Below are 144179 nucleotides of genomic sequence, written 5' to 3'. Positions count from 1 at the left end.
GTTACGCAACTCACTTTCTAAATCTTTGCTTCTATTACTGATATAGTATTTTGCTGTAAATGTTTTTAAATACAATGAAAAAATGTTTTCTAAACTATTTAAATCAAAGACCAAAAGAGAAGAGGACTTTATTTACAACTTCTACAAAAGGTGTGAGTGTTGGCACAGATTTCCAGAGAAGGTTTTATCCTGAAGTGCAGTCTCCCTGCTTACAGAAGTTTTGGTCAGATGAGAGGCCCACGCATGGCTTTTGAGAACAGATACAAACACTCACACACTCACACCACTCTGGAAGTCACAGTGGATGCAGTCTTTTCTTCAGGCTTGAAACAAGAGTAAATCAACCATGGTTTTGTGTACAAAGAGTGTATAGAAATAACTAAACATTCATTCATATGTCAACATGAGCTAAATTTCAGAGACGCTATATGATAGTAAGAGCAGTGGGAGAGGGAGACAGATTGACAAAGCAGTTAAGCATGGGCTTAACTTTAAGTTTGTATCCAAATCCTCATGAAGTCAACAGCTATGCAGTTGGAGCTATGCCAGGATGTAGCTGAAGATGTGACCATCACAGTCTCCTTTATGTAAGCATGCTGTTAGTAAGTTTGCAAGGAATGGAGTTAGGCAGCTATTTGTAAGTATTGTGAAAAACATGTTGGCAAAATTTTCATATTGGCTAGTGCAAAGGTGTAATAAAATCAAAGAGAAACTACTTATCACATCAGCAAGAAACAGTGTGTATGATTTATTTCTATTTCATTCTAATTTTATTATTAACAGACCCCTCCCCACCAATGCTTTCAATACACATAAAGCCAGTTTGATTTTGGACAGCTATTTGGAAGCATCTGCAAAATGCACAAGAAGGCTAACCTCCACCCCAACATATTGTACTAACTGAGAAACAGGAGAGGAATTTTTTATTTCTTTTTTATTAAATTATAGTGCTTACACCTTTTGTACTGATTTTCCCAGACCATTGCCCCCTTAAATAAGGCAGTGTTTGGTCCTTCACTTCTTGCATTGTTAGGTAAGATCGTATAAGCCAAAATAATACCCACCTAGACTCTGAAACTGTTACTGTACTGTACTAGGAACTTCAGGAATGGACTCACTAACTTTAGTGGGGCAAGGTATGAAGTAAAATCACTAAGCAAATTTGCTGAAAAAGTGACTAAACTGGAGGAATTTTATCAGAATGCCATCTTCTATAGTATCACTGTTTCTATTTGTCAAATTAATTACATGATTTTCTTATGCTCTCCTGTATTACATTAATTTAAAATTCTTCAATACATTTCTTTGAGGGCAATAATTAAAAAGGTATTATCTCCAGACAACAGTCTATAAAATATTTTATCACAGTTCCTTCATTGAATTCACATGTGTCTTTCAATATCATTATTCAGCTTCAATATAGTTGAGATTTATTTATTTATATGGCATCTACTAGCAATCTACAAGCAAGAGCTGGAGCAGAAAAAATAGTACTTCTCCGACCCTGACTTCCAACTTAAAAAGCAACATTCCTCTAGGCATGCTGTTGCATTTTGTGTCATCTCTTCATGAACCTCAGAGGCAGAATTGCCACAAAGTGATGTGTTAAACACATACATCCCTCTTTTCAGGTACAAGGCTTTCCTTAGCGACAGAAATAGGATGTCCACTTATGAAACAATTTCTTCAAAAACTACTAAAAGCTGGCACAGGATAAAACATTTCCAGACCTGCAAGTTCCTTAGCTTCCAGCCCTGCCAGGACCCTTTGGGTGGTACCCAAGAGGAAGTCCACCTGCCCAGGAGCCTGCAGCCCTGCGAGTGCTGCCAGCCCTGACGCACATGCAGCTGCAGCTCTTGGAAGGCTGGGCCACCTGCCAAGTGGATGGGTAAATGAGCTGGAAGGCAACCAGCAAGTTTCTGGCAAAAATCTGACAAGCTTGGGTTCCACAAGATTTCTCTTTTAAAACATAAGAATGCTACCTTCTATTCACAACGAAATACTAAATAGTTTGTGTTAGGAAGTGCATTTTGTTCAAATCCATTTTCTCCCTCCAAAAATAAATGATGAGTAAAATTTAACTTGACAGTTTGTTGTGAAGTTCAGATAAAACCAAACATTAAGCAATATATGCCTCATTAGAAAAATCAGTATTAAAATAAATAGAACCACACAATCTACCTGGTGTGTCTGTGTAATCTATTGCCTAAGTAATGCAATACAGTGCACTGCAGAAATTCTGCCATTAGTTCTAGGGAACACTGCAGTATCACAAGCAATGTATCTGCTTATCCATGGCACTTCCCCAGGCAGACCAGGGCCACAAGTGGGCAGACACTGATTGTAACAAAGGGTTAAAATGTTACTCTCCCTAGTTTTTGTTGACTTCCTTTAGCTGGAAATAGCAAAAGGATAATGCGACTTCCGGACACAGCTCAGTATGAAGTTGTCTCAGCACAAATTTTAATCCATATTTTAGATATAAATTTGCACATATTAATGTTAATAGAGTTATATTGCTTATTGTCTCTGAGCTAGAACCTTCATCTTGGGTTGTGTAGTTTGCTTACATATTTAGAAGGGCAGGAAAGTCCACAGCCCTTCCATTGCCAATAAGCATAATAATTAAGCAATTAAGCAGCAACTACTTAGCTCTTGAAGTCGCTCAGCTAAAGAATTCTAACAGACTTTCTGCGTAAGATATTTTTGGGGATTGAAGGCTGAATCCACACTGATGAATCCAATATTCCCTCTGCACTTGTGTCAGTGTTTTACATTCTGACAGGGTGGCTGGCAAGCCACTACCCAAGTTCATATTCTTCAGTATTCATATACTGTTTTGCTGGAGTTCACTGTAAGGAATGCTGACAGAGTTGTCCTTTTTGAGTACCCACATCTTACCACATTTGGTTTTCAATATTCCCCCTTCACCACCTTGAAACAAATGCAGGTTTCATACACCCAGCTAAGTATTAATTAGCCTGAGGCCTATCATTATTTGGGGGAAAAATAATTTTATGCCATATTTCATTCCTTCAGCTCTTTTAAGTGCACGAACCAGTTTCAGCTGTTACATACACTTGACCTTCTGCTTTTTTGTGCAGTGTCCTAAACAATCTGTTAAGGAAGGTAGGAGTCACTGTAGCAAAGAATCACTGTCCCATTCTGTCCTTTGACAGCAAGAAAACACCAGCATGTATGACATCCTTTTGCAACCAGGAATTTCTGTTGTACCACTGCAAGGCTTCAGAGGGAAAGTAGCAAAACACAATAAAAAATGCAAAATCTTGTCTCAGTTTCCATTTTATATATCACACCATTTAACTTCCTTGATTAAGGAAGGAGGTGAAGGCCAACTCTTCTTCCCTGACAGCCAGCAGGAATAGTAGAGCATAGAGGTAGTCAGAACTCATTTTCATGTGCTGCTGTCTCATGCACTCTCTGTAAGGCCTTCACTATGCTGGATCTCATCTCTTTGGGCCCCTTCCTAATAATAGCTAGCAGCATCCAGCATACATGCTCATACTGTATTAGAACATAATAATTTTGTAAATGTGGAAAAGAGACAAATTTTCAGAAGTCAATGACTGCAGCTAAAAAAACCATTTCAAACAGAAAGGACACTACAGACCACTTGTGTAAGTCACAGCCTTTTCTTCAGAGGATACCTTTCTTTCCTGAATTGATATTAAGCTGAATTTCTTTTTCCACTTTGTATGTACTTGGTCACTGGCATTTTTCATGAGACAAAGCAAATCCTGATTCTCTATGGGCTGTAAGGGAAAACAGCTACTAGTCAGAACTGAGGTATTGAGAGCACTTGGTCAACCCATCTTCACAGAAAGTTTAAGTACCTCCAGACTGTATCACATCTGTCAAAGCTGCAGCAAATGCAACATAAAATGTAGAGCAGGTCCAATTTTTAGTGTGTCAGTAGAATCAGCCTGCAGTTATTTTTAACTGCCTTGGAAAGCTTAGCAGGCAGATGCAGTTAATCCTTTAAAGGATTTGCAGGTATTCATAGCTTAATAAGTAAGTATAGTGGATTAAGCCAATAGAAGATTGTAGACAGCCAAAGACAACCTTTACATGCTAACATTTAAAAAATAAAAAGAAGAGTTTCTTTTATACACTTTTTTCCTGACAATCAATTGTCAGTATGTGTCAGAATCCCATACAGTGAAATACAAAATAAAAATGTTAGTCATTAACGTCAACACGTGTGATATTTAAGTCATCAGAAAGCAGTGAATTTCTGTTGTCTTCTATTTCCATTATCCTATAAATACTTTGAAAAGCAGAACTGCATTGTGAAAATTAATTAAAAATACATCTACTTATGTAATAAATAAGTAACAAAACTATAATGGTAAAATTCATTTTAGGAAGAAGAAAAAAGGCTGATAGATTTTTATAGGTCAGATTTTATATTGCTTGTATTTTTTTCAGGATTCCCTGACATAGGCTCAACTGAGAGATATGGGCCTTCAAAATATTCATAAACAATGCGGAAAAAACCACACAATAAGACAAAGAAAAAAAAAAATCAGATGACACAAAACTATTAGGCTGAGGAAATCTAGGGCTAGCTATGAAAAGCTTTGGAGGTGGTTCAATACTGAATGGGTGATAAAATGCCAGAGGCTATCTAGTGTCATTAAGTGCAATGCACATCAAGAAGGGAGGAGAAAATACACATATATGTAAAAACATGGGGTGTTAGCATCACCCGGAAAGAAATCTGAAAACATCTGGTGCTTAATGGAACAAACAAACTTGGGATTTATTTAAAAATTAACAGAGAAAAATATGAAAAATCTGCCCTGTAAACACTCAGGCCACAGACACATGAATACTACATGAAGTTTTAGTAATTCCATTAACAAAAAGGTTATGATAGAATTAGAAAAATATCTAGAGAAGAATAGGAGAGCAATGTATTAAATAACGAATTTTATTAAAAAGGTAAACTGGGAATAGTTATTCACTAGTTTTCACAAATTAAATATTGGAAGGCATGCATTTTTTAAAATAATAAACTAAACTTACTTTCATTAGATATTGTGAGGCACAAACTGTAAATGGATCAAAAAAATCATGACTGCATTGATTCAGCAGCTCTATTCAGTAGGTCAGCAGTAACTATTAAACAAAAGAGTCTCCTAGTCACTGAAGGCCCAAAGAGCATGATGAAAAAAATCACTGTAAGCATGACTGCCTCTGGACAGTTTTTCCATAAGTATCTACTTACTGGGTTAGATAGATTTTTCATCTGGCTGGATTCAGCAATTCTCAGGTCCTCATGACTAGAATGACTGAAATAATGATGTATGTTGTTTGGTATATTGTTACCAGAAATAGCACCAGGAGTTCCCTGGTTTTATCACTGATATTTAAAAAGAATCATGATAAAACAAAATTGCCTCATTAACTGTAAAACTGAAGAAGCCTAATTCCCTATGCATTTTTAAGGTTATTTACTCTGGCTACCTGGCAAACCACTATTTTCACACCTCAACTGTGTTAACTGAAATACAGTTGAAATATATGTAGATACATGGAAGATAAGAGCAGAATATTACTCCACCAAGTTATAATTAGGACCCTGCTCTTCCCAGATGATTCAACAGTGGAATGTGTTGTTGACTCTGCCACTTGAACAGAATTGTGAGACATAGGAATATAGGACTAGAAGGGAACTCCTGAATCACTGCAAGTACTCAACTCTTACACTTGCAGATGTATCATTCAATTTCTTTTAGAAACTGACCAAGGTACTTTTTGTAACTACTCAATCAGATGGCAGTCTCAAAGTGTCTCTCCCGTGACAGAAAATTCTCTGCGATTTTTAGACTCAGCATATTCCTAGTCAGTAGATGACTTACACTTTTCTACTAACACAGTTTTTTTTTAAACAGAGCTTCACCTCTCTGATGGAACATTCAGAGAAGGAAATCATGTCATCTGTTAATACCCATTTAGCTTGGCTCACCGAGGCAAGCTCTTTTACAGCACATGTCTCCTACCATGGTATGCAGTGTGAAGAGGTCCCAGCTGACTGGGACACCAGGCCAGCCAGTGCAGACACTGCAGACATTCTACACCCACATGCCCCTGCTCCCAAGAGCTGTGCAGACAGGTTAGCACATTCCTTTCAGGCCAATGTGCCCTGTCACCAAGACAGCCAGCCTTCCTCAACACGTATTCAGAGCCAAGCTGATGTGGCTGCACTAATTCACTTCTGAAAACAGTTCAGTGGTGGTTAGATCAATTATTTATATACTATACTTCACTGTGTAGTGTAATTGCACTCCTAGTCTCACACTGTACATTTCTAATCCCATGGATCACCATGCTCTTTCTCCTCAAGGACTCTGTACTAATTGCCTTTCTGAAAAGCAGAATTTCCATGGAACAGATTCCAGTTTTTCCATACATCTCAAAGTCTATGATAATCTCTAACATGCAAACTGAAAAGATTTTCAGAGTTTGCACTGACACCTTTGCTGGAATGCTGAGCCCTACAAGTCACTACAATGACTCTGAAGCTTAGTGACAACTCTATTAGGAGAATGACATCACTTCTTATCGTTTAGGAAGAAACATCTCCTTAATACAGTAGTGGCAGATAACTGACATCACCATCACCAAGCTCCTAAGAGATGCCTGAGAAGAGAAGAAATGCAGTTAAAACAGTAGGAAATTAAGACTGGCAGAACACTTGACAATGGTGCTGCACTTTTTAAGAGCAGTCCATCTTAATTTCTCGCACGTTCCAATCTTCCCCCTGTACAATCCAATTTGCTTAGGTAACCTGGACATCTTTCACTCCTCATGGTTTCTCTGGCTCTGTTCCACACTGCAGATTTGTTGCTGCAAGTCACTCCTACTACCAGACACTGCACAGAGAACATGGTTTCAGGAAGTCTACCGCTTATCTCACTGAGTGCTTCACAGTCATATCAGCACTTTTTCTGAATTCAGGAAGGCCAGAGGTCTAGGAGTGGGAATGAGAGAAATTGCTTAGGCAGTGGATTCTATTCTGACACAAGCATGAAGGAAAGACCAGCACAAAGATCAACATAGATCTTCCAGAAGGATTTGAGGGTATAAAGGGCTCCAAAACACAGGGACACCTGAAATGGTGTATTATGGAATCATTTAGGTTGGAAAAGACCTTCAAGATCATTGACTCCAACCATTAACCTAACACTGACCACACTATATCATGTCCCCAGCTGCCACAATATGAGAACCTCTAGGACCCTACTGGTCTAGAGCAGCTTGGTGGGTGGGAGGATGAGGAGCATGCATGTTTTACAGATGAGTGAGAAAGGGGCTATGAAAGTCAAAGCAGCTTAAGAGGAAGGACATACTGAAAAACATTTAAAATAAGATTTAATTTTTTTAAATGTGTGGCCTTCTGCAGAAATTTAGATTTAGTTATCAAATATCACCACATAATAGCTGTATATTAATTATTCAGCAAAATATTACTGAAGTTGAATATGCAGACTATATGTATTTACCCCAACATGAAACCACACAATGTTTACCTCACAGTAATTTATACTCTAACATACATATTGAAAATCTGTAACACATCTCAAATCAGACTACGTAATTAGAAAGATCTGTGTTTACTTAGCAGAGGAAGCAGGACAGTGGTACTTCCTCATTCCCTTTCTGCCATCATAATGTCCTATTGCCTGGTTTCTGTGTTCCTCACATATTGAAGAAATGAATATGAGGAAACAGCCTGCAGGAAACAGTCTGGGCTTGACTATTCTTTCATGCTCATTTTGATTTGTGGCAATACCTCTAGTTTAATAGGGGTTTCACTTGATTTAGTTCAAGTTAAGGGAAGAATCAGCCCCATGATGTGCCTCACCACCACCAAGCCCATAAACCTATCCAACATAGCCTTAACATTCCTGACTAACCTTCTGAATGCTTGTCCAAAGGCAAAACAAAGCAACTGGAGATTTCAGATGGAATTTAAATATAATGTGATGTGAGCCAGACAAAATCTTCAACTGATCTTAATCTTCTTTTAAAACACGGAAGATTGCATTAATAAACATAAATGCTAATTTCAAAACCTTCAGAGTACTTAGCTAAAATACTTTCACTATATTCATAGCCAAGGGTTAGCAAATTTTCATCTTAAAGATAGATGCTGCACTGGCAGTTTGCAAAGAATTTAGAGAAAAAAATTAAACCAAACCCAGGAACGCCCAGTGATGAACAGAATGCTGGACAACTATAAATGTTTTGGAAAAAAAATAAATCATCTTTTCTTAGGAAACATGTAATGTTGAATAAACCAAGAAATTTTTTTTGCTCTATTTTCTTTGGTACTTTTACTCACTCAGGTATTCTTGCCATGAATCAGTTTCATAGAACAGTACTTCCCTGAATTAAGATTTGATCCTTTTTCTTTACCCTGTCAAGATTCTTACCAAGGTAATGAGAAACTGTTTTTATGATCCAAGAGATGAAAGATTTATTACTTTATTATGAGTAAATAAATTAATAAAGAATCAGTTAATCCTCAGCTACATCCATAGACATGCTCCCATCATAAAGGGATTAAGAATTAAACAGAGGCCTTTCCCTCAAGTGTAGCATCACTGAGGGAAGGGCAGGGCTAAGAACCTGGGAGGGTGCCATGAACAGGACAAGAACAGAGCATCTGTTCCTGTGTGGATTTTTCTCTCCTCCCACACATTAAAGGGAGAGATGCATATGGAGTGTGTACAGTGTTTATTTTTAACCAGTCAGGCAAAGGGCCATGATGGCTCCGTCCAATTGCTCTGTTTATCTCAAGGACAGCTACAAATGCCTGGTGCAAATATGTGATGTTCTCCACTCATGCCATGGTATCCCCCTCCCTATTCTTTAAATATTGCCTTTATGTTAAAAATGTGCCTCAACAATACATATTCCTGGCACTCTGCATGCAGTTCTGCTAGTTGTTTTTGTGCACCACAGCTCTTAATACAACATAAGGATAGATATCATCAGGACTTAAATAAAGGCAAAAAAACCCAAAAACCCAAAACAATCAGGCCTCCTTCCATGCTAAAGAACCTTAATAATTTTGTTTACTGAATATATAACTTCTTTTAGGTTTGCTTTCAAGTGAGAGCTCTCAACTCTCATTGCCAGTAGTATTTTGCCTCTCACCACATAAATAATTTTTTTTTTTTGTTTTCTGTTAAACATCCTAAGACATTTTAAGGCCATTCTAAGGCAGTTCTTCATACTGCAATTTTTTTTCCCTGTTTGGGCTACATTTTTCTATCAATTCACAGAGAGTACAGTACAGGCTAGTCATACATTCATAACTTGATCATACTAACCAAAGTTATCCATTTACGCAGTTCTGAGAAGGAGGATGATTCTGACAGGCAATTTTATTGAAAAGGACATAATCCTTACCAAATATATTATTCACAGCAAGAGTAATAGGGAAAAGAATATATATCCTCCTCCAACATATGAAACACCATACCACTTAGTTAAAATAGTAATTTCTAACCCAATAGATTAAGGAAGTACATTTATATATATTTGAACTCTGTAGGGCTTCAAAGACTGTGAAAGGGAATGATGATATCACATTTATCACTCTTATTTTGCAGTAAGTGGCAGATACCTTACCTTATTATTCCTACTGAAGACAGAGCAAACAAATTTCTTCACAGATACCTTGAGACAACATGCATGAAGTAGCTATCACGCCACAAACACACATCCTTGTTTTATGGTAGCCTATCCAAGTAGCCATGACATCTGGCAACCAAAAAGCCACTATAAAGCAAACCAGCTACTACTGAAGCAGTCATGCAGGTCCCTGAGGTAGAGAACTGACTAAAAAAGCAGAACTGTAAATAAAACACAAGGAACTGCCTGCTGCTGACTGCTTCTATAGTAATCTGAAAAATTATTCATTCATATATATTTTTTCTGAATAAACTATTTTTATGAATAACTGCATTAAAGAACCAAAACAAACAAATCAAAAGAAAACAAATGAACCAAAGACCCTGAGACATTTCTCTCTTTGAAGAAATTATCCTGCACCAGTGAAACAATTGTACTTACACTATGTGGCCCTGAAAGAGTTTAATATGCCTTGAGAGGGAATATACCTGGTCTCCCAATGGAAAACAAGGGCACTCAGATCTTGGCTGATCAGACCCTCCATAGTTATCTTCTATAAATACATACTAAGCACATATTTTTAATCATCAATGAGATATGTAAAGCATATTTCAAATCTCACTGATTCTAAGTAAATTTAAGGGTGCACTTAAACATATATTTAAGATGCTCTGGCAACAAATTTAGGTTAACGAAATAAAACATTGCCTATGTGAAATAAAACAGGTTTTGTCTCCTTTACACTGCTTCATAGTTAGTTAGCCCTGCACATTCCTAAAAATTTACAGTACAGTATGTAAAATAAATTTAGAAGTAGGTGGTATATTGCTGCATGGTCTGCGGAGTTTATATTACCAACCAGCACAAACCATAAGTGGATGAACAACAAGATTTATACTTGGTCAAATGAAAAACCAAAATGTGATACACAAAACTGGTCATAGTCTAGTATGTCTTATGGATTAACCCCAATAAGACTCCTGAGACATATTTGTTAGAGTATTATCTATACAGTTCATATTGACAAATTTCAGCATACAGATTGAAATTCTAATGATGTGCTGAAGTAATCCATTTGTAAATTGTGCTATTGCAACTATTCAGGTAAACCACACAGTATTTTTTCACTTCTTGACAGAATAATTTTAATGTTGTAAACAAGATCAGTAATTCACTTTCAAGATTAAGTTTCTGATGACTGGCTGTTAATACTACAAGAAAGCCATTTTCAAAAATCATTACCAACTTCATGAATACCAACTTCATATTTCTGAATATTAACTGCACACAAATTCTGATCAGGAAATAATGACAAATCACCCTGCCTTTCTCTTTTAAAGGTTTAGTTTTATATTTCTGAATACATTACAGCCAAAGGCAACAAAACATCTTTTTGGAAATTTTATGTATTCTGCTTCTTCATTGCTGCCTTTTCAAAGGGATGCTTTCTGCACAGCAAACTAGAAGTATGCATTGAGCATGGTGACCTTTGTAATTTTTATTTCAACAACAAGGTCAACATTGCTAAGAAGCCAGTTTTGCCTTAAAGGCAAAAATCTCTCTAAGAACCCAAACTGGATCTTTTAAACGTAATTGAACTATAATAACTCATTTCCATAGGCTTTAAAAAAAAGTCTCTGAAATTTGCAACCAATTTTATAGTATTTGGCCACTGACAATAGATGCAGTCAGAGAAGCTGGACCATTACTTTTTGAATTTCATACACTGCTAACTCAGACAAAAGTTGTTATGTGCAGAGAGACAGGCAACAAGGAGCCCCCTGTTAAGAACAAGCACAGCATGGTCAAAACACATCAGAAAGTGAAAAGGCACAGAATGTGAGTGAAACCAAGACTCCACTCCTGGGATCACCAACCAGCTGTTCACAGGAGGTGTTTTTCCCTGTTGGTGCCTCCTTGGTCAGCACAGCACAGCTGACACAGCTGACTCCCTTCCAGGGTCTGCCCGCTGGCATCACCCCAGGGCAGCTCACAGAGGGATGGAGACCTTGGCTGTATTAAGAAATTACATTATTTCACCAGTGAGATGCTGCTGCAGTTCATCCTTGTGCATGTGTGTAGTTACGCTGTTGGCAGTGCTGTTTACAGTTAAAACTGTTGTATCATCAGCTGAAGAATTGTTATTTCTCATCATAGTTGATGGACCTGTTTCTTCATTACCTTTGTATTCTACAGTCATAGCTATCTCAGCAAGTCTAACAACCACTTAGTATAACATAGTATCAAAGCAAAACCTTAACTTTAACCTCGAAACTTAAAATTTGACTGTAGGGAAGACCTTATATTTAATGTGCTTGGACAAATAGCTACAGGTGGGGTGAAGCAGGAGAAAATGAGGCTTTTATGTTTGCTAGGCATCATTAACATCCATACCTATTCACAGTTACATTTTGGAAAATGGAATGGAATAGTTGTTCCTATACATTCACAAGATCATTTTGGTAGACAGAAACTTATTTCACAGGGTAGGAAATGAAAGAATATATTACTGATTTCCCCTCCCTTCTCCCCCCTTTCCTAAGGTTGCTTCATTACAGCTTTTCCTAAATTTCCTCTTCCTATCACACTGTACAGCTCACGCTATGAATAATTAAATCGGGATACTCTATCAGCACACTGCAGTTGATGAAGGCTTGATTCTCTCAACATTTTTGCTTTCATCCCGATTTTTTGTAACCTAACCTGAGAGTATGATGACCAAGCATTTCCATTTTCACTTTCTCCTCTGCAGCTCCTGAGACAGAAATAAAATGGAGAGGGGGTAGAGTAGGAAGGGCGAGGGATGCCTTCTGCTAAAGGTAGAAAGCACATGACACAACCATCATCAAAACTTCGTGTGTGACAATCTGGTAAGTGAATCCTCAGAGAGTTTTAACTATACACATCCCTTCACTGGTAAAAGCAAAATCCTCCACGACAAGAGGATGAGGCAGTGAAAGCCACCTTAAAAATACTCCCAAATGAATGGATGTCAGGGGAAGGAGGAGGGAAGAATGAAAAGAGGTGGTATCTCTTTCACTGTGAATAATCCTTGGTAGTTTTATAATCACCAGTTCTTTTCTTTTTTCCAACTAGCAACATTAGCCTCTATAAAAGTAAAAAAGCAGGAAAATTGCACCATCTTTTCTCAGTATCAGTATGTTCCTTACTCAGCACAAAGCAACAAGCTTTTAGTATTATTCCTTGTAGCTTTTATTTTCTGCTACTTTCACATATTTAAAAATTACTTCAGTCATCTACATCCTAGTTTCAAAAAGTCCTAGAGTTATATTACTTACATATTGCAATTGAATATAGCTCACATATGAACTATATAAAGAACATAATTTAAAATAACAAGCAACACGAAGTAGTTTAAAACTCTCATTACTTTCAGTGCCTCCACAAGTGAGGTGTTTAAAGCTAATTCATCAAATTTCAATGATTTCCCTCTTTTTAATAAAGTTTCACAAAAATCTAAAAGCCCCACACCAGGATAAACAGCAATCCATTTCCCAAATTATGTTAAAAGCAATGTTATCCCTTTTGATTGAGGTAGGTGGCTGAAGTTTGGACTCTTAGAAGTTGTTTCAGTTAGGAAATGCATTCCAGAATCTGTTGGGGTTCTTTGTACATTTTTCCCTTGTTCTTAGAACTTCAACTCGACCTGCAGCTGAGCTGACCTGACCTAACTGCTTCCTGTCACTGAAAAAGCATTCCCATCCCACTCTTTCCAAATTCAAACTTCAACTTTCTTCTCCCCTAAGTCTCTGGTCAGTTCTGTCCCACCCTTTGTATTGGCTCTGTCACTTGTTAAATACCTTCCACAAGCTGATTCAGCTCACTAAATTGGAAGTGTTATTCAGCCATTTCAGTAATCAATTTTTCTGCCATTTTCGTGATTTAAATCAGTTGACCCAACAGTGACGAAAACCAGATACAACAGGCAAAGGCAGTTAACAGCAGGCCATAAGGAGGACTTGCAGGGTCATGCAGAAAGTGTTTTTTCTAGGCAGCTTTTCAGCAGCATTCCTCCATTCAGTGGCCCCTGTTTACCAGATAATGCATCAACACCAAAACTCTGCAGTCTTCTGCACCTACATTCTGTCCACAACAAAATACTTCTGATCAATAACCGTGCATCTGTTGTGACAGACACCTCTATTTCAGCATATGGCTACCGTCGTTTCACTTCTTTTATACCTGAAGAACCCAAAAGAAATACACTTGCACGAATGGTGACCTACACGTTACAACACCTGATCACTACTAAAACAACAAACACTTGAAAGGAATGTCTGTATTTTGGGTTGCAAAGCAACAGAAAATCCTTGAAAGAAACAAGGCTAAGAAAAAGGATAATTCTTCTTTCTGTTTCAAAATACAACTGAAAAAGCAGTGTTTTCTGGGAACAAAACTAAAATTAACACAGCAGCAAGAAAAGCTAAAGTACAAGCTGCTGGCACACCTAAGTCGCTGACACAGCCAATACCTTCCCATACAGCCAGCGTCTCTGGGAAGGGGCAGCCTTTGTTTGAAAGAGAGATACACAAGGAAACATCCCCTGCGCCAGGTTTTCCCTGAATTCCCCAGAAGGGACAAAACTCACCTACTGAACTTTTATAGAATTTACAGCCATGCGTGTGTTGCTCTAGAAATCATACAAATATGCACACAGAGAAGGGTAGAACTCTTGCTTGCTTCTTCTGGAACTTCTAGCCAAACCGAGCTGTTAAAACGACGGTGGTGTGAGCCATCTTTTCCGAATTCTCAAGCGACACTCGTGAGAGAAGACTAAGTAAAGAGGCCTGCTTAAGAGGATGACCACCCTGTCCTCCCCAAAAGGCACACCTTGCCCCTGCGCCGCACTTACTTCTCCTGGAAGGGAGGTGCTTCCTTCAGGGCTGGGGCTGCCCGGGGAGCAAGCGGCACAGCGCAGCCCCTGCCCACGGCAACACCTCGCACCGGGGAGCGGCACTGGAGGCACCCGGGCCGAGAGCCGCTCACCGCTCCGCCGGCACGGCTGAGGGGAGCTGCGGGAGGCAGCTGAAGGGAGAGGGGGAGCGGCGGAGCGGCGGTGTCCCCGCCCCGGCCCCGCCCCCGCCCCACCAACATCCGGGTCTCCGCCGGCGCCGCGGCGCCGCCGCCCGCTCCGCGTCCCGGGGAGGCGGCGGGGCTGGGAGGGAGGAGGAGGCAGCAGCGAAGATGGCGGCGGCGGTGGGGAGAGCCGGCTCCTTCGGCTCCTCTTCTTCTTCCGGGCTCGGCTCGGCTGCCGGCTTTTCCTCCGCCGCCTCTGCGGCCACGGCCAACAACAACAACGCGGAGCTGCGGGCGGGCGGCGATGAGGACGATGGGCAGAACCTCTGGTGAGCGCCCGCCCCGCCCCACGGACCCGGGCGCGCTGGCCGCCGCCGCCGCCCTCGGAGCGCCTCGGTGTGCTGCGGGGGGCGAGGGGAAGGGGGCTGGATAATCCCCCCGCCCCCGCTGGCGCTCAGCCCCCTCAGTCACTGAGCTGGGGGGGCACCTCCCCTTGGCAGCGGCAGCTCCTGCCCTGCCCCCCGCCCCTCATGCCGTAGCCCCCCATCCCCAGGAGATGGCGAGGGTGGGGACCGGGAGGAAGCGGGAGACCCTTCCTAAGCGCTGTCGTCTCTCCGCGCCAGGTCCTGCATCCTCAGCGAGGTGTCCACGCGCTCCCGCTCTAAGCTGCCTTCGGGGAAGAACGTCCTCCTGCTGGGTGAGGAAAGCATCCTGATCCCTCTCCCTTCCCCTCCGCGCACTGACTGAGGAAAGCATCCCGATCCTTCTCCCATCCCCGCCGCACACCGGCTGGCTGCTGAGCCCTCTCTTGGGCGCCTGGAGCTTCCCTTGTTCAGCGCCCCAAGGGAGGGGGGGTCGATGGGTGGCAAGGCGCTGTCTTAACCCTCCCGCTTTCCTCCCTTGCATGGCTGTGCTTCATTTTGGAGATGCAGTGTCCGCAGATGCTTTGGATACGCCCCTCATCGTAGGTACCTCGCCACAATACCCTCGCTGTCCTTCCCCCAGCCTGGCTCCATGGGTGGAGATGGCTTGGATGGGGAGCTTTTATTGTCTCTCTCCCCCGTGCGCCTTGGCTTCGGGGGGCGTGCGGCTCCCGAGCCCTCCATGCTGGAGCCGGCCGTGCCGCTTTGCCGGCGCTCGCGGTGTGTCATGCGGACACAAAAACTGCTTCCGTGGCCCGGGCGGCATCAATGACGGTGCTGCCTGCGGGCCGGAGGGCGGGGAGGGCCCGGGGAGGGCCGTGCGGGCTCTGCCCTGCCCTGCCTGCCCTGCCCACTCGCACCCAGCGCGGCGGCACCAGCGGCAGCGCTGCCTCCCCGGGATCTCCACCCAGGGCCTTAGTCCAGCCTGGCCCTGGGCAAGGTGAGAGCTACGGCAGGGGACTTTGATAGGGCGGTAATGAGACACCCAGCTGCAATTCACTGGTGAGGGAAAAAAGGAAAATGATACGTCAAAATTAAAAAATTCATGGAGGAGAGAGAGAAATGGATGCTCTCAAGTGTGTGTGTGTATGAATATATTATTGCTATTATTATTAGCATGGTGGGTTTTTTGGTTTTTGTTATTTTGTTTTGGTTTGTTTTCCTGAAAGACTATTAAATGCTATTACTAGTAGACAACGTAACGAATGCAAGTGGATGCATTTATAACTATCTCCGTCTTCCACTCCTTTTGCCAACCTCTGTGTGCCCAGAAAGAACCCTGTTAATGTTTGGAAACAGGGTCAAAACTCAGTAAAGATATTCCTGCAGACTCTGTGCCCACTACGTTTCTGCATAGTCTTGTGGTTTATTCTCTCTTGAGGTTTTCCAAGTTAGGCTTTTTTTTTCCCCGTAATCCTAAAGCAATCACTGTGATCCTTTTCTTCCTGTTTTGATAAGCTGAGTGGTTACTTAAAACTGAGAAGGAGAAGACTGTGCAAGGATGATAGGATGGTCTTCTGAAGCTCTTACAAGGCTTACTACCCTTTAATTTGTTGCTTCGTATGTTATGTAATTAAGAAGGATATTGAGATTGGAAGTTGCAGTGATATTAAACAAAGGAAAGATTTCATAACGATTGACAGCTTTTTATGTGACACTTTGAACTAAATTGGATGATTGTCCTTGCTGAAGTTGGAAGATTCTTCTTCAGGCTGTGATCCTTGTCAAGAAGATTACACTCCTTGTTTTTCCTCTCTCTTCATAGTCAGGTAATCCTTAGTGCTCAGTAACTGGTGACTGCTTCCTTCAGAGCTAGAAAGGGTATCATAGATTGTTTCCAAGTGCTCATTTAGTTTGTTCTATTCAACCTGTTGTATATAAATTTTCTTCTTTATAATTTATGTAGAGCTTACAGAATCACTTAATCCAAGACCTTTTTTCCTTTACTTGACTGATGCATTTTTTGAAAAATGTGCAGATTTGTAGAAGAAATTCTAATTCTTGCTTAGAAATTGTGTTTTCTAGAAGGCCTTGGTCCAACGGGGGGCAAAAGGCAAACTTGGCCTCTGTTTAGGAAAAAGAACATCAGATCTGAGGACTGGCCACTGAGGAGCATGGCCATGTTTTCTGTGAGAATACCTAATCTTTGTTGTTCACTTACAAGTCATGATGCTGCTCCTAAAGCACACTGGCACAGGGAAAGGAGAGCTCTTCTGGATTGGATAAGTGAAGTTCTGTCTGTTTGGATTCTTGAGCTGTGTTTGCAGTTTCTCTGTTATCTCACATTTCCTCTATGTTCAAGCTTTTTTCCTTTAGATAGTTTTGTCCTAACTTTTGTTATTAATACAGATCACTTCTTGCCATCATTCTTTTCAGTTTCTTTATACTTTCAATACTTAAAGCAAAAGGTGTAAAGCTGGCCAGCATCTTGATGGTTTTCACTCATTTTGTGGCAGGAAAATATTTGTATAAACAGTATAGTGTTTATACAAATATTTATGTAAACAATGCTTATATAAATGTTTGTATAAACAGTCATAGTGATCAAAACTTGCCAGGTGAAACGTGATATATAGTAACAAATGAGTGCTTATTTTCAATAAAATTGCGTTAAAAAAAATTCCCCTAAGCCTTTAACATCCCATCACCCCAAAAAACCAACCAGAAAAACCCACCATGTAGTGTTCTTTTGTTTGCTAGGACAGGTTTTCTAATTTGCCTACAGCATTTATATTTTTCAAACAGGGCATATAGTTGTATGCCTAGTTGTTCTGGGAACCTGGCTGTGTCTGGCATGCTAATTCTGCTATTTCAGAATTTATTTTTAGCTGTGTTAACATCTCATTTTTAAGAAGCTGGAAAGCAACTGGAGTTATCACAGACATAACTAAAGGAGCCTGGAATGCCAAATGTTAATCTCTAGATATGGCACATAGTTTTGTGAAGTGAAGTTTAACATATAATGTTGGTAATCATTTGCTCAAAATCAGCCCAAAATTAATTGAGTTATGGTTTTATTTCTCCAAAGTAGTTTCACTTGCAGACATTTTTTCAATAACTATTTTTCTTTAAAGTTTAAACTCTGATTGGCACCACATGTGGCATGAAAACTTCTCATCTTTCTGTTCTTGTATGAACAAATAATGAAAGTGCAGTCTTTTCTAAACTTTACTGTAAGTCACTTGTGCTCTGATTCCTAAGCAATTCTGTCATAGTGGCTGTAGCTACCTCGTTTAGCAAAGTCTACCAGCAGAAAATATAAGATGTCCATTCCTTCTGAAGGAAATTGAGTTTTCTCATTGACATTTCTAGCTTTTTTTTGCAGATAGCCATAGGAATGTGGTTTTGTTGCATTTGCTTCATTTTTTCTTTTTTTTTTTTTTCCTCCTGGACTGTCTCTTCTTCTCACTTGTGTAATAAAGGTAGTTGATAGCAGGAGATGGTTTTCATGATGAGAAAACTGGTGCTTATAACTGGGAATTCTCTTGTTTATTTCCTTTCTGGTATATCAGTGGATGGAGTAGAGGGGAGCAGCTGACAGCTCACCACTGCAGATTATGGATGGAATCCCTAGTGCTGTAGAATGTGTGAAGGCTTGGATTCAGAGACCTGAACTAATCATTTATCCAATAAACTGCAGCATTCATTCAAGCAGTAATGTTCAAAGTCATTTCAGGATGCACCAGAAAACAGGCTCCCAGCTGGCAAGTGAATTGAATAGTTGTTTTCTGTCTGACTTTGTATTTCATACATTCCTCTGTCTCTGAAGCACAGCAATATTCTTTGCCTACAGTTTTAACAATTTCAAACCATCCAGTGACACTTGTCCTCCTAACTCTCTGTGTCTGTATTGCAGTTATGCTTCTGCTGAATCACTAGTGGGTTTGGATTTTTTATGCATTTTACTCTACTTGATGATAAAAGCTTTGAATTTAATGGGCAGTGAGAGTTCAGCTGCCTTGTGGCCACATTTTCTCTTTACCCCAGACATCTCAATTCCCAGGGCCAGGCCTGATTTTGGATCTTGGAGCTGTGTTCCTGTCCAGTGGCTGTAAGGATGCTTGGGAAGAAGTTTCCACAATCCACGGCTAATTTACAGGCACACTTTTCTGTGTGTACTTGTACCATTTTCTGCAATAACAGCCATTCCCAATATATCTTCAAGAGCAAGTTTAGTTGCTGCTTTCTTCTAGTGGACATGTGGAATATAAAGAACTTGAAAATTAAGTTTTGATACAGCAATTTTCATGAATATATAAAATCTGCTTACTTACATTTGTATTCAACACTATAAAAATTAGTTTTCTATTTTTTTCCTGTTCAGATAGCTTCACTGTGATCATTTAATCATTGAAACTGATAAAATACTACTTGCTCATACTGTCCATATTATTAAGCACAAACATTTTAAATTCCCTAGTACTGAAGAAGTTAACTCAGAGAGCTTCTTTTTGTCCTCTTCTTGCAATGAATTCACCTTCTGCAGGCAATGAAAGCCTTCCAAATGTAGTCAGATTGCGTTTAGGTCAGCAGAGTTATGCTTCTAAAGTGTCAATTGTTTTGATGGGGCATTGACCTAGATAAAATTCTACTTGCTTGTTTCGTAGCTACATTTTTTTAGAGTTAGGTAGTACTTCTTTGTAGTGTCCTTCCTTCTATAATACCCTTCCAAAAATCCAGAATTACATAGATACTTTGTAGTAGAAGCCACTCAGAACAGTGTGGAAAGTTCTGAAATTCTTGCATTGCATTTATTGAAATTTATCTCTTCATTCTCAGAGGTGCTGCTAGTTACTGGGTCTATCTCAGAAATAGCTCCAAAGGTGAAGAACAGTGAAAGGAATTGTGCTTCTATGTTCTCCAGGCGGGTTAGCGGCAGGAGTACCAATAAAGGTGTCCTGTGGATAGTAACATGGGATTATTCTATTTTGGTAGTGAACCTGGATAAAATACACTAGACAACTTGCTGCTATGTTAAAGGAGAAGGTTTGAATTAGGAAAGGATGCTGTTCATTCACTGTAGAATTCTCTGCAATATTTGCGTTTCTCTGACTGTGAGTCTCTCAGGTAACCCTGTTACTGCTGTCTGTTTCCACAGTCAGGCTGTGTATTCTTGGGGTGCAGAACATGGCAAAAGACTTGCTGAAAGAGTTTTCTACAATCTCCTTTCTGTCATATTGAAAGGCAGAAGTGCAATTTAGGTGCTCCTCAGAAAAGTTATTTAATTTTTCAGTGCCGCAAATATACCAAGTGAATTGTATGTGAGGGGAAAGACTTATCTGGCAGAGTAAAACCAACTTGGAGGAGGAGAAATTTTTTATTCAATGGGTAAATATAAATTTAGTGGCAAGTTATTTGTAGACTTGTTATGGCCTACTTATTTTGAACTTCCATGTTGGTTTGAGAGATTGTAAGTATCTCATCAGCATAATTAATTTTGTTCGTTAGCTCTCTGAAAGCAAACTAAATTTGGCTTATTCTGATTATTTTGGTCTTGTTCTGTAAAAGGCATCCTTCAATGAGCATAGAATGTGTAAACAAGCCTCTTTCACTAATATCCAGCTGTAGAAAAGGCAGTTATTAGCTTTTGACAAGTATTTTATCTTGAAAATAGCTGTAGTACACGTGTTTGGTTCTAGTAGGAAGAAGACCATTATGTCTCTACACTACTGTATCAGGATTCAGACATACCACAGGTCGTGGAATAGTGATTGCTCTGGGATTCTGGGAAGGCATTTTAGTCCCACTTGATAACTCATGTTTAGACTTGGTGACTTTGTTCTATGATATTTAAGCAAGGTATGGTTTTTTCTATTAATAAAAATATTAAATATTTTATGTTACATGTATTAGATGTTCTGAGTTGTTCCACCCAGAAGCCATCTTTTGCATTGTAAAAAGTATAAAGCTAATTCGCAAAAGTATGCTGGGGGTGTGGGGTGTGCAGAAGATGTTAATTAGGACCATTATTTCTAGTTTTGCTTGGCCTTGTTTGAACATGTTTTTTTTTAGAGATGAGTTGTAGAATTCCCATATCAAGATGAATTTTAATTGATGGGTTTAAAATGCAAAAAAAAAGTCTCATCAAAAAACCACTAACTTTATAGATTACAAATGAGTAAGGGCATGCAGGGATTTTCAGTGAGCTGTTGAAAAAAATATCAGAGCCCTGGATCGAAGAGGGGCAGGCTACCAATACTGATGACACAAAAGAAATGTTCACATCTTGCTTCTTTGCCTTGACATATTTTAAACACACTGGACACTTTACAATGGAGAAACAATTTAAACAGTCAAAGCTCATGTCTGTCCTGGACATAACACATTGATTGCTCTTCCATGTACAGGTCTCTGTGACAAGTAAGAGATGTCTTGTTATAGGACCAGTGAAAATCTACTTCTCTTTTCATTTCCTAAACTGAAAGAAATGTGGAAGTAGCATGAGTAGTAGATGTTCTGAATTTTAAAATGTTTAATTGAAAGTTTGAAGAAGTTCTGTAGTAGAGAGCCTAAATCCTCTCTAAAATGATAATTTATGGCTGATTAGTTGGTGTAGCAAGGTGTAGTTAAGTGCCTGCTTGCCTGCAGTCACAGAAGGAGATTCATTCACCTCATTGCCTACCCTTCCTGTCTGGGGGTGATCGTTCTGCTAAATTCTGTATTGTGGCCAATCATTTAGTGAATCTTGGTTTTTTTGCTCACTAAACACGCTTTTTGCCTGGAGTAGTGAGAGGGGAGGGAGCTGGGAAGGAGTTGTATTATTATAGTTTCCTATATGTTTGAGGACAGCAACAAGAATGATGTCAAAATCTGTTTTGTGGACAGAGTAGCACCTTGGACAGTGGAGCTTTCTCAACCCCAAACTCAAGCCCATCAGAGGAGTGAAGTAGTAGCAGTGTGCAGATAAAAATGCGACAGCGTTTGTTTGAGTATAAGACTTTCCATTTTGTTAACAAGGCAGTGAAATACTGTGTGTAAGCAGATTGGTTTGGCTTTGTTTCAGCTGCTTCCTAGCCTGACTTTTGTGCAAAATTAAATCTGTTGTTTCTCCCTTACTTGTGTTCAGCTTTGGTGCAGAGCACTGCTTGCTAGAAACATCACTTCTGTTTCCTCACTGTTGTTTTAATGTATGAGTGCAGTTTGCTATAATTTTAGTTCTTTAGAATTTACTCTGCAAACGGAGGCCTTTTAATCTTATTTGCAAAAGAATAATGCAAAATCAACCTGAATTTTATTTTAACTTGAAATTCTGAATAAAAAATTCAGATTTTTTTTGCTCTGTGGGCTTGTGTATGGAAGTAAATTGTTAATTTAATTATCCCACACTTAGAAATAAAAAAGCTACAGGATTTTCCATCTTAAAATTCTGAAATGGAGGATGATGACAGTTCTTTTGGAAGGTGCATAAAGCTCTGTTTTATGTATTGCTTCAGTAGCACTTGGAAAAAAGTTCTGTTTCATAATATTAATATGCAGTGATGTTTGAGCCTAGGGAATATGAAATTCTCCTTTTGCATAGAATTAAGCAACATTACTTTTTCGTATACTTTGGAGATATCCAGAGACAACAAAAAAGGATAAATATGCTTAAATGTGTTAAGGTTTGTAATTTCAAAAGCCATATATTATATGTGCATATATGTATTGTTACTGAAGTTTTTTCAAAACATATATACTTTTATATAAGTCCCAGGTAGTACTTCATTCTAATTGATAAGTATGTTGTGCATTATCCATCAAATCTCAAACAGCTGATAGACTTTAATTTCCTCGCAAATACATCCCTCTCCTCCAAGGGGAGAGAAGGTTCTGTACACACTAAAGACATTACAATAAAACATTAGAGTTTTGAGAAGTCTTCAAAGCTAACATTACTTGTACTTAGAATTAATTTGAGAACAAGATTTCTAATAACTGCTTAGGAGTTTTAGACCAACACTAGTTTAAGATTGTTTTGTATTTTGATTTTCTTGCTGAGGAATAGGTACAAAGCAAAATTCTACTGCTGCTTTTTCCTAGCATAACTAGGTAAATGACTTTTCAAGTAGTTTTTATTGAAGACTTTAGGTTGGGAAAAAATAATAACAAGGATACAAATACATTTGCAGTTGTCATGATTTTAAAAGGTATATGCAACATTCTTCACATAGATAGTAGAAGGAGATGAAACCTCAAGTCTTAGCATGTTGGGTAAGCTATTGTGGGGTTGGACTAGATGACCCTTAAAGGTCCCTTCCAACCCAAACTATTCTGTAATGATTCTATGTTCTGTTGACCAAGACAGTTATCATTTCCTCACTTTTTATGATCAGGTTTTTGGGCAAAAAGGAGGAAGTCCTTGTGTCATAAATGATGGTCCTATTTTTACTTTCTCACAGCTTCTTAAATAATACTGACTCTAAATTGGCTTAAATATGTCAAGAGCTCTGGATCTCTCATGGAATAGGGCACATTTGGCTGGGCAGCTATCCTGTATTCATGCAAGTGGGACATCCTGTTTATAAGCTAGTTGGTTTATATATTACTAACTTCAGACTTCACTGATGCATCATTCCTGCTCTCCCTAGTGAAAGATGAGCACTACTCTCTGCATGCAGTAACTTGTGCAGCACAGTTGCGTATGTCAGTGATCCACCTGCCTGATCTTGATGTCTTGAAATGGGCAAATATTTGCTAAGGAGAAGAGAGTAGACAGGCTTCTTCATGGAACAGATTGAATCCAAGTAGTTCTGTGATGGAAGGCTGAAATTACTACTGTGAGTGCATATGTGTGCAGAGGTACTAATTTTACACCAAATCAACTTGTCTTATGCTGTACTGGTAAAATTTCTTTCAGTGTAGGGGGGAAAATAAAATTCCAGCTCTTACTTTGCCATAAGGTATAAATTTAACAGTATGGAACTCCAGTTTATTTTAGGCATTTGGAAATACAGGGGTGGAGAGGAAATGACATAACGCAACACAGAGCCATAATAAGTAAGGGGCTTGGGGGATGTATATTTCAATTTTGCTTGTGTTGCTTAGCATGAGCACTTTCTAACAATAGTTGTCTAGATGTTAGTATCTGTATGTTTTAGTTTAGACTGTTTAAGTGTATCTTTTGTCAGGTGTAGAATTTCTTTTATTTATAGAATAAAATATAGAACTTCTTTTATTTATATTCTTTTTTTTTAGACTTGTCGCAGCTACTTTAAGAACTGGTAGATACACTTCACAGGAGATACTAAACTTTCCCAAATTGAAGCAAGATGAAATCTTTATTTTCACCTATATGTGAATCAAATTAGTATGCAAGAGAACATAGCTGGAAGTCAGCTGTTCTGAGAAACTCAGAAAGCTCTTAAGTGCAACCCCTCATTAAAAGGAATAACAAATTTGGATTTTTCTTACCTGTTGAGCCTTCTGCTGGCATGAATTAATTGAAGCTGCCAATTCAAAAAGGTAAAATAGCACAATGAATCATACAGACATTGTTGGCAAAAGTTAAAGCAGCTTTATAACATGTCAGAGCAGCAGCTAATGAAGTCTTCTCAGTTATTTGTAGATGGCAATTTTAAGAAGCTTGGATAAGTACAGAGGTGAGAGCAGAGGAGGAATTGTAATTCATCTATGGTGATGAAGCTTGAACTGTTCACTTCTTCATCAGAATTATTTATAAGATTCTTATAAAAAGAGGGAAAGCTTGATACATGAATAGAAAATAGTGCTCCTTTTCAATGGTTGTTTAAAACTAGCTGTAATTGTTTGCTCAAGTACATCTTGATTTAATACAGGAACTCACAAGTGAACCCTTAAATTATGAAAAAGTTAGTGATACAACTGAATTTTTATTTAACTTGTCTATGCTTAATTAGACTTTGAACTTCAAGTCTGTTCTTATTTCTCTCTCTCTCAAAATGTATTTCATTTAAAGTAGCCTTTTCATTCCATCATCTTTTCAGTCCATAAGACACCTTAGAGTAAGCTGTCTTATGTTTTCCAGTGTTACTGAAATATGAAAGCAAAGCTTACCTCTAAATTGAAGAGTTCATGTAGCAATCTTGGGGATGATACATTAAGAAAATTCAAAATCAGTCTGTCAAAGTATGATTTTTGTGGTCTTTCCAGTGGTTATAGCTATAGTGTTTGTAATGTAGCCTTAGTGTCATCTGTAAGATCATATTCAGTTCTCTTTAAAGGGAAAACATCATTATGTTTAGCAGTGAAAATTACTGCCCTTGAACTTTTGTCTTTGTTATATGGTTAAAAGCAAGAGTTTAGACTCTCCCTCTATAGGAAAGACTAGGGCAAAAAAATTCTGTTTGACACAAAATTGATAATGTGCTTCTTAGGGACCTACAATTAACCTTAATTTTATAAGCTGTGAGTGAGTTTCAAGAATTTTCTAATGTCTGTTACATGCTCATCATACTGCAAATTAGAGGAGAATAACCAACTGGCTAAACCCTGCTTTGTGTCCAAATTCAGCTTCATTATTCTTTCAAACTGGAAAACTGCACGTGGAGTTTTCCTACTCTGAGACCTATGACTACAAATAAAGTTTTTCAAGAAGGTTCTCTGGCAGTAGTAGAGGTGTTTACATTGTGCGTATGCTGTGAGGTTCAGTGATTATCCAACCTTGCTTTGGAGGGGAGAGAATAGGAGTGAATGGATCTGGGTTGCAGGCTTATCTCTCTGCTATCCAAATACACACACATGCAATGGGCTCACTATTTGTCACTTCTTTTTGAGTTTCTTGAGACCTGTAACAGGGAAAGCATTCAAAGAAACCAATTCATTAAAGCTGAGGTAATAGATTTGCCTTATTCAGTGTGCTGGGAGCTTACTGTGAATTGAATTTTACTTTAGAAAAACTTTGTTACTGCTTTGGTTGTAGTTGAAAGACTGAAATTATTTGAGGTGTTTAGCTACTCCTTAGCATATCCTTCTAAAGATGGGTATAAGAGCCTGTATCAGATAGCACAGTTAGTGCCATAATTGCATTTATCAATGACTAGAAATAATATTTGAAGCTGAGACATGCACTTAGAACAGATGGATGATTTGGGCAAAACCTGCTGTATTTCAAAACTACAATGAGCTCGGTCACCCTGTTGGGATAGGGTTTTCTTCTTGCCCCGGGTGGTTTTTAATATGTAACTGTGATTAAAGAGTGAGTGATATCTTACTTCTGTCTCTCCAGGTGAAGATGGAGCAGGTAAAACTAGCTTAATAGGAAAAATTCAAGGAATAGAGGAGTACAAAAAAGGAAGAGGAATGGAGTATTTGTATTTAAATGTGCATGATGAAGACCGAGATGGTAAGTCTGTATTTGTAACAATATCTTAAACCAGTTTGAAAGCAATGGTTCAGTAGTGTATATTTGAAATTACAGTAGGATGTTTTTCTGTCTTTATAGTATGCAGGAGTCCAGTTTATGCCAGAAGTGATTAGTATCATAGGGAAGTTTGTCTGTGTAATTTCTTCAGTAGGTACCATGAATGACCACATAAGAGGTAGAGGAGGAGAGGAACCTGTCAAAAGAAAAAACTGAAAAGACAAGATCAGGGAAGCAGACTTAGCTGCAACATTCTGAATAGATGTTGTTCCTCAGGCCTAGAGGAGAAGGTGCCCAGGCTCCTATCTTCCATTTCAATTACTGTGGCAAGTAGTAATTCTTTGCCTTGCTGGCACACAATCTGCAAGACTCCTGTCATGGATTGATGGGTCAGAGCTAAAGGCAATTTAAAAAATAAACAAGAAAATCCAAAAACTTGGGTGATGGTATGGCAAGAAAGTAAAAAGTATGTTTAAGATCCTGTTTAATATTCCAATACCTGGAGTTATGGGGTGTGAATAAGGTTATACTGGAGGCTTTGGAGAAAAGGTTTTTTTTGTGTATACTATAAAAAAATCCCAAATATGTAGAAGGAAAACCAGAAGACATTGGCTTTTTTTTTTTTTTTTTTTTTCTCTGAAGTCACCTGCTTTCCTGACATTCATGTCTGGGTATTGGTCTCAAAGATGACTTGGAACCAAATTTAAGAAGATTGGGAGTTTGATTGAGAACTTCTGTTACAAGTAATAAAAATTTACCTGAAGGGAAAATGTAATTATATTAAGCCAACTAATGTTGAATCAACAGCTCTTCCTTAACTGCTCAAGTGTTTGTGAATTTGTAGTGTGGTATTTTTGGGGAGGAAAAACAGTGGAATGGTCTGTTTGTATGGTGATTGTCCTTTTGCAAATTGGAAAAGTAACTAATCTGTTAAGTCCGTCTCAATCACTAAAAACTTGCAGTTCTTCAGTTATTTTGAGCGGCCAAGGTACATTCTGTATACTCCTAAGAGTTATCTAGGCGTGTCACATGGAATTTGAAGGAGAGATGACAGTACTTGGGAGCTGAGCAGGCCAAGGGCCACAAAAAGATGGCTGAATTCACAGTTCTGCTTCTCTAAGTTGTATCTTGAAGAAAACGTGTTCCTGCTGAAAAATGGTGAACAACTATTTTGGAAATGTTGAATGCTTTCTCTGGATCCTCCATTTCAGATAATGTATTTAAGATCTTCAGTTATCAGCCATTAAGCATCAGGGTTTGAAAGAGGAGGAGCTTGTCTCCCCAGAAGCTGCAGTTTGCTGTGTCGTTATGTATGTCCAATTGACTGATAAAATGTCATCTACTTCTTCCTTGTAAAGAAAAATGTCCAAAGAGCATTCAGTAGCCGTTACACAGTGGTGTGTTTCAAGTAAATCTCATTAATTTTTTTTTTTTTTTTTGGTAGACCAAACAAGATGTAATGTATGGATTTTGGATGGTGACCTGTATCACAAAGGTCTTCTTAAATTTGCAATGGAGGCAAGCTCTCTAAAGGACACTCTAGTTATGTTGGTAGTAGACATGTCTAGACCTTGGACTGCACTGGATTCTTTACAAAAATGGGCAAGTGTTGTAAGAGAACATATTGACAAGTTAAAAATTCCTCCTGAAGAAATGAAAGAAATGGAACAAAAGTGTGAGTATTCTGTAAATATATGGGAATCCATTTAAATATGCTTAATGCTTTCTGCACCATTTAATCTCTTCATTGCAGTCTTTTTCATTCTTTGGAAGTGTTATTTAAAATTAGAACTTACCAAGCAAGTCAAGCTTCAGATCAGTCTCAAGTAGCTATATGAACAATACTAGTACTTCTTTCTAACAGAATAACACTGTAGGGGGGAAAAAACTTTCAGAATGAACACAGCTGAAATTACAGTCTTGCTTTTTACATATTTTTCCAGATAAGATTGACCAAGCAAAAAAAAAAAAATTAAGCATTCAGTCTTTTGTTTATTTATTTAAAGGCTGATCACTACCTCAGCTTCTTAACTATTCCTGTAGTTAGCCAGTTAGAGAATCTGGAACCTGTTCTGTGCCTGTCAAAAAAGTAAATGTTGGGATAATTTGGAGCAGCATGGCCATGTCTGGGCCCTTTACACTTGAAGAGTTTAGCATAATTATTATTGATATTAATACAGCTATATGTTTGTTGCTCTGTCAGTGTCTTCTTAGTTTTAAACATGCAGAAAAACCAGGATTTTGCAGGATTTCTTAAACTGTCTGTCTGAACTCACATTATAGCTCCGTATTACTTTTCAGCAACCATTTGTTTTTCCCTTAGGGTAATAAAGTCTTTCCCATTCATCTCTTGGTGAATTACTACAAGGAAGAGCATTTGAGAAAGCTGTGTGTTGATCAAATAGCATGATTAAACTTTCTCTTTAAGTCTGAAGTTGCACTCTAACTGGTACATTCTTCAGCAATGAGTGCTTGTTCTAATTTAGAAATGTAGGTTGTAGCTGTGCTGTGATGAAGTGGAATGTGAGGTGACAGTTGTAGATACTTTGGAATGAGGAGATAGGAATATTAGTTGTTTTGTTTGTCCCTTTAAGAGAGAGATTCTTCTAAGGGAAGTATCATCCTTGGGAATCCTATCTTCCAAAGAACTTGCTTAGGTAAGAGCAGCTGAGCTCTCTTGGATGTGTTTTTTGGTTTGGTTTTGGATGTTAGTGTATGTCTATTAAACATCTCCTCAAACACTTTCAGGATAGGATTTGGCTGGATAAAAGTATGGATACAGTATCTATGTTATCAAAGGTGTGTAGCTGATAGTTTTGCTTCTTTACTTGACTGAGTGAACAGAAAAGTGAAACTCTACAAATTCCAGAAAATGTAAGCAATGAAATGAGTCAAGAAAAAAACACTTACTCCATTTAGTTTTGTCTGTTTTGGTTTATCGTCTGGTCTAATTCTTACAGGTATAATTATTCTGAACATTGGGAATAACAGAGGCACTGGACACAATCCAGATGTGACTGGAAGCTGTTTTTTGTTTTGATCCTGTTGTGGTGTGACTTCATGCATTGCTAGGCGGGCAGGAGCTTGACACTGCAAGAAGGAGGAGGGAATGTTGCTTGCCTGACTTTTGGCTACAGGGTCCTGCTTGATTCTTGTGTGAGGCTCAGTGCTTCTGAGAGCTGATTTAGCTTGCCACCAGGACTGAAATCTGCTGAGGGTTTGTGTGTTGTTTTCTGGAGGTGTGCTGCTGTGTTTGTATTCTAGCAGCTTAACTCCACTCAAAGACAGGCCCTGGGAGGATTGGAACTGATATGGAAAGGCATTTGGGGATACATAGCAGATGTGTGTGAAGGGTAGAAATAGCTCTTCAATGAATTCATGTGTGTTTAATGAAATTGTCTTTCTAAGGAAAACCTGAGATAGTACTCCACAGTTTTGGAGCTGTGATGTACTAAATCAATCCTCCTTTTTACTGCTTTCCCTGCTTACATAAAGATTAGTATATTATGATCATAGAGTGGGAATTTTAGGAATCCACTGGAGGATTTATGCAGTTATCCCAGAACAGACAGGATACTGTACAGGAAAGACACTGTAGAGTGACTGACATATCATAGTGAGAACTCTGGGTTTCAAATGCATTCAGTTAATTTGGGAGGCTCTCAGAAGCTCTTCAGACCAGAATTGAAGTAGTAGCACTCCCTGAATCAGAGCTTGACTTGACAGTTTGAGATAATGTGTGCATGTGCTCTTTGTTATTGTGAACTCCAAGATCTGCAGAAAAATTGAATAATCTTGACCTAATACAGATTTTCCCTCTAGGGTGTTGAAACAAATCTTGCCCTGTTAATTGCACAGATGCTTTTCTAGGTATGAACTCAGAAGGCTTCAGTCAGTTTAGTGAAGGTCGCAGTGGATTAACACAGAAATGAGGATGTTCTGGAGTAGTTCACTGCCCCATGCATGATGTGGCTGAGCTGCCTTGCTGCCTGACTTCATTTGCTGAATCAGGATGTGCTACTTATGGAATACTAGTCAGTAGTTTGGTTTGGTAGAGCCTTGTTTCTGCTGTGTGGAACAGGACATGTGATGTGAAAGGTACAGACATTTTATGCCTCACATTGCATCCCTGACTGTAGGAGTAGTAAGTGACCGTGTAATTAGAGGCTTGGGTGTGTGCAGCAGAACATGACAAGGACTTGCAACAAGAAGTAGGGAAAACAAAGAATGTAACTTACCCTGCTTGCTACGTTTTAAAGTAATATCTGATAGTTTTAAAGCATACCAAATGTTTAATATGCTATTAACTATTACAAAGCTAGTTAGTAAGTAGTGTTTGTGTATTATTTTTTGTTTATTACTACTACTGATTCACTGTACAGAGAGTGAAGTGTGGACAAAAGGTCTGTAGGTAAAATCTGCTATACAGTAGCAGCTAAGCAGTTTGTGTAAGGTTTAATTCTGTTTATTTTTACAAACTGTTCCATTAACTTTGCCAAGAGGAATGGAAAGAAACTTACCTCCTTTAGGAAACAGATCAAACAGTAATCGTTGGAACTGCTTAGTGGCTCCACAGTGATAAAATAAAAATGGTTTAATGTTGTCCTTATAGACAGTTTTATCTGATCATATTCTTCTGGTTGCTGATCAGCAGATATCAGACTTGCTAGCTCTCCCTTGTGCTGCACAGAGCCAACAGCTAGTCAGGACTAGGTGCATGCTCCATTTCTTCAACACCAAGATGCAGAAATACTGTACAATCAACAGTGCTAGAGATCAATGGCAGTGGAAATCATTGTTGAAATAATAAAGTAGCTGATGTTTTAATGTAACTTTTTTTACTTTCAGTGGTAAGAGACTTCCAGGAATATATAGAACCAGGCGAGGATTTTCCAGCTTCTCCACAGAGAAGAAATACTTCATTACAGGAAGACAAAGATGACAGTGTGATTTTACCCCTGGGTGCAGATACACTAACATGTAACTTAGGCATTCCAGTAGTAGTAGTTTGTACAAAGGTTTGTTTCATCTTTTAGGTTTTTTGCATATTTTATTTAAGTAACTCTGTCAATTGTGGATTGGGGTGGGAAGCACATGGTTATTAAGTTATTCTGAATACCTCTCTTAAGAACTCTTTAAAAGTGTTTAATATTGAAGGTTATCTTCTGGAACCCCTCATTTAATGTTATTTTGGAATTAGCTTTTCCTTTAGTTCTCCCAGTTTTCAAGGAATTGAGAAATACCTCAGACTTTGTTTTGCTTACAGAAATGAGCTAGTCAATAAGCAACTAAAATTCCCCTCGATTTTCACAGTCCTCCATATTCTGAAGATAGTGGTTTGTTAAGTTTTTTTCCATATTGCTTATATTTTTCTGAAGACTATTTGAGAGTTGTAGTTAGCGAAGTGCTACACTATTAACTTTCCTCAGTTCTCAGGGTGTTTATGGGATATGTTTTGGTTTCTGTTAGATATGTAATCATATTCTGAATGTAAAGAAAACAATGGTGTGGTTCTCCTGTGGATATTTTTTATCTGGTTTTGTTATTTTTTCCCCCCTGGCTCCTCAGTTCTCATTGGCATTAAGCATACTGCATCTGTAGCCTCTGCTGGCACCCAGGGAAGGCATAAGCTTCTTGATGCATATGCTGTTCCTTCTCTGGAAGGCTAACCCTCTCATTTGAACAGCACCTTTTTTTCCACCTGTTAGTTTTCTGTTACTCCTCTCCCTACCCCCAACCCTTTTTTCTTTTTCTGCTTCCACATTCCTTGCTTTTGCCTCCCTTTGCAAAAAGCTAGTTAGTAACTGGGTTAAAAACACTGTCTTTTAATACCACAGTGTGTAAAAAAACATTGGGTAAAAAATGGTGATGTCATTTAGTGGTAAGTTTTCAACAGAGACTTTGAGTTACTGCATTGGAGTGGGGAGGGAAAGGGAATGAAAAATTCCAGTCACTTGAACTCTCGTTAGTGCTAACCCCCGTACATTTGATTGTGCTTCTAAACTATCTTAGCAGGTTTTTGTTTTACTCTGCACTACCCCACCCCACTCCAGCTCCCTTTCCCCTTGTGAACTGGGTGTATAGCAGCACTGCTATTTTAGCAGATGACTAAAAGCAGTATATTTATTTTGTATTTATTTTGACAGTGTGATGCCATCAGTGTTCTGGAAAAAGAGCATGACTACAGAGATGAACACTTCGACTTCATTCAGTCACATATCAGACGGTTTTGCTTACAATGTATCCTTAAACACATCATAAAGATGATATAATTACTCAATTCAATATTTAAATAAATTATGACAAGCTTAAAAGAATAGCTGTGTCTGTACCAAAGTGGGATGCAATTCTTTTTACTGTAGCTGGCAGTCTGCTTCAGCTACCCTTATGAGCAATGTTGAATTAAACTTTTCTGTTTTCTTTTTTTTTAATAGAGCTGCAAATGTTTCTAGCATGTCCCCTCACCCTGCATTTCTTTATTGCCTCCATTTCCATATTTAGGAGTCAGTTTGCGGAACAGCGCGTCTTAGCTGACAAGCTCTCTAAAATAACAACAAGATAATTCATTTAACTATGATCTCGCTCCAGATGCACATAAGGAATGTTATTAATTTTTTCCCAAATATGCAGTCTCTTCCATGTTCAGTAATTCCGCAGGATGAGGTTATCAGGGAAGGAAAGAAGTGTGAATTGCTGTAGGCAAGGTCCACTGACTTCTCTTGGTACAGAGACAATGCACAGAAGCTGTTGCTGTGCTATTATTATTTTTAAACTTCAGTCTTGTAGAAGTGTATAAAATACTCTCTCGTGTTGTTTAGTCAGCTAGACATGCTGAGATCTAGATTTTAGATGCCAGTAACATGCCCACATTGTGTCATCATTTGTGCTGTGGTGAAGGGAAGCTTAAGTGTTATTGGAGGGACAGCAGGTGACAGATGGAAAAATTAGTTCAGGAGCCAGAGACCTCACTTGAAATGGCACTTCTTGCAAAGGGCTTCCAAGACCTTAATTTTTCAATATGGAATTATGGGTAATTGTAATAACTCTTGCGTGTGGAGGAAGAATACAAAGTATTAGTAGGGATTAGCCTCTATGATTGCATATGCCATGTACAACTTGAAATTCTGTTCTAAACTTCACTGAATAGTAATCAGACCCCATTATATAACTTTCTTGTAGGATTAGAGTTGCAGGCATGTGGAAATAAATTAGGGAGTTTAGTATTTTTATAATCCCAAAGTAAAAATTACTCTTTTATTACCCCTGCGCATAAAATGTGTTAATTTGATACTGAACCATGCTGGAATACTAAGCACTCTCTTGGTCTTTTAGTAACTGATATACAGTAAACTCATTTGCCTTCATTTCCTTTAAAAGCAGATCACTGTATAATGTAAGAATTTGTTCCCCTAATTAAAAAACCCAGATGGGAAAGTGGAAGATCTTTGGCATTTTTGAAGCTAGTAGTGTTAATGCTGCAGTGTGTGTATTGCAGGGTGGAGTAATCAGAAGATATAAGGATATGGCATGAAAATTTTTGTTCTCTAAAAGCAGAAGACTGTTTAAAGGCATCATAGTAAAACCACTGGTACTGGGGGGCTTTGAAATTGAGAAGAGCCTTTATTTACTTGAAAATCAATAGCTGAGTTGGCCTTAAACAAATGCAGAAAGAAAGATTGATTTAAATTACTTAATAGCTTATTTCACAATGAAGTGTTGGAAGTTATTTGACCTGTTTTGCTTTGGTTTTGTGTTCCCTTTCAAATTTCTACAAAGTAGATGACCCTTTTTGGATAGTTTAAAGATTACTTTACTATCTTTTACTAGCCACTGAACTAAGTTTTCTTTAACAAGTTTATTCAGATGGGGCAGCGCTTATTTACACTTCAGTAAAAGAAAACAAAAACATTGATTTAGTGTATAAATATATAGTCCAGAAGTTGTACGGATTTCCTTTCAATGTTCCAGCTGTTGTTGTGGAAAAAGATGCAGTATTTATGTAAGTTATCTTCACTATTATGTCTGTGACTACGAAATATATCTGTGCAATACTGTAAAGCTGCATTTAGAGCCTTTTCTGGTTTATGCTTTTTGAAGTCCCATGTAACATTCTCATGAGTTGGAGTTTGGTGAGTGCCAGTGGTTGAAGATTACAAACACTCGCTGCTCCAAAGGGAAGTGTTAAGCCCAGAGATTTTTCTCTTCTCTGTTATGGTGACCCAGTCTCTACCTACTTGTACTGATCAATAACCAGCTTGCACAGGAGAATGGGCACTGTGACAGCTTTCCTGGCTTTGTGTGCAATTCAGGAGTACATGCAGGAATAGTCTGAAGTAGCAATAGGATTTTAAGCCAAATAATCCTTTCTCTAGTCCTGCAGGTTGGGATAATGACAAGAAGATAGGAATATTGCACGAGAACTTTCAGACACTAAAGGCAGATGACAATTTTGAAGATATCATAACAAAACCACCAGTCAGAAAGGTAAGCTGAGATGTCTTGGCATTCAAATTCTTTGCTATTTATTTGCCTGTCAGTTTTTTGTCTGTTTCTCTTTTATTGAGACTATGCTGCCAGCTTATTATAAGTGTGATGTACCATATGGGGTGTTCTTATTTTGTTCTTAAAGTTATTCTTTAGTTAACAAAAAGAGATAATTATACATTTTTGTTCTGTATAGCTCTTACTCAGCTTACACCTTTTTTTTCTTCCACTGTTACATTGTTCAAGACTACAAATAGACTTTTGCTTTTAAGACATACTTGGTATTGAAAAGGTTAAATGTGATTTACATGTTTCTGAGGTTGGGTTGGTGTTTTTTAAGAATGTTTCATTTTGCTCTGAGTTGCTTATAACTTCATAATGCCTTGTGGTTTTTCTGGAGTATTTAAAATAAGAAATCTTGAGACAGTGCAAAATCAAAAAGAAACATGTTGAAACAGCTTCTACATATAGTCAGTGTATTTTCCCTTGTACCATCTAACAAAAGGCCTTGACAGAAGTACCTGTAAACATGCGAGGTTATTGAACAAAATGCCAGCAGCAGTGGACTCCCATGCACACAGAAGTTATTGAAGGCAAATAATTCAATGACTTTTTCCTAATAAAGCTAAGATTTTGTGATTGATCTTATTTTCAAGTGGGAATTGTTTTAGCAGAGAAGAGTAATGCTGTGTCTTTTCTTTAGGGAAGATAGCAAGACATGTTAAACAGATATCCAAGGAAAATAAAACTGACAATAGCTTTTTTACATGCTTATAAACTTCAGACCTCGATTATAAGCTTTTATATTGATATTTGCCATGCTTGTTTGAGCAAAATTTTGGATGAGCTTCTTTGGAAGGACAGTGCTTGCAATTTGATGCATAGTACTGGGATCTGAGATGTCTGTGTCCAGGTCCTACACCAGTCTAATGCAACACAGGTGCAGAGTTATGTTTGCCATAGTGCCATATAGGTAACTTTATAGTTACCTGTAAAGTCATACTGAGGTGAGGCCTCAGTAAATAACAGAGACATGGGCATGATGCAGAGTGTGTGCATCCATGAATTTCTTACTGATCCTGAGACCCCTGAATGTGCCTTGTAACCATTTACTTCATTCCTCTTTTACTGAACATTTTAATGAACTTTTTAATGGGTCTTTCTACAAATATATCTACAGCTTTATGCCTGACAGGTCAAAGGAGTTAATGATACTTCTATTTCACATTTAATTAACTAAATGGAATTATGAGGCAGCAGTCTTAAATATGGAAAGCGTGATGTGCAATCATCATAGTATTTTATATGTGTACTTCATTATTGAATGTTTTAGTTATATTCACCAGCAGATAAAAAAGAAAATAACTTTCTTTCTGTCTGTCTCTCTGTCTAAATTATGCTCATGTTTTTGTATTGCAGTTTGTTCATGAAAAAGAAATTGTAGCAGAGGATGACCAGGTGTTTCTTATGAAGCAGCAGGTAAGTTTTATAAAACTTATATAAACTAAGCAATAAGAGTTTAATTTAACTACATTCCAAACACAAATTTGGGGTTGTATTCTTAGTCACTGTAATATCTAACACTTCGTGTGTATGTTTGTTTTTTTTGCAGTCACAGTTGGCAAAACAACCACCTACTGCTGCGGGAAGGCCAGTGGTTAGTAATAAAAATTTTAAGTATCATCACATGAAAGTCATTAGCTTTTATATATTTGGAGGGTTGCTTTTATCCGCACTGTCAAGTATTGCTTGATCTAATTGTTTTAAACTACATAGTATTTAAAGTCTCATAGTGCTCTAAAATTACAACACTTCCCAGTGAGTCACGACACCTTTTATTGACAGAAAGGGCTAAATGTCCTGCCTTTTCATATGTTAGAATTCATTTATGGTCAGAGGCACTACTGAGTAACATGGATTTTCAATTTTCTCATCAGGATGAAATGAAAAGTACATCTAGTGCTTTAGTTGCACTAGAGTTAATAGTTTTAAGAATGTTCTATGAGTGTGAAAAAATTCTGTACACAATCAGCAAAATCTAATTCTGTGTCATTGCAGTTGCATGAGATACTACATTTAAAAAACAAAAGCTTAGGAGGGTGAGAAATTACAAAATGCTTCATTTCATGTGTTCTTACACTTTGGGTTTGGTGGTTTGTTGTTTTTTGGTTTTGTTTTTTCTAATAGGATTCCTCACCAAGGGTTCCTGGTGGATCTCCTAGGACACCAAACAGATCTGTAACATCGAATGTTGCCAGTGTTACACCTATCCCTACTGGGTCAAAAAAAATTGATCCCAATATGAAAGGTACCTTTTCTTATGCGGGCACAAATGCAGCTGGGGAAGTAAAATAATTGCTTTGCCCACTTGCTTTAATATGCTTATTTTGATTGATTAACACAGTAGAAAATCTGTGGTGGTTTTGTATTGTGGTTTTTCTTCCCTTCTCCCCCTTGTAGCTGGAGCTACATCTGAAGGAGTCTTGGCTAACTTCTTCAATAGCCTTCTGAGCAAGAAAACTGGTTCTCCTGGTGGCCCTGGTGGTGTTGGTGGCAGTCCAGGAGGAGGTGGCACTGGGGGTGCTGGCAGCAACTTACCACCATCAGCAAAAAAGTCAGGTATGATTAATGAGAAAAGATTGACTCAATCTAAATGGAGTGATGGATTATTCCTGTTAGTATACTTTATCAGAAGTATGAACACTACTATATTTAACAGAATGCTTTATGTATATATGCTTTTATATTTTATATGACTTTTTGCTTTTGTTTTCACAGCAGTTTAGTGTTGCCTTTTTATGGCTTTCAGAGGAGCAAAAAAAAAAATTTTGCGTAGTTGTTTAAACATGAATCATGTCTACATGAGTTCCTCATTTCTTCCTTTTTTTCCCAATATCCAAATAAAATGGCTTATGCCATAAGCCTCTTCTAATCTTATTCAAATAGGTTGGGACTGAATTTCAAGTTTATTCTTTTAACAATACTGTCAGTGTCAAAATAGCTTTATTTTCTCTCACAAGTGCTCTAGCTCTGATGTAAGGAGCACTTCGAGTTTGGTGATAGCCTGTAAAAATACTTACGTGTTTTCTTTTGACAGTTATTTATATATGAAGTGGTTAATAATTATTATTAATCTAAAAGTGTTTAATAGTGACTGTGCTAAAGGTAGATGCAGGACTATTCTAGCATTTCTTGCTATTCAAATTAAAAGTGTTTCTGTATTACTTAAGAGCATGTGTACACGGACAGCTTCCCTCCCTGTTTCCCCAGAGGTTAATAATGCAGCATTTAGGGGAGAGTGCTGGTGTTTCATTGGTACTTCACACTTCCCACTAACATTTTGTATAGATTAACTCTGACTTTTTTTCACCCGTGCACACTTCCGTTTTCTAAGTGCAAAACTCAGTTGGCTAAGCAGAGTTTGAGTGCTTACTAATGTGCTGTAGGCAAAGTCAGCAGTGCCAGTTTGAACAACATATGGAGATTGTTCAAACAAATGCAGCTGATGCAATATGAGGCACAGAGAGCACCCTCTGAAAAATCCTGTGGGGAGTGGCTGGCAGCAGTTTTGGGTGATGCCAAGCAAACAGAGGCAGCACTCCAGAAAAGTGTTCTGTCTGGGGCTGTGGCAGAAACTTCAAGGACAGAATTTAATAATTAAGGAGCAAAACAGTTCTCAGGAATTTCCTAATATGCAACAAATTAAGGGTTAGAGTATACCTAGTTTAACATCAGAAAGGACTATATTTTCAGGGAATTGCCATAAATACAAATATATTTGGCTTAAACGCAGCCTCTTCATATGTTGTTTTAAGTGATATGTATGGCACTTATTCTTCAAATCTGAAAATTGTCTGTTAAGACACTAGTTTGGGATTTGAGAATTACTTTTCCCTCAGCAGCTGTGTCAAATTCCTCTGTTAATTAGTTGGAACAATCGCTGCTTTGATTCTGATACAGTATTATTTTTCGTTAGATGTTTTGAAGAGCAGCATAGTACATCTGGCAAAAATTACCTTTATGGATAGTTCCTGTTAATTTGCATCTTCAGAAAGGATACTGGAACACTGCTACAACCACACATGCATCAGAACATTCCTTTACAGATGCTATGTACACTTGTCACAACATTGGAGTCTTAATACTGCTCTGCCTGTTCCCATGTTGTCTCCTCCATTCTTGCTATAGAACATAGTGGGATAGAAACGTAGACTGAGGAGTAAGAATTAAAAGGGTGGGGGGAAATGGTGTGTTTTGAGCTTGAATTAGGTTAGAGTGTGGTTGCACAAATGTTTGTGCCATTCCAGGTCAGGGAGGAGATAAGTGGGTGAGGAGAGAAAGGGATTTGCCATCTGCAGGTCTATGTGAACCAATGAGCAGTGGTGTCATTTTTATGCTGACCAAATACACAAAACTGACTTTACAGGGCTTGGTGAAACCCCTGATTTTACATTCATTGTTATTTCAAATACAAATTATACAGAAAATTGTATAGAAGTAGTCATAACTGCTAGTTGTAGTAGTCTTCTGTATTTCATACTTTGAGTCTTCATATACTGGCAATTATATATATAACTATGGAAGTTGCTTTAAGAAATTGGAAATACAAAAAGATGTGACTTTCTGCTGTTTCTTTCTGTTTCTTCTCGATTTTGGCCTTATGCCTTTACTCTGAACCCAAAGCATGCAGTAACAATTACTGGGATTTGTCTGATTTGAGAATTGAAGAGATTATAGGCTTTTCATAAACATGACTGAATGATACACATTTCTTTTGTAGGTCAGAAGCCAGTTTTAACAGATGTTCAGGCAGAATTGGACAGAATTTCACGAAAACCTGAAATGGTCTCTCCTACATCATCTACATCTCCCACAGAAGGTGAAGCATCTTGAAGACACCAAATAAAAAAAATTGTTCAGTTTTCTGGGATAATTCAAAATTGCCTCTGCCTCTTCCTTCAGTGACTGGAACTAAAGAACTGAAATATCTTTCAGAACACAAACCATTGATGTCTGTCTTTCTTTCATATGTGTTGCCCAACTTTACAAAAGGGAGCTGTACAGATGGAAAACGGTTATCACATTGTGTAGGAGCACTGCTCACAGTGCAAAAATAGTGAATTAATTTCTTTTTTCTGGGTTTTGTTGAAAATTCAGTGTAATTCTGTAAAATTGCAAGTATGTCCACTTAAGTGATAGGGGTTGCTTAGAGCAGGAAAACTGATACACACCACAGGCACTTAATTTATATTGATTTCTCAGTCTGTTAGGTACGTTTAATACTATCTTAAATAGATTAACCTTTACATGAGAGAACTACTGCTAGTTTTTGCAAGAGAAAAATAATTGCACAAATCTGTAACAACAGCAAACTCCAGTTATATTTTACACTTCATTGGGAGTATGGTTGAAAAAAAAAGTCTGTTTGATCTCCACTGAAATTCACACTGCATTCAAAAACCTGTGCAAAAATTCATTCTGGGCATAAGACTAAATTAGTGGCCAGGGTTTTTTTTTTTTTTGTTTTTTCCTCTCTGATTAATTTCAGACACTGAATAAAAGATGTATAAAGAAAAAGCAGAGGTTAAATGTACAGAATATCAGTATCCAGATTTGTCTATATATATATGGCTCAGCCTTAATGTCCCCCACTATGTTTCCCACACTACTTATGGTTTAAAATTGGTCATCAAAACTGTAATCAGTTAATAAAGTATTCTCTGCATTCAAATTTAAATAACTTTCATTGAAGCCATGGTGTTCTTGTTCGTTTTCAATTAAATCTGAGGATGTGGTGTATAACATCTTAAAACATGCTTTTATATTTTTATCCCTCAGTGGAAAACATCACTGGCAGATATTTAAATTTCCCTAAAACATTGCTTTTGGAAGGAAGGGCATAAATCTGCTGTGTTTGTTTCTAGGAGTGAAACTAGCTTATCTGACTTGGGTGGTTTGTGCTGCAATGTTTTCAAAGCATGGTAGTTAGATTAAGGATCTTGCTGGTGGCTGCAGTGTGTTGTCTAAGTAGTAGTTGACCAAGGTTAGGACTTAAACTTTCAGTACACAAATGTTGAACATCACTTTTTTTCTCTCTGACATTTGTGTTTACTTTCTACTTACAGCCTCAGAATAGGAAATGTAAAATATATCCTGATCAAATGATTGCCAAGCCACCTTAATGAGTTCAGGTTTTCTATTTTTTTAAACCAGTAAGTCTTACCTTACTTTCTTTGATTAGTTAGAAATCTCTTTCTTTTGAACATGGTGGTACTCTTTTTCCCCAGTTCCTGCATTCTGTAGTGGTTCTAGCGAATTCACAGAATGGGTCAGGTTGGGAGGGACCATAGTGGGGTCATCTGGTCCAATCTCCCTGCTTAAGCAGGGTCACCCCAGAGCACATGGCACAGGATCATGTCCAGATGGTTCTTGAATATTCCCAGTGAAGGACACTCTACACTCTCTCTGGGCAATCTGTTCCAGTTCCTGTGCTTTACCTGCACAGTAAAGAAGTTCTTTGTCATGTTCAGCTGGAACTTCCTGTGCATCAGATTCTGTGCATTTCCTCTTGTCTTATTGCTGGGCACCACCAAGAAGAGCCTGGTTCTATCTTCTTGGCACCCACCCTTTAGATACTGGCAGACATTGATGAGGTCCCTTCTCAGTCACCTCTTCTCAAGGCTGAACAGGCCCAGGTCCCTCAGCCTTCCCTTGTGAGAGAGATGCTTCTGTCCTATAATCACCTTTGTTGTCCTCCACGGGACCTAATGCAGGAGCTCCATGTCTCTTTTGTCCTAAGGAGCCCAGAATTGGACACAGCATTCCAGGCATGGCCTCTCTAGGGCTGAGTAGATGGACAGGATCACCTCGCTTAACCTGAGTTACCTCCATATTCTCAAAATATGTATATTTAAGAACATATATTTTGTTGTGCACTGAACTCCCTCAAGTTAAGCACACTTGTTAAAATAGACTCAGAAGATTGAATTGTGGACTGACAAGTTTCAGTAGATATTCTTAACTATGTCTTTTAACTGCAGTCCTTTAAATTTTGGTTATGGCAACAATTCAGTAAGGGTGACAAATGGGGAAATGCATGACGTGCGGATGGACTGCTTTATAAAATAAATTGTCTGGAAGAAAAAGAAATTGGCTTCTGCTTACGGATGCATGGCATGCATCAGTATCAGAGCAGTCCTCGAGGTTACGTAAACTTGAAACTGAATTTGGAACATGCTTGAGAGAAAGGATACTCTGATGGTACAAGCAGGACCCATTCTTGCACAATTGCAGTGGTATGTGTCATTAGAGTGAAACTTTGGATTTTAGGGCAACATTTTAAACTGTTGGATACTGTCCAGGTTTTTGAGAGACAACGTTAGCTCCTGCAATCTCTAAGTTAGTTCATTTGAGCATCGGTCAAAGCACAAAACCCTTTATGAAGCTGGAAAATTGGCCACATAGTGCATTAATAGCTATTACACCAGGTGCCCTTATTTGGGGAGATTGGGACAGGGGAAAACCTCACTAATGACTCATAATTTCACTTCTTAAAACAGATGTCACTTCTGTGTATTTGAAGCTTCTAAATGTGTTTTCCCCTAAAACCCCATAGCTTTGCAGTTTTTGGGGTTTTGATTTTTAAAGTATTATTTACAAAAAGACTGTGTCCTACCATTTTTTTCATTCTACAAGACTAAAGTAGCCTGCTTCCTTCCTTGAAGTTCAAATTCCCTTAATGCTGCTGTCACTAGCTATCTGCAGCCTGCTTGTGCTGTTTGGGGGAAAAATTTTCCACAAAAGGAAAATAATCTGAGAACGTTTCTGTGTAACCTGATGTCTTTGGCTTCTTGTTTTCCTCTGAGGAGATGTGGGCTGGTTGCTTTGTCCTCTTGAGCTGCAGTTACCCCAGCTACTGCATTGGTGAGAGTAGACAATTAAGATGGGATTTACCACAACTATCACCCAAAACTAGTCTCTGTGACAAATGGCTCTTTTCACAAAAGTAGTGCCTGTAAATCCTGCTCCCTGTTCTTTCACCATCAAGTCAGGCACCAACCTAAATAAATGGGGTAAACCACTGAAGCTAATTTGGATACTTGCTTGCTCTAGGCTGGGGAGGGGTTAGGTTTGGGATTACCCCAATTTTTAAAAGAGTTACAGCATGAATTACATTCATTTTACTTCTAATCACTTCTCTGTGCCTTTAGTGCTATTGGGTACAAAATTTCAGACTAGTACATGAGATGCAGAAAGCAAAGAGGTAATACAAGAACTACAGGGCACAATTTTAATAATACTTTTTAAAATGTTCTTCAGTATGAACACTGAAAAAAATGCTACAATATAAATCAAGTAAATTCCCTTAGACTTTTAGGGCTACTTCTATGTAGTCAAATTGCTGGTTAGCCTGAAACGAAACTGTTTCAGGGGAATTTTGTAAATCTTCTCTTCCTCCTTCTCTACCCTGCTCCTACATCGGTTCTTTTGAGTATACTGGTTCCAATAAAGCTGCTCTGCAAATTTTAAGCTTGAAATTTTTGAGTAAATGTCCACTTTATTTCCAGGCAGGTCATATTTTTCAGCTGAAAATTACAATCTCTGAAATGTGCACATGGCTTTTAGGTTTTATAGACTAGCTACTATACTAACATTAAATTCTTAGTGATACCTCTGAAATGCAAGAATTGCAGCCTGTTGGGCTGCAATCTTTTCTTGGGAAGCAAAAAGTTTGCAGTAGGATACCTGCAGCAGCAGAACTGTTGCCTATGAAATACCTCACAGCTTAATGCTTCTCTGTGCCATGCAGCTGCATGCAGAAAACCACTGAGAAGAGTTGGCCTAAGCTTGCATTTGGGAAATGTGGGGATTTCATCTCTAGTGCTGTAAGGGATACTTAGTAATAGCTGTTTAAAATGCTGCTTCTTCATCATCAGCTGCTTAAAAATCACATTCAAGCATGTTTAGTATGGTGTCAGGGTTTGTGAAGTTCTGTTGTAATACTCAGCCCAAAAATACAGCCCCAAGAGCTAAAGAAGGTTTGGCAGATGCAACACATTCAAGTCTTCTCTGAGCTCATTGTTGCAGTTCTTGGAATATTGCATTTTCTAGCTAATCATCCAGCATTTACTTCATGTAATACATGAAATATTCTGTTCATGAATTCGTGAACAGAAGCTGTTGAGAGGCCCATGTGAGAACATCAAAATGAAGGAGGGAGATGTGCCTCTGACAGGCTGTCTTCAGTGGAGCTCCCTGAATTGTGCAGTAACACACACCTCTTCCTCACCACACTTCCAGTGACACTAAGTCTGTCTCCTTCAGTGGTTTGGGCTTTTAAGCTGATTTCCCATTCTTCTACTTCCTTCTGCCTTGCCTTCTGATGAGAAATGGCAAAAAACCCCATAAGTGCATTTATGAAAGTGGGAAAAGGAGAACATGAATTCTTGAGGCCAGTGCTGCCAATTCTGAGTGTCAGGGACTCAGGCTTTAGTGTCACACTGTAACACAGCACACAGAGAGTGCCAAAAAGCCACTGGGGCTCACTTGATGAAAATAGTGATGCAGCTGTGGCCTGAATCCCCCTTAGTGCAGTAGCTGGCGTTTACTCAACTGCTTCAAGGAGCTCCAGTCACACTTTTTGAAATTATTCCAACACTGGGGGCAAGAAGTGGCAACTATCATACAACCATACTGTGTATACTGCAATCTCCCATAATGAAGGGTCTTTCTCAATTGGTATTGCTTTTTGGTCACTATGGAGGGTGTCTTGGAGGAGATGTAATGAGGGAGAAAACTAGGTCACTCGTCACTAATCTGCTTCCACTGATGTCCCACTCTGTGCCTGGCTCACTGGAGATGTTACCACAGCTCAGCATCTAACTGCAGGGCTGCTTCTCTGCCACCATGGCCTGCCTTTAGCTCTGCTCCTGCCACTCCAGCAGAGGCTGTGGCAGGGTAAGACTTCTCTTTTTGGAAAACTGTCAGGTGTAGCACATAAACAACACGAAATTAATAGCTGTACATCACATCACAGCCAGCAAGGTACTGTTATTTGCATTAACAGGAATTTTATTTATTGTAACTGTTGTTTTGATTCCCTCTTTAAAGGAAGGGTATTGTACTTGGAAGTTACAGTGCTGATAAAAAGGGTGAAGAACATCTCTGTGAAGAGAAGCATTTGCAACTTAATGCTTTGAGTATTTTCAAGTTATCAACTCCTATGCTGTTGTCCAGTGTTCATTCCTTCTCTGCCACATGGCCTTATAGTTCCCCAGCTTTGCTGCACCTCTTATAAATAAATAAATAAATCGGCCTCAATAAGTTAGGCTTTAAATGGCAAGCTAACCTTTATCATTCATGCATCGTTGATATGTATTTCCTGGAGAGAGCCTGAACAGGAAAAACAACATAAAGATAGTAGAAACTAGAAAGAGATTGCCATCTATTTTATCTTTTGTAGACTTGTTTTGTGTTTCTGTGACTCCTTGAAAAGCATTCTGTCCACAAGACAGTTGTCTTCGGTACTAACATCTGTGTTCATAATCTAGCGATGCTGCATGAAGACCTTCTAAAGACGCATAAGGGAACGGCTACAAAATAACCTTAGATGCTATCAAACACCTTGAAAGAGCTGACAATTGCTTCTGTCTCAGTTAAGTCCTGTCCTCATCAGACCACACTACAGCCTAGACACATGCTTTGTGGCTTTCGAGTTATTCAGCCAGTTGTGAAATATTATCAAGGAGGAAAACAAAATAAGGAAATTTCCTTCAGAAGAGAGATGTCAGCCTCCACAATGTAATCTTATTTATAATGTACCAGTGTGAAAAAAGGTAGTGAAGGCACTGGGGACTTATAAGCAGAAACAGCAAATATTCCTGACTACACCTACCTGCTCAGTCCTGTACTCTGGGAAGCTGCCAGCAGAGTTATGTTAGACTCATCCCAACCCCAGGTAGAAGCTAGGGCACACCCATGGTGATACCTCATTTATTTTAGCGGAAACTCCCATGCCTTGGGAGTCACAGGACTTGCCCTCCTCTTTTGCTTCCCAAGTCAGTTCCTGAAGCAAAACACTGTTTATGGCACAGACAAGTCTGTATGATCCTGCCTAGGGACACTGTATGTTCCGCTGGCTTGTGTTGTCTCACCTGCAGAAGTAAGGCACATGGCCTGCTGGTCCTCACTCAGCATGGAGCGTGGCCCAGCTGCTTTTGTCTGGCCTGTAATTCTGCATCTGTGCACTTAACAGCGTCCCTTGGCAGAGTTAAAAATAGTCCCAACTTCATGGGATTATATTAGTCAAGGCTGGGGGGTATGAATGTTTTCTCTCATTGACAACAAGGAATGTCTTCAATGACAGTGATTCTTCCTCTATACTTGGCACTGGTGAGGTCACGCCTTGAGTGCTGTGTCCAGTTTGGGGCTCCTCAGTTCAGGAAGGACACTGAGGTGCTGAAATGAGTCCAGAAAAGGACAGTGGGGCTGGTGAAGGGCCTGGAGCACAAGTCCTGTTGGGAGCAGCTTAAAGAGCTTGGGTTGTTTAGCCTGGAGAAAAGGAGGCTCAGGGGAGACCTTATTGCTCTCCAGAACTACCGGAAAGGAGGTTGTAGCCAGGTGGGCATTGGCCTCTTCTCTCAGACACCTCATGAGACAATGAGAGAACACAGTCTCAAGCTGCACAGGGGGAGGATCAGGTTGGACATCAGGAGGAATTTCTTCACAGGAGTGATTAGATATTGGAACGGGCTGCCCAAGGAGCTGGTGGAGTCACCGTCCCTGGAAGTGTTTAAGGAAAGACTGGACGTGGCACCCAGAGCCATGGTGTGGTTGATGTGGTAGTGTTTGGTCATAGGCTGGACTCGATGATCTCAGAGGGTTTTTCCAACCTAATTGATTCCGTGAATGAAAGAAGGGAAGGTTTTGGCTGAAAACCCCGCTTCTGACGCCGTAATCTCGAGTGACAAGGGAATAACCCGGTAAACTCTGCCTGTTAAGCCCCGGTTAGAGAGTTGAGCACAGAGGGGCCTGAGGCACTCCCCGCCATCCCTCACAGGCCGCTCCCGCCCGCGGCCGCCGGAGGGCGCGCTGGCTCCCGCCGCAGGAAGCGCCTTTGTCCCGCCGGGAGCAACCGCCGGGCGCAACCGCCGCCCTGCCGGGCCTGCCGCCCTGCCCCGCTCCCGCCCCGCCCCGCCTGCCGCCGCCGCCCTTTTGCTTTCGGTTTTCCCCACCTGACAGCCGTCGGCCGGCCTGGTCATGGAGAACGGCGGCGTCTACAACGAGACCACGGAACCGGAGGTGAAGGCGCCCCGCCGCCCCCCGCTCGGCTTCACGCTGCGGCACCTGCGGGGATGGCGGCTGCCGGTCAAGGTGATCCAGACGGTGAGTGCTCTCCTCTCCTCCCCGCGCCGCGCGGGCCGTGCCGGGCTTGGCCTGCAGGGAGCAGCCCTGGCGGGATGTCTGAGAGAGACCGAGCGTCTCCCGGGGCTGAGCCCGGCGGGGCGGGGGTGCCCCGCTCGGGGATGGAAACGGGCGTGTTGTGGTGACCTTCGGCTTTGGGACAGTCTCCCGCCGCTTAAAAATTAAACTGCTCGGTGATCCTGCGCAGCCGGGAGATGGCCGGACGCGGGCTTCCCGGGAATGGATTCTGCCGCTCGGAAAGGGAAGGTGTCCTGACACGGGACGTGGCACGGAGTCACTAAAGTTGTGCAGACTTGTGACTCAGGTGGAAAGCTGGCGTGGTTCCTTACAATGCGGGTTCGAAGTGATTTATGGTGGGGAAGTGACGGGACTGTTCCTCCTTCATGGCCGAGCTGCAGGAGTAGCTGCTGACATCTGATGCTGCCGGCGTCCTGTGCCCGAGGCTCGCTGCTGCAGCCGCCGGGTCCAGCTGCCTGCTGGCCTTAGAAACCAGAGGGAATCCTCACAGGAAATTTAATGGTTTCTTCTGAGGGCTAGAATGGATGAAAACAGACGGAAGAAGCCTTTGGTTGAACCTCACGACAGGGCAGTATAACTGGGAAGGTCTTTCCTGGGTCATGAGCTCCACACCTCCCTCTCCTGCTGCTCCTGCTGCTCCTGTTCTAAGCCTTCCACTCTGTGCTGTCCGAGCTTAAATCAAGGAGCTCATTTCTCCCGTGATTTGTGGTGGAAAATTGCACCAGAGACGTGTAATGATGGTGGCCCATTGCTTGAGACATCATCTCATGTCAGGCAGCCCTGGGCCCACCAGGAAATGAAAGGCTTATATTCTGCTGGCTTTTTTACTAGGTGTAATGTTACTCCTGAATGAAGCAGCTGGGCTCCTGGTGTGAGCTCCTGTTTGTTCTGTGCTTGGTGATGGGCTCTTCCAAAATGTACCAGTGTGTCGATAAGGATGTGAGGAGTATCTTTCTTAAGTACTGGCAGGGAGGGAATGAAACCCATGGTGGTAAAGGGCAGATGACTGTGAATGTGTGTCAGTGTGCATTTTACCAACACAGTGGCTTTTTAGTCATATATGTCATGCTCATGGGAATTGTAGGTGATTTCCAACCCTTTCTCGTTACTTCACCATTGCAGAAAAGAGGACATTGGGTTTTTAAACTTCATTTTGTACACAGTCAAAACCCTCAACCAGAAACATAGTATCTTCAGTGCTGGTTAAAGCTAATGGTACCACTGCCAAAAATAAAGTGTTCTAAGAGTGTTTTAAAAAAATCACACCCAAGAATCTTTTAAATAAATATAATAGACCATAAATGTTTAATTCATCTACTGGAGATATTAAAGTAAGATCTGCTGGCTTCTGCTGTCTGAGAAGCAGAACATTTATAAAAGTAGGTTCATTGACTAGAATAAAAGCAGTGATTATGTAGGCAAATTTACTGGGTACCAAAGTCTTAAACTGTTTAATTATTTAAAATGCTTTCTATGTAGGAAAAAAAGAGAGAAATTATCGTTATCCTAAACAGGATGAATGGCTGCTTGATATGCTGTTAAATAATTAGCAGTTTATGGCCTGCATCCATTTGTCAGTGAGTGGAAAAAGAAAACTGAGTTACAGTTGTTCACCCTCCTAATTTCCATCATTTTTCCCTCCCTTTTTGTAACTTCTATCAAAATGCACAGATCTTGAGTGCTCCGTCAAAACACTTTAAACATGCCCCAGAAGTTCCTGAAGGTGGAAGCCTCAGTCTCTGCAGTAAGAAAAAGGTTCCTGTTTTAGGAAAGTGTTTGTTTTTAGGAAAGTGTTGGAAATGTCAGTGATGGTCATTAACATCTATTAGCTTTGGGTTACAATAGTGGTTGTTACTGGGATTATGCCCTGATAATTGCTTGTGTGGACTGCTAAACAGGGTATTGCAATCAGAAAGTAAGCTCTCTTCATTATAGAGGTGATAAGGGTTTTATGAAATACTCTGAAATCACCTGCAGAAAACTGGCTTCTAGACCTAAGAAATACTTTTCTTCAGATGAACAATGGTGTACATTGTAACTTTAGCCAGTTCTTTTGGGCAAATGAAACAAGCAAAATGTGACTGCCAAAAGGATATTGGGAAGCATGTTACTGCACAGGTTTCTAGAGTGTTGTTGTTTTGGGGTTTTTTTTTAAATAGGTGGAATGTTTTTGTTAGTCCATGACTGGTTCAAATTCTGCACAAAGGTAAATGGCACAGTGTGTATTTTGTCAAGACTGAAGTAGAAACAAATTCTTACCTAAAGCAGGAAGAGTTGTCATCAACTATTGTTTTATCAAAATTCCCTAGCTGGAAAGGCAAATCGTAATTCAGGCTTAAACATCAGCTCTTTTTTGAGTTGTTCATGTCCAATAGTAGCCCCAGTTGTGCAGACTTAATAGAGAATTAATATGTGCACCTATATGAACTAGAAGGCTTTGTACTGGGAATTCCACTGCTGAGCATCTTCACAGGCTTCTTGGCAAGTTCATTGATCTGCTTTATTTTTGTAGTATTCCCTTGTAGCGTTTCACCTGTTAAATCTTCTCTACAAACTTGACACTTGTTTAGAAACTTCCAACAGTAATGTCAGTATCAATGAATAATTTCTTTCTTGTAAGAGACAGATGAAGGTATTTAATTTCTGGTGTACATACAGACAGATAGGACTAATAAAAAAAATCCAAAAGAACTGCTTCTCCAACAATGCTTTTGAAGTTTAAAACTATTATTTTTTTGGTAGTAGTAGGATAACAGAAGAATCCCTTTTTTTCCTGATAGTGATATCAAAGAGCAAGTTAAAAACTGAAGCAGAGCTCTCTGGCACCTTACAAATGTGCTGCTGATAAACTAACTTAATCAAGGCACTTATTCAAAGTTCTTCAAGCCAATTTTTTTTATTGATGTACTCTATTTTATTACTCATCTTATTAATAAAAAAATTGAATATTAACTTGAACAAGTCCCACACAGGATTACACTTGGTAAATCTCAAGTATTTGACACTGAACCCTTTATAGCTGCTCTCTGGGATTTTTTTCAGCTTGTTTGTACGCTCAGTGGAGAAGTTTTTTCAGTTACTTAGATCATATTTTGGTTATCTGGACATACACTTTCTTTTAAGGACAGGTTTATTTTCTTTCAGTTCTGTTCCAGCCCAAGGGAAAGTGATGGCATTCAGTTTCCAGTTCTTATAAAAAGAAATAGCACTGTACATGAAAACGTATCTCACAGCTGACCTTGTGAAAGATGTGAAATTGAAAGTCATTGGATGCAGCTCTAAGCATATGTTTAGGAACGAAAAGGAAAAGAAACAAAAAATCCCCCTCAAAACAAAAACCAAAACCAAACCAAACCACAAACAAACAAAAAAACCCCCCAAAAACTCAGAACATGGAAATTCAGAGTTCAAAACAAACATTCCTGGACAGCCATTGGAATTCACTGGTTTGGGTGCAAGGGCTGCTGAGATGTTTGTGTTGCCAGCCGCTGTGGGAGAGAAAGGAAGCGTGTGGAGGCCTCATACTAATATTGAAGTTTCACAACTCCTGTTTTTACCCATTCTGAGCTGCTGTTTACTTTATATGATTGTTGCATTTCCAAAATATGATTCTTAGAAGTGGCCTTCTGAGACCTGGCTTAGTAAGGGGGATTTACACTTCCTAATGCTAAATTGGTCTTGTTTTTACTGTCAGAAAACTGAAACCGAAGACTGATGGTTATTTTCCAAGAACAATTCTGAATTTTAGATTTAGATTTTTTTTTTAATGAAGAACTGTCAAGCCCATTATTGCCCACATACTCTTATTAAAAATATGATCAGTCTGTTTTATGTCCCAGTCTGATTCCTACTCATGGTTTTGTTTTAATTTGGTGAATTCCTTACTACGAGGATCTGTAAAGCTATGTCAGCTTTATGGGATGAAGGAAACTAGCAAGAAGTGGCCAAAATAAGTGAACAGTTATATAAAGCAATATTCTTTCTTGTACAATGAAATAGTAGAAAATCCAGCAGCAGGGATATGGTGACTGTACAGGAATTAAGTCATGCTCTTTTCTCAAGACATACTGTGGCAGCAAGGTCAAGATAAGCTTCTGCATAGATTAAACATATTCCAACATAGCTTGAATATAGTGTAAAGTTTTGCTTCCCACAAGAACAGTTAAGCTTCCATCATTACTGGGTCATGCGAATGTGAACTGTTGACTACATGGACTTTCTCTGAAGTTTTATCAAGTGAGGTAACATCAGCTGTAAACTTTTAGGGAAGTAGCTGAGTGTGTGGTGCTGTCCAATTTCTCCCACTGCCCTGAACCCAAATGCATTTAAAACTGAGTGCAGTTGTATGTAGTAAGCAATAGCATTTTTGCAGGATGTGAGCTCTCCACAGATGAAGAGCTGTCTCATCTGCTTCCAGCTGGCAGTTGCACAAAACCACAGAACAGGAATCTTGTCTGTCTAATCAAGAAGCCTGTGTTTGGCTGTGTGCTCAGCTTACCTGAGTGCACTTTATGGACCACCTTTAACAGCCAAGTGTAAGCCATGTCATTATACAATGATTTCTGCCTGTAAGAAAGTAGTGCAGAATTTTACCAAACTTTTTGTAGATTGAGGGTTTTCCTCACAGCTAGCTTTATTAATGTTCATATCAGAGTTGTCTGTTTGTTGAAGATGTTAGAGACTTAATCCAACTCAAGCATGTTATTTGTTTGCAGATTCTCTCTTTGGCAGCTGTTATTTGTGAAGAAATTGTGGAGGATTGCAGCAATTGTGGTGGACTTTACTTCTTTGAATTCATAAGCTGCAGTGCCTTTCTTTTGAGCCTCCTGATTCTGTTTGTGTATTGCACTGATACGTATGAATCACTGGGGGAAGATAAAGTGCAGAAACTGGTAAGAAAATTTATTTAAAAAAAAGCCCAAACCATTTGTTCTAAGTTCATAAAGACTGCTGTGGAGTAAGAAGGTTATGCAAAATGAATCTCCTTTTCCTTGTAAAGAGTAGATTAGGGTATCTTACAGTTAAATGAGCAAACTTTGAGAGTTCCTTTTATACTGACAACTTTTTCAAAGTTGGCTGCCTGCAGAATTTTAGGACTTGTGTGGAAAAGTCTTTCCACATTATTGCTACTAATACTACTGCATAGCCATCACATATTTGTACGTATATGGAATAGAGTTTACTGCCAGCATGATGCATATAATTTGCCAGTTTACACTATCTATTTTTCTACTGGGTATAGCCTACCTCCTTTTAGGCAATAATCATAACTCATTACAATTTATGGTTTTATATTTCAGAAGATCCAGCAGTGAGAGAAAGTTGCTGTGTAAAGTCAGTAGGAACATTATTCTGTCTCACAAGTGTCCCTTCCTGTTTGCCTTCAGAGCAAACAGTAGGGTCTTTATGTGAGGGTACAGATAAGGGAGTGTAGTAAAAGGTTTGAATGAGCACATTTACTTACAATTTTCTAATTTCCCAAATGTTTTACATAGGGAATAAAGCTACCGTGGTTGTCCTGAGCTTGAATTTGATTGTGAAAAAAAGTTGGATGAAATTAATTAAATATTTAAAAAACACAAACCCAGGGCAAACTCCTTTAAACAGCTGATAATGCTGTTTAAATAGCTGATAATGTTGAATGTCATTGGGAATGTAGTTGTAAAATATATTTTCTGAAGCTTCCACTAGTATAAAAGTATCAAAACAGAAGTTCACAGGCAGGTTAACTCAGCTGTTGTTATGATGTTTGTTCTTTTCAGGTAACCTATCTATAATTAAATTATATCCTTTTATATATATATATATATTTGCAGAATTTTTGGGCTGTGCCAGTCATAGGTGCCTGGTTTCTGTTAGCATCAATAGTGTTTTGTGCAACTAGCTCTGGCTCTGCTGTTGAAACTGCTGCATGGGTAAGTCTTAAAATGGCAATATTTACTTTGTATTTATCTGGTATGTTAATTTCTCTGCCCTCTAAACTTCTTCTTGCAGAGAAGAAACTGGACAGGGAATAAAACTTAGTGCATTGTGATGTTTCAGGAGGAATTAGCTGTTTCAGACCTTCCAGAAACTTACTGCAGGAAATTCAAAGAGCTGGCATTGCTCAGCGTTGCTGGAAAGCTCTGTGTGCACTTGCAGCTCCCCACCTTTTGCCTGCTGCTTCAGATTTGTATTATATCCTGTCATCTCTTGCTGTTCAACATTATCATCTCTTGAAGCTTCCCCAGTTCTCTGATACTCTTTCTGAAATTTCTGTTTTTCCTCAATTGTCTTTTCATAATGCCACCTCCTCACAAAGTCATCGAAAAATCCTGGCTTTTGCCAGTCATTGCAGAGCACATGTGGACAACACTGACTTGCACAGTCTGCAATAAGAGCAGCAGTTTTGTCAGTGACAGAAATAGTAGAGCAACAGGGCATTCTTCTTCCAGGGAACACTGAGGAGGCTGAGGGCATGGCACTGAAGGGGCTTTGGGATGCTGTGGATGTCATAATTCCCTAGTTATTTAAATACTTCTTTTGAATAACCTTAGAATTGTAAATATGTGACTTTAAAAGATCAAATTCTTGAATAGGAAAAAATTATTTTGAAAAGAAAGCAAGACAATTCTGTTCCGCAGGCAGCATCAGCTATTAGAGATACACACTTTTGTATAGTCATCTTTGGTGATGTAGATCTGTTCAGACCAACTAATTTGAGTATAAAATACAGTTCAGGTTTGCTTTCTTTTCTGGTGCAGGAAAAATAAAAACTACTGTGATTTAATAGTTATTAATGTCAAATTGCTTTGGTCCAAACCAGTTGTGTAAAATTTAGGTAGAGGTAGAATAATGCATATGTTTCTTTCCCTGTTTGAAAGAAACTGCCTTCTCCTTATCACTTCTCATCTTGCCATGGCTAGTAACAAAATGTCATTCACAAAATGTCATTTCATTCTCCCATGCTGACCCAGGTTCTGCAGATCTTCTCTTCCTTCACCTTCCATGTGTTATTTTTCTTCCTTTACTCTCTTTGATCAGCAGCCCTTTCTTGGATAAAAACTCTCCTATATCACCAGTGGCATGCTGCTTTAATTACTGGTTTTGACGATGAAACAAATATACTTGTACTATTAAATGTTGATTCGAACAAAGTATAAGGTTCATACTTGATTAAAATAATTAAAACCATAAAAACTTCAGCAGTAAATATGCTGGAATTGTGATTTCTGATCTGTTTCTAATTTAAATGAAACTGTTGATTTAAGGAGGACTGTAATCTTAATATATAAGTGCTATTAATGTATATAAAATGGTCCAGCAAATATCTCCAAAAATACTGGCATGCTGTTGCTGTTTATGCATTTTAAAATCACATATTTCTGTCACTTTCACAGGTATTTGGAATTTTTGCAAGTTGTGCATTTGCAGCTGAACTTGTTGCAGAGTTATTTCTCAGGAGAAAACAAAACGCCGATGGACGCTCTGAAAATCCTGGTAACACTTCGAAGGCCGCAGAAAATCAGCCATTGAATAAAAAAAGATAACTTCCTGAATTTTTTTTTTTTTTTTAATTGGAACAAACGAAAATGTACTTTCAGTGCACTGTAGGTAACAATTTCTGTTTCTTCATTCTAATCAATTTTGTATTCATTGCTCATCACAAATTTTTATGGATTCTTAGGTCAGGTCATGGCATTTTGAGCATTGTATTCTAAGGTAACTGGTCCTGCCACCTGCTGGAGTGATAGGCACTGAAATACTTTGGGTCTCAATAGAATAACTTCAGGACAACAGTGTGCTGATTTGATTTTGACAGGGTTGACAAATAAAGGTTAATGTCTGAGGCATAAATTCTGAGCTGTAGCCTAAAGATATTTCCTGGATAAATGGACAAGATGCTTCTGTTGCGAGTTATAAATTAGTATGGCAGAATTCATTTTGGTACTTTCTGGTCAAACTGAACGTAAAGGGATACCTAACTGGAACCTTACAGAAATGCTTATCCTTAAGTGTAAGGGGTTTTGGGTTGTTTTTACTATTCCTATGTCTCAGTTCTGTCTGTGGAGATCAGTTTAATGGTATAGTGACTGTAGGGGCTTTATGGGAAGGGTAATGTAAATGATCTATTAAGGAGACAGTTTTGTACCCCATGATTGTCAAAGTTTGGACTTGTATGCCAGAATCTCCTTTCAGATGGTTTCAAAAGCTATGACAGTTGCAGGAAGAAACTTGAAAAGCCAGCAGTGAGAGGAATAAGATAAAGAATAAATATTTTCATGAGGCAATCCTGAAAGTGGCAATGGGATAGAAATATCAGTGGGAAAGACCTAAGAGCATGTTGGTACTACCCTTGTGAATATTACTTGCAGGGTTAATACCATATGCAGCTTGTTTGTGCATAGATAATGCTAAGTTTTGCCAGAATGGTTTTGAACCTCACAATTTTCTGTGTTTATAAATACGACAGTAGCTTGAGACTTCTTGCTGCTGACTAGCTCAGTTAGTAAACAGGTAAATAAGCACTTGTACCCTCAATTTGTTTTGAAAGTGACAGTCTGTACCACTGCAAGGAACACTGCTGATGGGATATGTACAGGACAAGTGATGGATGAATTGGACCAGATGTTGATGGCTGTAAAAGAAATGAAGTGCTGAAAAAGCATTTTTCTGATGTCTGAGGTAAAAGCAAGACTGCTGTGCCTCACTTAAGAGGAAGGCCTTCAAAAGCAGAGCAAATTGCTGTAAGCCAGGAGATGTTCCAAAATACCAAAGTAAATGAGAAAAAGCTGATTATGCAAAACCAATTCTTCTTTGAGTGCTTGTGACATTTTCCATGTCTCCCAGGCATTAACTGCATTTCATTGATATCCCAGTCTGGCATGTTCCTAGTCCTGTAACCTGTTGTGGTAGCACTGAGACTAAGCCCTCCGGAAAGTGGCTGAGCTGTATTTGGGAAAGGAAGAGGAAGCTGTTTTAAGACAAAGAACTATAATAGCAGGTCAAAGTTGGTTTTTTCCACTGCTGCCACTTTCTGATGAGTGTGAGCTTGTGATGTTCTCTCTCTATGTGCTGAGACTTAAGCCTAACACTACACTTTGCTTGGAAGATGTAAAATTTTGCCAGGTGGTATGAAGCACCAAGTTAAAGCTGTGGCTTGGTTTCAGAGCTATGCATAGAAGAGATACTTTCCTTCATAGAATTTCCTGTGTTGTAAAGAAGAAATGCTCTTTGGACTGGCTATTTTTTTCCCCTTGTATTTATTAGTGTCCATTTGCACTAAAACCTGATTTCAGTCAGTGCTTGCTGTAGCTGTCTCTGATAACTGGGTAGATTAGAGATGTTTGGTTTACAAGCGGTGTTAGTGGTGATATAAAATACCTGTAATGAGAAATATCTCCACTGTGATCTGCAATGTCTTACTTTGGGGACCATGCCCCTATGATTAACATTCCAATGGTCTTGTTTTGGTTTCTTTCTATTGTCTAGCATTCTACTGAATTTATTTCCACACCAAAACGTCTGTAGTCTCTAAATCTTCATCTGTGATTAGTAGCTGTAAATATAGTGTAAGAGCAATACTGTGCTGCTAGTATTTATTAAGCCATGCAGCACCATGACAGAACTTTTACCTTGAGGTAATTTTTCCTGGGTTTTTTTTTTTGTTTTCTTGGCCTGAGCACAAGTTAATAGAGGTCTAGGTTTTGATTGCTTTTTCTATAGGCTTTTCCCCACCTAAGTGCTATGTTACTGTGTCCATTCCTGAGCTGGAGATAATGGCACCAAAAAGGATGTGTAAATTCATCTCCCTGCCTTTGCAGTTTACCTGGCCACAGTTTGTCACATAGTAGGTAAATACTAGGAACAAGTCACATGATGGTTATAGGTTTAAGGCAGCTGCTAAAATGTTGCATCCAACGGCTAACATGCATGGCGGTGCTATTAATCCTCACACCTCCTCAGATGTTCTTCTTGCTCTTTTTTAAAATAGTTGAGAAGCAGATTTACTTGTATATGTGCTGTTCTCTGCTTCTGTGAGGTTATTTTTTTTACCTGCGTTATCAGCTGCCTATGTCCTAGCTCTCCTTATCACTCCTAGCTCCTCTGCCCTCCCAGTCTAGGTGTGGGAGAGGTGTCCTTGCTGCAGTGACTGAGCAGACTGGTCTGCAGTCTTGACAAGCCCCTTTGATGCTTCTGGTGTCAGGTGCTGGCTTTAAACGCCTGTTTGTTAATTAGACTGATCCTAGAAAATGCTGTTGGAGCTGGATTAAATGTCTGCTTCTCCAGGAGCTCTGTGTGTGTGGCTGGATGTCTCTTACTCCTCCTGCTCTGTCAGCAAAGCCATTTGCTTGTTTCCCAGCCTGCCGCTGATGAAATCAGCTGACCTTATTTAAACCACCTATTTAAATTGCTTCCATTAAGGTGGTTGATTTTGGCTTAAGTGGATTAGGGATTGTTCAGGAGAGTGATGGGAGTTCTGGCAGAAGTGCTGTTAGATGCAACTGCCTCAAATTTCTTCTGTTTGCAGAGTAAACATCTGTGTACATCTTAACTGGTAGTAAAGCCTGTTGGAAAGAAGCAACTGGCCCAGTACCTCTGTCTGGGGATTGTCTTGTCCATTCTTCACCGTGGTGCTTGGCAGTGGTGTTGCAGCCTGCTTGGACACTCAGCTTTGGTGTTTGCCAGCTGAGCCTGTCCAAAAATAGTTAAAGGCTCCGAACCCACTTTCAAGGCTTTGTTTACAGTGCCTTCAGAATCAGTGGAGAGGATTCTCCAGGACATGTGAGGATTTGTCCAGTGGCTGGACTGTGAGGTTCTGCTGTGAAGATCTGTTTTGGGCATTGTGTAGATTGTGAGTGTTAATTTTTGTGTTTGGCGTTTAACCTACCTTAAAATCACAATGCTACCAGGGCCTTTGGTTCTGAGTATGGGGAGGAATTGTGCCTTACTGCCTATACTCTGTGCTTCAAAAGAGCAGGGAAGGGTTGTGGTCTGTTGCAGGTGAGTTCTACCTTTGCACCTTTCAACCTGAAAGAGCAGTGAGTGATCTCACACAGTTCTCAGAGCTCAGCACAAGATGTTTTTGCATAATGGCTGTCGTGGTAATCCTCGTTCAAATTTGTGCAATAAAAATACCAAGCTTTCTACGCTGAAGGGAAATACTTTGGGAAATTTTTCAAATGTTCTATAAAATTGTAATGAATCAAGATGCTGATAGTACCTTTCAGATGGAAATTCATATATTTTTTTAGTCTGTTGCTGTAAACATAAGCAGCTCTCTAGATATTAAATTTTATGCTGGACAGGACTATATATCACTTTTAATACCTTTAAGAATTGAATTGATTTTTAATTATTATTAAATCAGGATGATAATACCTTAATTTTATATATATAAAATAAAAATCTTACAGTTTTGTTTCCCAAGTTGCCTTGAATTTCCATCTAAATAATTTTAAATGCTTTAATATTGTTTTGTATCATTCTAAACCTGTGATCTTTTTTAATGCATTATGTTTTCTTGATCTAAGGAACTTTATAAAATATTTTGTAATCATTTTTTAAAAATAAAGGTTTAGTAGATAACTTCAGTGTTTCTTGCTTTTGCTGCTGTGATTTGGTGTTGCTATGTAGCTCTCCCAAAGCTAGCCATAGGAAATAACATCATTCTTTGTTCCTGGTTTGGAGGAAAGAGCTTGCATTGTGTTTGCCTGTTACTGGGGAAGAGGGTCCAACTTGCAAAGCTGGATATTCTCACTGGAAGTTCCCAGGAGAAAAGATCTGATAAGGTCAGTATTACCTCTGACCACAGGGTCCAGCCAAAGTAGTTTGCAGTAGCCTTTACATACCATGGTCTATAGGTTACTGTGAGAAGCATAATCCAGGTGGTGCTTCCTATTATCTTGACTACATCAAACTGAAAAAAATAAAGGGGCAGACTTGCTAAAGGAAGGAGTATAACCTAACAAAAGGTATTGAAAACAAATTTCTGGTGTAGAAAAATGCAGGTCACTGACTTACTTGGTAGAGGGAGAGCTGCTTGGTCCTTCAAAAATTGTTTGGTTGATTGTCAGTGGTTGGGGGTGAGGAAAAGGAAGCAAACCTGCATGCTTTACTTTCTGGCAGGGGAGCACATTTTTTGTTTCATAATCCTGCAGGTTGCTTATTACTTGGTGATCATCTTGTACACAGGAGGAGAATGACACTTCCTTCACTGTCAGCACAGACATTGGAACGCCACAGTATCATTATCTGTATTTTGTAGCATTAAAGATGAAATTGTCTCTTTGATGAAGTTTCCGGAGATGAGTGTAATTGTAAGGATTCAGAAGAAAACAAGGTATGAAATGCTTCTAATTACCTAGATGCAACAAAACAATCAAGGCAAAATGTTGTACTAGAAATGTATGTCAGTGGTGGATTTTACACCATGAGTAAATAACTCAGAAATACTAGATTTGATAATTTGAAGCACGACTACACAGTTTGTCATATTATTCCTTGCAGTGCAACTCAGAGCGTAATCTGAGTTGGTTTTCTGTAAATTACCAGAATTTAGTGCAGCAGGGCAGAATATATGCTGGTAGTCTGCAGCTTTCCTTTGTGAGTGCACAGGCATACCTTGTCCCTCTGTCTGTCCATCCCTTGTCCAAGGCACAGACGTGTTTCCTTGCTTTGGGATGGCTTTCTCCTTACAGCGAGGAGCAGGACCAGCCACCTGCTCTCTCACAGCTGCTGTTGTGCAGGAGCCAAGCAAGGGTCACTGCTTGGCTGGGCTTCGGGTGGGTGTGACTGCTCCTTGGATTGGGAATGGCTATTTTTTGCCCGCGGAAGGAAGCACAGGGGAGGCCAGAAATGTATTTTGCATTGTTCCTGCGTCTGCACAGGAACCTGGTGAGAAGCTGCAGGAGGGAAGTTTGCCCACAAGAGGGCAAAGATGATCCTGTGATTGAAATTATTCGATCTGAAAGTCTCCATTCTCTTCCCACCTCTATTTCCAGTTGGACTGAAGCCCCTATGCCCCACTGTTGTCAGTGTCAGGTTATAAATTGAACTGTGCATTTTAGGGATACTGTTTCAAATATTTTTCTTATTTATCACTATGCAGTTTGAAGGATTTTTGACAATATAGTCTCATCAATATTGTCTCAAGGAGATACTTTTCCTGAGCAGTTTGAAAGGGTTTTACTTGTATTCCTTGTGTTTTGTAACCTGCCAATATATGTTTTTAAAAATTCAAGTCAAGCTTCAGCTGCACTTACAACCTGCACTTACAACACTGCACTGCAGCTTTGGAGCATTTTGTGGTCTGTACTATGCTGTGGTTTTCAATGAAAGGTCTGTGGATCATGGGTGGGAGACAAATGCAGTGGGGTGTAACTGAGCATTTCCTGGACTCTTGGGAAGTTAAATGAGGGAAGCTTATTATCCAAAAATGCAAATTATGCATGATGGAAAAAGATCAGGGCCCACAAACAGAAATGTTGGCAACCATAGCTGTAAAGCATGCCAGACGGGACTTCTTGCAATTCCAGTCCTCTCCAGGCATCCCGGTGAAACTTGCTTTGACCAGCCCACGTGCCCTGATCACTTACTCAGTTTGTTTCTTATGACCTATTATCTCTTGGCTGAATTATTGGTGGGAAAATAAACCAGACTTGGCTGTTTTGAAGTTGGCAAGTCCTGAGGTGAGAGTCAGGCTTCACAAGGAGGTGACAGCACAAGCACATTCTTCTGCAGCATGACTCATGTACAGCCAGATGGGGACAGCAAATACCCAGTCAGGTATGCACTGCTAGATATGCTGCATGAAGGCAGGTACATTCTGCAGTGGTGTATGTCAGAGCTCTCTTTTGGACTTACAGGAAGTGTAATATTGCAAGACAAAAAGCATGACAAGTTCTTTGTTACCATATGCCTACCCTTGCTTAGAGAATGGTGCAATGTTGCTCAAAATAATGCAAGTCTGTCTGCACTACAGCTCTCCTTTTAACTACTTCCTTTGCACCAGCTGTTCCTCTCCCAGAAATATCAGTTCAGATGTGATTCTGAAATCCCTGCTCATGTTGAGCTGTAGGTGAGGAAGGGACAGTTACTTAATTGTTCTGTGGTCTCTGCACTCCAGTAACCAAAGGTGTGGAGCCACTATCCTGGTGTGAGCAGCAAGGCATCCTCAGCAAGGAGGACAGACTCATCATTCCTATTTTCATTAACACCTATTTTTAGTCTCCTTTACTTGTCTGTTCAGTTTCAAATGCTTCAGAGCACTGGGTTTTGAAACATTGCTAAAGCCCTGCTTCCCATTCCTGTACCTCAAACCTAAACTAAACCTCTCTATCAGTGCAACTTATAGCAGCAAGAGCTTTGGCTAAATTTCTGCCTGCCAGTTTCTCAAAACAGCTGGGATGAAGTGGCTGTGGAGGCCTTTCTGAAGGGGTACAATACAGCCCTAGAAACAACTGGCTTGATAATGTAAGCCTGTTTTCTGCCTCAATTGTCCTTTTGCTCAGAAAGGCTTGTTTTATGAATGAACCAATGTTGTCCTTGACTTGATACAGTTTTTTTTTCAATTGTAAACGCTTGTTTCTGGCAATTGTGCCTCTCATTTGAGGGTAACAAGGGCATAATTATTCAGCTCTCATGCATCGCAAACTGCTGAGCATGAGGTATTAATGAAGTGCTTTGCTGCCACCATAGCTTAATAGCTACAGCTGCAGCATTGTGCTCTTGTTTGGCAGGGGTTCATGGAAGAGGGGGATGCAGATCATTTAGTTTTATGTTAAGAGTGATTTACAGATGTAGCAATAGCAGTAGACTGTGCTAGACGGACAAAGCACTTCTGATTTAAAAGGAGCTGTTACACCAGCAGAGCTGTAATTCATACCAGTGGTGGTACAAAGCCCCCAGCACCAGTCCACCTCATATAACCCCCAATAATCATAATAAAGGAAAGTTGTGTTAGTGTAATTGCATAATTGTGTGTGCTGGCAGGGGGAGGAGGGGAATCATACCCTACCATCACAGCTGGCTTACAGATGTAATAGATGGAAGCTGCAAATTCATGCTTTTGGCTAGCTACAGGCTTCAATGTGATACCAAACTCCTAGCCTGGTCCCTTCCCATCCACCCAGCTCCAGCATCAGCCCTGTTAAGTGCTGAGATACAAGTGCTAGAATTAAAAGGTGAGTGTTGCCCCAGCTCCACACAGGGAAGTAAAAGCAGTGTCTCCTCAGCTCTACCCTGAGATGTTCCAGCTGAGAGGCCAAGCTGCCCTGGTAGCTGATGGAGGAAGAGGCACATGGAGAGGGTGAATCAGAGGGGAAGGGTAACTCATGCACTCTGAGTGGCTGCTGTGATTCACTCTTGCTCTTCTCCATTGGGTGTGCAGGAGAGAGTGCTTGGGTATTAAGGCTAGTCCCATGCAAATAGTCTCCAGGACACACTGTGCTTTTTCCTGGGAGAATGATGTTTACTCTCTTTGAGCTGTAAAAGTAGTGCAGAATGAGTGCCATTTCTAATTTCCTAGTCTGACCTCATATGCCAAAGGGTTATATGCCTCCAAGGCTACACCTGTGGAGTTTTCTTCCTCACATTCAAGTTCCTTTTGTTACAATTCCTCCTGTGCTAAGAGGGCTGCCTGTCTGTGTTGCTCTTCCTACACAAGTGCAAACATGTAAGAAAAGAGCAAGTGGTTCAGACATACCTAATTTAGCAATGACTCTACATTAGTAGCCTGGGGATATTCCCCCGGCAGGGAGGAATGCCCCACCAGCCTGCGTGGCTACCACATCATTCACACACATGAATTCAAGAGCTGGTGTATTGTCCTTGTCTCTCTGGCAGCCCCTTGTCAGCCACAGAAACACACAGGTGTTTCCTTCACCCCCACACAGGGCTGTTTTTCTACACATACCCACATATGCAAGCACAGAGCACTCAGCCTGCTCCTTTTCTTCTGTGCTATTCCATCTTTTTCCCAGGTGCTTGGCTTGCTGTACAGTTGCCTGCCTGCCTTTGCATGGCTCCACCTGTCTGGAGTGCCCCAGGAGAATGGCTCTGAAGTGACATGTGTGACAGTGCCACTGTGCACCAGGAAGGGCTGAAATCATTGCAGGGCCAGGCAGAGTAACCTGGGGGCTTTGCAGCACCGAGTGTTGGTACCAGGACACCTGGGCATTCCTGTGTTACACTGCACTGCAGGCAGAGCTTGCCACGGTGAGGAAGGCAGGACTGCTGCTCTTTTGCTAAGGCTTTAGAGGTCGCAGTTTATTCCTTTCAAATGGTTGCTTTGTGTCTTGCTGTTATTGTAGGTCTGCAAAAATCTAAAGAGCAATAAATGAAATCTACACTGTCTTGGGCACTCTGAATTCAACTCAGTCCAAGCCAGGACTATCAAAAATTAATTTTAATTGCAGGAAATTTAGCTATGCCCTAATCCTTTTTTCTGCTTTAAAACTTCTGGCCTTTAGGGCTGGCTAGTGCTCTGAAGGATATACTCCACTCAAACACACATCTCACCTGAGAGCCAGCATTTATCCAGTGACAAAACTGCTTTTGAAAATACTTATGTGCCTTTCTGTAACACTAATTCAGCAATATGGAAAAACCAGGTGCTGCTGGAGGTGGTGTTAAGTTCAGGAAGTGATACAAAAATATTGATGCAAGGAACAGCACTGTTCTGAGCTGTTCCCTCAGGTCGGGTAGTGCTGCTACTCTGCAGTGACCCCTTGATTTTAGCTCCTTCATCTGCACTTTCTTCTTTAGCTCTGCCATCATTCCTCACCATCACCACACAAAAAGGCAAGGTACCTCTCAACCTCTTTTTCATGAGCCCTCCCTGTCTCTGTATTGTCCCCTGCACATGACAAGCAACCACAGTCAAATTGTGCCTTTTACTATTCCAACAATGGAATCTTAAAGCCAAGCTTTCACAGCACTAAGCCAGAACACTGCCAAGGATTTTGGTATCTAAATTCTGCCTCCATGTAAAACTGAAAGCTCAATTGGCAGCCACCACCCCTGAGGCAGGAAACTCCTGTGATGTTGCAACTCTTTTAATTATTGTTTTCTTCTTCTTCTTTTATTTTTTTTATTTTATTTTTTCTAACTTTCAATCTTCTTACCTGTGTGAAGTGCTGCTTCTGGGCATGGCCAGGCAGCTTCACTTTCACTGTCAGAGCAGCTCAGCCAGAGGTTTGGTAAAGGGCAAAAAGGAGACAGATTTTTTTTTTTTTTTTATCAACTGCCCCAAGGCAGAGGGACTGGTTCAGGCAGGTGATGAGAGCTTGCTTGATCCTTAATGAATTGGCAAGTCATTTACTCAATAGAACAGTGCAGACATGAGACAACAAGAGGACAAATCATCAGTTTTTTAGAAATATGGCCCTTTTATTTTAACTCTCATGAAAGCTCTTGGATGGTGGGAATGTGCTGTGTGTTGATCAGTCCCTAATAACAAACGCTGGTGGACACTTGCCATACTGGCCATGAGAAACCAGAGTGCTGACCCTGGGGACCAGCCTAGGCTGATGGACTGGGCTCAAGGACATGCAGAACAGAAATAAAGTCTGGAGTAGCCAGCTGTGGGTAATCAGTGACCTCCAGAAAGGACATACAAGAGCAGCCAACAGCACTTACTGCTTTTCCTGTTTTCCAGCTGCTGTTGTGCTGGAAAGAAGTAATTGTCCTTCTCCAGGAGAGGAAGATAACAAGCACTAGTGCCACCTTCTGACCTGCTGCTCCCATGTAGAAGGGTTAAACAGGCCCTGGGACCAGGGACTGGAACCAAGAGCCACCTGTTCCCAACAGGATGGCCTCCCAAGTGTGCAGCGCTGTGTGTCTGCAGAGGAGTGAAAGGTAAGCCAAGGGCATGGTGCTTGCACTGGCTCCAGTATGAAACTTGAAACAGCCCAAACAGGTGGGTTGCTTAAGAATACCCTGGAGCTTTGTGGTGAGGGCTCTATCCTGCCACCTGGGTGTAAATCTCTGCAGGTAGAAAGAACAGGATGTGGGCCTCCCTTTCTCTGGTACCCACTCCTCCCTGTCTCACTCTGCCAGCAGCACCTCCAGGATGCCCAGCAGGGTCCAGTGATACATAAATCCAGCTTTGCTTGGCTTTCAGTCTAACAGCAGGTCTGTACTTCGCCCAAGCTGCAGGGATGGCCAAGGCCCTGGGTTGGCACACAGCCTCAGCAGCAGCATTTGGCTCCATGCTGTCTCTAGGGACAGCAGAGCCCACAGCAATTTTAAGTTGTATAGGACAGAGCATATGGGAACTTGATGCCACATTCCACAGCCTGTGGTCAGGTCTCGTGCATCCTCCCACAGCTTTAGCAGAAAATGAAAATCCCAGATACAGGTTATAAAGTGCAGGCAAGCAGTAAAGAGACTTCTCTGTCACTCCAGGCAGATCTGCCCTTTAATAACCAACAGCCAGAAACTTGATATCTGCAACCACTTCTATTAGTGCACAGTGCACAATGCACTCCCTTCATAAGCTTTCTACCAATGTTTGCACCCTATTTTCCTTCTCTCCTGCTCCCTTTTGTGCTAATAAGTTCCTAGCCTTCTTCCACGGAGCATCACTTGACACCCACCCACCACACACACACCTCATTACAAGGTGTCATTATCCAGGTGTCCTGCTACCCCCTTTAAACCCCACACACTGAACTGTTTCCAAACAGTGCAACCAATATTCAGCAACAGAAAAAGCATGCAAGCTGTCACATAACCTGCAGTGTCTTCATCCAGCACCATGGTCCTCAAGCTTTTCAGAGCCACCCTTCCTCTTTTTTAAAACGTTTCACTTCCCCTTCTCATTTTCCCAGTTTCTACCTGACGAAAGCACTATTCACTCTCTAACTTATCTCATCCTCCAAGAGCTCAAACATGAGGTTTTGGATTTTTCACAGTATGAAACAGTTTGTACAACCAATTTTCTTCTCCTAACATTTACATTTTTATTTTGCAGAAAGAAATAACCCCAAACTCTATCTGTGTTAGCTCAAAGGACAAACTACACTCATCTTGGAGCTGAAGAGGATGGACGGCCTTTGGGTGGGATAGCTGGAGATCAGCACATCCAAAAACCAGCAGGGACCAGGTTTTTCTGTGGCTCCTACCTATGGTCCTCCAGTAACACGATGTATTCTGACACTCCCCAGAGAGAAAGTCAGTGCTGTAGTAGAGGAAGGAAAAAAATGAACAGGACAACAATCTGATTCTCCACATCACCCAAATAGCTAACAGAGTTTATTTCTAAAACAGCTGGAATCCCATATTTGACAAAGTTGCAGACAGATGGAGCTTTCAGAACCAGGCTGACACTGAAGGAAACTTAAAACACTTTTTCTGGCAGAGGTACAGTAGAGAGGTGTCGAATTCCCTGCCAGACGGAGCTGTCATTCAAAGGCCCCCGGTGGAGCTGTGATAACAGGAAATCTGTGCTTTTCTTGGTAGACATGCTTCACAAGGAGGATTTGGGGAAAGCAGAGACACTTTGGCAGCAGAGATGTCAGTCTTCCAGCCTGAGAGCATCCTGCATTAGGAGCATCTGGTGAGTCTATGGACCCAGAACTGTCATAACAGCCAAACTTGCAGGAATACTTGAGACGTCAATAGGCACAAAAACCAAAAGGAAACTGGTAACTTACTTCTCTTGATCCAGTATAAACAAGGACACTTAGAGCAAAACATATTCTTTGGATAATCACAGAACAAAGTTCAGAAATTCTTTGGTTGTTAGACTGCATGAAATTCCCCTTGACTTTTTTTTTCTCCATATGGTGACAAGTGACAGAGTGATGTGAGAGGCTGAAAAGAAGTGCTAGTGTAGTGCCAGGAGAGGGGGCATGATTCCAGGAGAACGTGGAAACAGCCTTTTCTGCAGAGGAAGATCAGGCTCCAGCCCCAGTCCATAGCAGGTGCTTCTCCTCACTGCCACCTAAGTGCTGAGGTCTCAGCTGCATTCACACCACCTGCAGCAGAACATTGGCTTCCCACAGGATTGCCAAGTGGGCTTAAAGCGGGTGGGAAAGTTCCTACTGTCAATCTGAGGTGATACCTCAGGAGGTGAAAGAGAAATAGCAGCCTCTTTCCTCTGGGCGAACAGAAGAGGTTGTATCCTTAAATAGATATCTATTATATCAGTCCAAATTAAAGTCAAGAGTGCTGGTTTCCAAAAACTGTAGTTAAGTCAGCCTTGGCAGGAGGATTGTTGATCAAGCACCCCTGCTGCAAAAAATTAGACACACATATATCTGTGTGTGTGTGTGTACCTCCTTCTGCAGGGATTTTCACTCAAAAGTGCCCAGAATGAAATCCTTTGTCATGTGTGGCCATTTGACTGCTCCTGTGCTGGCAGGGCAAGGAAGCCTGAACTGTCATTGACACTGCTGACAGTGGATTCCTAACTAAGAATGTTTGTTCCCTTAAGCCAGAAAGTCTTTGAGACGTGCTCAATTCAGGTTGTTAAATAGAAAAAAAAGGCCCATTTCTGACTAAACAGAAAACATATCATCTGAAGGTATGGGGCAGAAAAGCAGGCCAAAGTTTAACATTGTAAAGAAATAAGAAATAGCCAATATTAAATTAATAACATTATAACTGCCTGTTATATAATTTCATTTGAACAATTCTCTGAATTAATGTTAAAGCACTTTATTGTGGAGTGAATGTATGTACCTTCATCCACTACAAACTGACTTTTGTGCTTTCCAGTTGTTTCCTGCTCTGTGTTGCTCCAAATAGGGCAATTTTGAAAAGGAATGGCATGAAGAATCACAGAAACTGTGCACCATGAGGAGGGAGATTCCTACCTCTCCATGTTATCTGCTCAGTTATTTTCATTTACTTACTCAAAATTTTTTGACACTTTAGCAGGTGACCAATTTTCTCTTGTCAAAGAGTTAAAAAAAATTATAAGTAAAGATACATTGGGATGGGGGGTGAGGGGAAAGGTGGCAACAAATAGCAATATATATTGACCTGCTATGAGGCACAAAAAGAGAGAACCGTTAAATTACTTAGCATATTGATGCAGAATTTCAGACAAATATAATACATAGCAGGCCAGAAAATGCTTTTTTTCCCAGACTGTCCCTGGTAAGCTGTATAAACCCAACTTCTGCTGCACCATTGTGCAGTTGTCTTGACAGAATAAACCAAGTTCTACTTCACAACTAGACATGAAAGGAGAAGCACCAAGGAGGAAGAGAGGCCCACGCTTCCTTTTTTCCCACAAAGAATTCCCAGCTCACCAGAGATGGACTGCAAAAGGAAAGACAAAAGTGCCAAGAAGACATTGTCTCAGCGCTGAAGTTACACAGAACTTCAAGATGATACGAGGTTGGACAAAACTGAACTGTTCTGCCTGTCCAGGCTCTGGGCAGAGTCCTCAGGAGCATGGACTCCAGCTGAGGCAGAGGAAGTGACAAAACCACATGTAAGAGAAAGAAAGAAGCACATTGCTCCATTCACAATGGGCTTTCCATAAACACTGTTAGATTACAAAGAGAATAATTTATAGCAAATGCACAGAAATTTTCTACAGGAGAGGTCTTACTGTGAAAAGGGGAAAAGATCCCACAAAACATTAAACATATTCTTGGGCACATATTTTTGTGTATTTGGCAAGGGAAGTTTTTAAGAATAATCTTTGATTGCTAAAAATTCATGAAATTGGAGAAAATCTCCAATTTCATCATGTACTTTTAGGGCTAGGAGGGAGTGTTTGCAATGATGTATTCAAGTTGCAGTTCATAATTTTTGATGCTGGCTGAGCTGATATTAGAAAAAGTCCACAGTTCTGATGGAAAGAGGTAACAAAGACTTGGGTCAGCTTATCCAGGCACAAATTGGATTGTAACAGTTCCTTTGTTAAACAAATAATCCTGGAGGTTAAGAATCAGGTAGGAATTTGCAGGATTTCCCTTGTGTAAACAGATGGAGGAAATCAGAAGTAATTTTTCCATCCCTGTGAAAGGAGAACCAAATGACTGTCCAAATGAGTTTTAAATACACTTATTACAAATAGCTGGAAATGACCACAGCCCAGCTTGTGAGACAGAAGTTGTCTTCCTCCAAAACAAGCAGGTTCTCCATTATAAACTTCTTTGGGTGGGGGGAAGTGGGGGGAGCAAAAATATTTTGGTTCACAATGTTGTTTTGCATAGGCATTCAAGTAGATCTTCCAAAGCTACCAGTTTGTCCAGGCTGGTAACAAAATACCCAAGGCTCTCTCCTCAGTAGTGGACGCTCCTCTTTGGTATCCTGTTTTGTAAGGCAGACGTCTTGCACAGATGATGGAGTCACACAGATGCATCTTTGAAAAGGAAGACAGTGTCACTTGTGTTGCCACAAACAAATTAATCCAATTTATTAAGCAACACATCTTTTGGTAAGAGGTGGGGGAGGGAGAAAAGAAAGCATTGCTATGTTCACTCCTTGCTAGAAGCAAGTTATTTTGCTCTTGTAGTCATTTGTTAACAGCTGTCAGTAGCTGTGATAATGTCTGTGATGACAGAAAATTTGGAATTATTGCCTTTTGAGTAATTTTGAGCAACAACAATCAGGGCATTAATAAATCCTTCCAGGTAAACACAGGCCTGTGCCAGAAAATATAAATATTCATTTTGGGAAGCATTCTGGCAGTTACTAAGCATGAGACTTACTTGTTGACTCTGTGATGCACGAAACCTTGTAGGATGACCACATGCTTATAACACAAAGTATTGTAGCCAGGAACCCGAAAGTCTGGATGAAAAAACAAACAAACCACAAATATTTATGGAGCATTAGATGACACATATTCCGTGCATGTATGGACACTTTTGGATATTCAGCTACACATTTTATGGGATTAACAGACCCAAAAATAGTGGGTTTTTTTACTGCATTCTGCCAAAAGACTAAAAAGCCAAAGGTTTCTGTAGTATAATAGCAGCTTATGTCTTGTCAAAACAATGACTCAAAGATAGACCAAGAGTCATACACAAGGAGGGAGAAAAAGCTGGACAGCAGCACAGAGTGTCAACTTCTAAACTACTTACTAAGATTCTGAAACAAAGACAAGACTGTTTCTAGCACCTCTGATTACTGCTCTTTTACTGCCCCATTCAAACAAGTCTTTCACTGGTGTCTGCCAAATAAACAAGTCAGGTAGGTCTTCTAGTCTGTTTGCATCATCAGGACCAAGTTTCTGAAAGTAATTCTTTATTCAGGAGGAGTTGCATTTCAGGTCCTGCTGCTGTGCAAATACTGTCACCCACACCTGTAAGTCATGCCTCTCTCTGTAAAACCCTCCAGCCAACAGGCAGAGAGCATCTGCCAGTAAGTCAGCTCAGGACCCCAGTGGGATTTGGCTCACGTGAAATTATCTTGAACAGGGCTCTGCTCAGGAGCAGGAGGTGTCAAAAGCTGCAGATGGGGGTGAAATCCTTTAGGTAACTTCTAGCTGCTACAATAGTCTTTTCTCAAAACATAATTGTCTTAATTCTTCACCTAAACACATTAGTTCTGATGAGCTAAATCAGAAGCCTTTGGTTTCAACACTCTGTCAGGATGAATACCACCTTTAGTGGTGAGTCTGGCATCTGACAACAAAATATTTTTGTTGGCACTGTGATACAGAACATTCACTGAAATGAGCTACAAGGTAATGCACCCAACCAAGAATCAAGTAAGGTAAGTCTGCAGGAAAACAGAGGTACAAGTGATAGATTTCCAATGCCCTATCTAATATATATTGCAATTTTAAAGGTGTCAAGACTAATAAACAGCCTTACCGCTCCAGCCACAAGTCCAGTTATATTGTAACTCTTGGCCGCTGCTACAATCGATCCAATGAGGAGCAGAAGTGTACCAATTAAGTAATGAAGAAACTCCTGAAAAGACAAGCACAGCATGCATCAGAAGGGAAACTTATCTGGAAAGTATTTTGGTATGTCTCAGAAAGAAAATAAGCTGTCAGAAGGGAGTCAAACCCAGAGGACAAAACATAGTCAAAAGGGGGAAAAAAAAGCAAAGCAAACCAAAACAAAAAACCCAAACCCCAAAACCCAACAACTCGCCTTGTGAGTGGATTTTATACCAAGCCTCAGTTTCTGTTCAAAAAAGAACAGTTTGGGTCTACTAATGTTATTACTGGAATAAGATTTACTTACTGGGTATGGATGCAATCCTTTCAATCAGCATGGCACATTACTTTATTGCATCAAGTATGCACCTTACTTGAAGAGATGGCTCTGGAGGAAGGAATCAGCCTTAAGAACATATTTCTCTAGCTTGTATGAAATGGCATAAGTGGAAAACCAAATGTTTCTACTTCTGATAATTTTACAAAGCAAGCTCTGGATCTACTGCTGCATTTACTAACAACTTGCATCAACCAAGACTGTAAATAGGAGGGAAGCCATGAAAAGCACAACTGCAGTAAAACATGATTCCATGGGGTTTTCTGAGAGAGGACCAAGGCATCACATTTAAACTCCTCTCTGGTGTGATAAGTATCAGTCCAGCAGTCAATTTTACCTTGTTACAAGCAGGGGGTATCCGTGAATTTAGATTTTGAACCCTCACAGAGCTTATGACAACACAGTTGCATGCTGAACGTGGTGTGCATAATGTTTCTTGTGCACGGTAGGGTGAGCACGGGGATATCTGCTTCCTTTATCTGCATTGCACTACCAATGTGAGCCAAGCAAATACAAGGGAGAGGAGAGACTCTGTCTCAAGCCAAAAGATAGAATATAGTCCCAAAAGGAAATTGTCCAAGGAAAGCCTAGAAGATGAACAATTTACCATACCAGTTTCAGTCTGCTCAGGTGTTAAAAAGAGCTTTGAAGGATTTTTGCTGTAATGTAGACTCTTTAGAGAGTCTGACTTAGTTTCCTAATTTGTAAACTTGTTTCAGGTAATCAAAATCTCAACCCCTGCATTTGCCAGAATAAATTACATGCATAAGGAGGCTTCTCTGACTAGCCCATGACGCAGCAGGCAAATGAGACATGCCATTGCCTCTTTAGAGACACCAAATTCAGCAGTGTACACAGCCTACTACTTTAGAGGAATCAGAGGGATGGGCAAAGCTGCAATAGAATCATCAAAGGCTACATTAGGTGGAGAACCAACTCCCGGGAGGGCCGGAAGAGTGACCCTCTGGAGAAATACTTCCAAGCTTTGAAAGGTGTTAGTGCTGAACAACCTCTTGAACCACTTCAACTTTACTGGCTGCAAATCACACACCCCTGACTGCAATGTAAAGATCTTGCCAGGAAACTCATCTGAATGCTAGCTGTAGTTTCCCAGAGTCTCTTGCACGTCTTCCTCTTCTGTTCTAAAGATACTTAAATGTGACTGAAAATAAGGTTGTTTGTTTTGTAACAGAGCAACAGTGTTCAAGCATCACATCCCATAAAGCTTTCTGAAGCTGAGCAGCCACAAACTTCAGTGCCTTAAACTCTGGAACATTGAGGAATTAATAAACACACAACACAAAAAACAAAAGCAGCCTATGCAGAGGCAAAACCAGCACAGTCCTGCTACAGCAATGCTCACACTAAATGCTGCTTTGGAAAACTGTCATTTGTTAGCTTACTTCACTCCTTTATTTCAATCCTTGCATCTGTATTATCTCTAGATAAATAAGTACCTTTAGAAGCAGAGGTGACATACATTTGAAAAAAGTCTAGCCATATTATTCAGCTAAAAAGTTACACTTTTCTCTCTGGTTAGAAGTTGATAGATGGACAAACGGTTATCGTAGATCTCTAAGTTACTTATGTAGCTTCCATTAACCACCATCCAACCACTTCCTGGATTTCAAAATTCCTTTCAATCTCTCCAGTTGGCTTTTCCCCATTCCTTTGGTCCTTCAGTGGAACTAACACATGTAAGGGAGGCATGTTCTGAGGGGTTGCTAAAATCCACCATCCTACACTAGGATGCAGAACTCTTCTGTTAGCTGACCCGACCCAGACCTACTGAGGAAGTTCAGGTCTCACATTTTTGATGTTGCTTGTTAGTTCTGTGCTAGGATATGAGAGATGGATGTGTGTGGGAAATGTGGGAATGAGGCAGGAACATCCTGCAGGATATCCCGGGAATGGCCAGGCTACAGCAATCAGTCTGAGGCTCCTATTTTTTGCCATTGTTTAAGTTACCTAAAACCATACCAAAAAGAGACACATCTGATTTAAATAGCACTCACAGGCCTTATTTAGGGACAGGATGTAGCACATGAATTCTAATGCTATGATTTGGTACTTCAGCAATCCCTCAGCTGCTATAAATGACCTGAGCTAGGATCCATCTGCTGAAGACTTCATGATCAGTAGCTTCTTTTCAATTGTCTCTTAATAAAATTATTGCCTTCCATGGAGTAAATCTAGGTTTACACCTGTGTAAAGGAGGGTAGAATCAAACCCAAATCAGCCAAAAAACTTACAGTTACAGAATCTGCTGAACTGAACACAAACAACAAAAGGATTTGCATGCAAGGCAAAAAAGAATTGAGTGAAAGACAGACTATTATTGTGAGACAGCACAAGAAAACGGACTGAGAAAGTGAGACATCAACCCCCAAGAGAGGAGAGGAACCCAGGCTTACCGCCAGTGGCCAGCTAACACAAGTCAGATTCCTGTAGACTCTGAAAATGTGCATGATGTAGAAGAACAAAATCATGACCAAGTCGCACATGGTGACAATCTGAAAGAAGCTGTATGCACTGTAATCTGTCCACGGAGAATTATTTACGCAGATGAATGCAATCAGCAGTGTGATCTGGAAGACAAAAGGTGCATTAAAGGTTTTCACTATGGTGCTCACAGGGTCATGGAGATGATTTTAAGCACAACAAAATGGCATTTTATTAAATATCTAATGTAAATGTGATGGTCCCAACAAAATGGAGGACAAAGTAATGAGCATGATAATAAGGTTTTACAATTTGCTGATAAATGAACTGAAGCAACCATTGGGAGTGGGGAAAGGGGCAGTGGCCAGAAGGAAAGCAGCAGTTTCAGCCTGAAGAACTCAACTTGAAGGTGCCTCTGCAGATGACATCTACAGAAGTCTCATCTGTACAACAGGAGAGGTCTTAAATAGAGAAAAGGAACTGAATGCCTGGAGTTGCACCAGCGACTGAAGCACCTAAACCCCAGAGACTTTCAGAATGAGTCCACTGAAAGCTGTGAAAAATGGAAGTGTCCATGAACACATGCATCTTTACTTCCATTTAGTGACATTTCTCACATGCAAAATCAGAGGACTTGGCTGCAACTGAGCTAACAGTGTTACTCTTCCTTTTCTACCACCTACAGAGCAGGAGTATTACAGGACTATAAGGCAGTATCAGAACAAATCATATAAACATTTGGACGAATTGATTAACCCACCTCACCCCCAAAACTTTCATCAGCTAACACTGCCACATAAAACCGTAAAGCATTATTATATAACTTCTTCCAGCTTTTTCAGTAGGCTTGCTAAGGACAAAAGCTATTTCATTTTTTTCTTTAATCTAAAGCTATTTGTTTATTTTACTAATCTTGCTGCTTTCACCAGTCTGGCTAACCTGGGCAATCAGAATTAAACTACCGAGAATATATGATTTTTTTTTTTATTACAGACTCTGTCAATGCATGCTTTCAGCCACTGTAATTTTTAGTTCATTCAAAGTCAGCCAGAGTTAGCCAGAAGCTGTAATGATTCACATTTTATGTGTTTCTCTTAGACATTAAAAAACTATCTGAGGAAGCCAGTGCTTCAAGACAGCATCATCCTTTCCTGCACACTCATCTTCCAAACTCCTAACCAAGTGCATTCATTATCAGAATAATTTACTTAAGATTAAAAGAGGTAAAAAACCCCCAACGCCCAAACAACATAGCTTAGATTCTCCCTAAGTGTTACCTGAGTTTCATCTGCTCAGTTCTACATGGACAGGCTAAATACATGCATGCACAAGAGCAACCAAAAGCTCTGTATGTAAGAACTTCACAAGGATCTGTCACCTTCACTAAACTCCATCCAAACAGCCACATCAATGCCTTGACAGCAAACCACCTCAAAACGGTGGCTTCAAAGAAAAAAGTCAGTGCTCTGGATTCTTTCCCACACAGGTGGCCAAGCTGTTGTCAGAGCTGGTCCAGCTCCATTACTTTGACTGTGGAAGTGCAAGGAGTTGATATTAGCACTGTCAGTGATGCTCAGTCCAAGCCAGCGATGGACTTCCGCACTGCAGTAAGCCTGCAACTCCTCTCACCTTGGAATAGACCCAGGGCAGGGAAGACAGGACATTGAGGTACAGGGCAAGATCACACTCCCTGCTTCTCAAGAATGGAAGTCACATGTGCCTTTGAAAATGCATGATACTGCTCAGTCCCTGTCTCCCCAAATATGTTCCTGCCCTGTGGTTTGGGAGTGTAACATCAGAGCATCACCCTGCATGTTCAGTGCTTCTGTCTGCACCACGCCTGACCTCGGGGTCTCACTGCCTCACTTCTGGGGAATCCTAAGTGCACAGAGTCTCACACCTTATGTGTGGCAGAGCTTTCTGAAATGCTACATTTCTTAGAAGACAACACAGCAATGCTCTATACAATTCAGCATTTAAAGAACTCTGGCCCAGTTCAATTCTGAGATAATTTGGATGCAGTTTTGTCCAATCTATGCCAAGGTACAGCATGTCTACATTAAGCAGTGGTTTTGTGGGAGGCCACGGCATGTCATCTACTCCTTCCCACCCCAATGTCTCCTCCTGTCATGTATTGTGCTCTCCATTGCCCTGTGCTGAGCCACCTCAGTGGACTAAGCCAGCAGAAAAGTGAACTACCGAATAGAAGCTTCACTCTGGCTCAGCCACCATGCAAGGCAGAGGCAGGTGAGGAAGGGAGTGTGAGGGAGAAGTCAGGACTCCCACAGAAAGGACAGGAAGAGCTGAGCAGGCAGGATGGCAGCAGCCAGTACCATGCTGGCTGCTCAGGCTGCCACAGACCTTCCAGCTCAGTCCCCTGAATCTTAATGTCAGTTGAGCAAGTCATCTGACTTAGCCTCTGAATAACCTGAACAATCAGGAGATAATTTACTCTATAATCTAGGAGAACATTTTAAGTGATGCAAGACACAGCTATTATTTCCATAATTTAAAACTAAATTAAATGAAATTTTTTTCTATAGGGAGACTCAACAACAAGTCACAGCAAGCACTGAGTCTTGCTGTTGGATAAATGTCGAATGAGGACAACACTTCTCTAACCACCAAATGCCAGGAGAAGTTTCCCTTACTCAGGTGTCTTCACAATAATCAGTTCCCAGTTTCAATTACACTGTAAAAATCAGGAAGGAAGCATTAATTCACAGAAATATTAAATTTGCCCACTGGCTCATTTCATGCATGAACAATTAACTTTTGCAGGTTTTTTTATGGTGTACAAAGGATAAGGAGGACTGGACTTCTGAAGTACAACCACCATCCAAATAATAAAAAGCACTGGGAAAAAACCCTTTAGTTTAAACTAGACCCACTTCTTTCAATTTCATGGAAGCATAAAAATATTTTTCTTTTCAGTTAAAAGGCATAAAAAATTGAGAAGCGTAAAGAAGAATGTGAGCCATCCAAGGACAGAAAATAAATCTGAGGTGTTATAATCCTCAGAAATAAGAAGATACAAGGTACCAATAAAGAATCTGCTCAGCTCCTGATAGGGTAGACTCATGGATTTGAACAAACATGCTTTCCATTTCAACAGTTCTTCATGATTAAAACAACTCCAAAACCAATCAGTAAAGATTCTCCCTTCTAGATGTGCCTGAGCACACAGATAGGATGAAACCACTGCATGGCAAGAGGTATTTCTTTCAAAGATTTACTTTTTCAGCATAAATTTTGCAACATGAGATTTACCCGCCATTTCTCAAGAGGGTCCTCTGTTCAGAGCACGTAATTCTGTTTCAGAGGACAGGTGCAAAGGAGATCCTATCAACAACTTTATGTAAAGTTATACCACATCTGCCACACTATATTGCCTGCAGGTACAGTCAGAGTTTAAAACTCACCTGTTGAAAAAAAATGCTAACAAATGCAGGTAATAGAGCCACATAATATAATTTGTTCTTTAAAAGTGACAAATGTTGAAGTTCCTTCACCAGATATTGGTCTATCATGATATACTGGGTGATGACTACTTTTTTCCTCCTGGGATTACTGTTTCCAGAGAATCGAGTGATAAAGTGATAAATATGTAACTGTCTGGGACACAGTTCAACATCTGTCTCAGAAGTCAGTTTGTGGCACAGAGAGAGAGAAATGAATGGCAAGGCACTAAAGTGATCAAATCGTACTAGGATTCTTTATGCAGCTGTGCTCAGGGGAGCAGGTTTAGCCACCTTGAAAATAAAAACTTGAGGCACAAAAAAAATCCAGGGCACTGCTATTTCCGTTTCAGTATAGCATTTCTCAGGTAGATGTAACCCACAGCCAGCAAGCCAGTGTGACCAGAAGTACAGGTGAAGTGATGGTCAGTCTCATTAGAAGATTTCAATGTGCTTCACAAGATATATCCAGGCTCCAGACCTGCATTATAAAAGGGATGAAGGACACATTGCAGGACACTATTATTTAAGTGCTTTCTGGTTTCTGAGAAGCAAAATAAAGACCATGTGCATTTATCAACCCCAAGGAGGGATTTCTGGATTCAAATAAAGTTCCATATTTACTCTGTTTCATGGAAGTTGATTTGCTGAAACTAATCCACTTCTTGACTCTCCTTTGGACCAGATATTTGAAGTGAGTCATGAAGCATGTTTAGGGACACTGGTATATACCAGGAACTATCTTGCAGTCAAGTCAATGTGAGCTAAAGGAAGTCAGAAACTGCCAGGAGGCACTCAGTGCCTTAGCAGACAGAAAGGACATAACAGAGCCTGCAAGACTTTTACAGAATCTGCATTCTCTTCTCTACTTTTGAGATGAAGATGAGGTAACCACACCCTCTGCAATGTGACTGTGGTAAATGTTGCCTCTTGAATGGCACTGACATACCTTCACAAGCCTAAACCCCATTCTGATTTGAACTTAACTCAGCTCTACCAAAAAAATGAAACACAATTTGTTCTTTCCTGATGCAGTTTTTTCTAAAGCAGCCCAGGAAGTTGGCCACCTTTGCCACCAAAGTACATTGTTGGCTCATGGTCAGCTTGTTGTCCCCCGTGATCCCAAGGTCTCTGCAGAACTGCCTTCCAACCAGATGGCCTCCAGCCTGTGCTGGTGCAGGGGCTTGCCCTCAGATCCTGGACTTGGTATTTTCCTGCATCAAACTTGATGAGACTCTTCCCTGTCCAGACTGCCAAGGTCTCTCTCCGCAGCAGCACAACCCTGCAGCTCATCAGCCACTTCTCCCAGGTTTTTCAACACCTACAGACTTTACAAAGGAGTGCACTCTGCATCATCATCCAGGTCATTAATGAAGATGTGGAACAGTACCAGCCCCAGTATTGACCCCTGGGGTACACCACTAGTGACTGGCCTCTAACTGGACCTTGTACCACTGATCACAACCCTCTGGGCTGAGTTGTTCAGATTTAAATCCATCTCACTGCCCTCTTGTCTAATCCATACCCTGTCAGCTTGTCTGTGAGGATGTTATGGGAGACTAGGACCTTAGTAAGATGGAGGTAAACAACATCCATCAATCTTCCCTTGTCCACCAAGCTAGTCAGCTCATTACAGAAAGCAGTAAGGCTGGTCAAGCATCATTTCCCCTTTGTAAATCCATGTTGACTACTCCTGATCACCTTCTTGTCCTTGATGTATTTGGAAATGCTTTCTAAGAGGATTTTCTTCATCTCCAAAAGGACTGAGGTGAAGTTGGCAAACCTGTAATTCCCTGGACCTTGCTTCCTGACCATAGATATTACATCAGCCTGTTCAGAATGGCACACTTTCCTTTTGTACCTCTCAGGCTAGCGAGGATAGGAAAGGCCTGGACAAAAGGGATACGTTCTCCTCTCCTGTGCTATAAAATGCTACTGGAAGTGTTCCCTGGAAATGCTGGTTTTTTTTTTTTTAATCAGCTGCTTTTCTTGTTTCTTTTTGTCCCCGAAAAAAATCAGCATCTGAAGTCCACTGGTCATGATTACACTCAGTAAAAAACAAGGAAAATGTGTATCAAGACTTCAAGGAAATGAATCTTCCATTGCAGGAAAATTCAACACATTCTTAAGGAAAGCAGAGGAATCATGCCTTTGTATTAAGAACAGATTATATATAGGAGGAAGATCCAACTTCCAATTACTCCTAAAGCAAATGCATACTGGAGAAAAGGCCCATGGCATCAGGCCCAGATGCTGTTGCACTCCTGATTTCAGATGGTTTGAATTCCACCTAACTCCCTGTGCTGCTCACTCTTGGGTGGCTGCAACCCTGCAGATGCAATCAGGTTACAGAGGAAGCTTGGCTCCAAACATCCTGTCCTCACAGCATTGGGCTGGGCAAGATGCTGGGATCCAGAGCAAGCCAGCCACACAACCCTCAGCCTCTCTGCTGGCTGCATCCTCCAGTCCTGTCACCAGTCACAGAGGCCAGCAGGAAAACTCCCTGCACCTCAGGACTAATGGGCTGGGCTCTCCTTCACTAACACATCGTGCTGGAGTGCAGCAGCAGAGATGGAAAAGCCTTGGCCAAGCTGGCAAGCTCAAAGAAGCTTAGCAGAGAACCACTTGCTCCAAGGAAGGGGCAGGCAGGAGTGCATGCCCACCAGCCCAGAGATCACACATACAATTTTCTTCACTAGTGCCCTGAGGGGAGCAAAGGAAAGGACTTGCTTTGCTCTGCATGTCCCTACAGGCCAGCTGGCACCACAAAGCATTTTCTGCTCATGAAGTGGAAGACTGCAGTTTATCTGACCACAGAACAATTTTATAACCCAGGAATCAATCTGTGCAAGTGCTTTGTATGATCTTTTTCTACTGTCCAGCTATAATGGATGTCATAAATAAAGCTCTGGCTTTATTGCCAATACTTAAATCTTCTGTAACATTTGGAGAGAACTAAATTTTCCACAGACACAGCTACCTGCACGAACATAAATCCTGTGTGATCTCCAATACTGACAAGAACCTGCTCTTAAGGGAAAGCCTAATGTTCTGAGCATGAGAGGCCCATTTCCACGGGCAAACACTGACACAACAAGGGAGGAATTGAAAGCCACTGACTCTTGAATCCTGACCCCAGTTTTGTAACCATATTTCCATCTGAACTTCAGTAAATCACGTATTTCACCACTTCAGCCCCTCCAGTCAGCAAATGAGGACTAATAAAGACTTCACAGGCATTGTGCTAAAGCTTTTCACCTTTGAAACACTTCAGACACGTAAAATAAAGGGAAAAATTTTGAGGACAGCTAATAAAAGTCTAGGGCAAGATGACTGCTTTCCTTTGCAGTGTGAATGAAAATAAATGCTCAGTAAAAGAAAAACAAACCCACAAACAAACAAAGAAACAAAAAAAAGACAGGACAATCAAGAGATCACAGATGTAACAGACAAACAGGTGTGAAAATCATCTGAGGAGGGAACGACAGAACAAGCAACAGGAGGGAAAGATTCATTTTCTGAGAGGTGCTTTGAGTTCAATCTGTTTCTACCTCAGCACACAAGATAAACAAAAATGAGAGTCCTAGCTCACTGTAAAATGGAAATTGGCATTTATTTCCTCTCTGTCATTTATTTACTTATACTGTGAGTAAGTGATTTGAAAGAGTGACTGTGAACAGTGATTCAAAAAAGCACACCATGCACATGACATTGCAAATAAACTGTTTTCTAATCTTTAATGCAAGGACTACTTTGCTGCTCATCCTCTTGAACACCCCTGGCTGTACAGCACAGCACATTATCAGTCACCCCTGCGCTGCAGTTCTTTCACTACTCTGCTGGTGACTGTGAAGCAGAGGTTCCCTTTCCCTCTGTGGCTGCACAACATCCTGCACAGTGGTGATGTTCTGTGTGTGAGTGCAACACAAGCTGCCTTCCCAGCAGCTCACGTGCTGCTGGGCTTTCTGTGGTTAAAATGTGTTGATAAAATATTGGTCTTGCCACTGCTGCTGAACTGTGCTCACACAGCAAGAAGGCTTTCCATCTCTCTTCTCCCTCCCCTCACCCCAAAGCAGGCTCACAAGTGGGCAAGACATTGGCAATGACAGCTGGCTCCAGCTGAGCAATGGGATTTTCCAGCTCATATGATGTTGTGCTCAGTGATAAAAGCTCAAGAAAAGGAGGTTAAGGGGAAATTGTTTCTCTTTCCAAGCAACCATTACATACAGAATCATAGATTCACAGAATGGTTTGTGTTGAAAGGGATCCTTAAGATTATCCATTCTCAACCTCCTGCCATGGGCAGTGACACCTTCAACTAGACCAGGCTGCTCAAAGCCCCATCCAGCCTGGCCTTGAACACTTCTGTTGATGGGGAGCAGTGGATGAATTTACAGCTTTGCTTGTGTGTGCAGCTTTTGCTTTCATTATAAGACTGTCATTATCTTGATCCACGGGTCTTTTTGCCTTCCTTCTATTTTCTCCCCACCCTGCAGGGGAGTGGAGCAAGTGAGAGGCTGGGTGGGTGTTTGGCTGCTGGCTGAGGTTAACCCATTGCATGCAGCCTACCCCTTATCTGGATTTCTAGCTGCTGTGGTAGCACAATATTAAAAGTCTTCATTGAAGAAAGACATTGAATACGGGTTTTGCAAATCCCAAGACAATGTACTGAATTGGCAGGCTGAAACTGCTGTCTTGCCATGTAACTTTAAACTCTGGATAATAATTTTCTTTTTCTATATAGAAATAAGATGTGAAATGCCAACCTAACTGCAGGAGGAAAGATAACATTAATAAGAAGCAAAATTGCCTCAAGGTGCCCAGTTACAAAGAAACACTATAACTCTTATCTCAAAGTTTTACCATAATACTGTGACATACACATCATCATGTATAATCCACCCAGCTCTATGTTATCTTTTAATTTAATTACTTTGCCATGTGATGTACAACCACATCCTTGTGTTTCTCAGAATATTCTCTTTTCTTTTTCCTTGACTTCTCCCCTCTACTATAACCACCTATAAGAAGAGACAACTTTTTGTTTCCTTTTTCTCTGCTCCTTATTCTCTCCCATCCAATTTGCCCTCTATACATGACAATGCACCTCAATTTCCTCTTCTATTGTTTCCTAGATATCTTTCCCACTGTCTTGCATCAGGATATGTATTGCAAAATCTATCAAAAAATTAGCCATCCAAAAATCAGCACCATTCAGGGGACAGGATTCAGCATGGTGCTACACCTGCACAAACACTGTAGGCAGCAGCTCTGGTTCACCAGTTTCCTGCTGGTAGTTGGCAATACCTGAAACTGCTTTTCTTTCCATCCATTGTACTTGCTGGATGACTGATGAACCTTTGTGTTGCTTTAATGTCACTCCTCCCGAATCTGAAAAGAGGAGGACCCTGAGAACTATTCATAAAATTGATAAAACCTGTTTGATTTCCGCTATCTTAAAACTTACCCAAGTTTTAATGCAAGCAATTGTACAGAAACTGTGTCTACTGATTTGGAGCAAGGGACAGCACTGACTCTCACACAGTTTCATCACAGCTTTAAAAAAAAAAAAAGAGCAAAATGCATTTTGTATTTGAACGAAAAAAGTCAAAGTTTCCAGCTTGTGACACTAGCCAAGATAGTAAATGGAATTTTCCATCCCTGTGAGAGCCAATCAGGATAACCATGCCCCAGAGAAATGTCACTGACTGCAGCTCTACATTTCCAAATGTTACACCTCAACACAGTGAAGCAACACCCACATATTATTAAGTACATATTTCTGGATGGAGTAAAATAATTTTTTAACAGCTTCCCAAAACAGAAAGATGAGCAAAGCACAGGCCAAGGTTACAATTGCAGTTCATGCAAGACTGGTTCAGCTAATTTAAGTGGCAATGTTGACTGCTGCTGTAATCGAGATTTCCTTCTTCCAGGGCAGTGTTGGAAACGTGAGCTGTAACAGACAAGCCCTTCCTAGAAAAAGAAGATAAAAGGCACAGTCCATTTGAAACTTCATTAATGACAGATGAAATCAGTTGCCTGCAAGTGCATGGTTCTGTGAAGCAGTCAGTCTTTGGTTGCACAATCATCTCTCAGCCCCTGCGTCTGGGCAGATTTCCTCCTCGTCTGGCTGCTTTGCTAAAATAAGGAGGCTGCCTGGCCTCTGATAAGTCACTTCTCTTGTGCACCACCATCCACAGGCAATTTATTGAAGATAAAAATGGTGGGAGGGTGAGAAAAAGCAAAATAATCTTATTCAGACCCTCTAGAACTCAGATAAGAGGACAACCCAAAGTACAAGCAAGTGGTGCTCTATATCTATTAATAAGAAATTATCTATCTGCTCAGGCACAGGCCTCCATGGTGGAAAAGGGTGTGGGGTAATCCCAGAACCAGCACATGAAGGACATTATTAAAGAGCCCTTGTTGCAGGGTGTTAGCCATGATCATTAAAAAGGAAATTCTTTGTAATTAGTAGCTGCAATTAAGTCCTGCCTACCACTGATCACAGTGCATGCAGGACTTCCATCCTGCCCCTGCCAGCTGAACTAGCTCCCTGCCTCGATCCCACAGCTGCCTGCACTACACTGAAAGGCACCATACAGTCCTGCATTTTATTTACTGAAAGCTGAGGACTTCATAGTTACATGGCAAACAATATGCTATATTCTCATCAGGCAGTGAATTAGTGAAAAAAAGTTTGTTACCAACAACAACCTCGTAATCTTATTTCTTCTTCTCTCCAATTTGTTTAAAGATCAACTTAGATTGAAAGCATTTCAACTGTAAAAGCACTATCAGTAAGCTTTTTCAATCTGCATAAAAGCTGCACACACAACACTCAAAGCATTGCGGCAACTGAGTAACATTGCACAAGTGCCATAATGCAAGTTACAAACAATTCCCAAAACACATAAAACCCACTGCAAAACACTACTAATGGCACAGCTGGCTGCTAGCATGTCTGAAAAGTATAGGAACAGAATTTTCAATATATCAAATGCCCTAGCAATGTTCCAGCTCTGGGAAACACAGCTGCTTTCCCTCTAACTTTCAAAGAGGTGCCACCTGCAATGACTGAAAATACGACTCTGGACAAAGCCAGGAGAACCTTGTATTTTGTAGCTTGCTCATCTATTAATAAGGAATTAATTCTCTGTGCAGGCAACAGCCCCCATCTAACAGCTAGCTGGCCACTCATTCCAGTGGTCTCTCCCACCAAGTAATAATCCCCAAACTATGGAATAGCCTGCTGTTTCACGTAAGAGCAGAGACACATCCTCTATATAACTGTGGGTAGATGCAAAGATACAATCACTCAGCCTGTGCTCTCTGCCCTCCTCCCCATAGTGGTGCTTTTTGGGAACCTGTGTTCCACATGAACAAGCCCATTTAGAAAAATACTACATTATTGCTGAAAAAAAACCCCATATATGGAAGTGGCTCCTGCTGTAGTTCACCCCACTGTAGAACATCATCTATCTTGTATGGTAAGGAGAATCCATGAATCACATATCAAAAGATTACAGTAAGTAAAAAACATTGTAAGAGACTTGAATCTTCAGAGTTCTCAGTAAAAAGTGGAGTATCTGGTGATAGCAGCCAAAAATGAGGGGCCTTAGTATAATCAAATCTCTCCAGATTCAAAAACTGCACAGCAAGCTGTGATCCTTACTCATCTCTTCTGCAAGTCAAGCACTTCCAACATCTAGATCCTCCTGGAGAGCCATGTCAACCCTTCTCTCCATCTGGTAAACCTGAAAGTCAGACAGAATGACAGGAGAAGCCAGTCCACAGTGTGGGTAGGTTTGTGTAAATGGAGAACAACTGCCTGAAGCACACAAAGTGCTTCTGAGGCAAGAGAAAGATAAAGCCCAGGAGGACAAGAGAACAGTAGGCCAGCAAAAGTGAGTTTGGTAGAACCTAAAAATTAAGAGGTTCTTAAGGAACGTCTTAAGGAACGGCAGAAGAGTGGCTCTCAGCACAATGGAACCCAGCGATGATGATATCCACGCTCAGGGAGGCTCAGAGACACCTCAGCTATGCAGACAATGCTGGAGAACTTTGCACTTTGAGGCTGTTGCTGCAAAAGCAGCAGAGAGCTCACCGACCCACGGTCTGGACAGGGAGCCCTCCTGGGAGCAGGAGATTGCCCACCTCACCTGCCATACTTTCTTATAGCTCACTGGGAAGATAAACTGCTTGCAGGAACCAGGCACCCCTGAGACAACCACTCTGAACCATTCTCAGACATATTGTTTGGCTTGTTTGTATTGCTCGCCCTTTAAAAAGTCAATCAAGTCTCATATTGCCAGTGATATACAGAAAGAGCTTAATCCCTACTTGTGTGCTGCAAAGTTTCCACCATGGTCTGGGTATCCAACACATGTCATTCCTACTAACATAGGAACATATAACACAAAACCAGTACCCCACAGCAATGATCATTTTAGGTAACCTATCAAACTAGATGCACAACAAAATAAAAAGCAATCCCATCTTCCTGGAAGCTGTTGCTGAGATCAGGGATACCACGTGAACCTCTCAGCACCATCTCCTGCCTCCTTCTGCCAACCCTCAGCAAGCAATCTGCTCATCGCTCGCCCTTCCAGATGCTGCTCACAACACAGCCCCTTCTCACTGTCTGAGGCATTCAGTGCTTGACTGATTCAGATCTTCAGTTGACACCTGCCCATCCTCTCCCTGCCTCGCAGAACACCACACTGACATCTGGCAGTGGCACAGACAGCAGTTACAGAGCTCCTATCTATCACCTCCAGCAAGGGCTTTGCTAAGCCACAGCAATGGAGCCTTGAGCAAGGTCTCCTTGAATAAGAGGAGGACTCATTTACATCGCCAAAGTCCAATGTTAGCTGTGCTGGCATATCGTAATTTCCATCAGGAAAACACAGGTGATAGTTCCTGAAAACATCGTGACAATTCCCAGATGAAGTGGCACCATCACACCCTGGCTGCTGGACCAGAGTGGGCCTTTGCACACCAGAGAAATCACCTTTCCTAAGTGCCAGCACTTGATGCTGGGCAAGGTGCCAGAGAAGTGAAGGGTGATGAAAGTGGGGGAAAAATGAGAATAGATGAGATTCCCCCGTGGCACTGCTGCAGCTGACAGCCTTCAATAAGAGCCTGGAGACTGGCAGGCCTCTCCAACAAGCTGGGACAGCACTCCTGTGTCTGCTAGGAAGTTGTATACTCAAGGAATTGCCAAAAGGCTCAACGAGCCAGCAGGTGAGAAGCAGCAAGTGGGGACTGTGCTTTTCCCAAACAAAGAAAAGAGCTCTTGCAGAGCATGATTACAGACTTGAGGAAAATAGGCCAAGGCACTCTGCAGCTCTGCAGCTGCTGCTGGTCATCTCACATTAACAACACACTTCTTGCCCAGCAGTCAATGCTTGTTTCTTGAACTCACTAGTGGTACTTCTGAAAAAAACAAACAACACAACAAACTGCCAAAAACATTATAAGAAAATTCCCCCTGAAGTGGCTTCTCAATTTTGTCCTCATCACACTTCCATTTTCCTTAAGGGAAGCTGTGAGCAGAAGAGGAAGCTGTAAGCATTGCATCTGCTGCTATTGTTGCAGGAACAGCAGCCAAGTCTGTTTTGGCTTTGAAAGCTGCAGACACCTAGCCTTGACCAGTCAGGCACATCTGTCCTTGCCATTACATTCACCAAATGACCAGCATCCCAGTGCAGGGAGTTGTTTCCACAACTGCCACAATGACCCCCTAAGAATCTCAGTTACGCAAAGAAGAGGAAGCTCACAGGTGGGTGAAAGGAAATCACAGCAATTTCAGAGTCTGAACTCTGTGTACAGAAAGTAGCAATTTCTGGCTGCTGTATACTTTACATATCACCACAAAATAGGAGGACAAGGCCGCAGCATGTATGACGTGACAATAGCACAAAGGGGACAGCTCCGCCACAGGACTGAGTGAATACCCCACAGGGAGTCCCCGGGGAAGGGAGTGGAGGAAACACTTACTCATAGAAGGAAACATCGTCTGGCTTTGGGGGACAATACCCCAGTAATGCAGAGCAGGTACCAGAGCCTCAGGGTCAGGCATGCTTCTCTCACTGGTGGCTTCTACTGGATCAAAGTGAGACACAACCAATTGTTCCAGCACCTACAGCCCTGCAGCCCAGTGAAGGATGCTTGGCTCCTTGCCAAGATGCTCCTTGTCATTTAGAGGCTCTGAGCAGATGGAGACTGAACTTGACAACAAGGGATCCGCTGGTTTCTGTCACTGTGGCACGAGAGGAGGACGTTCAAAGGGACACCACCTCCAAAGAGAGTGAGGACAGGGAACATACTGCTCTTGCACAGCTTAAAAGAAAATCACAAAGCAGTAAGAATACATGTTTTTCACCACATCTTATTATCCACAGACACCATGTGCACCTGATTAAGATTTTTAAATGGCACTTCAAAATTTAACTTCCCATAAAACAAATGTGCCAGGGAACCACTGCCAATACTTCACTCTGCTCTTTCAGGCATACTAAACATGTCTCAGGTGATGTAAATTTCTATGCTTCATTTCCTTTTTTCCTGTTATTTCAGAAAATGTATTTGCTAACCCCTGCTCAATCACCTGTACAGAAAGAATCACCTCTACATGCACAGAGATTGCTAATGAATGTACTGCAACAAATCCTAATGGGTGCACCAAATGAGCAATGAAAGATGGCTCCAACTTTGAGCTTTTCGGAAGCCTCTTTTAGGGTACAAATAAAACAATTGCTGACACATTCAGAGCAGAGATACCCTAGTATTTAATAATGACTGTAATTGTCTTTTTACAAAACGTACTGGAGTTGATTTTTTTAGCCTTCTAGAACAGTTTCAACATCAGAAAAATTACAAGTTTCTTTTTTTTCCTGAAAGAGGTAGAGAGAAATTGAGATAGATGATACAAAACCTTTCCCTGCTAAGAGAAAAAGAGAAAGGACTACATTCTCAGCTTGTGGTTTCAAACACATGGAACCACTTCAAGCTTACATATTTCCTGCCCTTCTGTGCCAGACACTTGTTCTTAACCAGAGTAGCCTCTATGGCTGCACTGTTCACTAGAAACACTTACGGAAAAAGAAAACCAGAGAGCTGAAGTAAAGCTCCATTAGTTCCCTGGTACTGTATGACCTGGTGGACATCTGCAACACTGCAGCTGAGAACAGCTGCATGGACACAACACAGAAGAGGAAAATTCCTTAAGCTGGTGTTGCTTGTGAAATTCTGCCTCATCAAATAAAACTGTGTCAGCCTACCAGCAAGCACTCCTTGGTTAACATGTAGAGAGCACAGTGTTTGCTTCCAGCTCTTACGCAAACACCTGGGCAGAAATTGTAAAATGGCCACCCAGAGCAGAGGCACGGAAAAAACACCACTGGCTGAGCCAGCCGGCTTTGGTGTTCTCAGAGGGGAAATAACAGGACCTCCCAGTCCTACTGGGCTGTATTACTAAGCTTGGACATTCCTTACTCGAGTGCTCCTGCTTACTTTGGAGCCATCTAAGACTTAGATAATTTTTTCTCTCTCTTTGTTCAGCATGCCCAGCAAGGTCCTTTTACTGCAGTTTCCAGCAAAACAACAAAAATAGTGAGCAGCTACAACACATAGGTCTGACCTCGGCCTCAAAAAATGTGTCCCATTGCTTAGCCAGGAGTTTATCTTGCACATTCTTGGGGAGGTTTTCCTCAATCCTCCAGAAAGCACAGTCTATACAGGACTCACAGATAGGCTTACAATTTCAGCACCTCTGCATATCACCAGAATGCCTCTCTACTGACAGAGCAGCTTTATTACCATAGAGGCATAGTCATGTCATTGATACACTGCTGCACAGAATGTTTTACTTCAATCACCTCCATGGACAGAAAGACATTTCAGTCTCAAGATCAAGTTAAAAGATGAGTAGCTCTCAAATAATTCCAAGCAGCACTTGCTTTTGTAAATTTCTTCTTCTTGTATCAATGATTTTGATTAGGAATTGTTTTCTTGCACTAACAGAGTTTGTCTTCTAGTCATATTTTAATTTATTCTGAATATAACTCCCCAGGAAATCGGTCTGATATCATACAGCACATTCAGAAGTGGAACTTGGCTCCAGCAACCTATCTACCAACATTCTCTAGACTTCAGTGTTAGATGAATGAATATTTTCTTGAGCACTATTATTCAACTATGTGTTGGTACACAAATAACCCAGAGGGGTTTCAGCACACTTCAAAGTTACTCAGAATTACAGACTGTCTTGTTGGCCATCCACTTGTCAAGTGTGTCATTGCTTTTGTCAAGACATACTTTGGAAATTAAATAGATAGTCTGCAGAAAAGCTTTAACTATTGCCTTAGCACTTAAACAAATTAAAATGATGTTGTTAAGTCAACTTTTATTGAGTTTATCCTTTTTTTACATTGCAACTGCTTGTAAATATTTTTTTTCAGCCTTGAGATGGTAATTTTTTTTTCTCTTTACTGCCTTGTGAAACTGCTCTTTCCTGGCTCATATTGAGCTGACAGAATCAGCACTGGTTTTAGCTTAAAACACCCTGTATTCTGAGGCTGTGCTTACTCTGAAGAGCTACTGTAACAGCAACGGTGGTGTCATTGTGAGAACAATGGCCTTCAGTCTGAACTGTGACCAAAGTTAGCTTGGCTCAGCCTGGAGAAGTGAAAGAGTGGCAACGAAGGCCATGGGTCACTCTGCACCTCTCAGGAAAAAGAAGCAATCCAAGAACAGTTTGAGAAGCCTGAGACACCTACACAAGCATGTGTAGGTCTCAGCTCTTCCTTTCTCTCTTCTATCTGTATTGGTGGCACTTCTGCAAAGCTCTGCACCAGACACTTTGGACAGCTGATGCAATCACTCCTACCAAGTGTCTAAGAGAGTGGGACACCTATTCAGGCTCCCCTGTGCAACATGGGCTGTGCTGAAAGCAGGACCTCGTCCAACAGCCTCAGTACTTCCTCCAGACTTCAGCTGTAAAAATATAAAAAGCACATGAGGGCTTCAGGAGAAACTCAGTGGAACCAGACTTGTTTCAGTCAATCAGCTCTTGCATTTGAACCACCCTGGTGACAATATGAATGCACATTCATGGCAATGACCCTAGTGGCGCCGGATGACTTGAAAAACTCCCAAGAACTCATCTACTGAGAACTTGCCAAGCTAAGCAACAGAGGTTCCTACAAAGGCTTACAATAAAACAAGCCAGCAGTAGCATGGACACAAAGCAAACATGCCTCAACCAAATCAGCACAGCTTCTGCAGAATGCTGAAGAGTGCCACATGTGTCAAACTGGGCAAGCTGGCTAAAATCCGAGTCAGTTTCTCTGGTCTAAGTGTATTGTGCACACTGATACACACCCACTGACACACTTACTTAGTACACTGCTGCTACAGAACCAAGGTGGCCACAGCAGAATCCCCAAGAGATCTTGGCAAAACAGCAAATACAAAAAAAAAAAAGAGAAGGAAAGGAAAAGCAAAAAAGCTGTATTAACAACATCAAGTTAAACAAGCTAAAGAAAGTTAGATGTTTAAATACTTTGTAATTTGCTGTTAAAATCAGAGTGTCCATTCAGACTGGATTTTGAAATGAGTCCCCACCAAGGTTAGTAAGTCACACATGGAAAAGCAGCTTTCAAATTGTCTCACTGTCACACCAAACACACAAGTCACATAACTATGCTTTTTCCTCCAGTTTATTTTCAACATATTTATAGACCATTCCCTAGGCTATGAAGTCAATGCCTAAAATGCACTGTCTTTTCAAAGCTATAACCATTCTGCAAGGTTAAAGAAATTCTCTAGCAAAAAAAGTAAAAGAATTTGTGTAGCCTTACAGGCAAGAAACACCTTTTTCTTCTTAATTTCATTCTATGCTAGACACCACAGCACCTAGAATTTCAAGAGATAGCACTGGTAACACCCAAAAATTAGCAACAATTCATGCTGCACAATCTCTTCAATATTCCTGAGTTTTAGTCTTTCTGTCTTACAGAAGAATGATTGTAACATTATTTTCTATTTCCTTCATATAATTTCCATAGCAGGTTGTTGTCATCTATTAGAATTATGCCACACACATATACATACAAATACTGGGGTTTTTTGGCTTGCAAGTACAGCAAACAGCCCTAAACATTATGGTAAATGATGAAATGTTTCTTCCCTGCTGTCTATCACATCCTTTACTTCTTGGTAAAAGTGATTGTGGAAGAAAGATAACACAACTTGTAACGTTTCTTCTTCACAACCACAACCACTCAGAGGCCCAGTACACAATTTAGTGTGATACATATCTAGCCAAATTACCTTACCTTTGCCCTTTGCCAGTTCTCTTTCTCAGTAAGATTACAGCCACCAGCCACGTTAACACCACTGCATGAAGGTTTACAGATTTAGCATAAAGAAATCCTTACAAGAAATGTTACTGCCAACACTTTGTACTAGGGGAACTGAATGCTAATATGAATGGGCCTGTGGATATAAATACTGTCTGAGAAAAGATAAAAGAGGATTGTAAAAATATTCAGCTCTCCCTATTTTATTTGGTGCAGGAGTTAATCCAGAACTAATGTATCCTAGTTATTTCTAAATGCTACAGCACAAACATTTGGTTTTCTTATGGAATTATTTAAGCAGATTCTATTGTGATATGGGATATTAGAAGTTCACTGGCCCGAAGTTCCTTGAATACCTGAATTAACTCCTACTGGTGCTATTTACAAGGAAGCTGAAAAGCAGAAAAATATAAGAAGGTGAAGCTGAAAGAGTGCAAAGAAAAAATAAGTTAGATTATTTTAACTTCTGTTAAAGTTACTGCAGAAAGCCACTTGCTTAAATTAGGATGAGTTTTTGATTGAATGGTGTTGATAAAATATGACTTTATGCAAAGTATGTGAAGCATTACATAAAATTACATAGATTTACATCCAGCACATGAAAATATGTAAAGCATGTAAAGAATGCATGCACTTAATACATGCACTAGAAACTGACATTACACCACAAATAACCATGCTGTGGCAGCTTTAGGAGTCACACCTCAGAGCTGTAGAGACAACACAGCAGGATGGAGGGCAGAGAGGATTAGTTATTTCTAGCCCATAAAAGGAACTGTTCTTTCCATGGTGGTGAAAGCAAATAGACCTCTAGCTTATCAGCAAAGCACAAGCCTACTGTTTTAGGGCTACAGGCTCAGTTGCAAAGTAGACACATGCTCAAAAGAGTGTCACTTGTCTCCTGAAAAGATTCTCCAGATCCACCAATGGTTTGGGAGCAAACCCAGCCAGGAGAAGGCAGCAGACAACTGTTTGTGCTCCTACTGAACAGAATTCATAGTGAGGGACAACTCCGAGGTCACACAAGCACAAGGCAGATGCTCAGCAGGGAAAGGCAGCCATGACCAGTCATGGTCAACTCATCTCTTGCTACTGAGGGTCATTTCTAAGGGTGGCTCACAGCTAATAATGAACTGGAAGTAACTGGCCAGCTTTGAAAGAGAAACTTCAGGATCTGGTATTACCACTGAGTAACCTAGAACATAATGAATCCTAACTTCTAATGTCAGCTTAGGAACCTAGGTGCCAAAAACCTACACAACTTCGAAAAAATGACTGGACAAATACAGACAGGGGGAAGGAAGGCATTGGAGCTTATAAAAGATGAAGGCAACAGATGCAGGATTAAGGCACTGTCAAGGCACAAGTTTTTGCATGATGAAAATGTATGTATGGAGGTATCGCTACATAATGTCTTCTAGGCTCTTTCCTAGGCATTATCACTGCCACTGCTGTAATTGAGCTGACAAATCACCCCACAGATAATTATGTGCCATAAAAATGAGAAAGAGCTTATCCATCTGTTAATCCTCTCCACATCTGCATGGAGCTAAACTTCATGCACTGAGTTAAGGCATCAGCTCAAATCCTGGCAGCGTTCCATCATCGAGTGCTTTTGAATGTCAGCCATACATCTCCCACAGCCCTCCCTGTGTCCCTGGGTCACTGCTGGGGGTGTCTGACAGCCAGGGCACGGAGCCAGCCGGAGCTGCAGCCTGACTGCGGTGCCCACCTTCACCACATCGCTGCCGGCACTGGCACTCGGCCCCGCTTTCTCCTAACAGCTTACCCACGCTCAGGAATGGGCTGTTCCACGGCAGCACGATGAGCCCTCGCATCACGGCACTACCGTTGTTAATGGCAAAAAGTTAACCACTGCAACTCTGGGCTCCCGCACGTCCGTCTGGGCAGAAGTGCTCGCTGCTGCATGAGGAAGAAGCAAAGGCAGCTTCCGACAGAGCGCAACGCTTCGCTCTGCGAGGAGAACGAGGGTTCTCCGTGCTGCCGGGAGCTGCGAGAGCTGAGGGGCCAAACCCTCCCCGAGCCCGGCCCCGCACCCCGACGGCGCTCTCCGGACGCCTGGCCGCCAGACCCGCCCGGCAGGGATCAGCGCGATTCCTGCGGGCTCCGGCAGCGCCCCGGCAGTGCCCCCCGCCCCGCTCGCCCCTTACCATCTGGGCCACCTTCAGCATGCCGGCGCAGGAGCGGAAATAGCCGCCGTCCATGAGCTCCCGGTCCGAGCCCGCCGAGGAGGAGGCGACGGTGATGGGCGGCGGGGCCGCGGGGCCCCCGCTGCTCACCCCGGTGCGGATCACTCGCGCCCCGTGCGACATGGCTGCTCCCCTCGCCGCTGCCCGGCCCGGCTCGGGGGAACGGGACGGGACGGGATGGGACGGGATGGGATGGGACGGGGCGGGGCGGGCGGGCGGCGGTGCCCCGGGGCTGGCGGGGCCGGGCGGAGCGAAGCGCTTCCCCGCCCGCCCGAACTCCTCCCGGCCCTGGCGGCCGCGGGGCGGGAGGGGCCGAGGGGAGCCGCGGGGCTTTCCCTGCCGAGGGGGAGACGCTGCCGCACCCAGCCGGGGCAGCAGGGTCCGGGACAGCCGGGTCCGGGACGGCCGGGAGCGGCAGGAGCACAGGGACACTCCCCCCTGCCGTCCCGGAGCGGCAGCCGCAGCGGGACAGCCTGCCGGCCGCGCTGTGCAGCTGGGTGACATGGAAACGGGCCGAAGGGAGGGTTTCCACGCGGGGAGTGGGACGCCCTGCCGGGAGGGAGCTCGGCACGAAGCGGCCGCGGCAGCGGGGACAGTGACAAACCCTGCTGCGCGACAAAGTTTGTCGGTGGCGCCCTGGGAGGGGACCTAGTCCGGGACTTCGCTGTGGAGGCACAGCTGCAAACAGCGCCTTCCCACACGGCACATGCCAAAAAAACCCCTGAACCTTCTGATTCTCGATCTCACTAAAGATAAAAAATATTAGCATTAAATGGGCAGCAACAGGTAAAACTGTAGTGACTGTCCGTATGTAGCAGGCACAGTGTTTGAATTAAATCATGCAGTGATAGCAACAAAACGCAGCAAAGGAAGCTGTGTATTTCCTCGAGTTTAAAAATAACTTGTTCTGGTTTCTGACAAGTGAGGTAATAGCGGGCCTCTGAGCTGGGTATATACCACTTTTGTACTCACTGGAGTAGTAACACCAGCTTCTGCTGCTTTGTTCTGCACTGAGGATGCACATTCTGTTCATATTTAGCATTTAATAGTTCTTCAGCAACTAAATTTTTCCTAGGAGGGAAGACATCTAAGCCCAGATGAGCCCCAATACATACAAGGCCCTAGTGTAAGCAATTTACTTGAGCAAAATGGGCAATGTGGGCAATGGTCCTTAGTAGATTAGGCAGTACATAGTTCTGAACTTCTATTAAGCCAGCTTGCAGTTGCAATAAAAGGTTTAATCTGTCCCACCACGTTTTATCTCATGTCATTAGATATCAAAGGTAGAACACTGGCTACCTGCACAACAGCAAAACGCTAGCTGCTGAGAAAAGAAAAAAAAATAGTTCAGTTTTTAAACAGCTGCTTTTTTATCTCTCTTCACCTTACAGTTCCCATTCGGAAGCATGCATGGCTATATGTTTCTGTAAGCCCTGAAGAGGAAGGTTCCAGTAACTTCTCCACTTCCTATTAAGAAATATGGGGGTTTTACCTGCTGGTTCAGCTTCTTTAGTTCTTTATTTCTTTTGAAAGTGTGTGTGTGACTGGGGCCCCTGCTGATCTGAGTTCAGGCCAGTGAAACAGAAACAACTTTAAATTACTATAAGTAGAATAACAATCATATTTTCTACCCAGCAATACATGTGTCTTCTGTGAAGCACTGCAACAAAGTCAATCTGACACTACTGCATTTGAAGTTTTTATTATAGTTCTCATGCTATTTACTTTGTCTTGTTAAGTGCATCATGTATGATGATGAAAAAAGGTGCCGACAGCTCCTTAATGAATGAAAATTAATGGCCCTAAGTTGCCATCAAGTACCCTTATGTGACTTAGATTTTTCAGAGACTCTGTCTGAAACAAGCTACTTATAATGTCAAATACCTTAATTTTGAAATCTGATTAGCATTTTGTTTATTCTTCTCAATATCTGTACTAAGAATTTCACTAATGACTTCATCACTTACCAGTTGTTCTTTTAAGGCTTTTTTCAATCTAATGAGTACTATGCTCACAGCTACAAACCTTGTCTTAATTGTTTGATGATAAACCACAGCTAGCTTATCTTCTTTATCAATATTAGAATATACAAATGCATTGACTCATAGTTTGCAAATCAATATTTAAGACTAGTGAACTGGAAGAAAACCTTTTGGGTGCTTATGCCTTTCTTCAGGCCTGAAATAGGAGGGGCAAATTTCAGCAGGAATGCTCAGCTTGTGCCAATTCCTCCAATTTTAGCTAGATATTCAGAACACTTGAAAAACAAGACAGTTGGTATCTGGGCAAGAGATGAGAAATGAGACAGATGAGAAAGAGCATGGCAAGTAAGATAATTTTCTTTCTAAAAGGAAAGATAAGGCAGGTAAGTTATGGTTTATGGGGGGGAAAAATCAAGGCCAAGCGCAAAGCAATGCCTAGTATGTATTTTTTTTAATTCAGAATTAAGGATTCAGCTTACAGATTTGTCTTTGGAAGTCATTCTGCAGATCTTCCCCTGAGGATCAACTCTGAAGACACAGCGAGCAGTTAGGTATTTTGCCAGAATCATTCCTTATCTAGTTTTACCTTTCATTAAAGGGCTCATTCTGACATGTAACACACAGTTGCCATGACAGTTTTTGGTAAACTGAGTGAAACACAGAACTTCCTCTTAGTTCTACTCCCTCTTACCACCTCTGTCCACAAATGATCTCTGGGTTATGAGTTTAGACCAGACCATTGCAGTTACTACAAAATCTTGGAATATTTGTGCAAACACAGTCACATCCTTTGGAGTTGAAATAGGTACCTCAAATATCAATTAAGAAAGAATTTCTATTATTACTGAAGCATTTTTACTGATGAGAAATCACTGATGAAGTTTTCTGGCTCTATTTCTAGTCACATTTTATCAGTTGACACTTGGATCATTTCAATGCCTTTGATTTTTTTTCCCCAGCGAGGGAAAAGAGCTTATGGGATTTTAATGACACATTTTATCTGTGTAGATAAAATGCAGAGTTGGTAGCCATTCTTCTTCTCACAACTGGATAATTTTAGCAAGCAGTGGAGAGTCTGACCTATGTTGTGTAGGCCAAATGCAATTTGCAGAAAAATACAGTTTTTAAAATAATATCTTGGCTTCCCTTACACTGAAATCTTATGACTGACAGATAATCAAGAAGAAAACCATGTGACTGAGAACAGAATTAGCTGTCTGCTGATAAATCTTCTGCAAGGCACATACGTAAAAAACCACACACCATTTAGTTACAAGAACAAATAAAGAAGGTTTTTATAAGCAGTAAGGTTTCTCTACTGCCATATATTATCATCCAAATAAGCTTTTGAAGACTGGAAGACAGTTCAAATCTCCTTAATCCAAGAATAAAAGATTCACCAGTAGTTTTAAATGAGGGAAACTTTAAATAACATCACAAAATAATCACAACCTTTCGCTCTCCACATAATTCCTGGGAAAAAAATCCTTAGGTAATTTGTATTTGAAAGTAATTTTCAAAGGCATCTACTTTGTCAGATTCTGCCATTCTAATGCTTGATTCAAAGTTATTTAAATACGAGCATCAACTTCATTTGTTAAACTAACAAGCTGCAGATGATGCCAGTAGACAGGAAAGGGAAGAAATTCCTTGCTTCTAGCACTGCTGTCTTGACAATTCTTCTATGGATTTAGTCTTTATATAATTTAGTAGGATTTAGAAGCCCAAATTTTAATAAAACAGATTAATAGCCTAATCTGAGGAGAAAAAAACCAAACGGTCTTCTGAGAAACAGAAAGTGTTACCTTCAGCCAGAGATCTGTGATAGCCTCAGTAGATTAAGCATTGAGCTCTAAGGGATGTTGTCTGGGCTCGTGCTTTGGAGCCTGTTGGATCTGAGAAACCTGTTAAGATAATGTGTTCCAAGGCACAAGGTTTCTTCAGATTCAGACTTGAGCTTCAGACCTACACCAACAGGTTCCAAAAGCAACTCGTGATCTGAGAAGCTGTTAAAATATGCAAACTGACAGGATCATCAGTGAGAATTCTTAGTAGTATATGTTATATTCTGAAAAAGAAATTAAAAAAGCAACCGTCTACTCCCAGTTTACAAAACATGCACAGTTGGGTCATTTATTTATTTATTTTTAAGTTTCAGGTGGTTTTTTCTGCACAATGTCACTTTTCATACATAACAATGATACAGTATCAATCTTAGTTTTGGAAGCATTCAGTATCAAAAGTATACCTATAACATTTAAAAAGTTACATTTACAAACGTGGCACATTGAGTAAGATTTATTAAAGGTTTAGTAGTAACAACTATACAACGTCTAGAAAAATACCATGTTAATTTTAAAAGAAGCAGTATGAAATTTTATTATATAGTACAAAGTCAGGGTTAAGATGTCTCTAAAGACAGCATTATTATAAATAATAGTTTGATCTCAGTTTATATTGTGTCAATTCTAACAGAAATGTTCAAAAATTCCTCACCTCTTTTTCAAGCTTTTATCAAGTGAATAATCCTCAAGGTACTTTATTCTACAAAATTCACTTTAACAAAGTATTTACTGCAAAGTTCGTGATCGCCAGGATATAAAGCTAAAATAGGTATTTCCAGCATAGCAGGAGGTAACCACGAAGGCAAAGAACTGTAGAGAGAGGGGAAAAAAATAGATTAGGAAAAAAATGTTTGAGAGAACCACAATTTCTAAGAAAAAAATAGTTATGGGATTTGGAAAAAAGCAAAATATCCAGCTGACTAAAATAGCACGCTCCCACCCCCTTGTACTTGTGTGGCCATCAGAGTCAACACTGTGTAAAAGCAAGCTTATATTATGCATAGAAATATAGGCCTAGAAGCAGACAAAACATGACACATTTCAACTTTTTTAATAAATTCTTCATTATACTGCCTCAGTATGGATCTTACACATTGGACTGCCACCAATCCAATACTCGCTGCTTTTAAAGCCTGGGGGATTTTCTGTGTGACAATGAGAGCTCAAGCTAACATTCTTGCCCTGCTGAGATGTGCCAGGAATTGCCTAAAGCCCACCTGTGCCTCAGCATGGCACACAGTGCATCAAAATGGGTTTGTTTACTGAGAAAACCTGAACCCAAATGCAGGCCCAGATATGCTCTCAAACAGCACTACTGATTAGGTCACCAATTCCAGGGGGTCTCTACTGTTGAATAAAGATATTCCTCAGTGCAAATAACAGTGACAGTAACCACACTGTCATATTACTACTTAGTCAGAAATTGATAACAGAATAAACCTTCCATAGCAGGCTAGATTTATTTCAGTTGTACTGATAAAAGTCCAATCCAGCACTAGTGTTTAAGTTCTTGTTAATCACTGCCTGTTGCTCAAAATAGACAATATTTAACATGGTCTTAATGACAATGCCAGAATGTTTTGTGCTGGTAACTGAATCAAATAACGCTGTCACTGCAAATAAGATTAACACTGCTTTTCTAAGAGGTGAGCAATGATAGGACAAGAAGGAATAACCACAAGTTACAACACAGGAAATTTCAATTAGATATTGGGGGGGGTGGTGTGGTGGTGGAATCACAGTGAGAGTAACCAAACATGGCAAGAGAGGCTCACAAACATTATGTGGAAGAGTCATTCTTGGAAGCACTCAAAACTCAAGTGGAAAATGAGTTAGCCTTTCTGTAGGAGGGTAGAGTTGGACTAGATGACGTCCAAGAAGTCCCTTCCAGCCTAAAAACATTTTACAATTCTACAGTTGTTCCTGGCTTATGAGCCATTATTGGCCTGGGTAGGCACTGCTGAGCATTCATCCAGGCAGTAAATCTAAGCCTTTCAACAGAGGGCTCTTGGTGAGTATTGTCTAATGCAAATTTAATCTTTAACATCAAAAACTGTAGATGATGATATAAAATCTTATTACAATAAAAGAATTGTAGCATTCTTCTTTTTCCAATTATTTTGTTTCTTATTAAATAAAAGCTCCATCTAAAATCTTTCTAATAGAATGACTATTGGGGATGGATTATTTGCTAAATCCTCTATCCATGAAACCCTTAATGGATTTGGAAAGCAAGAATCCACATTTAATAGTTTATTTAGACACTGCATTAGATAAACATTATTTGGAAGTATTAGAAGAGAATCCAAACACCCCATGAGACACTGAGTGTTCATGCATTTTGCATAAACCCTGAATCAGCATGGAAGCTTATCTAGCAGCAAGCAAGTTCCTGTCAGCTGCAGTGGCTGAGTAACAGATCTGTAGTCACAAACTGCCAAGGGGAGAAGACCCTGAGCACCATGAAATGACAGGGACGTAGTGATCCAATTCCCCGGAAAAAAACAGAGCAGGTGTTCAAGTTCCTGTGCTCATGGCCATAAACAATAAGCTCCACACAGGATTTGTGAATAGTCAGGAGGACAACTGCAGAAGCATGAACACTCAGTAATTTGGAATTCCTGTATACAATTGAATTTGACTACTGTTGCCACAACGTGCAAAAAGTTCATTTACAACTCCCTTAACTTAGGTAACTGACCTAACTCAAAAAGTGACAGGGCTCTTTTCTGTTCCTTTTTTGTTTTAAATTGTTTTTCATCCACTTTGACTGTTTGGATTTCTAAATCTAAGTAGTAAGACAGTAATGTCAGACTAATTTGTGATTTCATCATGTTACATGACTTTTCAGGCATTGCCCTCACAGCTCAAAGGAAAGACTATCAAAAGTTGAAGCCAAAACAGGAAGATCATAGTGGAAACAGCAACAGCACTCCAGGGCTTTCCCCAAGGTGTTGTAGTGTATGGCTCAGCCCAGAGAAAGCTAACTGCATCTTATCCATAAATATGCAGAGTTAGTTGAGTTCATTTAAGTTGCTTTTGAAGTTGTCCAAGTGCATTGAGATGACTCGATGCTCATGCAACCTTTTTTGTCTACTCTGATGTGCAGGCTCCAACCTCTGCCTGAGAGCTAGTAATAAATGGGGGCAGGGGTGGAGAACATCAGTGTGATCTTAAAAACTTTTACTGCTTTTTCTGATGTCACTGTCATCTCCTGGTGGAATTTCTAGTCACCTCTAAAACCTATGAACTAAGTTGCAGCTACCTGTAGGTTTTGTGTGTGACCTGTATCACTCTGCAGCCTTTTAAAATCAGAACACCTGCAACTTCAACCCACATTTTCAGCAAGCTTTCATTTGATATAACTTTATTGGACATAGAACTGATTTAAACAAAAAATGAACTCACTGAAGAAGCTGCCCAGCTGTTGTAATTGTGATTGTCCAGATCTTTGGTAACTGAAGATGCATCTACAATGGCAGCAATGAGATACAAAACAAAGGCACTTCCATTAAAACACAGACCCTGTTGATAAAACAAACATAAGTAATTAATATGCACAGGCATTTGTTTTCCAACATTACAAAAATCTCTTCTGAAATACACTGAACATACGCAATGTACACTAGAAATGTCATCCTCAACTATTTTTACCTCCTTCCATGTTTCTATCTGTAAGACTAAAATTTAACTGCTTTGAAGTTCCATAAATATTAAACCATATTTTAGACAAACTGTTCTCTTCATCACACTAAATCCAGAAAATTCTTGTAGTTGGTATGCTGTGGTTTTTCCAAAAGTGAAAATAAGGATACAGTTTCATTATCACAATCTAAGGGTTAGGCTGTAAGAATAAGATACTATCAGATTAAAAAAAAAAAAAAAGAACAAAACAAAACTGCACTTTGATTACATTTTTAATCCACACAAAGATAGGAATCAATAACTCCTGGTATATGAAGAATATTTATAAAGCCTCCAAAACTTTGTTTTCTACACTTTTGAAGGAGATAAAGAGGGTGACATATTTTTTTCCTCAGCTGCGTTCTTCCATCTCTCAGTACCTTTCCCTTCTCCCTGTTTCTGAGAGGAGAAAGAAACAAGTAAAGACAAGGAGGAGAACAGTCTGAATGGACTACATGGATCATCAAGATCCCTTCTTGGCAGGTGCTGCAGTTTCTCTTCCAAGGGGCAAAATTAATGTCTCAGGGTACTTAGGTTCATTACTAAGAAGCAAAGCAGATAACAGTGACCTCACATAACACTACAGAGAGCAAACAAAAAGTTTGTTTGGTTTTTGCATGTGAGAAAAAACAGGAAAGGAAAAGAGAACAGATGTCTAACAAGATGAAAGAGAAAATATATGAGGGTTTTTCTATAACACATTATTTTCATACTTTGTCCTTTACTTTGTCACTACTTGGTCATGGAACTTTCTTCTTATTAAAAAAAAAAATCCTCCAAAACTCCACTCTGCATACAAATTTGGTGCCATGTTAAAGTGGAATGCCTGTGATATGCTTTGCATCTAGTTATAACTGCAGTAATTGGTAACCTGATATAGACCTGGACCTCATGTTGTAGGTAATCAGCTTCTTTCAGTTTCTGGTCCCAGGTTTGCACTCCAGAGTGTCCCCCAAATATAACCTTTAACTCTGTTGCTCTTGTTGTCTAACTGTTGCCATACTGGCACAGCTCCAACTTAGTCATTCCCATGGTGTGACCCAGTGGATGCTAGGAATTTATGCCAGTTACTCACTATTTAATTCACTTGTCACCAGCTCTAGCAAAATCTAAAAAAGAGCTGCAGCTCAAGAAAGAAGTTCAGAAGGAACAGTGGAAAATATCCACTTACCCTTCTGCAGGGAACTGGGCTGGGCAGTACCTCAGCACTCAGATGGAGTCCAAGGAGTGTCACTTGAGATTTGAATCACATACTTGAAAATGAGTGGTACTCATCTCACCTATATCAGTTGGTCTAATAAAAGGTACTATCTCTATCCACATCCACAGATCTCACCCCTCGTTTTATCTGGGCATTACAGCAATAAAATATTAAACTGTCAATTTTAGGATGAGGTGCCAACAATTGGCAGGTAGGTGAGTTCTGTAAAGCACTGATTTAGAAACTCCAAATTTGATTACCTAGAGTATTTGTTGTTATTTTCAGATTTCCCATTCCAAAAAGACTCAATTACCTTGAAAAGCTACAAATCCCTGCAATATCTTGTCATGTAGAAAAGAAAAAAGCACATAATTTCTGAGAAGTGCTGCTCTGGGAAATAACACTGTTGGGGAAGATGGAATGCAATGCAAGCTGATTGGGCCTTTACTGCCAATATATTACTCAAACCAAATGGTTCATGCTAAATTACCATCTGCTTCTTAGATTCAAATTTACCAGATTTTAAAAGCTTCCATTGATTGTTTAAGCAAAAAACTTGAACTATTAAGGAGAGTCAGTTTTGAAGCACATCCTTTGGGTTAATTTGCAGTAAAAGTAACAGCATCTTAAGCAATTTGGTAATGTGCTTAACCTGCAAAAAGTGAATTTATGACAGAGAGGTCCAGATGTAATTTTGGATACTGCATACAATAGGAACAGTTTCAGCTAACTGTCGCCTAAGGAGGCAGAGCAATAACTAGCAGCTACTGAAATTCAGGATTCTTCAGAGAATAGGGTAAAGGTGTGTGTGAACTCAATCAAAAAGGTGTGTGTCATGCTCTTTTGAACAAAGACTTTTAAAATACCTCTCTGAAAAGAGACTCAATGTTCCTCTTGGCCAAACAGGACCAGCAGAGGAACAATTCAAGGGCTGTTCCCAAAAACTCTTTCAATACCTTAGGGCAAAACAAGCTGGAATGAATGAATCTTTTATTTATTTTGTATTTATTTTCTCTTTATATGACCCTTTTATATAAAATGACACTACCTTTTGGACCTACATTTATGTACATCTACAATATATATGGAACTCAGAGCAAGAACTGCACTCAATATGAAATAGAAACAAATCAAATATTCCAGTTTGTCTACCACATAGATCAGGGGCAACTCATTTATGTGCAGTTGTCTCATAATAGCATTCAGCTCATGAAAGAAGGGAAATGACCAAAGCTTTATCCAAATGGATATAAAAATGCTTTCCCTTTGAATGTACTTTACTTACATGTAATGCAATGCGAAAAAAAACCCTCACACCTTTAAATGTACCCAGACACATTACTGCTGTAATTGAAATAATCCAACATTTCTATAGCAGTGTTAGAGCCTTAATGGTAATTGCTGGTTATGAAACTTGAAAATAGAGAAGCTATCTGAACGTAATCCTGGTTGCTCTTATTAGCAATTGCTATAGCTGGCTATTTATTGCAGCAGCAAATGGGAACACTAAAAGAGAAGAGTATTTTAGTATTCAATTTTAGTCACATACACAATATAGCTGATAACAAGCTGTTAGCAACACAGAAGTCAAATACATTTCATCATAAAAATAACAGAATTCTAGGCAATAATATTTAGCTGTTAAAAAAAAAAGGAAAAAGAACAGCATCTCACTGCATCCAACAAATGCAAAGATAAAATTTATAGTGGTTCTTAGATGGGTCACAAATAGCCAGTTGGCTGAAATGACAATGACTTTTAGGATCTACTATCCTGAAGACCAGTCTGTTATGCAAATGATATAAAAATATACTGTTGAGAGTTAGAGCTAGCCAGGTTTGCTCAAACCATAAAAACTGGATCTGAATTTTAAGTGCCTGTCAAATTTTTCTGTAATTACAGTAGCTATTTATCTGATTTGCTTTAAGTCTTGAGCAAAAAGCAAAGGATTACATGGCATATAATTTACATATATATAACACTAGTTTTCAGCACCATTTTCTCAGTAGACTACATATGGCTTGTCAGAGAGTTGCTACCTCTGAACCACCTTTGCTTTAACTTTAGCAGAGGAAGACTCATGTTTTAAGAGCCCAAGTCCTGCTTCTAATTCATGGTGTTGATTCCAGTAGGGATTTCTGCTGTTTAAGCCATATGGCCAGGTCTGTTAGCTCAGAGGCAGCAACAGACTCATTCTTCATGGGATGTAACCACTACAGAGAGAAAAAGAGGTCACTGTGCATAAGCTTCAGTCACACACATTATTAAAAATCGAGTCACTACATCAACCGCTGAACAAAATGGTGAAACATCACAGAAAAAGTGTTTTAAAAGTGTCTGGGTAGTATGAAGGTTAAACACTGCAGGTATGCAGCCACACAGTAATTAGGGAAAAATTTACAAAGAACACAAGTAGAGTTGGTTAAATACACACAGAGAATGCCCCAGTATATTATTTTCTTCATAACCCAGAAAACCTGAAACAACAAAGAACAAGTATATTTACCACCATGGTCCATGGCACCTGTGGGATCCTGGTATAGGTCATTGTCATGTAGATGATCAGAAAGAAGACGGTGAGAACCCAGTAAAACACAGCTACAAACATCACCCAGCCAAAGGCTGGATAGAGAAAGTATTCTGTTCCAGCGATCAGGGTCCACACCAGCAGCCCCAACACCTGCAAAAGTTATGGAGAAGAAAGAAAACTGTTACAGTCTCAGACCTCATACATTTGTTCTAGGTGTTCTAGAGTGACACCACTGCTGTTCACATGAACCGTTTGATGAGCTGAGCTGGGATGCTGCACTGGCACAATACTCATCTAACAAAAAAGAACATATAAAACTGGTTTTACTGTGCCAGGGTATCACAGAGGGAAAGGCATCTAATGTGTTAATTTAGCTCAACCTTTAATTATTTTGGAGCCATTCTAGCAGTGGCTCCCAAAAGGATTGCTTATTATAGCTTACTTGCTGCTGTGCATGAAGGCAAATGCTACTGTTTTGCTGCCAGCAAAGTTACTTTGGAAACAATAGCCTGTGAAAGACCCTGGGATCATCAGGTTCTATCTGCCACAGTCACAGATAACTTACTAGTTGGAGTCTAGCTCAAAATGGTCCACACATGCTCTATGGACTGGCAGGCACCATAGACACAGAACCACTCCTAGAGCTTACTGTAAAAGGTTGTATTAAAACATCAGCACCACTGTTAACATATAACTGTAACTGGAGAGGAGCAAGTCGGGTTGGAAATGTCATTATATTCCACAGTTCTTAAAACATCTCCCAAGCGACTTGACCCTGAGGAGTAGATAGGGACTCACACTCGAGCAAAGTCCTCAAGCAAGCCATTCTAGGGTAAAAACCTCCCTTTTCATGTGGTAATCTGTTCAGATCTAAGACATAAGGAATACATGAACCAGAGGTTTTAACATACTCTCTCCAGGTTTCTCTAGTGTTAGGTGATCTCCAATGCATTAAGAGGAATGAAGAGCAAGCAAAACAAAAGTCAAGTCATCTGCCACTGGAAAAAAAAGTTGTGTGTTTAGCTAGTTGTCCAGCAATTAGAAAAATCCTAGCTATTAAAAGGAAGTGATATTTTATACCCTAAAAACAAACAAACACAAAAAGCGAAGCCCACCTCACACACTTAACTGGACTCACTTGTAGGAACTAAAATTCTTGTATTTGCAACAAGGCTTTTCTCCTTCTGCTACCTGGACTATGGTGAAATTGCCTAGCAATAAGAAATGGGAGGATTGCAAAATTAAAGCAAATAGCAACACATTTAACACTTAACAGCCATACCTGGACAATCTAAAGGAACTTATGCCCCAATATTCTATCTTCAGCAGCAGTTAGTACCTGATATCTGAGGAAATACATTAAAGAATAGACCATGCAACACTGATATTTCCTTGGTCTACCTTCCTCAGCTCTCAGAAATGTGCAGTGAAGGGACTTCCTGAGCCTATGGTGATATCTTTGAAATCAACAGACCCTGAGAGAAGATGATGGTTTTGCTACAGCTTCATTTGCACAAGAGCCAATCATATTGCCAAGCAAGCTGCTGGCAATGGTCACATTTACTTCTCTATTGCAGAACTGAATATGTATATAATGTTTAGAGATTTATCATTAATGCTTACAAGACAATACTGTTAAAGAAAAGTTTGTTGTAATTGGTTCTTCTACCTTGCATTTGTGTATTTTGTCTTCAATTCATCCTCCACACTGCCACCCAAACTTAATTCAGCCCTCTGCTGTTATTCACAGTAGATTCAATATATATTATTTGTACATTCATCTACATCTGCACCATGCGTACATGAAAGCACTGCACAAATGTCTGTTTCATGGTTTGTTTTGGACGTTTTTTCTCTCTTAACAGAGAAAGTGCATAATGGTCTGGTTAAGATCATTTCCCCCCCCAGGATTTTCACTAATTTCTCTTTAGTAGGATGCTCTAGAATGGTCTCAGACTGGGATAAAAATTCCTACTTTTCGCAGCAAACCAGGGGAGGGCAGCATTGCTTCATAAGAACAATTCAGATAGCGTTAAATGGGTACTTTAAAAAACACTATTTTTGATGCAAAGTTATCAGTTCAGCAATGCTTCCCATAGTTCATTTTAATTCTACTTCCAACAACATTTTACTAATAGCAGCAATTCAGTTAATAGCACCTCAAATTGCATAAACTACCCACAATCAGATAAAAACCAACTCAATTTTCGTGCAACAAGTGTTTTAAAACTAAACAATTTTGATAGACTGTTTAGCTAACAAAATACCATTTTCTTAGGATACAGAGTTGTTTTTCATTATGCCCATCCACTTTAATACAAATTTAAATCCATCATCCAGAAATTATACCAATAAATAATTTATCTTGTGCTTGATAAACAATTATTAAAGGCAGATTTATCCCAGATCTGTGTAACTCATGAAATACAAAGAATAGAAATTTTGAAGATGGGACAAAGAAATGAAACATGCTGCTGCTAAGGGTTGGTTTTGAGAACGCTTTTAAAAGAAGCAGATTTTTTCATAAAATAAACAAGACCATGAAAGATTTTTACTGCTGAATGTGATAAGACTGATAAGGATACCTCAGCTTATATAATGGATTATTACTCAAAAGCTCAAAATCTTCACAAGCACCAAATTATTAAAATTAAAAAGGAAAATTCTGAGGTTACATGAGACCATTTGATCTTACATTTTCACACAATAAAGCTAGCAAGACATTCACTAGAGCAGTATTATTCGTGTTGGTCCCTGTTTTTTCCAGTAGTATTCTAACCTGGAGTTATCACCACTCTTTCAAGAAAATTTTAATATTTAAGTGGCTGTACATCTCACATGTATTCCAAAGAATTGCTTTTAATGCCTGTTTTTAGCTATCTTGTATCAATGGCAGAACAACTTACACAGGCAATTGAGATGCACCACAGATGTTACAGATTTATATTCTTAACTGGTTCCTGCATCGTAACTTTGATGGGTTGCATATTAGAGCACATTTGACATTTTCAGTTAGATCCAGATACTCTTACAGCACATTACTGGAGCTGTCAGGCTAAAATAATATTTCAGATTTCTTGATTAGACCTGAAAAGGTCAGATCAGCTCATGGTCAACAATTCACTCCATGTAGTTAAATGATATGGCAAATGGTTTCGCTGCATATGTAAACATACACAATAAATTGATTTAAAGTTCACACTGGCCGTCAGCATCTACAAAATACCTAAGGAGCTAAAGGAATACAGACATCTAGACAAGCCTTCCGTGATTAGCCTGTATTCTCAGCATGTTAAATACCCAGATTGCTTCTGTGGTGTTAAATGCCTGCCTCATAATTTTCTGACTCTCCCTAATGTGACACATTTGCTGTTCGACAGATCACTACAAACTGGGTGACACTTGTGTATCCGCTGGAGCTGAGAATGCCACTTCTCCTCCTGGTTTGGTACCAAACCTCCCCACTGGGAAAAACTGGACTGTATTCAAATGCCATCTCAATGAGCATCCAGTGTACAGGATCTGGCAAGTGAGTGATAGCTAGGCAATACTGGAAAGCCAAGATCAGCAATAGCTGGGGAGTGCCTGCAGTAACTCAGTGTGCAGACAGTGCACAGCCAACTTCATTGCTTCAGGTCAGCTGAAAGGCAAGGGAGAAAGCTCCACTCAGGAACTGGGAAAGGCCTGCATCTCATTATAACCAGGTAGGCTAGAGTGTATTAGTAATAGCTAAGTATTTGATTTTAATTTATGAGCAAGTCAGAATATGCTTATTAGAATTACAAGAACATGATACTACTATCCTGTAAAAAATGAGCCTGAGAAAGGGGGAGGAAAAAGCATCCAGAAGGCCCAAGAAAATAACACATGTGATAGTCAATGAGATGGGATGCTATGCCCTGAGACTATAAGGGCTCCACAAACTGGGTCCAGTTTTTCAAGTCAGATGGGAAATAGGGATTTCAGTGCACAATAAAGGCAAGTAGTTTTCCATTGTTTATGGCAGTCTCTGATTTCAACTCAGACATTTATTTTGTGGTCATTTGGCTGCTGCTTGATCAGGTACCTCCATTACTAAAATGCATTAATACGTCAAATGCACTAACGCATACTTCAGCAGTTGGCAGATACCATAAAGAGGAAGTAACTTTATGGCAAAGTCCAATATTATTGAGTGCACAGGTTTAAAATTAGATGCTTAATTGCATATTCAAAGCCTTAAATAAATGCCATAATTTTTCTGCTATGTTGAGAACTTCAAAAGTATTGGATAATTTAGTCACATTTAAAAAAAGGCTTTGTTGTTAGTATATGAGACAAATCTTGTCTGGTGTCACTGGTACAAGTCAGCAGGTATGAAAGCAGGTGTGAGCTTGAATTTGTGTACCCAGTTTTGCTTTTTGAAGTAGCTTAAAAACTGCAGAAGAAAATTTATGCTTGCAACTTGCATTTGAAAAGGCTTCGATGTAACAACTCCTCTCTAGTGATGCCAGGGTTCAGAATTCTCCAGCATTTTTCCTGAGTGGCTAACTCAGCAACAGTTAAAAACATGTGTACATCCTTTTCACAGAAGGACTTTGTGAAAAGAAGGATTTCTTTTCTTCACAAAGAAGTCTCATTGTAGCAGAACAGACAAGAAGAAAAACCCGAGGCTCATCTACAAAAACAGATCCATGAAATTAAAAAAAAAAAGAAAAAAAAAGAAAAAAATTGGCATGCTTGCCTGAAGCTTTTCCTACCCTTTATCCAAGAGATGCTTCCTGAAACTATAAGCACTGCAGGATTTATAGGGAGTTGCTACTGGCACAGATGAAAATGATGGCAGATGGATACTAGAAGAACTGTGCATTTGCAGCACAAATTGCCTGCTGCATGCAAAGCCACCTAAACATGGACAGGATCCAGCAAGGAGAAAGCAAGACATCTTGCCTCTTCTTCCTAAGAAAGGAGATTTATGACTAGATGACAGAGACACCATTCTAAATTATTGCACAGCATAATTTCATTACTGAATCAGAAGTTAGGAGCTATCTCAGCAGCAGCTCAAGCAGCCTATGAATGTCTCAACCTCCATCCTTTTCTCGCTTGGCTACCTGTCAGAGTGGTGGTGCTGGTTTGGTTTTTAAGGAGGAAGAAAAAGAGGAAGAAAGAGAGCATTTTCCCTCTACTGTTCCTGTAAAACATGTCCAGGACAGTCAGTCATAAGAACAGGCAGATTTAATTATATTATTTTACAGATTTATTGACTTCTTTGAAGATTATTTATAGATAAAGAATTCTTTTCTTTCTTTTTTCTTTCTTTTTTTTTTTTCCAGTTTATTTCCAGCTATGGCTAAATGGAGTAAATGTTTGCACCGCACTTAAAAGAGGTCTTTAAATCAGATTTTTTGTGCCATCATACACCATCCATGAAATGACATCCAACAATTCCGCCTTCTGCCACTAGAGCGAGCACAATCATTGCTTTTTTTTCTTTAGAAAAGGGGCACTTTGACCAGCAGTAGCATCAGGGCAATTTCCATACAATGCAACCCCTGCAAATCGAAAGGGAACGCTCAAATTAAGCAATACATATATAAATCTTTCACTAGGGTAATTCTAAGTTAGAGTCTCTGCCCAAAGCAACTTAAACTTCCAAACTGGGTACAACAGCAACAACGTATGTAGGTTTATCCACGAGCTAGTCAAAATAAGAACACTTAATGCATTCTACTAACAACAACAACAACAACAACAAAAGAAAATTGTCTAAGAAAAAAATAAGGCAAAAGACTACAATTACTGGATAAATCAAATCAATCCAGACTGAAATACAGTATGTAAAAATATTGTTTCTGCTGCAGTCAGAGAAAAGGTGATGTTTTCAAAATTGAAAGATTCAAACTTAAAATATTACTATTAACACTGAGTAAAGATGCAAAGATGAGAAAATTAAAAAACAATTTCCAGCTATGTTTTTTAGAGATATAAGAACCTTAAGTGATTTTGAAATTTCAAGAACCCTGTTAATGTGCTCTGCAATAATCTAATCAATACATTGCCTTATCCTGCTGCTTCTCTTTCCCAGTCTCAAACTTTTTTTTTTTTTTAAACATAAAATATAACAATGAGCTGCCATCAGCCACTCACTACCATGTCCTCCTCACTACCAATCTCACTGCACACCACTCTTCCTTCACAAGCACTCTGTGGCATTAGCAGGTGGAGGCATTTGTCTTGCCAAGAGCTCCACCATGGAAGAAAGCTTTGTGATTCACCAGGAATATCTTCTAGTGAGTCATGCACAGAAGAGAACTTGGGCTCTACATACATGCAAGAAAAACATCCTTTGCATGGTTTTGCAGGTTGTACACCAAATAAGGGAAAAGGCTGTGCTTTTGCTGAGATTTTCCAGGGCTTTACCTGGCTAGAAAAAAATTTTAAAATCCACGCTGCTCACAGAAGCATGCCAGTGGTCATAATGGATGTAACAATTTTATAATTTATACAGTGCAAAACTTAAGTAGAAGCTACAGGTCTCAAGTCTCTCCTAGCTTTGAAAACACTTCTACCTAATAAACGTGCAAAATTCAGTCTCTTCTATTTTCTAAATTTCAGAATTTCTAAAAATTTTCTGAATACCTGTTTAATTACTTTCAAGCAACCAGTTTCAGTGTTGAATCTTCCCACAAGTCTTCAAAATGTCTGTCATGCTCTTGGCTCTGTGGCAGCACCAGCCCACACCCCTCATTTCAGGTTAAATGAGTTTGAAATAGTGGCAATACTGACCATAACTTCTGAGAACCACCTCCACCACAGAGTTGTTGTTTAGGACAGACTTCCTAAGGAAGAAAACTGCTGGAAGTAGCACATGCCAAAAATGTGCTCAAGAAGTATGTCTTCATTAAAGATTGAACTCCTTTACCCAAGAGCTTAGCCCAAATCCTACGACATGTCAGAAAACCTCTTGACCCAAGATTGAAATGGGTCAAAGCCTTCTGGCAGACATTTCATTCAATAGGGAACACACCTATTCCGGAATGAGACTTCAGACAAAGCCCTTCAAGGGCTGACAGACCTCTGCTGCTTTTCCTACAGCTCTACAAAACAGGGAAGTCCTCCCACACCTACCCCAACCCCTCAGGAAAGAGTCCAGGAGCACCTTTGCCTAAAAAACTGGGGACTAGATCTCCTCACGTGTGAGGCAGTAGGGAAGAGCCGGTCCTGGTGTTCAGATCGTGACGCTCATTATCCAGAGCAGCCATGCAGTGAGGATGCACTGAACCGGCCATGGCATGTGTAAATAAGGGTATTGGCTGGCACTTCCAAAAGGAGTCACATCGGGAAGCAGAGCCAGCATGCAGGAGTGCCCAAGAAACTATAAAGTCTCATTGGGGAGAGCAGAGAGAGGGAGGCAGTTAGCAGCTGGCAACTGGGATTTTCCTGATCAGAATGGGCACTGCAATACTGCAGCGCTGCCCAGGCGTAAAGACAAGAGCACCTGGGCAAAATGCAGCAGCACTCCCAATTTCATGTCACCTTAGTAAGTCTACCACCTACTAAAAAGGAGTGAATCACAAAGGTACTCCTTCTCCACTGCAGTTCATGCATGAGGAGTCTTCTGTGACACGGTGCTCCGGCTCACTGCATCTGCCATCCCAGAAAAATAACCCAGGAGTGGGAGTCAGTAAGAAAATCACACTGTCCATCCCAGCAGCATATTGCAGTGCTCCAAGGTTGCTTCACCTGAGAAATATGCATGGAATGTGTGAGACCAGAGCTAACACCAGTAACACAGCCCTAAAGGAGGTAGTTTTAATTCAAAAAGCAAGAGATGTTATCTGAAAAACACAGAGATACCACATCGAAATTGTGAAATCACTACAACAGATTTCTTACAGTTTCTCAGGAAGTTCTATTAATAACTAGAGGCAGAGTAGTGGATATTCCAAAGGTAAACAAGAAATAAGACTTTGTTCAGGTTGTTAATTTTGTTAATGTCAGCAAAAATGTTACAATGGAAGATTAGACACTCTTAGGAAAAAATAAAAGTAAAAAACGCCTCTACCAAATAGAACATATCACAGTGCTTTATAAATCAGTGGTGTACCCACACATTGAGTATGTTCTGCTCATTCCTCCCTACCATTTACAAAATGATTCAGTTGCATTATTTAAGGCACAGAGAACAGCTCCTACAAGAGAAGAAAGTTAAAGCTGGAAAAAAAGACAACAATTTTCTGTTGGAGACTAAAGAAAGATATGACACAAGTCTGCAGAATGGCAGGTGGCATAAAGAGGGGAACAAGGAGTAGATTAGTTTAGTAGATTGTGTTCCAGCACAAGATTAGTTGGATTAGATTAGTAGATTGTGTTCCAACACAAGCATCCAGCTAAATTATCACATAAAAAGATGAAAAACAAACAGAATTAAATGGTCTTTAAAAACAAAACAAAACAAAACCAAAAGGAAGAAGAAAACCCACAGTACATAACCAAATCACAGAATGCCACAGGAAACATCATGCACACTCTGGGTCAGCCCTGTCTGTATATATTATATACATACAAGATAGTCAGGATGCATCCTTCAGTACTCAAAATTCCTAAATGTGAAGTTTGCTAAAAGTTAGAAAACCGTAACAGAGGAGAAAAGCTTGCAGTACGTGCTCCTTCTAACACTCCTCCCCAGTTTTGGTATCAATGTTTTTAGTATCAATGTCTATTAAGAGACTGAATACTGGGCTAAACAGACCAGATCCAGTACAACCACCATTACTAACTTCTGGTTTAAACTTTCCTTACTTTCCTGCAGAAGACCCTGGCAACCATGAATGGGAAGATGCAAAAGTGTCAATAGAATAGGATGAGATGGTTACATAGCTGCATCAATATAACATTTATTTCTAAAGTAGAATTACAAGAAATAATCTCAAGCAACTGTGAAGAATCTGGCTTGAATTATATCATCATGAAATTCATCTTCTCAGTAGAGTGGAGGTTGATCATTAACAGGTCATTAAAATGTGTACAAAGCATAAAGATTGGTCCTTGTCCCAGGGCAGTTTCCACATTAAATGCTTCAAAGTTTGAGGGCTGCATTCAGAAGCACAGAACTGCTTACCTATACCTGTAAACTCTAACTCAGTCTTGTGTTTTGCCTGGGGATCTGCACACACAGAGTCATTTATATTGGTTACTGTACACTATGCATATATTAACTTATGCACCCTTGCTATTGCCGTGCTACCCATCATTTTATCTACAAAGAGGCAGCAGAAGACAGCCTTGTCCATCCCCATAATGCTCTATAACCTGAAAGAAGTACCTTGATGCAGAATACAGTGCATTGGGAGTCAGGAGAACGACGTGCAAGCTCAGAGCTGCTGCAGCTGACTGGGAGCACACTGGTTAGTGCTATCAGCAGCTCCATCAGGGCCACAGTGTAATGTGAAAATAAAGAGGGGCGGTACAAGGCGCTACTGAAGACAAACAGCCTGTCCTGAGCACGACTTGCTCACCTCTCCAGAAGGGCACCCGGTGACACAGTTGCAAGGCAGTGACCTCCACAGCGCTTAATCTTTAAAGGTCGACAAGAGGATCTAAACACCAAGGAGAGGAGACTGCCTGGCCTCTTATCTAACAATCATGAGGGATGCGACTCAAAGGAATGCTGCTGCCGCTCCCTTTTCCTTCCACTGCAGCAAGGCCTGGCTGCGGCTGGGATTTCTTCCACCACCTAAAATTTCCTAGAGAGAAACACCTTGATATTGTGCAGCAATGCTTGTTGATTCCAAATTCAATGCCTCCTCCCAGCCCTGTCAGGAAACTGTGAAGTGGTACTGCTACAGCAAACACTGCAGTATCATGGAGCTGGGAATTACTCACTGGAATTCCTGCTACACTTTGCCCTTCAGCAGCAGAGAGAGGAGAATGTAAAGTAATAGCATATTAGAAACAAATACAAAATAATCTGCCTTTTCATTTACTTTCTGAGCAAATTTTCACTTAACAATGCCTCCAAGTGTGAATTTTAAAGCAATCACAAAGCAAAATAGTCACACAGAGACACACATGGCACAGGATACATATTTCTTTGTTTCCTAGTGGCTGCATTTGTGCAGCCTCTAGAGCTGATGGCTTTTTTAAGGAAAAACTTGAAGATTCAGTACAAACACCTTCAGATCTAAAACTAGCAAATAAATTCCATGTTCCAATAGCTTTTTCTTTTCCAAAGCCCACTTATACATCAAGATTGGTGAAACTACAAGGTTGAATGATTTTTTGTTTAACATTCAAATATTAACATATTTTGGTGTTCTGAGCAGAAGTTGTAACTGATTTCTTTGAGAATTAACACTCAAGTTAGTCCTCTAAACAGTCCTGTCCCCATAAAGGCAGTAGAGAATTAAAAATAAATCCTATGTGACCCACAAGATACGCAGGGGCAATTCATTGAGTTGATTTGTGAGGAGACCTATCACCACATTAATACCATACCAGCTGTATTGTATGCATATGTAATAACACCAATTTAAATTTTAGATCTTCATAAAATAAAATTATGTTCAGATTTTTGAATTCTTGTTTTGAGACTTGAAGCTGAGATCTGGACAAAGGAAGAAGCTTCCTCACACTCACCAAGAATGTTGGTTGATGATGAATTTCATTTCTCTTCTCAAGACAGGGCTTCCAGAGTGCAGCTGCACTTTAACTCTTGGATAGGGTCTGCCCCCTTCTAGCTCAGGAGCTTGGGTAGGGCAGACAAGCTTAACATACTCCTTTTCCTTTACTCAAATGTAGTGACTGATTCACAAACACATGGGAGTTTTTCTGAGCAGGACCATAGGCTTTCAAGCTGAGTAGTAGAGGCTTACTTCTGGAGGAGAAGACCACAGTATAGCCCTTGAGTTCTTAATACTATTTCTCCTTTATAAAGCACAATACAAATTGAATGTGCAGGCTTAACCTGCTGCATTCACTGAATACAATGTTTGTTTCTTGCTTTTGGGAAGTGCATTGTGAGGAATTGATTGTCCTTGTACAGAAAAACTAGAAAAATAATGCAGTAATCTCTAACTACCTGTAATCTCATTTTCTTTTATTATCTAAACTGGAAAAGGGCAGAAGCAGATTCTGAGTTCAAAAGATACAGGGAAATTTGTGTCTGTCTGAATGTGTCTTCCCCATGTGGCTATTTACCATTTTTTTTATTACTACAACTACTACTGTTTCTTAATGGAGCATGACAGCAGGAAGGATTTGTCCTTTTGTTCTAACAAAATCATATATGTGAAAAGTCTTCCTCAACCTTGATATTGCCTCTTCTATCTACATACAAACTTTACCTTTGAAAGAAGTTTTGTAGCACTCTATCTTCCTTCCTCCCATCTTCCCTGAAGAGATATAGTTCCCAAGGGTAGAAAAATACCAGCTTCTCAATAAATGACAGTGATTTGTCTAAGCTACTTTTAATGTTTGGTGCATGTGAAATACAGGCATCTGAAGAAAAAAAGTAATTTTGCCATAATTTGTACATTAATAAAGTGAACTATTTTTAAAAGAGAATTCCTAACAATGATTACTTATGAATTATGACTGATTATTTATGTAGTTCACTTTGTTTAAATGGTGTCTACGTTCTTCAAGAGAACAATGCTGTATACAGCTGCTTTATTAATAATGTCACTGGCTCTTTGTTGCTATTTTTACATCTTCATCTTCCTGTTAGGCCATGTAAATAGAGATGCCTATAATTAGCGGGCACTTAGCATTGTTTCACAAGTCTTAGCTGCTACATTAAAATAGGAAGCTTATTACTTCTTTGGGAATAACTTTTATTTTGCCCTATAGTTAAGATACACAGTCATAAAGCCAGATATGATGCAATGGAAAATTCAAAGGGAGTATCTGCTATGGAAATTTATTGCTGCATTCTGTATCCGTTTAAACAGGAGGAAACCCTTAACTGCTCATTCAAAAAGAAACAACTTTAGAATGAAACTATCTTTTAATTTCCACAGCTGAAAACCACAAAAATTAATTTTGTAGAATACAGATTTTTTTCTTGCTGTGAGACAGAATCTTCTAGTCATCAAAAGTTGAAACAGTTCCCCTTTCCTGACAAACAGAGGAGGAAATAAGATAATAAAGAGATGAGAAAGTAAGTCTGCATTCAGATCTGTTGTTGTCTGCCTATTTAGAAGATTATTGTACCTCTTATACAATATATACTTGTATATATATATACTTACTTCTATATTGAGTCCCAGGTATAATAATCCAAACCTTAGGACTATTATTCACATTTTTACATAGTATATATTATATACAAGTATATATTATATACAATATATACTTGTATACAATATATACTTACTTCTATATTGAGTCCCAGGTATAATAATCCAAACCTTAAGACTATTATTCGCATTTTTAGGTAAAACTTAAGGATTTTACAAAGACAGATACCCATGCTGTAGAAGCACCTCAATGAAAAATCTTTTTCCTTCACTGGCAAAATTGCTTTCTTTCCTGAATACACTTTGCATTAACAACACAGAAGAACTGCATGCCTATAAATATTTAACACTTGCAAATGCTGTTCTGGAGGCATTTGTGTTCAGAAACTTCACTGTCAGAAAGGACCATTTTGGCCATGTTGCCAATGGTGTAAAGATTTCAACCTACAACAGGCTTTTTGGAAAGAGATGACACCCTGGCATAGACATTGCAATGATAAAATTCATCTTGACTCTAAATAAGCGGCCATAATGTCTACTGCTCTCGTTGCTGAAAAACCCCAGCCCTACTTCTCATCTGAATTTCTCTGAAGTCAGTTTCCAGTCATATCCTTTTCTAAAATTTCCATCTGTCACCAATATATCAAAGATAACTTTGAACTAAGAGCCATATTCAAAATTGTTGACAAGACACAACTGAACAAGAGAGAATCACAAATACTAACATTGCTCCTGGCGACAAGCTAAATTAGGTTTTTTTATTCTGTTATGTCTTTTTCTTTATTCTTTTTATGGTAGTAGTAGAAAGAGTTTTCTTTGAAGGAATCAAGAACAAGTCCAGAACTAAGTTTTCAACAGAGGCCTTTTTAAGACTTGTTACCACTGTTCCACACTTAATGCTTTGCAGAGATGCTTAGGGCACTAAAGCAACTTTACGATGAAGAATTACATGCAAGTGAAACTATAAATGCCAAATAAAAAAAATTATTTGGCCAAGCAAGTAAAGGAACTCAGCAGATCAGTTATGCTTTTAGCAAACTCCTTTTTCTTGAGCTCCATAACTTTATTTTTGAGGTTCTGAAGAAAAAAGCCCACAAGCCTGAAAGTTCCAAAGCCTGTATGCTCTCCATAATAAATACTCAAGCAGTGCATGCAGCATAAAAGAACAAAGTAAAAAGGTCTGTGGGATACCTGACACTCGAAATTCAAACTACCAAAGTCATAAATTAAGTATATATGCCTGTGTGTGAGGCAGAGTGTAATGTTCTCCAACTGCTTCAATGGGCCTTGTATAAACAAAGAACAGAACAACTGGTGACAAATGTCAGCTTTCTAGTGCAAGAAAAAAAGCTTCTAATCAATTAAAAAAAAAACAAAACCCTCAACCCATTGGCTTATCCAGATTTAAACAAGTGAGCAGAAATGATTTAATGTCCCTCAGATGTTTGCTCTGCTTTTGTGCCAGAGGTTGCTGCCCTGCAAGGGTGACTGCAGACAAAGCTGCTCCTCAATTACTGCATTCTAATGTTCAGTATATTTGAGGTAAACAAATCACTGGTTTGTGGTATCACCACACGCTAGAATGTGAACTGCAGTGAACAGCAAGGCATGGAGACCTTGTCAGCTGTCTGCCTTTAAGAGCTTTCAGCCTGAAACCAGAACTTCTGTATTTGCCTCCTGTAATGCATAAACACAGTGCTGCTCTCACTGCATGCACTCATGCTTCACTGTCCCCACAATATAGCTAATATATTTTGGGTTTTCAAGCATTTTTTATTACATTTCTCCTCTAAATCTGATTTTCTAATACAGTTCACAGATGTCAGAATGGCCACAAACTACATGGATTACTATGGATTACTGAATCTCGCATGCCTGAGTGCTCAGAGCAATTACACCTCTTAGTGGAAAGGTATTTTCCAGCCAGAAGGAATTCTCCTAGCTCCTCTGTCAGCATACCAGTTGCCTCTAGGAGACAAGCATGCTGTTAAGACTGAAAGCTGGTACAACCCCAAAATACACCTAGCAAAGTGTGCCCACAGTCCTAGCCCAGGCTAGAATTTTGTCCTAAGCTTCGGGGAAATCTCAGCACAAGATCAAACTACTGGACTGACTGAGATGGCACTGCTTGCTCTCCATCCCATCCAGCCAGATGGATTTTGCCATCCAGCCTCTGCCCATCCCTACACTACAGAAGCCAAGTGAGCACACCAGCTCTGTCTCAGGGCACAGTCTCATCACAGGCACAGCCTAAGCTGGGAGAAGGGAGGTCAAGGCTACTACAGCATCGACCACTGGCTGATGAGAAAGGCAGATAAATGGAGGGCAGTCACCTTGTCAGACTCCACCACCAAATTTGCAACAGTTTACGAGTCAACTGCTTCTGTAGAGCTCAGGTCACAGCTCATCACGGCTTGAGGTGAGGAGAGCTGTGACTGGGTCAGCTGCTGGGGTGCTGCAGGCAGCTGGCAGTACCAATATCCAAAAATGCAGCAACTGGCTTTGCCGAAGGCTGTCTGCATCTGAGCTCAGATTTATGAGCAGCAAGTGATGCAGCACACACACCAAGGTTACGGAGGAGGAGAGCTCTAGGTAGGCTAGCAACAGCCAAGTTGCTGAGGGTTTACAGGCTGAGTGAGGGTTTGCTCTGCTTTGGGGGAAAAACATACTAAATACCTTTGACTGCACAAAAGCTTTTTGAATAAAAAGCCTCCATATCACTATGAAAGTTTACAGGTTTCCCTTCCCACCCAAATAGTTCTTAAGAAAAGCCCAAGCCTTTTCCTGTAATGCTGTTTATATTATACCATCTCAATATACACAACCAACTAAATTATATTTACTTGACTAACTTCCACACCTTTTCCCCTTTCAATTTCCTCAGATTTGGATCACAGCTTTCTTCTGCACAAGATTTTCTTTCCTAGAATGACAATAGTGCAGACACAATAAAGAGGTGTTACCAGCCTTTTGTTCAAGTGCTCTTTGTTGAGTATTTAAACTATTAACTGCCCCCTCAGAAGTTCCTGCTTTCCCACTGAGGGGGGATGGGAAAGCCTGTATAATGACATGACAGCTTTTTGTTCAAATGGTCTGTGTGCAGTCAGAGACACTCAGCACATTTTCCCTGCAAAGCCTGATATTACTAGTTTCAAATAAAAAAAGGGAAAATTCTTTAAATAACTTAAAAACAATATACATATATACAGTGACTAAAAAGCAGTACTTTGCATGTACCTCCTTCTTCAAGCTATAAATTATTGCTATATCAAAATACCCACATCCACACACACTGAAAACTCAGCCCATTATGATGCACAAACACAAGGCACAAACACAGAGGCACGTAATGTAATCTCCTACTGCCAACAATATTATAGGTCTTAGCACATAAAACCAAGAAACCAAAAAGGAATTAGGGCGCTGAAAGACACCACAAGCTGGGAGCTTTGCTAGTTCACACAAATGGAAAAAGAAGAGCAGAGCACACGTAGCAATTTGTCTTTGATACAGGAAAAGGCATATATCGTTTGATAATCCAGTGATAAGGCAGGACAAACCCATTTGTTGTACTGAATAAACACACTTAGATTAATATTTGTGATGTTGAACTGTTTTGACACATAGATTTAATAGAATCACGATATTTTGGCAATGTGGATGTAACAAAACGACCAGCGTTTCATCACAGAATAAGGTATCTCCTGGTACTGTGGGATACATGACTATAGGAAGCTTTAAAGAAATACATAAATTAGACAATTGTATTATAAAAGAGCATGTCCAAACAATGGATCTGAAAAGCTTCCCCTTTCATCATCTAATCAGCTAAACTGTTCAAGACAGAGAAACTGTGTGCATGGAACAGGTAGCATGACAGGGTTTTTAGGAATTTTTGGGGTAATCCTGGTACCAAGTGGGTTAAGTGTGCCTTCTACTTTCCTAAAGTCAATTTTAGCACAACAGGTCTACAAAAAAAATGGCAAAAAATGTTAATTAGGCTCCTCCTAATCCAAATCTAATTTGACAGCAAGTGCTCCACGCAGGGGTATTGCAGAGGAAATGTCTCAAGGAAGGTGATCTCTTTTATCAGACTAATATGTGGCACTGGCAGAAGAAACCAGTGGGGAAAGTTTCTGGGCATACCCTTTTCTTCAGTGCCGAGCGGAAGCAACAACAGAGCCGCCCTTTACCAAAGGCTAACAAGTGGATAGGAAACGACTATCGGAAAGGAGCTGCTGGCCTTTAAGAGTCTGACAAACAATGCCAGCACTGATTAGAGCCTACAGACTGCACGGTAGGTTGGCTTTCATGTGCTTTTCATTTCATGTGCAGATATGTCAGGATGACTGAAGTCAATGGGAAATTCACAACAGGTTTTAATAGCATCAAGAACTGATTCTTTATAACCTTCTTTTCATAACAATATTGTTTGTGTACATTAGATCTTAATCTAGTTTTGTTCCCATCAACTCATCCGGACTCTATTTGTACCAGTTTCTCAGGGTCATCTTCTTGCTTGTGTACATTGTCTATGTAATCTGAAATCTACAGAAACAGCAACCAATGAAAGTCAAATTTAAGTGTTCTTTTTAAATACACTTCTCCACCATCTTTTTTTCACGCTGAAGAGGCATTTAGAAATGAAGCTCGGTTTTTAGAGTGAAAATTACTTCAGGCATAGTTTAGAGTGGGTTGGAGTTTTTTGGGAGGTTTTTTGGCGGGAGGGGGATTTTTTTTTGTTTGGTTTCTGTTTTTTTCTTTTTTTCCACCCAAGACTAGCCTTCCACTGTACAGCTTAATAAGACTGAAAATTAGATGTAACCAAGCTTAGAGAATTCCTTCTCATTTATCACTGTGCACTCAGTTTAATTTTAACTTGAGCTAGTAAAACCCGTTACAAGAGACCCCATCTCACCTTTAACACATTATCTTGACTTGCTTACTTCAGGCAAACATTTGCTAGATAGTTGTCTGTTACTGCATAGAGAGAATGTCAAGTTCTTTGTACAAGCGTCTGGTCACGTTTCATGATTGCCAAAGTCTAGGAAGAAATCCCCAGTTTGAAAAAACTGCTTGGAAACCTCATTCTCCTGGCTAAGATTCCTACCATTTTTGCTGAGAAGTTAAACAGAGAAAACCCTTTCAACATACCAAATGGAACAATGAAATTGTACCTAGTTACATATAAGCTGTTTGTCGTTGTTCCACTCATGGCAAGTTTCAGCATTCAATTACAGTTCCACAGGCCTGTGTTGTACGTTCAAGATTCGTTTTTTACATCTTCACATAGTTGCTCATATTTCAAACAGAAAACACACCCCAACAGAAGCCATCTGCACACTGCCTTTTAAAGCTAAGTCCCAGCAATATAAGCATGTACTCAAAAGAGTAAAATAAGGATTGTGGTTTTCCAAAACTAAATATTGTAGTTTCCCAATGACAGCTGTCTTGCTGTCAAGTATGAATTTTACTTGGCATCTGAGCTCATTCCCACGCATTAGGAGAAATAAAAAGAACACTAATTAATATATTGATTTGTACTGTGCTATATCTTAGTAACAGCAGAGGGAAGGGGAAATATTTTCAGTTTGGAGGTCAACTGGCAATCCACAATAACTGTTTTGACTGTATTGCACAGTCCAATGAACATGGCTTATGCACACAGAGAGGCTTTGAAGCATCAGTCAGAAATTCCAACTGAGATCTTGCTTTTCCATGCACTCGGAACCTCTCATATTGAAGAGTTTTTCAGCCTTTTCCTAAAAATTTTTGATTGAGGTCACCATGGGATTGTGATAGGTCTCAAAAAATCTAGTTCTGTCCAGCCAACTTTATGCCTTTTGTTTTAAAAAAGTCGCATTTTTCCAGAATGCAAGAACCAAACATGTCACAATATTCACCAACAACCTCCTAAATCACTGTATCTCTATCAGTATTTCTAATACTGTTCTAAAATACTATGGTATTCTTCATGGTTTTGTGCACCTAAACCTTTATGAAACCATTAAAGATGGGTGTCTCATATTGAGAAGAGCTTGTGCTTTCAGTTGCCCATCACCTCCTCTCTTAAAAAAACATTTTGCCAAATTCTCAGTGTAGGAGCTGCATTTTCTGTGTTGATTTTCTCTGTCAAATATGAAGAAGAGCAGATGAAAATCATGCACAGCAGGCCTTCAGCAAGTTGCCCTGAGCTGCTGGACAAGAAGGTTTGAAGAAATGAGGTGGGGACACACCAAAACCAAACCCACCACAGAAGAGCTAGAAAATTAGGACTTGGGACAGAGGCAGAAGAGTGGACAAGAGAGAGACAGACACAAACATGGTGAAATACTTGCAGCTATGAATGCAACACTGCCAGAAATGAGTTCTTCACACATCTTAATTCTATTCTTAGTTAAGTGTACATTATGGTATAGTCTATAATTACCTGACCACAGACCTTCCCCTTCTCCATACAACTATCTGTGTGCAGCAACAGAAGGGAAAGCCTCCTTAAGAACTAATGCCTTCCCCTGTTTTGCCCTCTGCCTGTTTATTTGTGTGGCCTGGAGACCTGCAACTCAGAGCTTTGCATCTGCTTGGGCTCTTTAAAAATACTGTGTTACTTGAATTCTCCCACAAGTTGATCAATAAACTATTAAACACATCTCTGTGAGACAGAGTAGTATGGTAGCTCAATTTTAGACAGTGCACTAAAATTAAGGTCAAAAGCCAATTATTGCCAAAGTTCTGGAAAACTCTTTTCCCACAGTGTTAAATATGGCACTGCATTTTGCATCTTTAGAACATAGCTCTTACTGACTTTCAGACACATTTGAGAATAACTGTTTTTTCTGCAACTCAGACCTGAAGTTGGGGATCCAAAAAACAAGGAGTAGTGTGAACACAATGAAGTGCAGGGCTTACTTGCCTTGTCTAGCATCCCACAGGAATGTTGTGGTGCAAGCAGAAGATAAAAATCAAGTTTTCCAAGGAAACAATTAGCCAGGAGACCATCCTCTGTCTTTGAATAATCGCTTTCCTTACTTGTGACATGACTTCCTCCAATGCTGTGTGCACAATATCCCAGTCATGCCCAGAAAAACTCTTCTGTGCAATGACCATGACAGAAGTTTCTTGTCAAAAATAACATGATCAACCAGGTTTTGACTGGATTCCAGTATCTGCACGCATTGAACCAACACTGCCAGGGTGAAAATAATTTTGATGCTTCTTAATTTCCAAGGCCTTAAAAACATAATAATGTTTTTTTATTGTTTATTAAATGCCTATACACATGCAAGCTCTTTGGAACAGCACACAGGGTTACTGGTAGCAAGGTATATCACAGTTTACAAATTAAACTACAACCAAATCAATTCAAATGCTGACTTTTTTTGGTGTATTTTCCCCCACTAAGGATTGAGTTATTGTGCCACCCTCCCCAGCATATATTACAGTTGTGGCCTGAGCCTGTAAAGGACAATTGTGCATTTATTTATGCTTTCCAACCTACAGTAGTAGCAACAGGCATCCACCAAGGACTCACCTTCTCCTCACCTGACTCTTGTCAGTCTGTGCTACTGAGGCTGTCTCTGGTGGGACACAACCAAAGCTGATGTTATCAGTTGAAGTGTCATTTTAAAGACACATTGTAGAGGTTTTCCTTTTGTTAGAAGCTTTTTTTTCACCTGTCCCCCAGTACTTAATTCCTGCCTCAAATACTGCATCTCTTTTTAAACTTCACCTGCAGTTCCTCATACTTATCTCAAAACTGTGCTGCCCCATTCGGCTCTTACCTACCATAGAAGCTGAAGCCTTCAGAATAGCATTACTATTGAATGTAGAAAACATACTAAAATATACATTGAAGGGACTCTTTCATGTAATCACTATACACATATACAGGGAACAAAAAAAAGGGAAAAAAAGGGGATTAAAAAAAGGGGGGGAGTGTGTTAGCAGCTGTATCACTTCCAGGCTAAATAAATGAATTTATGCAAAAACAGTGTCACCTTGAATATATTTAAATCCAGACCTGGACTTAGCAGTCACATTTAAAACTGATGACACAAACCAGTCTTATTTTCAAGTATGAAGCAGAAGTTCTTGACAGATTTCCTTTCAAGCTGTGCACATTATATTACCAGTTTACCACAAGAGACAATTACCAAAGCATGATCAGAGAGGCTGCTTTTCCCACATGGCCTCTTTCCAGGGTCCTACTTAGGATATTTCCAATTTATTTATTCTTCGTAACTAGATTATGATATATCCAGAGACTGACACCTTACTGACTATTACCATGCTTACTTAGTTTGTCTCAGTACTACAAAATCTGAGTTTAGCACATCTCAAATCAGACCCGAAACACTGTGGCTGCCCAGAACAAACTGCTCAAACAGCGTGCCTCTAACAATACCAATTTGTTGAAACTGGTTTTGTTTTGCTTTGAAGATTTTTCTCTCAGCAAACCTGTAGTTGCATCACTGTCATCTGCACACCCATACCTTGCAAAAAAGGGTCAGTGTAAACACTTAGTCTTGTGCTCTCTTGGCAAAAATGCAGGACACACCCAGGACTGATCCAAGTCTGTTCTGTTCAGTGGTCTGGCAAAGCGTGAATACAATGTTAATGCATGTAGAACCAAGAGCTCAGCCTCTTTAAGTTCATTAACATAAGCCTAACACCAAATTTTCTTTGGACCAGACCCAGCTGTCACTGAAAGCAGTGACTTGATTCTTTCCTTATTCAGTCCCTCCCTCACTGGAGTTTTAAGAGCCTTATACCTAATCTGGTCCTTTCAGAGGCAGGTGAAGTACTGCCAGCAGCTTCCATGGGAAGCTCAGGCTACAGGAAAAGAACTGACCTTGACAAAGGCCCAATGGATGCTAAAATCTATTTGCTATTTGACCCTAGGGAAAAAAAAAAGGCTCGGTCCTCTCTTCAAGGACACACTTTCTACTGTTTTTCTGGAATTCAAAGGGAGAAAAGTGCAGAAATAACACACAATACAGTATGCAACTTATCTGAAATAAAATGAAGCTAAAAACCATATACATATATATATATATATATATATATATGCAGGACCATTGGAAACGAAATATATGGCACCATTATTCCCAGGAGAGAACAGGAAAGAACAGTAGTCTGAATGAGAAGGCAATCAACAAACAAGAACAACATGTCATAATTCCCTCTACACTTCCCATTCTGAAGGGTTCACAGTCCCCAGGAGAATTTTTCTGGGGTTTTGAGAAGTCCATTTTAAAGAAGAATCTTTGAGCCACTGCTGCTCTAACCCTGCTACACATTTGGTTCAGAGCATGGAACAGAGCAGACACATCAGCAGGCTCCCCAGGTACACAGGAGTGCTCCTGTGGGCAGGGAGTGAAAGGCAGCTGGTCTTCCTGTAGAAGCAGTACTTTGTTAATAGACTCAGTATTGTTAATTTTATTTACAATAAAATTGTAAATAAATTTTGTATTGTTAATAGTATTTGTTAATAGACTCAGGAACCTGGGGGCCATTAATGGTTTTGCAAGAATTGTGTGTGAGCCACAGACAACTCTTTTCTGCCTCCTTTTCCTGCTCACATTCTTACTACACTGCCAACAAATAAAACGCTTCATCATACACTGCATCAAAACCAGTTTTTTTCAGATAGGCACACACTACTTCAAGATTCTCTAATCTTAGGTCTTAATAGTGTGTAATAAATAATTCCAAATAGAAAGCAGGAATGCCAGTGCAGAAAGAGAAAAAAAGAATATAACACAATGGGAGGAAAAAAAAAAAACCCCGAAGCAAACAATAAACCAACAACCACAAAGAAAATGGATGCAGACAAGTCCAGGATCTGAATTAATTTTAGGACAAAATGCACCATCAGGTGTCTCCATAATTTTCAGTTATCTTCACCAGGTATCTGGCAATACCACTGTCTTCACAAACAAGTGAGTTCCCATAGTACAATGACCCAGGGACTCCCTTGGCATACTTGGAAAACGGCAATTTTCAGGGATGCAGTCACAGTCTCTTTGCAACTATATCATCGACCTTTGTCCTCAGACCATGACAATTTTAGCCTCAGCATTTACCCTCAGGACTCACACCCAGCCACAGCATCATGCTAAAGCTCAGCACCTAGGAAGCTCTGCCTGTTCCATTAGGAACAATGGGAGGAGTGCACATTCCACCATCATACAAACACAGGCCACTGAAGCCCAAAAAAATTATTTAAAATTAGGTTCATGCACATAAGAATTTTTGCAGGTACCAAAAAAAATTTCTATAGTTTTGATGGGGGTCAGAGAGAAGGATTTATATTATATTCACTATACACCCAAGAACAACGTAGATGTTTAAGTATGACTTTAAAGCATTCTTCTCATGAAGAGATAATAACATTTCATACATGTTCTACCTTAACTCTGACGTATTGAGAATATTTTGCATTTTTGACCTTTGGTAGAATAACTTCATTCAGTTTAAGAGGCATTTTTACCCTCCTACCACGTCAGCCCTCACACTGTTTCTATCATCACTTGGAGCACATTCCAAAGGTTCTGTTTTCTTGTGTCCCCTAAGCAGTTCTCTCTTCCCAAGGAAACACCCTGATCTTGTCTAGGAAACCAAAGACCTTAAAGGAAACAGAACTTTAAATAACTATATTATCCTACAGGAAGGTAGAAATCATACAGATGTGTGTGTATTCACTATCGTAAGGACAGCTAAGGGTTAGCAGTGGAACAACAGCACTTAAAAAGGCAGCACTGAAACCTGACTTCAGCGACAGTTTTGTCTGATCATGAGCAAAGGAGAGAGCTGAGAACTTCTATTGTATGTTTTCTTATTCATGCATAGGAACATGAAGCTCCTGGATAAAGTGACTGACTAGTCACTACAGGATTTGTTTTTTTCCATTCAGTAATTCAAAGGGAATAATTTTAAGATTGTGCTTGTGTACATCCCCTCTAGGCAAAGCATTTGTTCAACATGTGAGGAGGTAGCTCAGTGCTGTCAACTACTTGCAAGCAGACACACTATGACTGGAGTAAAAATTGCATTATAAGAAAAAAATCTCTACTGTTCCTGAAAGAAGAGAAAGCTGTGCTGCTACTCAGGTGAGGAAAGGGGCTTTATGGAACTCCCTCCATGCTTCTGAGGGCTCTTCCAAGAAATGGGAGGGCAGGAGGATGATGGTATCTATACACAAACCTTTGAGCTGCAGTCACAGAGGGCATCAGACTAAAAGAAAATATAAATGCATGAAGTACATAAGAAATGTACTTAAAAATTTTAAGTACAATTTTTACCTTTTAGCTTTTTCACAGTAGATCATCCCCCGTATTACTTCTGTTTTTCTTAACATTTATATAATTTTATTACTAACTTAAATAAAAAATGTAATATCTCTAGGTGAGTTTGATGAATCTCTTAGGACAAAAAAAAAAAAAGTGAAAAGCCTACTCCCCATATCCAGTTGTTCTGGTTTTAGTAACCTCAATATCTTAGATCTGACATAACTTTCAATACCTATTTAATATTCTGAGGCTCACCAGTATACTAGAATAAACAAATTCAACAATATTTCCTTTATGAATTAAACTTTCAAAGGTATAACATTTGAAGAAGGATAATGAAACCATAATAAAAATTATTTTTAGTGTCTAGAAACATAAATTTGAACCACAATGTTATGTGGTGCTAACAAAGTAAATAACTTCCTATCGGGCTTCTATTTCAAGTATCTATCTTATTCTGGGCATTTCAAAGAATAATGTGCATAGAATAGCATAAAGAAATGCAACTGTAACTACAATTTACTAAAATTTACACCATCACATGATCTCACGTGCAGCAGCAGCATAACAACCTTCTAAACTTTTCCAAGCTATGTAAGTATTTGTTTTTTGTCAAGATCAAATAGGCATCACAAGCCTTAAAATTAGTAGTGCAAGTTACAAGAGACTGCATCTAGCAACACACTTGTGTGAAGCAATAATCTGAAGAGATCAATGTTATCCTGCTAGAAAGTACATATTTTTATAATTACATCCATAGCAACCACAAAACTCTCCACTTCCCCAAAGTGATCCATAATGCTTGACTTGAGAAGCTGATTTAAAGCTCTGAGAAGGTATCGCTAGCCATCATTTTTCTTGGCCATAAAAGTCCCAGGAAGATAAACGTAGCTTTTCTGGGCCATCATTTTACAGAAAAGAAACACTCAAAAGACATCTCTAGAAATCGCTATACTTGCTCCTTTCGAAACTGTAAATCCTCAGGGGGACTGGTGGTGCTACACTGTAGGAATCAGTATCAATTATTTTATATTATGTATTTTTACTTCAGTGTCAACCCAGGTGATTGGCATCTCATTTTCTCATTCAAAGACTTTCTGTAACACCACTTACATCTTCTATACTACTTTTCACCAATGGATCTCAGTGTGCCTTACAAATATTAGTACACATATTCCTTGAACAGGTAAGACATGCTGAGAAGTTAGAGAGATGCAGAAAAATTAATTTGCAATAGTCAATGGCCAACTAAGGCCAGTAAATCCAAGTTTCCAGAGTCAGAAGACCCTGCCCTGTCCAGCAAGCACCACTACTTCTGTATATAAGTACTTTGGAAAGGCTTCCATGCACCAAATTTGTGTTTTATGCCAGTTTCCAAAGGCCTCTCAGAAGCCCAGTGGCATTTTCTATTTGGCTCTTTCCACTGAAATAAACTGACCTCAGTTCTTTGCAAGAGAGTGGCAGGAAACCTTGCACCTGCTTTGGTCACGGAGGCAGATGTCAAAGGCAATGGAAATCTGTCAGCACCAGGTAATTTAGCCCACACTTCAGGCTGCATTTCTGTGTTCATTCATGCTAGGTGTGTGCAGTGCTAGACCAAAAGGCATTACAAGAATTAAGCTGAACCAGGTTTGAGTACATAACTCTATTACTGCTGAATATGCACAGTCAGCCTCATCCCACATTTACACAGGCTCTAAAGCAGCTACATAAAGGACAGATAAGACCTGATCCATCATTAAATCTGTCTTTATAAAGCTAACTCATTTTGAACAAATTTGAAACAGCAGACTGAGTTAATAGCAGACCAGTGCTTAGAAGCACTACAAAGAATCTCTTAGTAGGAGCTGTTAAGCTGAATTTACTGTGCCATTAAACCACAGTCTCAGTGCAGATGTAGGCTGGTGACTAGCACACATGGAAATTCACAGAGCACTTAATTCATCTTCACAGTATGTAAGTTAGGGAAGTGGGAGCAAAACCTGATCAATATCCTTCATTTAAGGGGCTGGAATATTTAATTTATGTGGTAACTTTCTGCTTTTCCATTGTCTTTGGTAAAAGAATAACACAGATTTGCCTGCTGCCTACACAGAGAGCTCCAGTTTCAGAGCCAGGAGACATAGATTGTGCCCCTCTTGCTGCATGCACATCACTGACTGACAGCAGCAATAATCAAATATTTATGCAGCCCCACAGTGCAAACTCTCAGAACATTTAGCATGATTGTTTAACACCCCTAGCTCAGCTTTAACATGGACATGGGATCTGGCAGATGAGAAGCTGCACTGATAGCAGATAACACTAAAAATGGTCCTCTTCCCTGTCCATATCACAGGTATCCCAGAGCAGGGGCACCAGAAGCAAAGGGATGCTCCTACCACAGCAGCTTCAGAGCTTTAGAGCTCAGTTCTCAGACTAGAGAAGATCTACCAGGTTGCAAACTCCTGAGACTGAATTTCATGCATATATGAGCTGGTTTTATTTACAGGTTTGTAAATCCTTAGCAGAAGGATCATGTTCTGAGCTGGTACTCTCTACTGAGTGTCCGCAATATCCTGAAGGGTCAATCTGTGCAAGTGAGGCAAGACAATCAGAACAGGCTGATTCAGGGCACACAACTCCAATACTGTTCAATAAGCACAGCAAATTTTGAAATAGAGATCTTGTGATCTCTAGTCATGCTCTGTTAAAGCACATTTTCTCTCAGAAAAAAACCCAAACATACAGAACTGGTGGAAAATGTTTGACCAAAACTCAATGCCAAATATATATATACATACACATACATACACACATACATATAAACTCACTATTTGATTTTAGTAACTGGGGTTGTTTCAGTTAATTCCATATCGAGGTCTTCCCTAATATGTTTTTCTTTAATTTCAGAGAAGAACAGCTACTCTAGCTACTTTAAAATAAGTGGAGTTAAGAACTAGAAGTATTTCCTTAAAGGCACTATCTATCAATACTGTTCTTCTGTAGGACCTGCTTTCACCTTCATATCAGAACTGCACCCTGTTCTCTCAAATACATCATCACAAACCAATAAAAGTTAATATACATTAAAGACTCTTTTGAGTTGGCCAGGACTGCTCATCTTTACATTTTATAATTATCCCAGGAATTAGGAATGGCTGAGAGGAAACTAAATCCCCCTAAAAAGCATCATCTCTATTTAGAAAGGTAAGCTGCATACCAACCAACACCTGTCAACACAAACTAGAAAGCACACTTCCAACAAAGAGTAAGCAAGAGCATGTCCATGCCCTGTGGCCATACAGTTCAATGTGAGTGCAGCTAATCCAGTATTCACAGCCAGGATGAACATATGACATTCCAGCAGGGCTTGGGAAAAGCCTTGGGCACCTCTGTAACAACCTACAGCGGGATCACTCTTCAGATAAAGTACAAGAAAGGTACATAACTCTGTTGTTGTTGTTCCACTCTTTTTCACTAACTGAAAAAGAGTGGAAAAGAAAGCAGCTATTCTTTCAAAAACTTCTTTTTTTCACAGATCTACCACAGCTTTGACAGTGAAGCACCTCTTGCATTTAACAGCCAAAACAAGCCTACAATCACTTATCTACCTAAGATGGACAGAATTCCCAAGGACACTGGCACAGAAGGTACCAGGTGACTGCAGGCTCTGACTTCTCAGCCTCACCACTATTTGTCTGCACAGTAATCTGGCATCTCAATGTGCATCCTCTCTCTGACGGCACTGTTCCTGCCAGAGCCCTACACCACACATCAGCCTGGAGCTCCGCTTGGTTATTTTAACTTTGAAGTCAGCAAAGCCAACAGCCATTCCACTGCTCCGGTGAAGCACAATATTTTCAAGCCTTGAAAATGAATGTGGTCAGATAACTTAATCCTTCCAAGCATCAACACAACAAAAACCTCACACAGGAAACTCAAAATTTAGTTGGAGCAGCCAGCTCTTTAAGTTCCTTAATTACTAGTAGTGTAGCTGAGTGGAATTAAACACATAATTTTCAAGAGGAGATGCTGAGTATCTGTTGCTCAACACAGCGAGAACACACAGGCCTGTGGAGGGATCCTGGCGCTGTGTTGCTCACCACCTACCACTAAGGCAAGTGACAGAACCCTGCACTGCCCGGCCCTCTGTATGTTCGTTTACACCTTATGAACTACCTGCAAAAACCAAAATAACCACCAAACCCAAAAGGTGTCACTTCATCTTCTGCTCTGCACAGGTGTATCTAAGCGCTAAGGGCATAAGGAAATGGTTTTTATTGACCTAGGAAATAAAGATAAGACGCTTAATTAACTCTCACATCACGACTATTCGTGCGCTATAAAGTGCAAAGCATACCCAACCAATGCGATTACAGAAAAGTCTCCAAAAGCCAGTTCCCGGTCTGCCCAAACTGCTCATTCCGCCACGGGCTGCGCTGACACCGCAGAGAGTGCGGGAGGCTGGCAGACCGCGTGTGCCCCGCGCTGCTTTTCCAGCTGTCCATAGTGTCCAGGCGGGAGCTTTGTGTCCCCACCGAGAGCCGCTCTTGCTCCCGTGGGCTCGTCCTTTCCCCTCGCTCCCTGCGGGACCCTCCGCAGCCCCGGGTGATGCGCTGGGGGACAGAGCACCCCAATCCCCTCCCCAGCGGGGCCCTGTGCCGGCCGAGGCTCCCCCGCGCCCCCCGCCCCGGGGCACTCACGATCTCGGTCACCATGAGGAGCCCCGGCACGGTGCGCAGGAACTCCCTGTCGTAGGCGAGGGTGCTGGAGCTGGCCGACAGGTTGGCGGTGAAGGAGCTGCTGGTGGTGGTGACCGTGTGGGATCGCGGGCGCGGCGGCTGCTCCTGAGGCGACACGGGCGGCTCCATGGCCGGCGCGGCGCCGCTGCCGCCGGACGGACGGCGGGAAGGCACCGCCGCTCGCCGCTTTGTGCGGCCCCGGCGCCGCGGGCAGACCCTGCCTGGGCCAGGAGCAGGAGGAGGAGGGTGCTCGGCGCCTGGCCCCGGGCGGGGAGGCGGGTCTGGAGCGGGGCAGCCCGCCCCGGAGACCGCCCAGCGCTCCCGCCGCTGCCCCGGGGATCCGCGCTGGTGGTGAGGGGCATCGCCAGCGATAGGGAAGGAGAGCCAAAGCGGGTCCCCTCTGAAAACCTCTCCTGACCTCCCGCACTGTTACACACTCGCGATCCCGTCTGCGTCCAGTGCAGCCGAGGAGCCAAGCTGAGGCATCGTTGTCCGTGCCACAGCCCCATGGGCGAGCAGGGTTTGGGGGAGCCAGCCCCATGCACCTGCCGTCATCGTCCCTGCAGACTCTCAGCCCTGCAGCCGCGGGCAGCAAACGCTGGACGGAGCCGTGCTGGTGCTGCAGCAGGTTGTCCCCACTGGCTGCCATCGCTTGGGAGAGGAACCACCGCAAAGTGGTGTGGGCAGGGAGCAAGAGATAACACAGCCTTCCCAGAGCTGGAAATGGGGATTTTGCTGGGGTCTGTGAAATAGCCAAGAGACTGGACAAGGCAAAAGACTTTTAAAAGCCATGAAAGTCACTGGAAATGTAAAGTACGAAGACATTATTGACCTACTACCTGAGAGTGTGAAGCTGTTACCTTAGCTATATTTTTTAGTACTCCAGTCTGAAGTGTCATCTTTAAAAAAAGAAACCCAAACATTTCTGGATCTTTTAAGAGCTTCTAAAGAGATCTGCCATTCCACAAAAACTGTGGGGTTTCAACAATAAGCGAGCAGGTTATAGTTAATTTCAACGTTCAGGAACTCTAATTAGCAAAGGATTTGCATGTCGCAGCTCAGTAAAAATGAAGTGTTTTCCACATGTCTGGTAGCTATTGTCCTTGACTTGTTTACTGCTGCTCTCCTACTGGATAACAAAGGCTGGATTTTGCAGTATTACCTTTCAGCAAAGGATTGAAGCAGCTGGCAAGGGAGGAGGAGGAGGATGGGAGAGTTTCTCACAGAAATACAGGAAACATGAATTACCCAAAGGAACTGTTCTTGTACAGTATTGTGCCTCCACTCACAGTGTAAGTGTGTCACAGTACAGGCTCCATGGGCTTCTTGGAATGTGTGTCTTGGCTCAGGCTCTGTGGAGCCTGGGTGTCCTCTTAGACACTGGTGACTTTTTTATTTAAGATAGCAGAAGAAATGTGGCAGAGTTTTGCAAACATGAACTGCAGGTCATCAGAATGCAATGCCACCCACTCAACATGATATTAGGATATAGAGATAGAATCATTTTTTTGGTGAGGGTAAAAAAGAAAGACCATTAGTAAACCACACACTCAAACCACTTAACTTCTTAATCATGAAACAAGGAATTTTGCACTTTTTGGAAAAACAATTTTTTTTTTGGGACCTTAATGGCATTCTGTATTTTTTTGTGCTCCTATTTTATCCCTTTCTCTTAAATAAGAGTTGGTATTTTAAATGAACAGAACACACCTGTGCAATGGTCTGTTCAGAGGCCTGCTTCAACTGGCTTGCAAGTAAAAAGTGCTTTATCTGATTATTCAGCACTGCCAAGGTTCCTTCCAATGCCAGAGCTGCTTTGCCATGCCCCTGTTGCTGTTTGTGAGGATTCATTGTAACAGCATTGATTTTCCCTCCAAGAGATTCCTGTCTTTTCAGTTTTCCACCTAGAAGATCAGTAAGTAAAAGTGAAGAAATGTGGGGCTAAAATTCATGCTACTAGCAAAATTAACACTAATTTCAAAATTGTTTGAGCCATTCACATCACTTTCCCTTTGAAAGCTGATTTATTTTACACTTAATGTATATTCTTACCATGTTTCCAGGACGTTATTCAGTCATCTCAGTTTTCATGAATAATTCTAAAACACTGTATTTATTTTGCTCTCTAAACTCTTGAAGGTCCATGTTGGTTTTCTTTCAACCATCAGAATCAGAGCAATAAATTTCATTGCTTTTGGTCTACACATCTGTTGTTTGAGCATATCAGCTCCTGCAGGGGAGAAAAAAAAAAGGAAAACAAAAACACAGATAGGGAACCAATTGTTTTTTGCTTCAATTATATTAATACACCGTAAGCTTTCAATGTCTTTTGTAGAGGTCTAGTATCATGATTAATTCAACAAGAACCAGAGGGCTACACTTGTGGGCAATTTCTCTGAACACTGGTTGCCACTCTGACTTCCCTAGTTAGCATATTTTTCTCCAGCAAACATATTCGAAGAATGAGTTTCACTAAAAAATGGGTAAACACTCCAGAAGCTTTTCTGTATCTGATATTCCTGGAGGCAAGTTTCATTCTTAAACTTGACAACATAATACTTGACATTTTGAATGTTAATTGTGAGGCTCTAATTTTTTTGTTTTGCATCCTTGCACTGAGGGCTAGAACTGGAAAGCCTTCAGGGACCATCTGAGCCTTGCTAGATTTTTTTACATGTAGATAGCATCAGAAACAAAATAATTGAATGCTGCTGCTTGAACAATCAACCTTTTATTACAGAACTACCAAGAGAGAATAAGGTGGCCCATTTTCTGTATTTTAAATTAACCTTTCAAGGGAAGGATTGGCAAGGCTTTTAAACACCAGTCAAGATTGTAATGTCTTGTTTGTCAAGTACTATAAGGATGTAAACTCTGATTAGGAAAAAATATGCAATTCAGGGAAGCCTTTCAATGTAAATGTTTTAGTAAAAGTAAAATAGCGGATACAAGTATTATCAGGTTTCTCAGTAAAAGGATTATTCCTGAACATCTCAATATCTAATTAACAGATTCTTCCATTTAGGCTGGTTTTGTTCTCAAATCCTGAGGTATCAACATTTTTGACATTACTGATTGAGCTCTCTAGAACTACTTTCTTAGCAACAATCTGGCCAGCTGGATGTGCTAATTAAAGTAGACTCACAGGCCCAAGGAGTGGAGCTGACTGGAATTTCCTGAACTGTTTTTCTGGTTTTGAAATACAGCTTCCCTTCCCCCTTCCCAAATCCTCGAATCTTCAAATGTCAAACTTATCAGACTTTTTTTTAGATAAGTAAAACATGTTAACATATAAAAGATGATTGAGATTTTTTCAGTGGTTATCAGCAGGTTTCAGTCCAACCAAAAAACTTACCGTATTTAAACCACCTAAAAATGATCTAAGAAAGCTAAAAGAATTTATTCTGAAGAGAGCAAGAAAGGAACTGAACTTCCCATGAAACCCAGGTCTCACACAAGGAACAGGGATTCACGTCGGATGTCCAGGACAAATATTCTCACCCTTGACATCCCACTGTGCTAATCTGAGGATATTTTTAGTTAGCATTAAATCAAGGAATGTTTGGAATATTTCCTAATGGCTTTTCGGAATTAGCAAAGTGTAGGCTTTGAGCTACAAGTATATTCAAGTAAATAATAAATAACACATTTTACTCTTTGGCAGCTTACAACCATATGGAAAAAATTATTTATACTAACCCAAACCAGAAATACTGGATTTGTACTTTGGTAGTGACATGTGCCATAGGCACATAATCAATCAAGGCAAATGTCTCTGTCTGGGAATCCGTATTTGACGAAGTAAAGATGGTATTCATGACTGAGACACTTGGATCTTCTAATGTTGCTGCAACAGAGAGAGAATAGATTATATGCCCATATTTTAAAAATGGCCACTATTTGGCAAATATGTAGAGGATCCGTGTTTGTACATGGTGTTACTGAACACAAGGCTTGTTTGGTTTTGCAGCTTGGGCACTCCAAAATTAATGAATATAAAATGAATACGAATTCAAACAACAGTCCCAGTAATGATAGTGCATGGGATTTTATCATCAGATGCACGTTACTACACTAATGCTGGAAAATGCAGGATTTAGCTGTTATGTTCTGTACTCCTTTTCTCACAAATGTTTCTTTCTTTTCATGAAGTTTACTTGAATTATATGGACCAAGTCCTGACTGTAGACACACAATCATTTTACCTGCCAAAAAGCTGTCTTAGAACATATTCTGCCATAAAGATAATTAACTCTTTGCTGGGAACACTAATATACTGACTTTTAGAATTTTTTTTTCATTTTTGAAACCCATGACACTAAGTAAACTGTGTGGTGACAGAGTCTGTGCTAAGAAAAGAAATCACAAAGTACATAAGCCATGTATTTTCTCTGCATTAGCCTTTCACCAGCTGTTTTATCTGCTCTGGGAATCTAAAGATCCCTCCCAGCCCTGAAACACAACTATGTCATAAAGAAAAATTGGAAAATTGGAAAAATTGCCTACTTCTTCCAGAGCTGATTTGTATCTAGAACACACTGTCCCTGAATGCCCAATGTATATGCTTAACTTCAGGGCAGAGAGCACATCTACTCGAATTAAAAAGAGTTTGTAGTGAGAAGTGTGAAGTCTACGTACAAATCTTCTCAGAATGGGAGTTGTGGTTTTCATGCTTTGGGGCCAGGGACCTCAGCTCTGTATTGCACCTGCATGAGCATGTCTGTATTGTATTTCCCAGGCTGCTTCCCAGCTGCCCTCAGCTGTCTTGCTCTCCAGCGAGCCTGCAAGCACAGCTCCGAGCGCAGCTGGTGGCTGTGCCTTCTCACACCTGCAAATCAGAGGCCACCCGAATATTCAAGAGTGTCTGGTGTCATGTTGTGTGAGGAAAGAGCTTATTCTGCCCCTAAGCATGTCCAGGCAGGCTGTCCCTGAGGCACACTCATAAATACTTTCATTAGGGTCATCAGTCCACCACAGACCTTTAAATATTATTGTGGAACAAACACATGCTAGTGATTACATCCTTGAGAATACAAACATTTCCACTGAAGATATGTGCATTTTCTACTTGCTAAGGGTGGTGCTTGCCAAGTGTTTATGTAAATCACAGCAGGTAATGTTTATGCAGCACCCAGGCCCAGTGCAAAACAGCTGGAGGAAAATATCACCTTCAACAATTGCCAATGCCATGTATGTTTTTAGATAATTAATGAAAGACTGTAAAATTCTACCATGGTTTCATCACAGCACCATCCAAGTTTAAGGAAAGAGTTCACAGCCAACTCAGTTTGCTTGCAGGCTTAAATAAAATAATAAACAGTCGTCTATGTTGCTCTGCTGTGGTTGTTACAACACCCTGACACAGGCCTCAAACTTAAAGCATGCCTTACATTATCCTAAATTATGAGGAGGTGACTTGAGCTTGCTGTGTGTGTATATACGCTGAGAGAAGTCATGGCTGGCAGGTAAAAACCTAACCAAATACTGTGTCTAGAAGCTGAAGCTAGACAAATTCAGACTGAAAATAAAGTGGTTTTGTTGTTGGGATTTTTTGAATTTCTTTTTTTTAAATACAGCATGATTAGCTATTTGAAAGATTTGTTAAATATAACAGTAAACTCTCTGTCATTTTAAGTCTATAATTCAAAGCTATAGGTTTATTTAAAATGCACTCTTTACCAGACTTACGTTGACAAATTTTGTGGTCTTTATTATACAGAACAGGACAAGAGATGACCCCAATGATTTGAGAAACCACAGAAATTAATTCCAATTATTCCCATAAAGTGACACTGTTGTTAACACTCTGGTCACCCAGCTGTACAGTATACACGCAGTTCCAATGCCTGACACATCTCCTGAAGTGGCAGCAGAATAAAGGATCTTGAAAATCTTGCTATGCCTGACAATGAAAACCGGTAATGAAACTGCTGTACAGGGAGAATCAATTTTAGGCAGGTGGGCTGCAAGGTTTAAGGATGGAAAAATTCCCATCCAGAGAAAGTTAAAAAGCTAGTGGGCTGACTGCAGGAGCTGCTGAGGAAGCTGACTGGGAAGAGGTGCCAGAGTACACATGCTCTGTTGTAGAGGGCTGAAGTGCAGGAGGAGAGAACTGGGAACCTGGCAGGGCACTGACCTAAGTCTTGGGGAGTACAGCAGTGGAAGGACAAGGCAGAGAAGTGCAGGCAGATGTTTTACTGCTCCTCATACTGGTTGGTACAGCCTTTCTGTTAGTATGGAATTTGACATCTATCCTTTAGCAGGAGAGGAAAACGTTAACAGAGAACCACAGTACACCATGTAGTGGCCTGAAATCTCCAAGCAGCTGAGCAATATGGTATTGGTATTTTCAAATCAGCAGTTTATCTTTGCAACTAGACAAGTGCTGAAAGACTTCTGTGCAACAAAGAACAAAATGACCCTGATGTTTGTATTCATAGAGCAGTCTTAGCCCTGAAACACAACAAAACCAAAGAAATTCTCCATAGCACAAAACACAGTCAAGTTCAACTCAAAGCAGGCACCAGTGTTTTAGGATATACAGAATATTGCTCATGATTATAAATCACTGGATGCTTTCAGAGCGTTAGTGTTACAGATATGCAAAGAACCAGCATGCAAAGCTCCTGATACTTGGTAAGTCTTGTGTCAGTGCATGAAAAAATAGCTGCAGGGATGCAAGGCACTTAATGCATCCTCCAGTTCTAGTTTCCCAAAAACATTCTTTGCAAGAGAAGCAGGAGCTTGAAGAAACACGAGAGAGAGAATAATGTTTCTATTACAACTGCATGTATTTTTGGGGAACAGAGTGTGTTGTCTGTTGCAGGCCTAGCAAAACATGCTGGGATTTTTAAATAAATCAGAAAGCCAAATTTAGTTGAATTTCTCAATTCACTTAGTCTTCTATGAAAATTGCAGGCTTGGGGTTGTGTGTGAATGGTGCATGGTGTGAGACTATAGAACAGACAGGGGCTGGATAATGGGCTGCCTTTTGGAGTGATTGGGATTTCCTCATAACAAAGGCTTATTCCATTTATGCCATGTCTTGAGAAAGCTTATCCTGTCAAGTCATTTATCACCCTGCTAACTAGCTACTGAGCATGGATAATGCTTCTTCCCTAGATCAGTGAGGGAAAAGAGAATTTCAGAAGAAAGGAAGGTTTTCATTCGGGGATTTTAGGAGATTGGGAGAAGAGCTGAGAGGAGTTAGGCTATCTAAGCTCTTTGAACTACGAGAAAAACATACCAAGAAGGATTTTCCTAACAGCTCGTAGTATAGCTAAAATAGTCTTTCTGCTGAGGGCATCCTAAGTATTTAAATTATGTGAACTGGCACAGCCCTGTGGTTTGCAGTACCGGATTGGGAGTAAGTAGAGGATGCTCTGTCATGGATGTGGCTCTAATTACTGATATTGAGGTGAATGAAGTCCATATATTTGCAAATGTCTGGCTTAATGCTAGCTATGAGACAATTATGACATGAGATTTGTAATTATACAGATGTCCCCTTACATCCCTACAATCAAAAAAACTTAATTTCCTATGAACTTTGAGATTGGCTCACCTTAATGTTCAAGAAAAGTTCCGACTCCATTTGTTGTACTGGCTGCAGTAGAGCTATTTGTGAAAGCAATCTATTCAATGTAGATTATTCTACTAAGAGCATATCCTCAGCACATTTTCTTGGCATTTACAAGAATTTGACAACTTCTGGTAATCTTCCTCTTTGTCATGTTCACCTGGAATTGACTGATCAGTTAAAAGACTGTGAAGATGAGGACAGGTAGTGTGATAGCTTAACCTTCATCTCCTCAACACATCAGAAATCTGTATATATAAATATGTAAAAATATAAATATACATACACAGAGGCATACAAAAGAATGTCTCATAGATCCAGACAATTATTAAAAAAAAATGCAGTCACTAAATATATCAAATCTATGATCTTACAAGAGCAGTGTGATTCTCTGAATATACCAATCAAATAATTACTCACTTGCCATCCTCACAAGAATTCAATCAGAGACCCAGGAAACAAGCTGTGTCAGTGTGTGCAAATAAAGGTCATGCATCAAACTGCTGTGCTTTCTTTTTTGGTGATGTTTGATTGCTATTTCAGTGAAGGATTAATCAGGGAGGTCATAATTTCATGATTCATTGTTCCAGCAGGCAGTATAAGGGAAAATATTGAAGTTAGCAATGATATATTTAAACCAGGTATTACTTTGGTGAAATCTCATTTGCTCCAAGGGAGGTTTAGATTTGATATTAGAAAAAATTTCTCCATTAAAAGGGTGGTCAGGCATTGGAACAAGCTGCCCACAGAAGTGGTGGAATCCCCGTCCATGGAAGTGTTCCAAAAAACATGTGGGTATGGCACTGGGGAACACCACTTCACCATATTTTGTGGTGAAGATGGTGGTGCTGGGTTAACAGTTAGACTCAATGATCTTAGAGGTCTTTTCCAACCTAAATAATTCCATGATTTCTTGCATGCAAGCATCTTTCTTGTGCTAGAATACTACTTTGCGGTCTGAAATCACTAGTGAAGGTTTTCTTGATGCAATTCACAAGTAAGGCAAATATGAGTAAGTGGATTACTTAAGTAATAAATAAATTGTAATGATGCAAATACTTAATACTTAAGTATTTACATCAGTGTTGAAATGCAGGATTTAATAAATTATCTTCATCAATAGCAATGAAGAACACTGGGATATCTCAATGGGTATTTCAAGGTATCTATTTAATAAGCAGCTGATTTATAGATGACATCCTCCAGCCTATAAACATACTCCCATATGTAAAACAACCTCATGTAAAGGCAACCAGTGATAACAAAAAAACACACAGAGAAAAGGGGAAAAATGCTGGTGAAGACACCTCTACAACAAAAACTAGTGTTCCATCATGTGTTTTTATAAGAGCACAGAAAGGGAGCTGTGAGGATGCAGGAAAGCTGCCTCTCTAGGAGACGAGAATGGAGGGGTTGCAGATCCAGTTCCCCAGCTCTTCATTAATGTGATTGAAAATAACTTTTATGAGTGACAAAGAGGCATAGACCTTCCATGATCACTACACAAAGAGCCTACCTTTGTCCTGTGTGTGGCAGCAAATCCCCTGACATAAGTTGTTCCAACAAAAAGCCACCAATTCATTATAATCAGTCAAGAATGCTGGACTAAACCAGATGCAGTAAGTTGCATTTGTTCAAAGGCAGCACAGAAAATAAAAAATTTGCCAACCCAAATCACCACCAACCCCTAATACTCTGAATCAGTATTAAACTGAAGATCAGCTATTTCTTGAGATTTACTATTGGATTTCAATATATTTTACTAATCATCTCAAGCCAGATAATTCTTGTGAAAGCAAAATAATCTTTCCAAAGCTCTGTCTAGCTACACAAAGACTTGGAAATAGGTATGCCCAAGAAAACTGCATTGAATAGAGATAAATCACACGTTAAGACTAATACTTCAGAACTGAAAGCAGACTTGAAAATTAAACATTTTTCCTATTCAAGTGTTGTCTGTGCATGCATTTCCTTTTTTTAAATGTGAATTTAACACGCAGAAGCAGGCAGACAGCAAGCAGTCCCGGAGAATTATGTCACTAGTTCCTTAAAAGTATGTCCAGCAAGGTCAGCAATCCCAGGAACTGCCTTCTAATAGTCCAGTTGAAATGCTTTTGTCCTGACTCAAGGTTCCCTGGTTATTCACCCTATAACTTCGGTGACAATAAACCACATTCTCATTTTTAGTGGTGCATTCAAGGGGGACTCGTGTGAAGCCTGGTTCCTGGTGCAGAGTTCCCAGTAATTATAACATAATGAGTTTTAAATCAGTCTAGTTCAACTCAGTAATTAACACAAGGTACCTCAAGCTGTGCTTCTCAAGTTTTCCCATTCTGTTTCCTAAAATCTGTCTGTCCATGCACTCTGGGCCTAATTACTGTCCCAACATTAGAAGGACAGAGATGTTAAAACCTCCCAGTATTTGCTTGCCACTGCTTGGATGCTGCCCTGACTCAGCCCACACGCTGACCTGACAGGTTCTATCTAAACATGGTCATTTCACACAAGTGCCTCTTCATAAGTCATGTAACCACATCCACTACTCTTCACTTTAGGATTGATTACAGTAGCAATTAAAAAAACCTCCCAAAACAGTGATGTTGGCTTTGTGCTAGGGAAGACAGCTTGGGTACAACACACAAATTCCTAGATGGAAGCAACCAGGAAGATTTCCAGCCCACCTACTTTAGACGAATAAAAACACACCTGGAGTCAGGAGTGTCCCTGGAGTGCTCTTGCTCAATTATTTTTATTTAACCTTAACCTCTGGTGACAACAGGGCAGAGCTACTCTCAGCATTATAATTACTTGGTTTTAAGATCACATAAAAAACTTAATAGCCAGGGTTACAGCTACCTTGCTGTTACCCAGGGCTCCTGCTTCTAGCCCTGAACCTACAATTGCAAAAGAGAAGGAAGATAATTCTCTCAGAAATTCAGGAAAAGCATTTTGAGGATCTCTGCTTTGAGGGCTTATCTCTGACTACTTAGTCAGACCTAATCCTGCTTAGCTGAGCTCTGAGAAAAATCACAATCTCATGAAGAGGTAACTAACACTTCTGATTACGTCTCACTTATAAAACACAGTATGTGCAAACC

General features: G+C 40.4%; 4 protein-coding genes and 1 long non-coding RNA gene across 6 annotated transcripts; 3 read left to right on the top strand and 2 right to left on the bottom strand.

Moving 5' to 3' along the window:
- Window positions 1-14795: 14795 nt before the first annotated feature.
- On the top strand, window positions 14796-40669 carry DYNC1LI1 (dynein cytoplasmic 1 light intermediate chain 1). 2 transcript variants are annotated; one of them, XM_085051185.1, is made up of 14 exons: window positions 14796-15035; window positions 15330-15403; window positions 15639-15674; window positions 26311-26427; window positions 27890-28120; window positions 31294-31463; window positions 32592-32685; window positions 34309-34444; window positions 34818-34929; window positions 36349-36408; window positions 36542-36586; window positions 37117-37237; window positions 37390-37548; window positions 39710-40669. In XM_085051185.1, the coding sequence occupies exons 1-14, from the start codon at window positions 14875-14877 to the stop codon at window positions 39820-39822; spliced, it is 1629 nt and encodes a 542-aa protein (XP_084907311.1). In that variant the 5' UTR covers window positions 14796-14874; the 3' UTR covers window positions 39823-40669. The 2 variants fall into 2 exon arrangements, with proteins under 2 accessions (XP_084907311.1, XP_084907312.1); XM_085051186.1 differs by lacking the exon at window positions 15639-15674 and having other exon boundaries at window positions 14840-15035.
- A 6423-nt stretch (window positions 40670-47092) lies between these two features.
- CMTM6 (CKLF like MARVEL transmembrane domain containing 6) lies at window positions 47093-58943 on the top strand. Its single transcript, XM_085051187.1, has 4 exons — window positions 47093-47313; window positions 52086-52262; window positions 53187-53285; window positions 54750-58943. Exons 1-4 carry the CDS (start codon window positions 47188-47190, stop codon window positions 54897-54899), a joined length of 552 nt encoding a protein of 183 aa, XP_084907313.1. The 5' UTR covers window positions 47093-47187; the 3' UTR covers window positions 54900-58943.
- Window positions 58944-59280: 337 nt separating this feature from the next.
- On the top strand, window positions 59281-67930 carry LOC146441205 (uncharacterized). The gene is made up of 2 exons (XR_014849814.1): window positions 59281-59692; window positions 65009-67930. It is a non-coding gene; the product is annotated as an uncharacterized LOC146441205 (long non-coding RNA).
- On the bottom strand, window positions 66573-94303 carry CMTM7 (CKLF like MARVEL transmembrane domain containing 7). Its single transcript, XM_085051181.1, has 5 exons — window positions 93987-94303; window positions 73961-74134; window positions 71139-71237; window positions 70026-70107; window positions 66573-69676 (listed from the first exon to the last, which is right to left on the bottom strand). Exons 1-5 carry the CDS (start codon window positions 94146-94148, stop codon window positions 69663-69665), a joined length of 531 nt encoding a protein of 176 aa, XP_084907307.1. The 5' UTR covers window positions 94149-94303; the 3' UTR covers window positions 66573-69662.
- A 3810-nt stretch (window positions 94304-98113) lies between these two features.
- On the bottom strand, window positions 98114-133777 carry CMTM8 (CKLF like MARVEL transmembrane domain containing 8). Its single transcript, XM_085051180.1, has 4 exons — window positions 133464-133777; window positions 105243-105416; window positions 101260-101376; window positions 98114-98661 (listed from the first exon to the last, which is right to left on the bottom strand). The coding sequence occupies exons 1-4, from the start codon at window positions 133629-133631 to the stop codon at window positions 98578-98580; spliced, it is 543 nt and encodes a 180-aa protein (XP_084907306.1). The 5' UTR covers window positions 133632-133777; the 3' UTR covers window positions 98114-98577.
- Between the last annotated feature and the right edge of the window lie 10402 nt (window positions 133778-144179).

The sequence above is a fragment of the Lichenostomus cassidix genome, chromosome 2 (genome assembly GCF_008360975.1).
Source record: "Lichenostomus cassidix isolate B80296 chromosome 2, HeHo_3.0, whole genome shotgun sequence".
Taxonomy (NCBI): Eukaryota; Metazoa; Chordata; class Aves; order Passeriformes; family Meliphagidae; genus Lichenostomus; species Lichenostomus cassidix.
Note: the sequence above shows the minus strand (reverse complement) of the source record. Positions and strands in the feature narration are given on the sequence as shown.

What these genes read in the sequence shown, in the direction of transcription:
- DYNC1LI1 (XM_085051185.1), top strand. Translation starts at nt 14,875, where the DNA reads ATGGCGGCGGCGGTGGGGAGAGCCGGCTCCTTCGGCTCCTCTTCTTCT. An exon ending in GCATGATGAAGACCGAGATG is followed by an intron (nt 26,428 to 27,889) that starts GTAAGTCTGTAT and finishes TTTTTTTGGTAG; the next exon opens with ACCAAACAAGATGTAATGTA. An exon ending in CTGCTGCGGGAAGGCCAGTG is followed by an intron (nt 36,587 to 37,116) that starts GTTAGTAATAAA and finishes TTTTTCTAATAG; the next exon opens with GATTCCTCACCAAGGGTTCC.
- CMTM6 (XM_085051187.1), top strand. Translation starts at nt 47,188, where the DNA reads ATGGAGAACGGCGGCGTCTACAACGAGACCACGGAACCGGAGGTGAAG. An exon ending in CGGTCAAGGTGATCCAGACG is followed by an intron (nt 47,314 to 52,085) that starts GTGAGTGCTCTC and finishes ATTTGTTTGCAG; the next exon opens with ATTCTCTCTTTGGCAGCTGT. An exon ending in AAGATAAAGTGCAGAAACTG is followed by an intron (nt 52,263 to 53,186) that starts GTAAGAAAATTT and finishes ATATATTTGCAG; the next exon opens with AATTTTTGGGCTGTGCCAGT.
- CMTM7 (XM_085051181.1), bottom strand. Translation starts at nt 94,148, where the DNA reads ATGTCGCACGGGGCGCGAGTGATCCGCACCGGGGTGAGCAGCGGGGGC. An exon ending in GTGTTAGCTGGCCACTGGCG is followed by an intron (nt 71,238 to 73,960) that starts GTAAGCCTGGGT and finishes TTGTCTTTTCAG; the next exon opens with GAGTTTCTTCATTACTTAAT. An exon ending in CTGGACTTGTGGCTGGAGCG is followed by an intron (nt 70,108 to 71,138) that starts GTAAGGCTGTTT and finishes TTTTTCATCCAG; the next exon opens with ACTTTCGGGTTCCTGGCTAC.
- CMTM8 (XM_085051180.1), bottom strand. Translation starts at nt 133,631, where the DNA reads ATGGAGCCGCCCGTGTCGCCTCAGGAGCAGCCGCCGCGCCCGCGATCC. An exon ending in AGGTGCCATGGACCATGGTG is followed by an intron (nt 101,377 to 105,242) that starts GTAAATATACTT and finishes TTTTATCAACAG; the next exon opens with GGTCTGTGTTTTAATGGAAG. An exon ending in ACAGCTGGGCAGCTTCTTCA is followed by an intron (nt 98,662 to 101,259) that starts GTGAGTTCATTT and finishes CTCTCTCTACAG; the next exon opens with TTCTTTGCCTTCGTGGTTAC.